Here is a 136,011-nt window from a genome sequence, read left to right on the forward strand (position 1 = left end):
GTATCAGAAGTGTCCACGAAAAGTAGAGAAAATAAAGTTTCATTACAGAGTGCGCTGCTACTGCTGCAATCCAGTTTTTGAATTTAGCGGTTAAGAGTATAAGTATAACGAGGAGTAAGCTATACTTAACCTACAACTCCAATGTTTACAGATTTTCCAATAAATAATTAAGAATTCGAAAATAATATTGAAATAACAAGTTAACGGCACATTTAATTTTTAACTAAATTGTTACTTTTATAATGACTTAATTATTTTAAAATTTTTGAGTAAATAATAAATTATTTCATATAAAAAACTGAACATATTAAGAGAAGGACCTGTTGAATAGATTTAAAATTATTAAATTTATTTTCTAAAAGAAGCCTTATAATTATAAAATACCAAAAATAGTATTAACGATGAATTCCTTGGTCTGTTTATAATTAGCAGGCATAGAAGTGAAGTATGAAAAAAATAATTTCTATAAAGATAAAAAATCAAATAATAAACGTAAACATCTATTAAAAAATATATATTGTTACTTAAATGTTTTTTTTTACATAAAAACTCTGCATAAAAATAATTAATAACTATAAAAGTTATCATTATAAAATTGTTAAGTTTGACGAACATTTGTAAAAATCTTTTAAAACTCCGATAAGCACAACTTATACTAATTTTGAAATTTTACGTAATTTTTATTTTTAATACTTTTTTGCTTATAATTCTTATTAATATGATTAGCTAAGAAATGACCTCTAATAGTTATAAAGTAATTTAATATTTTTTCATCAACGTGAATTGATGTTCTTGGCAACCAACGAAAGGTAGTGATTTTTCTTCTGCGACTTTATCTAAAATACAATTCATCGTATCAAACCTAACTGTCTTTGTCCCAACAACAGTCAATACAATATTTTCCAATTGCTGGATCAAAGAATATAGATTATTACTTGGACGTATACATTGTTCACTCATTAGATCAATGACTCGATCTCTATGAGAAGATTTATCAGACTCTAGACTCGCCAAGCAAAGATGACACCGAGAAAATCGCTGCATTTTTCTGGCAACGTAACCAGCAATATACGACACAACAAACTCGCTTGTACTAACAACATCGTAGTCATGATGTTCATGAGGATCATTAGCCTGTAATCCATCAGCAATAGCAGAATCCAAATTAACATTATTGTTTTCATCTTCACTAGAGTCAACTAAACTCTCAAAAGGTTTTTAGCTACACTCCTTTTTCAAGAAAATTCATAGTCCTTGACTTTGATGAATCATTGGTGGCAGACGTGACGTCAGTGTCATCTTCACTCGTATCAACTAAATTCTCAAAATGACTCACTGCGACGCTTTTTCTTCGGTAAATATCGTCTTCTTCAATAAATCCATTGTCAATTATAGAATCTAATTTCTGTAGCCACTTTGATTTTTTATCTTGAATTAGCATCAGTGATTCTTTTGTCTCCATCAATGATTGCAAAAGTTCAACGGCAGTTACATTTGATCCTTTTGGTGGCGTAACTAAAGAATAGGAGCAGAGTAATCTGAATACTTGTCCAAATATGATAGGATCTGGATGTTCATTACACCCACAAGCACTCCTTACGATCCCAAAAAATTGCTATAAAGTATGAACAAATGAGAAATTTAAAAAATTTATGAAAGCTATAGAGCCGTTTAAAAATATTGATTGAAAAGAATTAAAAATGATGAAATTCAAATTTTTTCAATAATTTTAATTCTTTTGATTGTATATATAGATATACAGTTTGCATGGAGTGATCACTTTTCAATTCTTTTCAATCAGTTTTTAAACCAGGAGACTCTATGAGAGTATGATATTTCGAGAAGTGACTGTATACAATTAAATCTTCATTGTACTTACTTCTAACTTGTCTTGATTAAGACGGGCAGTCATTAAATAGTCAAAATTACATTTTTCAGTCAAAAATCCAATAGTTCAAGTGTCCCTCCTAAAGTAATCTTCAATCCTGTTAGCGTGCTTTTGGTAATAGCGAGAAAAAAATGTTTTTCAATACTGTCATCACTTTCTACATTTTGATTTTTCTTCTTGCGACATTTGTTTTTGTTATCAACAGCTTCAGCTTCCCATTCTCTCAAATATTTGTCAAATTCTTTGATAATCTACAGCGTAAAAATAGAACTATATCAAGAAGTGTTGGTGAATTGGAAAATGTTCATGCAATGAAATAATTTGAAGTGAATGGTTATTACATATGTACATGTGATTAATAATTTTAAATTCATAACGAAAAATGAAATTCATAACAATACATAAGAAAACAGCGCGGCAAAGCATTACTAACTCAAATTATAAGAAATGTTTTGTCTTAGATTTAGTAAAAGATGTATGATGCATAAAATATTAATTATTTTTTTACTAAATATTGGGAATCAACATACTACAAAATTGTTTGTTATTATTTGTTATTGTTATTGCCGAATGAAGAACATGGAGTATCTGAACTGTGAATAGATGTGTGTAGAAGTGTGACTCTCCTCTCTCTTCAATTTTATATTGTTTACTTACTCCTTCTGATAAATATTGTGATGGAGAAAAAAACTTTCGAAGGTATTGATATTCGTTTTATGCGCCGTTAGCTGTGATATACCGATTTCATTTCCACTTGGTCTTTAACTGAAATAATCAATTATTTCTACTTTATTGAAAATAATACAATACCTGTCTCATTGGACATTCGTCATTAGAACGTAAAGCAGATTCAGGAGTGCGAGAACTCATCGTCTTTATCAAATTATCTACTCTTTCCATAAATTTGATAGTGGGTCCACAATCTTGCAGTTCGGTGCAATCGTTTTGCCAAGTCATCATAGCAACTCTTAATGGTTTAGAGAATAACTAAAAGAATAAAAAATTGCAATTTCTGTTGAAATTAAATTTTGATTTTTTCAGTGAGGTAGTCGTTCTTCGGAAATAGTAATGTCGGAAAATTCTAAACTTTTGTATACTTAATAAGGATATTGAAATGCACTAACCCTTTAAATTTGAAATTGATTAACTATCCCTAATGCGAGATTATTGCAATTTAAAGAATGACCAAACCGCATATTCTTGTTTTCACGCTGAATAGACGGTCTTATTGATTTAAAAAACAAATATTATACGAATTTATATATTCAAATCCGAAAAAAAAAAATAGGCATTTCCGGCCTCTTAGTTTTCTTCCGAAATTATTATTAAGTTAGTATAGTGAACGTAAATGGAATACCAAATTCGCGATAATTATGAAAAAGCTGAACTACCAATGAATGAATAAAGAGACCAATGGCGGAATCTGTATTTTACAAGGCAACTGTTTCAACTAATATTAATTTTTCATGAAAATAAAAGAATCAGATAAAAAGTTAAAGATTAAAGATTAAAGTTTACTTACTTCTTCCGCTAAACGAACATTCATTTTTGATATCCTTCGGGGTGTATATGTTCAGGTGTTAATTTGTACGAAACTTTCAAGTTAGGTCTATATTGAAGCTCGTGTTGCAATAAAACTTCCCAATGGATTTTTTTCACAATCCCATCAGGGGTCTAAAAATGTATTAAGCTATTTAATTACCGTAATGAGAACAATTTTTCATACCAAACATGATATTTTTTCTTACTAAATATTACGCATCGTCAATTTACATACTATTTACAAAATTATAAACATATATATTTGACTTCTTACCCAAAACGAAGGTCCCTCAAGAATTTTGGTTCGGAAACACTTCAGCAAATGAGGAAAGTCTGACATAAACCATAGTTGTCTAGATGTATCATAAGGATGCGTACAACTGAATTTTTGGTCTTCGATACCAAAAATTTTCCACGCTCCGCGGTTCCACTGAGCACCATCCGAGGTGACAACATCTACTTGCATTCCAGCTTTCTCTAACTGGATGATGCAGTCTATGATTAATTTATGCAGAACGTCTTTCGTCACTGCACTTTTGCTTAAAAATATCCCAACACTTGGACCCATGTACCACGGAAGGGTTGGTACATAAAAACTAGTGCATGATCAGCTCTCTCGTTTATTAAGTTTTGTGGCGTGTAACTGCCTAAATTGACGAAGCCATTAAACTCCATAATTTTAGTATTTAATTTTACAGCTTCGCTTAAAGCGATTTCGTCAATTAATAAGGTACCTGCGAAAACACGAAGATGAAAGTTAGTGTAATAAAATGCTTGGAGTACTTGTATTAAAAAATTGTAAGCAAAAGTAATTTATTTCTAATTAAGCTATGTTAATAATGCATTATCTACGTATTAATAAGCATATTAGCAAAAATGATATTAAGCCTATGTAAATTATTCGAAATTTAGTACTACGCAATTTCTTTGTAAATGTAAAAATGACACAATGTGTATCATTGTTGTGTATGTCATAATTGTATTACTGTAACAAATGCTTTTGAAAAATAATAGAAATAAAAAGTGGATAATTTATAACGCTAATAAAGCTCAACAGCTCATATTCACGTATAGTTTAACGTAATGTTTCGAAGAAGCAATTGTTATATTGTCTTTACATTGATTGTTAGTAACCAACTGTAGAAAAATTGTTAGTATCGCAAAGTTTACCACGTGTCACGTAAAATAAATTATACCCCTTTTGTCATAACTTTCCATTCGCGATGCCTTCAAACGGAGAGTGTCAAATATAGCTTTCGGAAAACCAAAAGCGCTATCTAATTTGTTTATGTATCTGTTTAGTGTGTCCTTACAAGGTAATGGTAATATTTGACGTTCACGCAATTTATCATAAACCGCAGGACCTTTAATTCTAATCATTAGACACTCATATACCCACTCAATAGTATAACGTCGTTGTTTCGAATTTTTGACTTTAGCAGCTTGAAAACAAGCACGAACTGCTTGTTTTTGGGCTTCTGGGAGATCCGCGATTTCTTCTTCAATAACACTATCTTTGATTACAGCACACTGGTGTTTTAATTGTTCCATCTTTTCCTTCAATTGATGATTCTGTAGAACAACAAATAGTATAACAGCAATTACATTATAAAACCAATATTACCTTTTTCTTCAGACGATGTAAATTTTTTTGTTTTACATGCAGTTTACGTTTAATCGTAATGTAACGTTTCGTTATATCGTTGTTTTTTCGTTTTGACGACATTAACAATCTTTTTCGTAAGGATCGACAACTGAAACATCGATTCATTTTCATAAATCTTTTATATTTTTCGGGTGATTGTAAAATACCATCACACCTGGTTGAACACCTACAAAAAAAGATAAAATTCGTAATTCATTTTATTCATTACTTCACAAGGAAATGAAGATAATAAAAACCTTCCGTTGTTCACTCCAGCACCACTGCAAAACTGCGATTTTTCAATTTCTTGGAGCATATTAAAAAAATGTATTACTGATGTTAATGAATAATTGTAATTAACAGTCACCCCTGTTTCCATAACAGTTATCTAAATAATAAATGATAAAAATTGAAAGATAAAATTTATATTTCCGGCCGATAATATACTAAAGTCTAAGTACCTGAATAATTAGATTATTACTAATTTTAACTTCTAATTTTAGTTTTTTCAAAAACTATCTATGTAATATAGAATTAAAAGTTTTTGTGGTTCTGATTGTTTTGACCAACACCAATTTTGTGGTAAACCTTGATCTTTCAGTGCTTGCAATATTGTAGTTAACGAAAACGTTCCAGGATTGTCATCAAAAGCTGCAGGACGATAATTTTCTTCGCATAATATTTGCCATTCCAACTCAAGATCTCCAGTATGACTTGTTGTATCTTCAATTATTTCATTTACGATACTTGAACTATACATTTGTTGGCGACAATCGGAAAAATTGTCACTTATGTTGCTGTTCTCTTCCATATGTTTTCCGGCAGAACAGCCAGTATCAAGTTCTTCGTTTATAACCACTTCCTCCGAAACTATTTGCATAGGTAAAGGATTTGTATTTGAAGAATCTAATACACGTGCATCATGGTGGTCTAAGATCATATTTGCATGTACAGGAATTGCACCTGCCTTTAAGTGGAATCTTTCTTTTGGTAAATCAAAACCTCACCATTTGGCAAGTTTATTCTGTCAAATGTTCTAATGATATCATCATCTTTAAAATGCAATTCACAGACAAAGTTTTTATGAAGAAGATGTTGTGACAATGCCAAGTTCCAATTTTTTAATGCATCAGGACACTAATTTAAGAAAAAAAAATTATATTTCCAACGATTATTCAGATATTAGTACGCATCTATTACGCTGAATCAAAAAAATGTGCAATTTCTCTTTTTTTTTTTTATACTTTAAAGTTTGAAGTGTTAGCAAAAACAGGGGAAAAATGCTAGCACGGGTAAATGCTAATAGCCACACTCATAGAAATTTGTTTGAAAAAAAAAAAAAATTTTAATAAATAAATAACTGTGATGTCTTTAATCAATTATAACTTTTAAAAATTTTATATCTTATTTATCCTCAACTTTCATTCTATTAATTATTGATTATAATTCCCGTAATTTTTGATTTTATAAACTAGTGATTACAAAATAAAACTCGACTCTTTATTGAAAAATCACAGAATATAAATTAATTAACTCTTATTATTACTTAATTTAAATTATATATTATTAACTTATAATAAAATGGATTGAACTTATTGGTTATATTACCTTGGGTACTTGAAATAAAGTCGTTTGACGACGGTTTAATTCAACGTTTCGTTTTCTTTCAGCAGTTGAGCCACTTAAGCAATTTTTAACTGAACACTTTTTGACCATTTTCTTAAATTATTTTATCAATTATTTTCACACTTTAACAGCACTGTCCAAGCAAACTTAATTTTACATTTGTTTATGTTTACATACTTCATAAAATCTTAACGGCTTTTTGTGACGTCACAGAGATTGTAGTGATCGTTGCGCTACTCTGGTGGTGAAAATAGGTACATGTTATTTGCTGCTGTTTTTGAGGACACATTTTATACCAAATGACCTATGCCGTTCGAGCTCCTTCTATCTAAGCTCCGTGGTGGAGACTATATACTCCATACTGTATAGTCTCCATACCGTTAACAAAAACATGGCTACAAGTTTCTGAGAAATACAACACCAATCTACTGTCGCAACGTGTAGCCAAATTTCTTGAAAAAATTGTCAATTTAACAGCAAAAAAATTTCAGAAAAAGTTTTTACTAACAAATTAGCGCAAACTAATGAGTTAATTTCCAAATAGTTTCTATCAACTTGGCTATTGGAGAACTTGCTCTAAATGGTAGTCAGTACCTACAGTCGGGTAAACTCCATTCTTTTTATACGATAATTGTTAACAAAATTGTTACAAATTCATACTCATTAATTTTTTTTACTCAATAAAATGTGAGTTACATTGGAAATATGGAGGGTAGAAGAAGACGGTTCTCCTTACTTCTATCCTCTATAATTGGAAATAAGTTATTCAATCAATGAAAAGAGTTGTAATCTTAAATGTATAATAAAATGCATAAAGTAATGAATTTTTAAATAATGAACCGGCAGAATAAAAATCTTGATCGATACACTGGTACAATGGCTGTCAATAGTGTTCAGAGATCTAACAATATATGAGTTTCAAAAAAAATTTTGCTTGAAATCAATTCTTTTCGTATGTAAAAAAAAGAAATGTTGCAAAAATGTACAAAATGATGAATTTTTTACTTTTGGGGTATCAAGAATCCAAAAAAGAACGCCCAACGTGGGGCTCGAACCCACGACCCTGAGATTAAGAGTCTCATGCTCTACCGACTGAGCTAGCCGGGCGACTGGGGTATCATGGCAATGTGGTTCAACAAAGATCAGAAAAAAAACAGAAATTACCGATTTCCGAAAAAAAATTTTTTTTAATTTTTCGAATAAAATTTTTTCTTATTGAAAATTCATCTGTTAGCAGAAAAAAGAACAAATAATTTTGAAGAATGAAAGAAAGCCAAAGTATTATTTCTTAAAATATTGAATTTTTAGAATATAGAAACGAATTTCAATGAATATGTACTCATGATATTTTATGTAGAGATAAAAGACGACTATATAGTCAAAACTGATAGACTATTTTTTTGAAACGCGAGTAACTTATATTTAAAGAAATGTCATTGAAATATAACACATATCGATCGATGAGTCAAAGTTTTATGTAACTCTATCCAAAATTGCTAATTTATAAAAAATTTTTGACAAGAAATATAAACAATAAAAGATTAAAAAACGGGGTTTTTTTGGTCTCAAAATAAGCATCAACTTTAGACTTCTGTAAAATCGTAAATTCAAATTTTTTGTTTACGCTGAATGTTTTGGTGATCAGTTGAACTTTAAACGCAATGATGAAAAAAAATTTTTGTCTTTTTCATAAATTATTGTCATAATTTATAAACAATGGTCACTCGCTATCTTTTGATCAAATAGAGGTAGAAATTTGTTTCGAATTGGCATTTATAAAGGGTAAAATATTGGAATTACGTGCGAATTATAAAATTTGCCACCATCAAATTTTCTGATTTATTTAATTTTTAAAATTTGAGACAAGTGTTTATGGCTCCTATCAACTTTCGACCCTTTTGTAATTGATCCTTTTACCAAAGGCGTAGTCACTCAAATATAACTGGAATATTATTTTTATGTACTTCTTTCTTACACAGTAGGTACAAAAATAAATAGAATTGATGGATTGTAGTGATTCAATAGATTCTGAAGTGGATACTGATGAGTTTGAATTTGAAAATGATAAATTACCTAACAATAATAGAAATAAATTCGGGCATTTTAGTGGAAAAGAAAAAATTTTGATTTTAAGAGCAGCAAAATTTTTTGCTCGCGCCAAAGAACAAAAGAATCCGATTAAATTTAGAAATATAATTAAAGGAACAGCGGATTGCTTAGAAATATCTTCGAGCACTGTTCAACGTATCTTAAGGAAGGTTAAAAAAAAAGAAAGCTTGCAAATTGCTTCAAAATCTGGTAGACCAGCGATACAGTTCGATATTTTTCTCCATGAAATGATTCGACAAACTATTCATGAATTTTACGCGGAAAAAATGTATCCTTTAGAAATGGTCCCTAAAAAAATACAAGAAGAGTATGAACACATACTCGATTTCAAGTTAACAACACTTAAAACTTGGTGTAAAAAGTTAAATTTTTCATATAAAAAATTTAATAAAAAACCCGATTGGATGGAAAGGATCACCTACATTATGGTCTGATTGCATTGAACATGGAAATAAAGAAGAGGCTAAAGTAAGAAGAACGTCCATCAATATGGATCGCGAAATCGAACCGATAATAATTAGAGTTGATGAAAGCGATGAAAGTGACTCCAATAGTGAGAATGATAGTTAATGTGATTAATTCAACGATAGTTGTCAGAACAAATACTTTTGTTATAATTATACGTACAAATTAAGAAAAGAAGAATTTTTTATCCAAGAGTGCCAATAACAAATTGTATAAAATTGCTGAGTGTATAAATTTTAATTTATTAAGTTAGACTCATGACTGCAAAAAATTTTTTGTATAAAAACAAAATTTGTATTAACATCTAAAATAAATTAAACAAAATTTTTATAAGAGTTGAGCTTGTTGAAAATAAATTTATCCGGAACAGAAACTTATCTAAAACTTATATACTCAGTGCAGAATTACAGATTATAATGAAAAATAAGTTTCAACAAGAAAGTAAACTTGTATTTTTGATTGTCTACATTTATGAAAATCAAACAAAAAATTGTGAGTTCTAACCCACTCAGGTAAAGCGCCCGAATTTTTATGATTCGTAAGCCTTTTCACAAAAGGAATGACAATAGAATATCATTGTAATCGCTTCGGTTTAGCAGAGGCCATAAACACGTCTCAAATTTTAAAAATGAAATAAATCAGAAAATTTGATGGTGGCAAATTTCATAATTCGCACGTAATTCCAATATTTTACCCTTTATAAATGCCAATTCGAAACAAATTTCTATCTCTATTTGATCAAAAGATAACGAGTGACCATTGTTTATAAATTATGACAATAATTTATGAAAAAAACAAAAATTTTTTTTCATCATCGCGTTTAAAAAGGTTCAACTAATCACCAAAAAATTCAGCGTGAACAAAAAATTTGAATTTACGATTTTACAGAAGTCTAAACTTAATGCTTATTTTGAGACCCAAAAAAAACCCCGTTTATTAATCTTTTATTGTTTATACTTCTTGTCAAAAATTTTTTATAAATTAGCACCAAAAAAAAAAAAAATTCCCCTTTGAATGAATTTGAAATTTTCGCCGGAGTAATAAGCAAAAACGATTGTTCTGCTTGCTTTCCTATTTAAGTGACTATATTGAAAAATTATCGAAATTTTGATCTAAAATTTTATACACATCTTTTTGAATGTATAAACATTGATTTTAAGTAAAGAAAAAAAATTTTTTTTTTTTGTCTCAGTGGCTTTCCCTCTTTTCAGTCTCCTACACTAAAATTTAATATAACGTGGAATATAAGAAAAGGCATTCGCAAAAATAACTATTGTCTGGAGAAAAAAATCTACAAGAATTTTCTTAAAGTAACGATGCTTTTCTGATGTCTGCTTCACACACGGTTAATGTAGAGCTGAGTTGATTTTTCAGGTAAATTTTGTAGAAATCTATATATTACAGTGGTTCTGGTATTGGAATTCACTTAGAATTCGATCATAGCATCACCTAAATAGTGGAGAAAGGCCCAAAAATGGAATTGGCTTAAAAGGTTATATATGTGTGTATATATATCGAACATTCCTTGCAAAATCAGACATCATTTGGCTTGTAGGTTTCCGATTGTTTTGATAATTTTTTGTATCATGTTATCGGTTGAGAGGCTTTCTTTTTTTTTTACAGTTGATGTTAATTTATGACTTCACTTTTTAATCAAGTCTAGGAATAATAGTTAACAATAAAAAAATCACTGATGGTAATCAAGACAAAGTAAAAGCAGAACATGATTTCGATTTGCAGTTTTAAATAACATGTAATATGTAACATGTCTACTGTTGGTGTGTTTATAATTATTTAAATTTCGTTAATTGTAATTCTATTGTTATGATGCGTATAAATTGTAGATGTTTCTTTAACGTATTGAAAACTGTGAATGCATATGATTGTGTTGCTGAGGAACCCCAATGAAGGGACGAAACGTTCAAGTAAATCAAAATGATGTTCTGATTTCACACATCGAACAAGCAAGACCGAGACCGATACCAAGACTGACTTGGTCTTGGTCTTGATCTTGCTTTGCACATCACTAATAAATATGAGAAAAAATCTATTAAACACGATTGTTAATGACTTAGGTGTATTTTCATGGATGGAATATAATCTTCGAATTGAAGAAAAGTGTGGAAAATCCAAAAGTGCACGCCTCACGCGTTCATTCTGTAGAAAAATACAGCAAAATATATTTTTTCTATTTTCTACAGTTATGTCGACCGTCAATTTCGAGTATATATGATTCTCTACGTAATTCCTATTGTGTGGCGCTGTTTTAAAAATTATCAAGATAGAAAAAAAAATAGTATAAAATTTGATGAACTTTTATTAATATCTTTTAAACGTATATTTTTCTAAAAAGTAACGACAAAAAACGCGAAGACTATCTGATAGCCGTACTAATAATTTTTCAACTACAGTATTTGTTAAAATCTTAAACAAAAATGAATAAAGAAATGAGGAAAACGGTTCACTCTAAAGGCCATCCCTGCAACTTCCCGCTAATTTCATACTCAAGCGCTCGAAATTGCACTTATTACGTTTTTTAGCTCTTCAAGTTTAAAAATAAAATTTTTGTGTAATTTTTAGCTCTCTGAGCTCAAAAGTCTGATAGGAGTTTAATAAAACATTATGTTTTGAATTTTCAAACTGCAATAATTTTTAAATAAATAAATCGATTTTCACCCGGTTAGTGGCAATCAACGCAGTTTTTTAAATTCTATGACATGCTTTGAACACAAATTAATCAGACCAGAAATTTCGGTGTAATTTGAAAAAAAACACTTTTTGACGTTTTTTTTCGTCAACGATAACTCACGAAAAAGTGAACTTATTTTGACTGGCTTGGTGGCGATCAATGTGGTTTTTTGATGTTAAGAGCTGATAAGTGTTAGATTCTGTGAACAAAAATAAATCCAGTTACAAAATTTTAGTTTTATATTTTAGATATTTTGTTCTTAGAAATATTTATTTTAAAAAAATAACGTATTTTCTTTTATTTGTTTTTAAATGTGAAAAACACATATAAAGCACATTTGTGCAGCTGGAATGAGAAAGCCTGTATAGGCTGGATTTTATGACTTTAGATACTTGAGTTGTACAAAGGACTCCTTATTTTACACTGTACAACCAAATATTACAGTCTTAGTTGAAAATAAAAACATGTGTTTTACTAAGGACAATACAGAGGGTTAGACCCTACAATAAAATAGTTTTAACATTATAGTCAGTCTGCGACTAAACTCTGTCAAGTAACGACACTTCTCTCGATACGATTCCTTTTTAAAATAAAGATTCTATTTGAATCACTCTTATCTATGTGGATAATAATCTTGTCTTTTGACTTTATTTTATTATTAATCCTATCCATAACTTCCAACAATTAGTTTTTGGAATTGATCAGTAAACCCGTTTAAAAGTTATTTCGAAAAACCACATTTGAAAAGAAAATTTTTCATAGTTTTTTTGAGATTGCTCAAAATCTACCGGTCCAAATCATATTAAAAATCCAAGTTCAGTCAAGCCCTTTCGAATGGCGTCAATCGCGATGAAATCGGTCAAGCCACTCAAAAGTTATAAGAGGTTTACATACATCCACACACAGACACCATCTCGGGAATAGTCAGGGAAGCTTCCGAGGACTTCGATTTCGAAAAACGGGGTAAAACCAATCATTTCCCGATTTTTGAAAATTTTCAATTTTCTTAGCGGGAAGTTAAAAATACGCTGAAGTTTTAATTGAATATTTCTAGTTTTCAAAACATACTTTTTTTTATTGATTTAGTGTCTGAATTGGGACATGTCAACGATTTTACATGGCAAGATCTTCTCATAGCGGCATGTTAAAATTAACGCAATCGAAAAAAACTAAACGATTTTATACGAGATTTAGGATTATCTAAAGATGGAGCTTAATATCTAGCGGCAATATTTCATTAACGAAGATGAGAAATCGTTGGTATATATATAGTTCGAATGTTGAAAAATTGGTTTCTTCAAAATTATTTGTTTCTTTTCTGCTAACAAATTTTAGAATTTTAGAATTCTCAACAAGAAAAAATTTTGTTCAAAAAATTGAAAAAATTTTCTTCCGAAATCTGTAATTTTCGTTTGTTTTCTGATCTTTGTTGAACCGCAGTGCCCCTATGCCTCAGTCGCCCGGCTAGCTCAGTCGGTAGAGCATGAGACTCGCCAGAGAATGATTAAGTCCTCAACTGACAACACTGAAACACCAGAAATTAGTGGACCTCTTGGTTATATTGCAGCTATTAAATTAATGGCTATAAATGCTAACTGCCTCCAGCATAACGTTAGACGTTTTGAACTACACAGTAGATTAGAACAATATAAGCCTGATATAGTCCTTATATCAGAAACGAAACTCACAAGTAAACATTACTTACTCTCACATGAGTATAACATCATCAGGACTGATCGCCCAAATTCCAAACAAGGTGGAGGCACAGCGATAATGGTTAAAAACAACATAAAATTTCAAATTATTAAACATCCTTCTTCGGTTAAAAACGAACTACTTGAATTCACCATAGTTCAATTACTCCTAAGCCAGCACTTAAATAAAAAAACATTCATCATCAGCGCATACGCCACAAACTCCAACAGGAAAGTATTTATCCAGGAGCTGAATGATCTATTTCAACGCCTAAACCTGCACGATCCAAATCACTTCTTTATCCTAGCGGGCGACTTAAATGCTCGCAGAAAAGAATGGGGTGACCCATCTGATAACCAGAGAGGTAAATATTTTAGAATCTGGGAAGCAGAATCTGCTGATAAATACAGGGCATCAATATTTACCACTGACGAGCCATCATTCATAGCTGGGACCTTCCTAGATGTATGTATTTCAAACATTACTCTCTCAAGTCTTACAAGAAACAACAAAATCAGAACAGCTGATTATGACAGTGATCATCGGGCATTACTGTTTACGGCCATACTACTGAGTGAAATTCAAGAAATAACAGAGACACTCTGCCCGAGAAAAAATTTACGAGCAATCAAATGGACAAAGTTTGAAAAGCGTTTGGATAGTGAATACAAATTTGATCTTCTTGACGATAGAAACCTCTCGATTCCAGAAATTGATGTCGGTATCCTAAACATAACATCAGCGATAGTCGCCACCATAAACAAAACGGCTCCTGAAGTTAAAAAAAATGAGGGAATCCTCAAGTATCTTAACTCGAGAATAAAAAAACTGCAAAAGAACAAGACTGAGTATATCAAAATCCTCCATGCGATATCTAAGTCATCAAACCCGCACAAAGAAAAAACCATATCTAGACTGAAAACCATTATAAACAATACCAAAGCTGAACTCAGGAAAGAATTTAATAAAGCAGCAGAGGACTACTGGAGCGGACAAATCAAGCAAATAAATCACAGGGACCCGACTGCTTTCTTCCCAAAAATAAACAAACTACTTCGAAAAAGAAATCTTATTTCAATAGATGATCAACGAATCAACATCACTGATCCAGCGTGCTTTGATGGATCAATTGACTTCACTAAAGTAGTGCCAATTGACAATGAGTTCCTGATCTCAGACCCAACAGACAAGCTGAATGTAATAGGTGAATTCTACCAAACAATAAATACGCCCAGGTACTTGAATACAGGCACTAGATTAAAAGAAATGGTCGACTCCAAAGCATCTTTGGCCAGAGATCTTCTCAAGTCGAGAAGAAAAGATGGTATCACTATAACTAAATTCACAAATAAAAACAGTGCAATAAATCCTACTAACTCTGGCTTCAAAATCCCAAATATCCTCAACAGCAACAGGAACGAAGATCATGATGAGACTAAGAATGAACAGCCATTCATAAATCCAGCTGAGCTATCTAAAATACTTAAAAAGCTCCCAAATAAGACCTCAAGCGGCCCCGATGAGATACCATCAATAGTCCTAAAGCATCTCCCACTAAGATTAATTACTGATCTCGTAATTATCTTTAACAATGCTACCAATCATAATTACTTTCCAAACGTTTGGAAAGCAGCTAAAGTTCTACAAATACTTAAAAAAGATAAAGATCCTGGTAAAGCCACCAGCTATAGACCAATTAGTCTCACTTCTAATGTTGGAAAAGTGTTTGAAATGACAATCAACAATCATCTGGTACGTGTATGCACTGAGGAAAAAATAATGCATGACCTCCAATTTGGTTTTCGAGCCAAACACAGCATCACGCATGCGATACACAAAATAATTGATACAATTATGTGTCACCTTCAAAAAAACTTACGCGTCGCAGTGGCATTAATCGACCTCGAGAAAGCCTTCGATTCAGTGTGGATTAACGGCTTAACATTTAAACTAATCAAACTTGGATTCCCAGACTGGCTCACACTACTCGTGGTTGACATGATCACTGATCGAACCTTCAGAACCTGGGATGGTTGTAACTTATCAAAAAAAAGCTACAAAATTTTGGAAGGATTGCAGCAAGGGACTGTTAACTCTCCTCTACTGTTTAATATCTACACAATGGCTTTACTACAGCTGTTTGGCCTAAATATGAAAGAAAATGTGTTCGCTGTAGCGTATGCTGATGACTTAATTGCTGGGATTGCTGGAAAAAACCCCGTAAAACTACAAACAGAACTTGAGGAGCTGGTAAACAAAATCAACAACTACTACAGGACATGGAATCTCAGAATGAACCCAGAAAAGTGCGAGACAGCTGTATTTAGAAGAGAAGCTAATCATCTGAGCAATAAAGCCCTAGCGCAAATCAAGGAATTCAAAATATCTACTCCTTCACCAAACTCTGGTGAATTAATTGAAATCCCGCATAAAAATATTGTCAAGTACCTCGGGGTCCATATTGATCATCTGCTTAGACTTAGGCATCATCCTGACATCCAGCTAAGCAAAGCGAAGGCAGCTTTCAAAGCAAACACCAGAATTTTTTATAATAAAAATTTAAGAAGACGTGCTAAAATAATCTGCTACGAGAAGATATTATCACAAGAAGATAAGTTTTACTGCTGATGATTTAAAATTAAAATGGTTCGACTTCACGTATTCCAGAGCTCTACCTACCAGAGATAAATTAGATGATCACCGTCTGAGCGACAAATATTGGTGGCTAACCAACGAGTCCATGCACCGTAAAGAGTTGAGAAAAAGACTGCAAATTAAGTAAGGCAGTGCAATAATTAGTATATGATCTGTAAATATTGTAAATACGTAGTTTTAGCTTTAGTTTTATTTATTTTTATTAGTTTGTTAGGTAAAAAAAATGAAACTAGTGAAGATAGTGGTTTTCAAAGATAACTTTTCCACTATTCTATTCTTTATAACAATGGAGACCTGAATATTTGAGGTAGTAATAAATAAAGCTATCCTAAAATTCTGTAAAGTAAATGAAATCTTACCCGACCATCAATTCAGCTTTCGCCATAAACACTCAACAATACACGCCATAAACAAATTCACTTCAGACATATGTAGAGAACTCAATGCTGGCCGATGTGTTGGGTCTTGTTTTGTTGATCTAGAAAAAGCTTTTGACACCGTATGGCTAGACGGTCTATTCTTCAAACTCCTCACTTACCACTTCCCACATCACTTCATAAAAATCATATGGAACATGGTACATGGCAGATCTTTTCGGGTCTCAGACGTTCCAGATCTCTCAACACTTTCCTTCAAAATATTAAACAGCCTCTAACAAGGTACGGTAAACTCTCCTCTTCTGTTCTGCCTTTATACCATTTCATTATTAAAATTATTCGGACTTAACATAGACGATGATAAATAAGCTATAGCTTTTGCTGATGACTTGCTAGTATACGTCACTGGTAACAAATCCTCAGAAATAAACATAAAATTATAAAAACTTTTCGAAGACATACAATACTACTTTCATACTTGGGAACTCAAAATGAATACTTCTAAATACGAATCAATTCTTTTCCGAGCCAAACTAAAAAACGGACATGCAGATGTAAAAATAAATTGGAAAAAATTTCAAATCAAAGAAAACGTAAATTCCAATATCATCGTCCCACACAAAAAAGTAGTAAGGTACTTAGGAGTATACCTGGACAATAATTTAAACTTCTACTTACCCATTAACACCCAAATTAATAAAGTCAAAAAGCAATTCAAAAGCCTGTCTAGACTAATCTATTTTAATTTTTTAAACAGAAAGGTCAAAATCTTATGTTACAAACTTCTAATCAGACCTATAATTACCTACGGCTGTCCTATTTGGTTTAATATTCCGCCTAAAGAAATGAAAAAATTAAGAAAATTTGAAAGATAGTGGTTGAGAGCCTGCTTCAACATGTACAAAACACCCAAATCAAATTATATAAAATATTATCACAACCTAACTATCCTAAATAGGCAAACATTGGATGTACTGATAACCACTTTATCCGTCTTTGCCGCAATCATTTTGCCAATGCTTCCTCTTCTACTGATAATAGTCTAATATCAGGTCCCTTTTACCCACAACCACAATACTTCAATTAATCAATGACATCAAGGTACACACCTCCCGAAATATTCACATACTTGGACAGCCCAGGTCTCATTCAAGACCCTCAGTTTATACCGTTAATATACCACATCAAAAGAGGCCCAAACGCCAAAACCATTAATTATGACCCAAAAATCATATCAAATACCGACATACAATACTGCACTTCAGTCCCACAAAAAGACAAATTAGTTAATCCCCACAATTGTAAGGATTACTAGTGGTTTACCTAATCCGCTCCTTTTTCTCCTTTTATTATTTATTATTTTCTTTTTCTCCCCCTTTGTTTATTTGTTACTGTATGTATATATTTATATTTTGTTGTATCACTTTTTCTTTTTAATACTATAAGCCTTTTTATCATACATCTTTTTTTAGGCTAATTCATTACTAACCACATGCTGTTATTCTTTAAAATATTAATATGTATAATAGACTAAGAATAAATTAAACAAAAAATAAAATATGCACTGCCCATTGAGGGATCTCAGGTACCAAACCATTATAAGTAAGCTTCTATGATAGCCATGCAGGCCAGGTAGAATGAGATAACTTTGTCAAATATTATAATAGGTCATGTACGTTTATACCTATACATCATTTACTTTGTAAATCTATGTATCATTAATTTCAAAAATAAACGTTTTTGAAAAAAAAAAGTCGCCCGGCTAGCTCAGTCGGTAGAGAATGAGACTAGTCTTAATCGAACCAATCGAACCTCCATGCTATGCGCATCGTGCCACAGCACTACTATAGTGAAAGAGGAAATCTATTATATAAAATAGATCATCATCAATAAAAATTCGGCTTGTTGGCTTGACAAGCCTGGTGCTCATATCTTTAACCGCAGTGAGTGTGTATAATCAACCAAATAACTTAAATAATAAAAAAATAAAAACAATAACAGCTAAAGCATTCAGGCGTTCTCGCCGACATCCAAGATGGCGGCTGGTGGAAATCAGAAGCGCAAGGCGATGCCGCTAAATAGTAACAATCAGAACTTCAAGGCCCCAAAAACGGAACCCGCCAGAAAACTGAATTCTATCGCCCTAGAAAAATAGTTCAAGGAATACGTAGAAGAAGGTAAAATTAACTCTCTAAAAATTAATGCCAAGCCTAACCTGTCATCAAAAAGGCGTATCAGCCTCACAAATTTGACAGACAAGGAAAGAGAAGAAGGATGGGAATTACCCAAAAAGTTTAGTAAAACAAGAACAAATAGTGACTCCCATACATGGATACGGAGACAGACAACCTATATGATCCGTTAACACCAACCGGTAAAGTAGAAAATACTCAATCGATCGAGCCATTACCAACGGAACCCACAGCTGGTCCGTCGAACCTGACACAAAATGAAAACTATAGAGGGCAGCAACCAGCCAGTGAAAAGGTCAACAAACAACTCAAACAACCACCTATTTTCTTGACAGGTGAAAATATCAAAAGCACGAGTGATAAACTAATCTCGGCTGGACTAAATAAAAGTACCTTCACTATTAGACAGAATAGAGGTAGTCTCACCATTAGAGCAGTGAATAGTGAATCTTACGAATTAATTAAAAATAAACTGATTGAATTAAAAGAGCAATTCTACTCATACACACCTCGCGAAGTTAAACCACATTCAATAGTCCTCAAAAACATTTTTGGAGACTATACGGCCGATGATATTAAAAATGATCTAAACAAATTAAAACTAAATATAAACATAACAAAAGTCATACCAATTGAATGCAAAAAAAGTAGATATAAAAAACAACATTTCATAATTCAACTAACACTCCAAATATAGTATTAAAAAAGAACTCACGCAGATAAAAAATGTAGTCAACCAAGATGCTAGATGGGAACATTTAATAAAAAAGAAAACCACACAATGCACCAACTGCCAGAGAATTGGCCACACTAGCTCCCAGTGCAATATGCAATATCGCTGCGTGAAATGTAGTGAATCTCACGAAAGAGGAAAGTGCACGATAACAAGTGACGAAGAGGACAATAGAGATAAGTTAACCTGTGCCAACTGTGGCCAAAAAGGCCACCCAGCCTCCTATGCTGGCTGTACTTTCAGAATTTTCGCCGACCTACAAAGAGAATTAGACATTTTACGGAATACCAACTAAGATAATTTCTCAAGAGTAAAGAATAAAAGCAAACATGTAAACGAACGAACAACAAATACATATTACTCTCAACAGCCCGATGATCACAAGATGTGGCCCAGCCTACCGGCTCCAAAAACTTCCAGGGCTCCCTGGAACTCAACTACAACTGAACAAGACAACGCAAACGCTGCAAATACCCATAGCCATCCAAACATTGACCACAACAGCTCACCTCCTCAATGGGCTGGTGAACTAATAAAAGGAATACACAACATATCAGAAAAGCTGAGCAAACAAGATAATAAAATAGACACAATAACTAATAGAGTAAACTACTTATATAAATTTCTGAACATTAATGGATCATAAAAACATTAATAACAATAATAATAATAATAATAACTTAAGCAACTCGCCAACACCTATCAAAAATGATATTCTCAAAAATATCTCAATAAATGTAAACTCAATCCAACATAATTACCGAAGACTGGAACTCATGAAGCTGTTGGAAAACAAAAACCCAGATATTACACTCATCAATGAAACTAAACTCAACTCACGTCACATAGTAACCTTCAAGGATTTCGAAGTCATCAGAACCGACAGACCCAAGTCAATATAAGGAGGTGGTATTGCAATTATTATTCGCAAAGGTATTAAATTTGAAATCATTACTCATCCATCATCATCAGGTAACGAAATTATAGAATTCACAATTATCAAAATAGCAAACAATAATAATGACAACACCAATATTTACATAATTAGTCTATACGCAACAAACTCAAACAAAATAATTTTCCTAAATGAGCTCAATAATACTTTCCATAAACTAAAGCTTAACCAAGACAACAACAGATTCCTAATAGCCGACGACTTCAATGCTCGAAGAATGGAATGGGGCGACCACGCTGATAATGAAAGAGGAAGATACCTGCGAAGATGGGAAAAATCAGAAGCAGACAAATATAATGCGAAAATTTATCCAACTCTGAATCCCTCCAGACCAGAAAGCCAAACATTTTTAGATATTTGCATCACTGACCTCCAAATCCTGAATCTAAGTAACGGAAAACTGGACACCTGCGTGTATGACAGTGACCATATGGCGCTTGTTCTTAACATCAAGCTCCCCAACAGTTTTGAATATTCAGATAATCTATCAATACAGCACCGATATAACTACAAGGCTACGACATGGAATCAGTGCAGCCAGATCGTGCGATTTTTTTACCCCCTCTTTAGCGTCGCGCGCGCCAGGCACACAAGTAAGTGATGCCTGTCTGTGAGTCGGAAAACCGAGCGGCGCCGAGGGAGTCCGAGAAAGGTGAACGAATCGAGGGGAATAAGCCTCCTGCCACACGAAACAGAGGAATAACTCACACAACAGTAGCTCCCTGTTCGTGTGAAATTCTCAGAATCCGATTTCAGCCGAACATACAGCGGGAAAAAGAATACTTTAATTTTTATTAAAATAAATAAATAATGCTTTTTTGTTAAAAATATGTAGGTTTAATTTTTTTTCTATATAAAAATAAATTTTTTTATCAATAAAAATTAAAATACAGAATTTTTTTCATAAAAAATCATTGTTACTTTTTTACGCTGTTATTAATAATAATTTATTATTAAGTAATAATAATAATAATAATAATAATAATAATAATAATAATAACTGTTATTATTTTTATAAATAATAATAACAATGGTTATTTATAATAATTATTACTAATAATTTTGGTTATTGGGAATTCCCAAACGCAGTTTTTATCTTAGTTTTCACATTTTACCGGCAAGACCTGCGGTGGCTGCGCGGCGTAAGTGTAAGCTTACGTCGGCAGAACTTTTGAGATCGAGTCCTCGCCCAAACAAATTTTTTTTTTTTAATATTTTTTTATGTTGCTACAAACAATAATAATAATAATAAGAATAACTGTTATTATTTTTATGAATAATAATAACAATGGTTATTTACAATAATTATTACTAATAATTTTGGTTACTGGGAATTCCCAAACGCAGTTTTTATTTTAGTTTTCACTTTTCATCGGCAAGACCTGCGATGGCTGCACGGCGTAAGTGTAAGCTTACGTCAACAGAACTTTTGAGATCGAGTCCTCGCCCAACCAAATTTTTTTTTTTTTAATATTTTTTTTTATGTTCGTAGAAACAATAATAATAATAATAATGATAATAATAATAATAATAATGATAATAACAATGGTTATTTATAATAATTATTGCTAATAATTTTGGTTACTGGGAATTCCCAAACGCAGTTTTTATCTTAGTTCTTACTTTTCATTGACAAGACGTGCGATGGCTGCGCGGCATAAGTGTTAGCTTACGTCGGCAGAACTTTTGAGATCGAGTCCTCGCCCAAACAAATTTTTTTTTTTTAATATTTTTTTTATGTTGCTACAAACCATTGTTATTATTATTCATAAAAATAATAACAGTTATTATTATTATTATTATTATTGTTTGTAGCAACATAAAAAAAAATATTAAAAAAAAAAAATTTGGTTGGGCGAGGACTCGATCTCAAAAGTTCTGTTGACGTAAGCTTACACTTACGCCGCGCAGCCATCGCAGGTCTTGCCGATGAAAAGTGAAAACTAAGATAAAAACTGCGTTTGGGAATTCCCAGTAACCAAAATTATTAGCAATAATTATTATAAATAACCATTGTTATTATCATTATTATTATTATTATTATTATTATTATTGTTTCTACGAACATAAAAAAAAATATTAAAAAAAAAAAAATTTGGTTGGGCGAGGACTCGATCTCAAAAGTTCTGTTGACGTAAGCTTACACTTACGCCGTGCAGCCATCGCAGGTCTTGCCGATGAAAAGTGAAAACTAAAATAAAAACTGCGTTTGGGAATTCCCAGTAACCAAAATTATTAGTAATAATTATTGTAAATAACCATTGTTATTATTATTCATAAAAATAATAACAGTTATTCTTATTATTATTATTATTGTTTGTAGCAACATAAAAAAAAATATTAAAAAAAAAAATTTGTTTGGGCGAGGACTCGATCTCAAAAGTTCTGCCGACGTAAGCTTACACTTACGCCGCGCAGCCACCGCAGGTCTTGCCGGTAAAATGTGAAAACTAAGATAAAAACTGCGTTTGGGAATTCCCAATAACCAAAATTATTAGTAATAATTATTATAAATAACCATTGTTATTATTATTTATAAAAATAATAACAGTTATTATTATTATTATTATTATTATTATTATTATTACTTAATAATAAATTATTATTAATAACAGCGTAAAAAAGTAACAATGATTTTTTTATGAAAAAAAATTCTGTATTTTAATTTTTATTGATAAAAAAAATTTATTTTTTATATAGAAAAAAAATTAAACCTACATATTTTTAACAAAAAAGCATTATTTATTTATTTTAATAAAAATTAAAGTATTCTTTTTCCCGCTGTATGTTCGGCTGAAATCGGATTCTGAGAATTTCACACGAACAGGGAGCTACTGTTGTGTGAGTTATTCCTCTGTTTCGTGTGGCAGGAGGCTTATTCCCCTCGATTCGTTCACCTTTCTCGGACTCCCTCGGCGCCGCTCGGTTTTCCGACTCACAGACAGGCATCACTTACTTGTGTGCCTGGCGCGCGCGACGCTAAAGAGGGGGTAAAAAAATCGCACGATCTGGCTGCACTGCATGGAATAAATTCCAAAAAACGGCGCATAATAATTATTCAATAGCCATCCCCGATGATCGAAACCTATCCATAAAAGAAATCGATGAACACATCGATCACCTCAACTCATCAATAACAAAAACCATTGAAGACATTGTTCCCAAATTCAAACCACAAAATAATTTACACAAGTTTATAAATACGAGAATCAAAAAACTTCACAAAAATAAATCCAACCTGATAACTCAACTTCATAAAATACAGAGAAAGGGTTCAGAAAAGCACAGAGAAGAAATAGTCAAACTAAAGGAACTCATAAAACTGATCAAAGCAGAACTAAGAGCAGAATTTGCAAAGTCATCCACTAGCTATTACGCCAATCAACTGAAACAAATTAACCACAAAGATGCCACTTCATTCTTCCCAAAAATAAATAAATTTCTACGAAAGAAAAGCTACATAACTATTGGAGATCAAATCCTGGACCATACTAATCCGGCATTGATTAACATTCCAGCACAAAAAATAAACCAAGTCCAGGATAACACAATATTAATATCTGACCCTGCCAGTAAACTTGATATAATCGGTACGTTCCTCCAATCAATTAACTCACCAAGATATCTCAATGAAGGATCCAGACTCAAAGAAATAGTTGACCATGAAGCAAATAAGATCAACGTAAAATCCGAAGAAAATCATCTTAATAACAAAACCTACACATCCTTCTCACCAACTAATAAAGCCTCACACCCAGTGCTAGAAAAAGACCAAGAATATTTTTTCTGCAACAACGTCACTTTATATAAAATCCTGAACCGGTTACCGAATAAGACCTCCTGTGGAGTGGACAACATTCCAACTATTTGCCCCAAACACCTGCTTGATAGCATAATTAACACGCTGGTAATCATCTTCAACAACGCACTGAATGCATTCTACTTCCCAAAATGCTGGAAACAAGCCAAAATACTACCGATTCTCAAAAAAAAACAAAGACCCAGCCAAAGCAACTAGCTACAGACCCATAAGTCTCATACCCACAATCAGTAAAGTCTACGAAATACTCATCAATAACCAAATAATAAAATTCTGCGAAGAAAATAACATCATACCAGACCAGCAGTTTGGCTTCAGACGCAATCATTCGACAGTCCATGCAATTAACAAGCTAACATCAGACATCCAAAAGAGCTTGCACTACAAGCAACTAGTTGGCGCAATCCTAATAGACCTAGAAAAAGCTTTTGACTCTGTCTGGCTCTTTGGGCTTATTTATAGATTGCTGAAAATGAAGTTTCCAGAATGGTTAATTCTGATAATATTTGACATGATTCATGGAAAAACTTTCATTCTATGGGATGGGATAAACTACTCCAGCCTAAATTTCAAAATCCTCGAGGGACTCCAACAAGGCACGGTAAACTCGCCGATTCTCTTCGTGCTATATACCTGCGCGCTACTGTCATTATTTCAACTGAACACAGAAAACCTCAAAGCCATTGCATTTGCAGACGACTTAGCAGTTTATTTGAGTGGAAGAGCCCCTAAGAAAATACAAACAGAGCTACAACAAACTCTAGATAAAATAGATAAATTTTTCCAGATATGGAATTTAAGAATCAACTTTACTAAATGCGAAAGCATACTATTCAGGCGCACAACTCACTTTTTATCACATGGAAGTAAGGATGGAATCAACACTTTTCAACTAACTGGCGTTAATCCAGGCACCAATACCATAGTAAATGTTCCTCATAATACCACTGTTAAATATCTCGGAGTTCACATCGACCACCTCCTAAGACTCAACAAACACATCAACATCCAGCTCAATAAAGCCACCGCCGCATTTAAAGCCAACAATAGACTATTTCACTGCAAACAGTTAAACAATAAAGCGAAAATAATATGCTACCAGTTACTAATTAGACCGATCATCACATACGCAGCACCCATATGGTGGAACATCAGTGCATCATATATGGAAAAAATATGAATCTTTGAAAGAAAATGCATCAGGACCTGTCTGAAGCTTTACAGATCTAGTGAAACAAATTATAAAAAACATATTAGTAATGAAGTACTATACAACCTGGCTGACATACCAAGAATTGATAATTATATCATTAAAATCACCAGAGGTTATTTTGAAAAAATGCCCAAGATAGACAACAACGAACTAAAAAAAATACACGAAACTTCAGACAAAAGCATAATCACGGCTAAAAATAATAGTTCATGCTTACCACCACAAGCATTCAAATACTTCGACAAGATCGGAGTAATCCAAGATAAAAATAATATTCCTACCCTATATCACTGGGGTAGGAATAATGCTAACAAAAAAATCAACATCAAACCAGAAGATTTTGAAAAGAAAAAAGTCAACCTGACCTATTCTACGGCCATACCGGACAGAGACAGGTTGGACTTCCACAGACTGGAACCTAGATACGAGTGGCTAAAGGAAGCCGCTCATCGTACTGAGCTTTTCAAAAGAAAAAGAAATAAAATTACACAATTATTATAAAATAATTACTAGTATTTATTGTCAAAAAATTATGTAATAAGTAACGAGCTCACCTCTAATAATTTATATTCTTAACTATATAAACAATGTAGTGTTTTTATTATATTTTTCACTACAAATCTGACTCATAATATATATCAAAATTACTGACAAGCTTACCAACTATAACAAACATTTATGCATACATCAAAACACATTATAAATGTGAGCAGCTCCGCGCGTGGAGACCAACATTTAAATAAAATTCGTATTTATTTTTTTTTTTATTTACTACACAGACTTCAGGCTAGTTTTTTAAGTGTTATTTAAGGCCACATTAATGTACAGATATGTAAATAAAATAAAACAAATAAACTTATTTAAAAAAAAAAAAAAAGTAGAGCATGAGACTCTTAATCTCAGGGTCGTGGGTTCGAGCCCCACGTTGGGCGTTCTTTTTTGAATCCAATAACCGAGACGAGATCTATCATTTTTGAGAGTTGCTACATACTCAGCGATCCAAAAGTCGTTAAATTTATTTTTATAACATTTTTACGAGAAACATAAAATCTTTAGTTCTCCAACAAACATTGAACTATTGTTCTTGAAAATAAAAAAAAAATTGTTTTTCATAAGAAACGATAAATTTTATAATAAATTGAATCCATTAATCCTCTGTAAAATATTAGGTTTTATCAAGGCCACATGGTCACATCAAATGGGAAACTGAATTCTTTTTAATTCTATTTAATTCTCTGCGGAGAATTAAAAAGTATTGAAAGTTTCCAAATATGAATTATTTCTAATACTATTCAATTCTTGACAAAGAATTCGAAAGTACAGAAAATTTCTGAATGTGAATTCTTTCTAATACTATTTTATTTCCCGCGTAGAATTCAAAAGTATTGAATTTCTCTTATATTTTAAATGCTATTTAATCCTATTTAATTCTCCAAGGAGAATTTAAAAGGATGCATTCAATTTTGAATTCTTTTTAATTCTCTTTTTTAACCAGGGTTTTTCTAAATGTCTCGTATTCATCTCTTTTTCTTTGGATGGCTTCACAATGGTGAGCTTCATCAGTGAGCCATCAATATTTTTCATTCAATTGATGGAAATCATTATCGTCACGATCTGGGATATAAAATTCTGACTGGAGTCATCACGGAGATCATCAAGCAGTGCCTACCAAACTGGGCCATCCCACCCGAACAACTTGCGAGAGCTGGCGTATGGGGCATGATGCATGGACTATTAGTAGACAAGGCATGCACCCAGAAGGCCAGAATGGACCGCGTGGGACACTACACTGCCTGGTTTGATTTTAGCAAGGCATACGATTCGGTTGACATCTTCCATGAGGAGTCCAGGAGGTTGGTAGAGATGTACGTGGGTACGGAAATGCCAACCAAAACCCAAAGAGTTCGACAAATTATTCATGAGTTCCCAGGAAGATCCGAAAAGGCAATTATGACGCATCTGCGAGAAATACCCTCAGATTTACTATTTAAGATCAAGATTACCCGCGAACTAGAACAACGAGGAAAATGAAATCAGCCAAAACGATGCAGATGAGAATAGTGACAAGGTTACAGATAATGAAAACCATGATGCCAATCTGGAAGGTTCTAGAATGAGACCACGTGGAGAAGCCAGGATAGTTTTGAATACCGATGCCAGAGAGCGCCAGGCACCGAACCAGACTATACCTCCTCATGAGCGGGAATATGCGCCAAACGCTGAGGGCGGAAGAACAGCTGAGATAAACAATGAGCAACATCTGGAAGCAGAAATACCTGAACTTGTTGGTAAGTAGGAAAGAACCATGAGATCTAGTGAAAAAGATCGAGGGCGAATAAGAAAACCAAAAGGCTGGATTAACCCGCAAATCATAAAAAAAATTGATGAGGCGTTGGGATTTGTGCTAGCCAAAATTAGCAACGAAGCCAAGCCAGGAGTGCGCAGAATTCCCTCACACATTTTCACCCAACGAAAGATAGACCAGTCCAGGAAAAAAGTGGGGAAAGTCGAGGAAATTTTGAGCTGGAGTGGGGCAAGGTTGCCGAGAATGAGGAGGAAAATGCCCCAGACCTGCAACAGACTGAAAGTTATTTTCGAGAACTATTTAGGCCAGCAGCGGGAAGGAGGAGAGAATCTCCTAGATTTAACGAATGGGTGAAGAGATTTAGGAACTTTAGAGGTGACAGAACGTTTGAAGAGCAGGTCAATGAGCAGGAGATTAAGAACCAAGTGGAAGAAGTACTAAAAGAGACCGCGCCTTGAAAAGCCGCGGGAGAAGATGGCATCCCGACTGCGGTTTACAAAACATTTCAAAATGCGAAGAGCTACTTGCTTAAATTCATCATTGACTCAATCAACGGAGCGAGTAGCCTTTCGGAACGTGATGTGAGGGCTAGAGTCGTACTTATCTATAAGAGCGGTGATAAAAAAGTCCAGCGCTCAAATCCTGCTGCAAAGGTTGAGGACAGAACACCAGGGATGATGGATCCAGGGAAACCCATCACCAGCGTGTATGCCGAGGATGCCAACCAGCCGAGCCATCGAGGAAAACACCCCCCCCCCTCCCCCAAAACCCCTTCATAGAATTTTGTTATAAATGTAAACGATAATGTAACTGCAGAAATTTAAATCCCCTTTATAATCCCAAAATATATATAATTACCATAAATAAGCTTTGAAAGATATAGAGGTCTCAAGTATGACTATGTACCCTTAAGATAATAAAGAGAATTTATATACTATCGAAGAATTAATTTTTCGTGACAGCTAAGTAACTAAATAACACAGATGCCCTGTCTACCTGGGTGTATATGACTTCGTCGCCTATACCAGCAGGTGGACTGGCTACTTGATAAGTGGAGATCACTGAACTATGAAAGACTCATCAGCAAAGAAGAAGAGTGTATCCTGTTCCCGGCATACAAGTCCTTCAAGATGGAAAACTGGATCGCAAGAAGGATCCTTGAAGCAGCTGAGGAACAAGTACATGGCCTGGGGTCACTAAGAGGAATACCTTGTAGACTGGAATGCCCAAACACTGAAACAGCGTATCATGTTGTCTCTGCATGTGGGAGACAAACTCATCCTGTAAGGCATAATACAGCTGTGAGCTGGGTGATAAGGAAGATCCTAGATGCAACTAGTGCACCAGAAAACATCAAAATTCAGGCTTTTAGAGCAAGAGCTTCCATAGTGACGGGCTATGATTGGGGAGAGAGGAAGGTCGAATTAAGTGCTGGCCCAAGAACATCTGTAGACATCAATCTCTTCCACAATAGACCGGACATTGTAATCAAGCTGACCAATCCACCAGAGATCTTCGTATTAGAAGTTGCAATATCCCACCTACAGAACATCAGACTTCAAGAGCGCATCAAAAGAGTGAGGTATGCGTTGAACCCCACTACCGAGGTCACAGAGTGGTTCCACGTGAACAATGTATTGTATCAAATGATAAATAAAGTGATTGTATATACTATCGAAGAATTCATTTTTCGTGACAGCTGAGTTACTAAATAACATAGATACCCTGTCTACCTAGGTATATAAATCTTCGGAGCATTAGGAGAAATCCTAAATACAACCTGAAGGAGGTCCTGCGAGGGGACAACCTTATTGATGCGCTCCAGAGGAAACACAAGTGCCCAGCAAAGTTGGGTATATCCTGGTGTTTGGATACTACCGTCTGCCTTCGTAGCAAACGGACGCGTCCAGAAATCGGGTACCGAAATTTAATACATTACCGAGGTATTTCGATATCAAAGACGAAAAAAAGTAGTGAAAACACTCGTGTAGTTTTATTCAGAGTTTTATTTATACTATCGAAAAATTTATTTTTCGTGACAGCTAAGTTACTAAATAACATAGATACCTTGTCTACCTGGGTGTATATATCTTCGGAGCATTAGGAGAAATCCTAAATACCGAAGCACATATTATAAGGCAGGCAATCCTGGGAAAATTGGGCCTCTCACGGAGAAATACTGACCTACTGACGAGGAGATGCTGCTTCGCTGTAACCAAGGAGTCAGCTAAGATTTTGATGCGGAGGCTGAACTATCGACCATAGCTATATCCATAGATGTCCATTGTTTCAATTAATTACTACTTACCTTTCTGTTTTACTTCTTTAAATACTATCCATAGATTTCCAATATTTTCAGATACTACCGTCTGCCTTCGTAACGAACGGACGCGTTTGGAAATCGGGTCCCGGAATTTAAAGCATTACCGAGTTATTTCGATATTATTAAAGATGGAAAAAAAAAAGTAGTAAGTAGTTTTCGAAATAGGATCATTTACATATAGAGATAGAGAAAGAGAGTGAAGTTGATATGAAATTATTTGCATCACTCGAGTAGTAGGGAAGATTTCATACTAACTTTGCCATCTCTCTATACCTCTGCGTGTAAATGGTATGATACCTAGGTATGAAATTAGTGGGAAGTTGCAGAGATCGCCTTTAGGATCAACTGTTTTCCTAATTTTTTTATCTGCCCATTTGATTTTAGTAACGCGATATATAGGCAATGTAGACATGCATGTTGTGAAAAATGAAACTTCAGTAAATTTTAGAATCGCTTTTTCTCAGAAATAATGTATTTTAGAAGAAAAAGTATAAGGACAATTTTTATAGACAATTTCATGATCTAGAATTTTTTTCTGAGCTATTTTTATCATAAAATAACATTTTCGCTAACAAATCCAAAAATCCATTTCCGCGAACTTTGAGCTTGTATAAAATTTTTTGAACACATGAGATTTGATGAAGATTTTTTACGATTTCATTGTAATGATATCCCCAACGTTCATGTAAATTTTCAGCTTGTTGGCAATTTATATACGGGTACCCCCATATCTTTTAAACTAACTTGACCGCACTATTAGTGCCCAGACATTTTTGTCTAAGTCGTTTTTGATGAGACTAATTGACATAGGCATCCTTTTGACGAGCTACAAAAGTATGGCCTGCTAAGTACACAACCCAGCCAGCAATATATCGTCTTACAAGGTCTTTAAGATTAGTTTAACAAAAAATTAAGTTAAAAATTGCTCTAAATGAAGAAAGATTATTATTTTCAACTAAATTTCAAAACAACTGCAATATAGATTAGCTATTTCAATTTTTGTTTTTATTAATTTAAACATGCATATTATACAACATTCTAGAATTATACAAATCTACTTATATTATAGATATATTTAAAAAAAAAAAAAAAGAGAACATACAGTATATTCTATAACAAGGAATGAAACACGATGATTTCGACTATCCAAAGTTGACTGAAAGCTTCCAGTTAAGTGTAGATAAAGTATCTCATTTGAACTTGGAAATCGTGTTTCGTTCCATATTACAAATCCATCTTTTTTCATGATATCTTCATTGAAACCAAATTTCGTTGTTAGAAACTAGTCATTGATAAACTAATTCAACGTGAATGACTAGAAACATTACTAACGGAAGGGTAATTTACAATTCAGAATTGAACGGGAAAAAAAGAATATACTGAAAACTTACTTTTAAATAAAGTTTTATCATAAGTATAAAATTACCATGAATGAAAATTTTTAATAAGTTTTCCCCTTAATTAAGAGCATCCGTGGTTTGCTAAGCAAACTTTAGCTTTGTCTAAAATCGGTGGTAAATTACCCTTTTCAATTCAATTGTATACATCGAAATATTATAAATGGAAATTCCAATCCAATATCGTAAAAAAATGTGTAATTATTCAATATATAATGTATAAAAATTTTATTTATCAATTAAAACTATGAATATTTCCACTAAAGCTATCGATTTTTAATAATCAGATAAAAAAAAAAAACAATTAGGCGACTTCGATACAAGCCTAATCGAGTGTGCATAGATTCGAAAAAATAATTGAGTTTAAATATGACTAGATTTATTTAAAAAGCACCCATTTTAAGTATTCAAGTATCATTAAGAAACACCTAGCATTCAATAAATTTTATGGAATCACTTTGATTCTCTTTCTACTTCATTCATCAACTATATCAAATCGTTCAAGTTCGTACATACTTAACACCTATAAGTTTGAAAAAGATGTTAGAAATATATTAATTTATTTTTTTCTCTTACAATTCTACGGCTACCCAATTTCAAAACATAGTAACTGGCAATTTGAAAATTTTTAAAAATTTTTCTTATTAAAAAAAAATTTGCGCGCCAAGTTGATAAAAAATTTGATTTATGAATATAAAATACTTGAATACAAATATTTTTAAGAAAAATTACTTGAAATTAAGATCTAAAAGTTATCAAAAATGCAGCAATACTGAAAAAATCAGATATAAAAATTTTGCAGTTACTGTGTTTTAAAATTAGGCAGCCGTCTAAGTTATGATAATAGATATCTGCTAACTTGAAATCGAATGAAAATAAAAATTTATTTTGCTCCTTAATTCGCTGCGAAATAAATAACCATCCTCTAAGATTTAAAAGCCTATCGTAACTTGATCGAGTACATGTCTTCTCGAGTAAATAATATTCAACAAAATAAAAAGAAACTATAAAAAGATCTCTAAAAAAAAGAAAAAAAAAACTATAAAAAGAATTTACGTATAATGTTAAAAATATATAAATGGTCGCACGTAAACTGTTTGCGATATTGTGACTAAAGTATGAACTTCATAAAAAACTTATACAGTGGCATTTCGACGCCACTCTTCATAAGGACCTCACGCGATGGGTCCTAATACAACGTCACGAAGTCATTGTCATTCATTGATTATGTTAGCCTTTATTAGCTGTCTCATTACGTAATCATTGTCGGTTTACTAATATTTGTAGTTGTATAAATAAATTTGAGTGGTATATAAAATAGATACATCGGTTCTTACTAAAAAAGATATCAAAAACCTGACCATGAGAAATCAAATAAAAGTGAAAATTTAGTTTTCTCTAATAGAACTGGAGCAATTAATATAATAATATATATTCAATAGTTGTTTTTTGAGCCAGTGTCTATGGAGGCTATTCTACACCAAATCGGACCGTGTTTCCAGAATATTTATTTTTTCTTCTCTTAATTTTTTGACATTTTTAGTACCCTTCGAAGACTCTTCCTGAAAAATTTTGAAACTTTTTTGATTACTCGCTAGTAGTAAGACGTATAAAAAATTTCGAAAAATTGAAAAAATCGAAAATTACAATTCTGGAAACTATCGAATTTGACGAGAAATGCCTCCTATATTTCGTGATTTAACGATGCCTCAGCTTCAGCTTCACATTGACGTAACATGTGCTTACTGTTATTTTGATCTATTGTTTGTAGTTGATGGCATTCAGCAAAACCACGTTTTAGCTGGCTCTTCGTGTAGTCAAAAATTCACACGTAAAATTCCACTGAAAAAGAAAATGTTTAAAATTAGTCCCTGTATAATTTACACAATTGTAAATATTTGTCATTATAATTCGAGATTAATTGTATTAGTTTTATCAAACAAACTCACATATTGTTAGGACCATTGTATGGAGGAGGATTCGGTCGAATGTAAGGATTACAGCGTTCTATGTTGATTCTAAGCATTAACATAGTAAATAATGTTAAGATAAAAAAAAAGTTAGTTTTTGATAAATACAAATATTTGTTTAGTTACCTTGAACTTTGTAACAATAAATCATCTGAATTAGCGGATAATCCTGTAAGAGAACGTAAAGTTCCCTTTTGAGTAGTAGCATAATGAACCATTTGTACTCCATTTTTTTCAACATTTTCAACGGGTGGTAGTTTCTTAGTTGGTCTGATAGAAAAGTATAGTATTATGAATATTTAGAATTGCTTTGTTCAACTAGTTATTTTTTTATTTTATTTTCGTTTATGCTAATTTAATAAATGAGAAAAAAAATAACGACTAAAAATGTTACTGTCATAAATATACTGTTTGAACAAAACTCCAATTAGTAATATAATTTTCTTTGATTTTTAATTTCTGGTAATTTATTACTCGCATAATCCAAATTATCCCAACAATAATTACAAAGATTTTATTCTTTGTTTGCAAAGTTTAATATTCTTAATACATTAAATTAATTCGCAAAAAAAGTCATTTTTTTCTGAAGAAATCATCAATTAATATATATATATATATATATATATATATATATGGGTCATTCCATGCCAAATCGACAAATTTATTACCTGACCTCTTTCGATTTCGCTAAAAATTTTCTATCTTTTTCTACCCCCCGAAAGACATTTTTCAGAATTTTAAAAAATTTTTTTTCCAAACTCAAAAAAAGTTACGAATTTTCGAAAAAAACCGCTCTTTTTTTTTTAAAATGCTAGAACTTTTTCAAAAATTGACCGTTTGGGAACTTTTTTTTTTCAAAATTTTTGTTTTTAAATGTAGTTTTTGAAAAAAAATATGAAAAAATTTTCAGAATCCCAGATATATGAAATATTTTAGTTTTTTTGAAAAAACCGTGATTTTCTCAAAGTTGGACCATTTTTTTTTTTTTTTTTTTTTCTAAAAAACTTCAACTAATTCCGCAGTGATCGCCGCATATTTCAGGATGTGATCGCTATTGCTTCTAATTTTTTTACTATTTAAAAAAAAAGTTTTTTTACAATTTAGTTTATTTTTTTTTAACTTTTCGGCCAAATGTTTTTAGCTTACTCGTGAAACTTCAGAAGTTAAAAAATAATGTACCTTTCGAAAATTTTAAGTCGTTATCTTCCAAAATTTTTTTTTTTTTTAAATTCATACTTCCAACCTCATATTTCTACATAAATAAAAATCACTTTTATTGTCCTGAAATCAACACGGAAAAAAAGTGATACAAATTTTACGTCAGGTGATGCTATATTCGGTTCACTACTATAGAAAATGCTGTATCATAGTATAGTAAAGTATAGGACATAATACATTAGATACAAAATTAGCGTCTACAGTGATACAAATTTTACATCACCTTTTTATCCGTGAATGTATTTCATATAAAACATTTTCTTCTGACCAGGTTCTAATATTTATTGATTTATTTATTCATTAATTAGTTTATTTATTTACAATAACATCTATTCTTTATGATAACATCTATTTCCTTATTTCTTTTTACTTAATGATTGTCTTCTTTTTTCACTGTGCTATGAGTTAAAGACTGATCCGAAAAAGAAAATGACTTAACTTCCACTATACCATCTTCCAACGGCGAAATTTTATGTATTTTCTGTGTTGCTGGGATGGTTTTGGCATTTTTAAAACGATCTTCTAGTTTGTCTTTCATCAGATTGTAGGCGGCAACTGTTGAGAATCGCACATTTATATTTGTCAAATTTTTGACACCCATTCAAAAAATTGTACAGGTGTTAATATTTGCTCATCAGGTGGTAATTGCAGACTTGCTCTCGAGGCCCTCATTTTAACCGTCCCACCGACTCCGTTACAAGGCCCTTTGCCGTGAGCCGTTGCAAAAAAATTCCATTCAACTGGTACACCAAAATCTTCACGATAATGGGGTAAATTACTAAAATGCTTATAATTTTTATACTGTTGCGGTGCACCATCCGAAAAAAATACTTTGGAGACTGTGGGCGAAAAAGATTTGATAAAGTCGAAAATAATTCCAGAATAAACATGGACAGCAATAGAATCATGGTTTAAGCAGTCTGAAATTATAACCATACTCTGATGAGTTAGTTGATTATTAACCTTATAATAAATAACGACTGTGTAAACTGTTGCTTGATCGTTATTCCAATGGAATCCCGGTGCAGCATTTTGAACAATAAACGCATAATTTTCAGCAAAATCAACAATTATTATGAATTCGTTATCGGTTATCGATTCTTTTAGCGCTCTTAGATATGCCGATTGTTCTTTTGCAATGAAATTATGTGGTAATAGACCAACAAGCTTATCACAAAAATCATCAACAAAATCCGAAGCATTTTTCAGCGTTGTTTCAAGAGTTACTTTTGGGGTAGACACCCATTGTTTGTAACGAATTTCATCGATTGCATGATTATCCATTTCTGTGAAAATTAATTGTTTTATGTTGTCAATGCCTGGACAATTTAGACATGTATTGAAATAGCACTCAGTCTTGGGATTGTCACAGATAATAGCATTCACACAGTCGCTGTAAGTTTTCAATGGCATATTTGAACCTTCTGTTAATCGACTTAATTTACCTCCTAAAATCATTAATTTGACATTCTGATGAATAGAACAAACGCAAACTGTATGAGTCCCCGAACCACCAGCTAAGATACAGTGTTTTGGACGTAAAGATGCAAATGACGAAAATCCGATCTTAATTCCGGGAAATCTTGATTGAAATATCTTATGTAACTCCTTCAAATTACAGAGTACTAAGCGTTTTTCAATTTGAATTTTCGTACCATCATCATTACGCAATGAAACAAAATCTTTTTTCCCTGGCATAGGACTGCTCATTTCATCGTCATTATAAAAATTTATAACAGCTGATGACACTTCAACAGATAATCCATGCCCTGAAAAATTGAGTGATGATTAAAATTATATATAAATACGTATAAATTGTTCAAACAAAAATTAGTTAGTAAGTCAATATCTCACCCATTTTCTTTTCAGGTATTGATAATATTCCTTTATCAGCTTCAAGATTTATTGCTAATCGCGCCATATACGTAGTTGTGCCCATTACTTCAACAATCTTCTCAATACTCCAACTTGACGGCATAAGAGTCAACATTTGTATACGTAAAGATTTGGTCGTATTGGTATCATGGAACTTTTCTCTTAATTTTTTAATTATTTCAGCAGCATCTGTGTTGCTGCATTGAAAATCTACAGGGGATTTGGAATTCCTAATGCCTTTTTCAAACTATCAGCAACGCGAGAAACTTTATTGTTTAAATACGTTTCATCATTTACTCTTCTAGCTAGCAATGGATATTGGTTTAATAATAATAAAGCTTCATTTACGATCGGACGAGTTATTTCCAAACTGAGTTCAGATAACGACGAACTACTTTGCTGAATTTGTGATTCTCCAACACTTGTTGTTGGATCTAAAAAAAAATAATCAATAGAAAATACAAAGAACAATGATAGTTGAACATCGAAACATAAAAGCTTCAAAAATACCTGTCAGGTTATTGCCTCCGGAATTATCAACTTCTATAGATCCGGTAAGAATATTTTCATCATTCTCAGAACGCTCATCGGGTTCATTGTCATCACTTTCATCAGAAAGACTTTCAGCGTAATGATGAAGTAATTTTTTATAGCATGAACTGCATATTCGATCAACAGTTGACAAATTGTATCGATTAGCTAAATTTTGTGATACATTACGCAAAGATGATGTTTTCCGATGGTTCTCCAAATTATGTGGATTACAACATCGATCGCGAAACTTTGGCATTGTAATCACTTGTAAACAAAAATTCGATAAAAAGAACTCTCCGTCAAACTGTGTAAATTTATTTAATAATGTTATATCTTTGTGACACTTTGAACACATCAACGATACGATTATTCTTTTAACATAACCTTCATTTTAACAGAATAAAGTAGAGATGAGCTCTTTTTTACCGATAGACGACAGTTTAAAAATTATCGGCTGGGGATATTTTTCTGCACACTTCAATAGTGCAGTTGTGATTTTTTAGTACAAAAAAATTGAACAGATATGAAACAAAAACATAATTATCACTTAATTTAAAAAAAAAAAAAAAAAAATTTTGGAAGATAACGACTTTAAAATTTTCGAAAGATACATTATTTTTCAACTTCTGAAGTTTCACGAGTAAGCTAAAAAAATTTGGCCGAAAAGTTAAAAAAAAATAAACTAAATTGTAAAAAAACTTTTTTTTTAAACAGTAAAAAAAATTAGAAGCAATAGCGATCACATCCTGAAATATGCGGCGATCACTGCGGAATTAATTGAAGTTTTTTTAGAAAAAAAAAAAAAAAAAAATGGTCCAACTTTGAGAAAATCACGGTTTTTTCAAAAAAACTAAAATATTTCATATATCTGGGATTCTGAAAATGTTTTCATATTTTTTTTCAAAAACTACATTTAAAAACAAAAATTTTGAAAAAAAAAAGTTCCCAAACGGTCAATTTTTAAAAAAGTTCTTGCATTTTCAAAAAAAAAGAGCGGTTTTTTTCGAAAATTCGTAACTTTTTTTGAGTTTGGAAAAAAAATTTTTAAAAATTCTGAAAAATGTCTTTCGGGGGGTAGAAAAAGATAGAAAATTTTTAGCGAAATCGAAAGAGGTCAGGTAATAAATTTGTCGATTTGGCATGGAATGACCCATATATATATATATATATATATATATATATATATATATATATATATATATATATATATATATATAAAAGTGTTATTTTGCTTATACTAGCAGCATAAACATTAGTTACACGCTTGTTTTTAAAAAAATCCGGAAGTTATGAAACTTCCATAGGTTTTTAGTTTATTTAAGAGTTGCTAAAAATATAAAAGCTTTACGAATATTTATTTAGAAAAGTTAATTTGAAGAAAGGCTGAAAGAGTGAGATTTTTATTTTATGTCCAAGCAATGAAAAATAGGTAAAATCACATTTTTTTTCTTGTTTAGTATGAAATAGTGTTATTTTTATCAGCTAAGAACTTGAGACAAAGTTACGGTAAAAGCATTTCATACTAAGTTAAAATCTAATTAGTTGTTAGATTTTATCTTATACAATTCAGGTAATTTTGTACCTGGGTAACATACTTTAAAAGACTTGAAAATATCTATCATGCAAATATTAAACTATTAAACGAGAAATTTATTAATAATGATGTTAATTGGTTAAAATTTATATTGTAAAATAAGAAAAAATTTATTTAGCAATATTTAAAGTGAATTTTACCTATTCCGTTGATTATGATCCAACTGATAAATATTAAATAATTCATAAAAATACTTTTTAGACACCGGATCTTTTCTACAAAATGAAGTTAAATATTTAATTATCGAATGTAGCGGCAATATATTATTTTCATAATCAGGAAGTTTAATATAAAATTTCAAAATCTCTGATAAAATATCCCGGTGGAAATATTTGTTAAAATTAAACGAGCAAATTATATTCTTAATTCTTACTGAATATTTCATTTATTTCAAGCCTAAATACTTGAAGTAATTGAAAGGGTGTGAGTCACCCTTCTAATTATTGTCATAGAAAAATAAATTCCATTGATATTGAAAGTAACAAAATTTAAAAAAAACTTACAATTTAATGTGATGAAAACAAAATGCTGTGCTTAACAGAGAAAATAGTACCAAGAGCAAACTTAACGAAGTAAATACGGTCAATAATATTTCTTTGAGATAACTTCTCGTAGGTATAAGTGATTTCTTCGGCCTTGCCCATAGCCATTCTACATGCTCTGGTATTTCTAATGATGATCTACCAATAACATTCATACTTGGCTCTCGTCTTGCACTTTCTTGAAGTAAGCTGTGATTTTCTGAAATCTGTAAATATCAAAATTATTTTCACCATTCTATTATTTAAAGTAATATTATCCAATTTAATTTAACTAATTTAAAAGAACACCAATCCAAAACAAATCCAGCATCTCGAAAAATTCTCTCTCTAGAGCTCCTTTTAAAATCTTTTGGGCAGGGAGATCTTATTTTCAATGGTCTTAATTCTTCTTCAAAAAGATTCAAGTCATGAGAAAATTGCACTGTACTACCAAGTTTTAAAACGACCCTGTAATTAAATCATATGATGAAACACAATGTGCTTAATTTTAATTTGTAATAAATTTAATTGGACAAATTCAATATTGTATTCATAGGTATACAATATTATATACGTGTTAGTTTTATTTTACTGATTACTTCAGTGATATTGTATTTTATAGGACTCTTTGAACGAAATTTAAAAGTGTAGATAACATTATTTCAATGATTAATGCTTGCTGACGTAAAATTGTACACTGATAGAAAATTTATGTTGACTTATGAGATATTTTCTTGATCTAAGAATTTATTTTGGAAGACAAATGATTATTTTGCTTTAAGAATTTCTTATCTTGATTTAGATTTTCTTGGCTTAAGAGCTGTATTATCTTCAATCGATACATTTAGTTTTTTAACCAAAATAACATTATCGTTTAAAAAACTTAAAATAATTCATCAAAGTATATTTCAAAAACTAAATAGTCTTTAATTGTTATACCATAAAAAAAAAATAATTTCTTGGAAATAAGTAAATTAATGACTCAAAAAAAAGCCATTCTTTTAACACAAGTCGGTAACATCTTGAATCAATGTTATCGCCTATCTTGAACCAAGAGACAAAAATTATTGAAAGAAATATATCTATATCTAGTTTCAAGAGTTCAAATTTTGAAGAAAAAAAGTTTCTTGAATCAAGATTGTTTTTCTATCAGTGTACCTTCTATATGTAATATTGGTTCATATTAAAATGATAAAAACACGATTGTTTGACGGTATATTTTCAAATTAAAAGCAGCTGATCTGATCAACATGATTGACAGACATCAATTATTTTTAGTGTAAATGAGCCATTTGTCTGAAAATTTGAAACTTATAAAAGACTAGGAAGCATTTATATGATTTTTTCATTTATAAGTGAAAGCGCTTAAATTTTATCAACTATGCAGTGTAATTAATTAGTCAAATAATGTTAAAATCTGCTATTACTTAATTGGATACATTTTCTTCTATGGAACAACTATAGCAGTGTCATTTGATTTTATCAATAACAATGAGAAAAAATCATTTAAACATAAAAGTGCATACCCTTCAGGTTCAATCGGATTTAGTGGGAGTCGTGCACCTTCTTCAACCGCTGATGCTAAATAAGTTATATGCAAATCTTTAGCTTTCGTCCATAGCTCAGTTCTACGAGAAGAAAAGGAATTCTCGTTTACTTCAATGTATTTATTTCTATGAAAACTTGATATTAAAAGCTAAAGAGGAACGAAAGTAATAAAAATGCTTTCAATAAGTATTTAATACATTTTGAAAATGTTAATGTCAGATTCTAATCAATATAATAAGCTTTTAACACTCTGTCCCACATATTTTCTTGGTAAATATATTTTTTTTTTATTGTACTTGTTTGATTTTTTATAAATATCACTTTTGCAGAAATTGAACAATTTTACTCTCCGATTTGACTTAAAATTTTGTGTTTTTAAGATTAATCGAATACACATTCATGACTTTCTTCAAATTTTTTTGACCACTCCCTTTTGAGCTATGAATTTTCACGAAATTTGAAAATTTGCGAGAAACGCACGATCAGAACTCTTTTTTTAAATATTAATAAATAAATAAATTAATAATAATCATACTTTAATTCATAAAAAATTTTGAAATTAATCCGATTATAGATAAAGAATTTACATTTCTTCCTAAAAATCTTTCAATACATGAAAAATTATATTGAATAATAAAAATAGAACGTGAAAAATACAAGAGAGAAAAAAATGAGTCAGAACACTACGAACATGTTGATCATAAAACAAAAGTTTTTTTTTTGTTTAATTTTAAGTCTAGATCTAAACTCTTTTTGATAGATTTTTTTTCCATAGTTTTGTCTACTATGTAGCGTAAAAATTTGCCTTGGAATTCCATACCCTATTGTCAAAATAAAACAATTTTTATCAAAGCCAGGTAGATAGATTTAACAAAAAGGCTTATTTTAAGCTGTATGAAGAAGATATTAAAATGTTAACTTTTACCACTGTTTAGGTCTGAAATAATTCGACTTGTGTTTTATGATGTGGTAGATAATACCCTAGAAATTTAATAATAAAAATGTAGGTTACTTTCAAAACAAGGGTAACGATCAGTATTCGTTTTATTAACTTGTCAGAGTTTTAATAAAATACTTGCCGACGGCACTTTTACTATTTTTGTCCTCTTGTAGCCTTTAAAATACTAATACTACTTGTATTTTACCGAAAAACGTTCAAAAGATTTTCCATCCGATAATTATCAAATGTCTGTTCAATGTTTAAATTGTCTATTTTTAAGTATACTTCATACGTCGTTAAATTTTTTTTTTCTTCAACGTTTATGTCAATAACTTTATAGCTGGTTTCGTATTTTTTTTTGTTCAATCCAACAATTTCCAACTATATATCAATGCAGTAAAGTCAATTATTTAAATAATTTAATAAGACAAATATTTAGTTATGTAAACCTTAAAATCTCCTTGATCTTTTGGTGCAACACCGTAGAGAAATCCCTTGTGGTGATGATTACTATATGTATAGTGAATCCATGGTGGTAAATCAGGAGCATTCATCAGCGATGCTTGATACAAAAATGTATTTTTATTACCTGTAAAGAATAAAACTCGAAATATCAGTAAAATAAAGAATGACATTAAAGTTAGCTGTTACGACAATTTCTTATTGTTTTTTTTTTTTTTAACAAATAAATTTCTTCCAAAAAATTATTTTTAAAAAATTGCATTGGTAGTTTTTTAAAATTTCTAAATGTCAATTTTTTTTATAAATTTTTTTTTTTGCCATAATTTATTTGTTACAAAAATTCTTAAAAATTATCAATTATCTGCTAAGTTAATTTTCATAAATAAAGATTAAAATTATAGATGACAAAAAATTGATGATGAAAATTAAAAATACCATCAGATGTCCAGTTAAATGTCTCAGGCCCAATAGGAATCACAAAAACTTTGGATGTAACTATTTTTTCAGCAGTACAGATGCCGATTAGTAAAAAAATCAACATTACAGTCATAATTAATTGAAATTTTTTGGATAGTCTGTATACAATATAACAATTAGGTATAAAACTGTTGAATTGTATCATATTTTTCAGGTTATATTTTTAAAATTTGACAATGCTAGTATTCTTATTGCAATCTCTGTCTTTACATTGTTAAAAAGAGTGAGAAGTGGTAACTTTTACGTCACTAACTATTGACGTACAAGAGAAGTAGGCGTGGTCTTCCTCTCTGTTTAGCAGATATTTCTGTAGTTTACCCACACATTTTTAAATTTCATATTTCCTACGAAAAGTTATATGTATTATGAACAGATACATTAGATTTTCTTAGCTCTTGCGCGTTACGTTTTTCGATGTACATTAATGTATACTATATACATATTTGATTCTCGTCGCGTAAGCAAGTGAATAACACTGTTTTCGTTCAATATTTTTTTCTAACCAATTAGTAATGCGCTTACTTATTACTAAACAAGTTTATGAAAGTGAGGAATTACGTCCTCAAGTGGCTGATTATTTTTAGTTCAATTTATATCGTAAATTTTAAAAATTCGTGATTTATTATAAGAAAAAAATTTTTTTGAAAAACCGTGACTTCAGCCAAACTTTCACTTGAATTTTCACGTTAAATAAATAAAAATTAATACATTATATTCTTACTTTTTTTTAAATTGCAATTCCTTATTTATTTTTTTATTGTGATAAAAGTATTTAAAAAAATTTATCAAAGCATTTAATTTTATCAATTTGTTAAAATAATAATCTCCGAATTGTGATCAATATTTATTACTACGTAATATATAGATATTTATTAAAATAAAATATTTATATTGATGTTTTATCAGTCATAAAAAAAAAAAAAAAAATAGATTCAATTATTCGGAACAAAATGTCAGGAATTCCCGTTCTTCTTGTCACTGCTAATGTTGGCAGTATTTTTGAGGAGGTAAATTTGTAATTATATCTAGTCAACTTATTCGATGATACTAAATTAGCAGACATTTGACAATTTTTGATTTTTTTAATCAATAAAAATTTTAAGTAAAAAAATATTTTCTAAAAATTGTACTTAAAATTTTTTGCATTTTCTACATGTCAAATTTTTTTCTTGTAATTTTTTTTTAATAAGAAAATTCTAAAATTTTTAGATGTCGGCTAATTTAATTTTCATACTAATTCGACATTTGAATAATTACTTGCAGTTTAACAATTTTAATATATTTTTAAATATCTACAATCATAACGATTATTTATTTAAATTTCAGCCTGGACTAATGTTAAAAACTTGGACCGAGGAGTTTTTATCAGTGAGAAAAATTAAAAATCATATTCAACCATATACATCAAGATCTTATATTTATAAAGTGAATTGGATTGTTTTCTTTTTTTTAGACAATATCTCGATTGGATCCGAAATTTATAGCATTACACTGCCAAGAAGTAGGTGGAAAAAATTATGAACAGAGTATGCGTCATGTAGAAAATTTTGTCAGGTAAATCTTTAATTAACTTAAAATTTTTATTTAATTTCTGGAATTTTTTATCAGATTAACTATGAAAATTTAATGACATTTTTTTTTTTTTTTTTAAATACTTTCCTAATTTAAGATAGAGCATTAAATACTTGATTTTGTTTTCTTCTTTAAGTAGAAAAGATGACTAAATATGACTATGATTCTTGTCGAAGTCTCATAAAACAAATTTGAAAAACGGTTGATCCTACAGACCCACTCTTATCGCCTCTTGCTACACTCGAAAAGATAAAAATTTATGATACTGAAGTTAACTGACAACTGTCAACTTTTTTCAATTTTTATGACAAATCGATTACAATAAAAAAAAAAATTCTTTTTAAAATTTTCTTTATTATTGTCACACGTAGAATTTTTTATTAAATTTTTTCATAATAATTTCATTGCTGTAAAATTATAAAAAAATTTCTAGTGTTTTTTAACTTCAACGTCATGAAAATTGTCGTTTTTGATATAATTTTAAACTCTAACTTGCAAGAAAACAAAATAAATTAGTATTGAGGATTTCGACGTAATTTTTTTTCATAATAAAACAAAACTCAGCTTCTATTTATGATGGATACGGTTATAATAGATAAAAAAATTAGCATTGACATCCTGGAAAAATTTTTTTAATTAATTATTTTCCTATAATTATTTTTAACAAAAGTCAAAGTGTCTTTTTTATCATATTAGTATACTTTATAACAAAAAAAAAAAAAAAAAAAAAAAAAAGGGATTTAACTAGAACGCGCTCCTTTTTTTTCTTTTTTGTGAAAATAAACCACAGTCTCCTGTAAAAGTGTACAATTATCGGACCTTTATTAAATTCCATAAAAATTTTATCATGAAGATGCGCAATATTTACAGTTTTATGAAATATACTCATTTTATAGGCAGAGTACATTTTTTTTTATGATCGCACAAAAATAAATGTTAATATATAATTAAAGTATAAGTATGTGTGTAGATGTATCGATTTAATATAAAAGTATTATAATGATTACAAAAATGGATATTGAAGTGTATATAGTTTACGGTTTATTAAGTACTTTCAAAGAAAATTACACATTGATAGCAAATGACCATGTGAGACTATTTTTAAAACGTAATATTCTTAATATGTCTCGTCAACTAAAAAAATCAATAATCTTATCTTGTCGTTATTGTTGTATTAGGTCATATTGAAATACCTTTTTATTCAATTAATAAATAGTACTGTTTGTAAAATTTTTTAGATTGCTGATGTCTTCTGAAGAATTAAGACTATTCGACCGAGTGACTGTATTCTTAGATGAAGACTTTTCTTCTGCTGAACACTTTACGGTAAATACAAATGACTTTTTTTTAATGATTTTGTAAATATTAATCTTAATTAATTTCACAGGCCCTCGGAAATTTTTATTTCGTTCATGAGTCACTCAAAGACGTGCTCATATGGGATTTTCAAGGTTTGAATGGCTAGATTTGTGTAAATCTGTTTAAAAGTTGAATTAACAATTGTGTTGCATTTTTAGCATACAAATTTGTGGTTGTTTCTGGCAAAGAAGTGCATTCTGGAAATATCGAATCAGTGCCAACCAAAGAAAAAGCTAAATTTCCTCAAAACTTCTTCCCCGAGTGCAAATGGTCCAGGAAAGGATTTTTACGTACCCGATGGAGTATAAGTGGAACAGTATTCGATCTTATAAACATTCATTTGTTTCATGATGCGAGTAATTTCATCGCTATGGAATCTGTATGTATTTAATCTTGAAAAAGTTATTGTGAAAACTATATACTTCACTGAGATAAAAAATAGCTTATGAAAAAAAATGGGGATTATTATTACAAGAAATTAATTTGTTGAAAATTTTAAATAATTTTATTTCTTAGTTAAACAAATCAAAATTTGTTTCACAGTAACTTTCTTCCAATTCTCATCCAAAATTTTTTTCACAAATTAAAAAAACTTTTTTTTTAACAAATAAGTTACTGTAAGAAAAATTTTGATTTCTTCAACTAAGAAATAAAATTTTCAACAAATTAATTTCTTATTACAACAATGCTCATTTTTTTCGAAAAAAATTTTCGTCTCAGTGAAACTTTAACCCCCATTAAAATAAAAAATTTTTGTTTTTATTTTAGTTTCCATCAGTGTATAGCAAAACACGACGAAAGGCATTGGAACATACATTAGATAAATTTCACAATGATCAGTATCCAAATGTTCCATATTTTTTATTCGGTGATTTTAATTTCCGTACTGACACAGCGGGTGTTATAAAAGTAAGCGATTTATCAATTATTCAAATTCCATACACAGAAAAAATAATTCTTGACTGGAATGTAAATTTTCTTGACTTAAAAAATATTAAGGAAGATTCAAAATTTCTTGAATTAAGTCAAAGTTTCTTGAGCAAAGAAAATTTCTTCTTGCTCCAAAATAATTTTTATCTTCTTTAAAATTTTTTTGGTGCAAGAAGTTTGTTTTTTCTATGTACTTATACTTCTATAAATTATTTATTTATCTGTATAATTTATCAGAAACTTACTGAAAATACCCATGAAAGTAAGTTATCATCCAAAGGAAGTATTTCAAAGTTGCAATTCCGAAATGAAGATGACAATTTGATATTAACATTAGGTAAAAAGAATTTTCTCATTGCGAGCATGGACATGTTTTTACCGAAAATAGTGGTCAATGGGTAAACATTTATTTATTTTTCATCAATAATCAATGCAATGAACATTAACTAATTATTTAATTATTGAATCTTCCAGTTACGTGAATACGACCGTGAACTTGAAGATTTTGAAGGTAGATTACTTGAATTTCCTATTCAATTTGTGCCAAGTTATCCTTTCGAAGAGGATATTAGTCAAGGAAGTAATTTTATGCAGACTAGAGTACCTGCTTGGTGTGATAGAATACTATTAAGTCCTCCAGCAAAGTCATTAATTGTAAGCAAATATTTTCTAGTATTTTTGGAAAAAAAAAAATTTTTTTTTCTAATTTTTACATTTTTTCAGAGTTCACTTGATATGGTTAAGTACGGAATCATTGGAGCAAATACATGCATGGGTGATCATAAGGTAAAACTTGAATATTATTTTAATATGATGATCACAATAACAATGAGAACGATAATAATAATAATTATTATTATTAACTATTCCTATACAATGAACATAAAATTAAATGATAAAAAAGAAAAACATTATTTTCATTTGTTATTCTTTATTTTATTTGTTACTTTGCTAAATTTTATGCAATTTTCTAAAACATTTTAACTGACAAATCTCTGATTTTATTCTGATTAAACATTTAATGATTATGATGCAGCCTGTTTTTCTGGACTTTCGAATGAATATCTAAATATTCAAAGGTACCTAATACAAACTTCTCTATCTAGTTTTATTCTATCCAGTTTTTGTTTGTTCTTTCATGTCTTTTATCATTTAAAATTTAAACCTCTAGTGCAATTGTTTTTTTTCTGTTTCACTTATTTCCCCTACGACCGTAACAAAAAACCAATTCCATAATTTAAAAAATTTTTCTTAACTTAAACATGATTTTTTCCCATTATGTATTATTCCATTAAATCTTCGATTTTATATATGATATGATTACAATCTATTTTAAAAATGAATAATTTATTTAAGTTTTTGAGGTTTGAAAAGTTAATTACATATGTACAAATAACTTTTTTGTGTAAGATTTTGAATCCGTTTTATGGTGATTATACCGCAAAAAAAAAAAAAAAAAAAAAAACTTTTTTAAATATCTATAGCCAAATATCAAGTTTCAGAATTTTCATAGCCAGATCAACCGAAATAAAATAATCATCGGTTAATATCGTGTCAACAATAGTGACAGTTCAAATTGTACATATTTTTCAGTTAGTGAATAGAAACGTACTTGTTTGATGTCTTAGTCAAATTGACTCTGTTTATTCCAACTTTGTTACTTTGTCTTTTGTTTGCTGGTTACTTTAGAATTTTGAGTTGTTGAAACTTATTATCATTCCATTCAACCAAGTTGTATATAATAATTATTAATTTTCTTTCGATAAAAAATAATCAAAGATCATAATAATTCTCTCGACATTCAGTAGTTTCGAAGACAAAACATCAACATCTGAAGAAAATTTGATTTTAAAAATAAGACAAGACAATTTTCTTCTTTAGATTGATTTTTAGTTTTTTTGAGAAAATCATAAATTTCAATTTTTGTTTATCATTTGTTCTATTAATCAACATACAATTTAGAGATTTATTTCAATACTACACTATACAAAATGATATTTTTATCATTAGTTTAAATAAAATTACCTAGTGACGATGATTTATAAATTTGATAAAAATTTGCTTAGCCCGTGAACCAATTTAATATCATATTATTTTATAAAAATATTTTTAATGGTTTGTCAAGTTAACTTTAAGTAAAAAAGAATAAACGACATTTTAAGGAGATCCACGCGAAGTAGTCAAATTTTTAAATCTTCCTGAAAATTTGTAAATTTGTAAATTCAATTTCCTTATCAAAGAAAAAAGAATTAAAAATCATCTCACATGTTAAATGCCCATAAAAGATAGTATTAAAAAGATTTAAAGGATTAGAAAGTATTAAAAATGATTAAAAATCAAATCATTTTGAATTCTTTCTAATTCTTTTTTTTTTAATGAGGGCTAATAATGAATAAAAAAAATGAAAAAACAGTAGGTTTCCTGGATATTGAATCAAATAATTAATTTTGAAGATTAATTTTTCCACGTAGGTAAATAGAGATTCCTCCAGCCGTGTATTTGGTTAAGAATTTAATGCAATTAATGATTTAAAAAAAATTTTATTTTCATTGAATTTGATTGAAAAAATAATAAGCTTTCGATTAAAACAATAAAAAAGTAGATTTTTGAACGTATCACGGAGATATTTTATATTTTTTATGAAAAATCACTAGGAACTTCCGTTTTTTAAAGTCTTGTATTTGACTTGGCAACACCGCTTGCGCAGTTACCCGGCGCAAAAGTAACTGCGGTTTTTTAAATGCTAGAAGATCTTAATCATTTTAGTCAGACAGTAAATATAAACAAATTTTAAGATTAGGGACTCTTGCGGCGTTATCAAGTGTGCACCGTTAATTCAAAGTGATATATCTTTTATTCGTCCAGGGTGGCGATTGACCTCGAAAACCAGGAAATGTCAGGGAATTTGAAATTTCTGGAATAATCAGTGAAAAGTCAGGAAGTTTTAACTTGGGTCAGAGAAATTTCTAGTTTATTTTTTATTATTTCTATAGCATTCTAAAAATCGTACTGTAGACAATGCTTTATATTATTTGATGTTATTTAATTTCTTAATTTATGTTTCTTCTTTTTTGTGATCAATAATATTAAAAAAACTAAATGTATGGATAATTAATAATAAAAAGAAGTATAACTTTTCAATGATTAATGATGATAATAATATCAATTATTGTATTTTCAAAAGTTATAAACATTTATCAAAAGAAACTGATCTTTTTTGAATAATTGGAAATCTGCAAAAAAGTATAACATAATTTATAGTTCCAAATTTTTACTCAATTCTGGGTATTAGATATGAATTCTGGAATACAAAAATTATTTTTAAAATTTTAACGAATATTTGAACAACAATTATTTTTTTGTAGATTCTGGAATTTTATTTTGAGTCAGGGAAAAGTCAGGGAATTTTGAAATTAGTGTTCATTCGTCATCCGTAGTCAATTAAATGTTAATAATTATTTAATGAGTAAATTTTTCGGAAATTTCCTTAAAAATGTTATTAAGTAATTTAAAAATTAATTTTAAGATCCATAACAAAAGTGTTTCTACGTATTATTTTTTATAGACATTCTTTACACTAGGAGGGTACTTGGATCTCCTTAAAACTGAAATTTTTTTGTTAAAAATCAAATTTTACTTTACAAGGAAAGTGTATTATATATTCATTTTCACTCTTACTCGTTTTTAGGCGAAAAAAAAAAAAAAGATTATATAAATATATATCCTTCATCAACAATAATTTCATTGAATATAATAAGGCTGTGCTATTAAATTTATTTTTCATTCCAATATCGTTATTTAATTAATTTCTTCATCATTACATGATTGAAATCGTTAAGTTCTTACAAAAAAGTAATTGCTGCTATTCCATAAGCCCTGCCAGGTATTGAAAACGCTTTAAAATCACAAACTTGTCGATTTTTATCTCAATTATTGTCTTTTATAGATCCTTATTGAATTGCTTGTAAAATAGTTCCATACATCTCAAATTATTAATGCCATATATTCGAAGTAAGTTCAATAACAACGCTTGTAATTCAACCCACGTAATTCCTTCATATCATATTATCAAAAAAATAAATTTCTTATGTTTTTTGTTTAAGTTACAAGCGATAATTCAATCTTTTTAAAATCCTTTGTAATTACAATTTGTTTCTAAATACGTGATATGTACTTATGACCTTGTAAGTCAAAAATAAATATTACAGATTTACCATTTAAAATATATTATTTTTCATAAAAAAAAAAAAAAATTTGTATTGATTCATACAGATTTTACTTGGAATTGCTGTTTTTAATTTGAAAATTATTCAAGAAAAATATAATTTTTAATGATATAATACAGTCAAACGTGGTGTAATTATCGATAGCCGATAATTACAATAAATTTAATATAAATAACTTTTATAAACTTATAAAGTCTTTTATATATGTTTTTCCCATAATTACAGCCTGTCTATCTGCGGATTTTGATAACTTCGAATGCAGGTATGATAAATTGTTGTTTGTCATGTCCACACTTGTGTTTTCAAGTGCCCAAGCATTATTTGGAGTTATTATCAATGTTGCCTGGCTATTGTAGTAATTATTCAAATTTAAAATACACTGATGACTATTCATCACCTAAGCTTTTGCACGCATTAATGATTGAGCATGATCCATATACTCCGGACAGCATGGATAGTCCAAGTCCTAGTGCATTTTTGACCTCAATGGAACCAGATACTCAAGACTATGAACAAAAAAATAATAATAGTAAAAAAAAATCATCCAATGAAAAAACATTCAAGATGGCAGTATCACCGACTCTTCTTAAAACTAAGTTAGAATTTATCCGCAATGAACAAAAAGCACAACGGAAAGAAAATTCGATAAATAATATCAAATTTAGATTTAATTCCTGGCCAAAAACTTACCAATATAAGCATCACTGCAAGATGAAAAATACCGAAGCAACAGCGATATTTCATGGCAAACATTAACGTGGCGAAGCGACGAAAAATCCGAACCTTGCAGAATATCTTCTTTTAAAAGACAATCCTTAAGTCATATTATTATACCGAAAATAGCTATTATTAATGCAAGTAACTTTCAATCAAATGAAAGCTCAGTGCATTTGCAAGAAGAAAGATTATATAATTTTATCAGAAATAAATCTACTAGTAAAGATGCAACGAGTAATGAAGGTTCTAGCTTGGAACTTGATGATGACAACGGTAAAGCTTACTCTCAAAACCAAAATAATAGAGTTGGTAACATGCTAGATGTTGAAGATAATTTTTCACACATCGAATCGCTGATAGTCTCTTCAAATGAAACAAGTTCAACCTATCCTTTGGATTTAAATGACTTTGGAAGTATAATTGACAAAAACAATAGGTTTGAAATAGATGATTTGGAAAAAATTTCTGGAATTATTTCAAATATTCCAAGTATAATTTCTTCTTCGGAACAAAATTTGACTTTAAATAAAGTTAAAAGTAATTCGGTAAATATACAAGAAAGTTATAACGAGAATCAAATGAAAAATAAATCAAAAACGAAGAAAATTACTCAAGAGCGCTTCATAAATGTACAAAAGTGTAAAAGTGTTGTTGTGTTGTAAGTTAAGTTTTAGATTTTATTTTATTAAATTTGTATTATCTATTTTATATTATAAAAAAGTTTCAAGTGTTTTTAATGCGTTGAAGAAATATTTATTAAATATAGATTTTGATAAATCTATAGTGATTAAATTAAGAAGGTATACTTTAAATGTCAGGAAATTAAAATTTACGTATATCTATTTGAAAGATTATTTTTTATACAAATTGTAGCCACGTACAGTAGCCTCGATCGATTCAAATGAAAGAAGATGTCGTAAATTTCAGAATACATCGATCGTTATCAGTTGAATTTAGTGTTTCAAAATCTTAGATACTTACTGCCAAAGAAAGTTGGATTTAAAAGAACAAACAATAGAAATTTTACAACTTAACATAAATTAAAAGTAAATTAAAACATAAATATCCGTTTTAAATTCATTTTTGATATTATACCTCTACCAGAAACCCTCGACAGTTACCAGATAATACACAATTTAAATACAGAATTTATATCAAGAAAAATAAATAAAAGGATATTACTGCCCTTAGTCGGTATCAAGATTCTTGATCCCCCGACAAAATATCTCCAAGATAAATATCCCCGGACAAAATATCACACAAAATTTATCATATAAGAGCACAACACGGTAACAAGCTTATTTGTTGGTCTACTGTCGAATAAACATACACAAAAACCATGACAAAAAGGCACATCACGATAACAAGTTTATGTCCTTCTTTCCAGATTAGTTTCTTGAGAAATGTTGCAAAAGTCATTTCTTTTAATAATTAAGATTAATTATTAATTAATTAACAATTAATATAATTATTTAATAATTAATATTATTTGATTAACTATTTACATTATATTATGTAATTGATTGAATCCAATTCTATTTGATATTTTTACAGTTGCAATATTTAAAAATATTATAATTTTTAGTATTATTGATAATTAATTTTTTGATAAAAATTAATTTTATGGTATTCGTTGTTATTTATCAATTGATTTCATTTTGTTTAATTATTTAAGATATTTTGTCTGGGAATCAAAAATCATGGAACCCCTTAGACTTATGAAAACAGTTGTAATATATGTAGTCAGAGATTGTTTGATTAAAATCTGTAAAACAAGCTTTAAAATTCAAATTTTCCAAACAGGTGATAAGAAAAAAATTTATTCAATTTTATCGTTAAATATTGAGTGTAATACATGCGGTATTATTGTAGAATATAACAGTTTCTTACCAAAGATTTCATTAAATATTCATTGTGATACTTTTAACGAAATAGACAACATTTAAACATGGATTGTGAACAATCTTTAATTATAATCTTACACTGAGAGAAAAAATATCTTTTGAAAAAATGAGCAATGTGTTAATAAGAAATTAATTTGATGAAAATATTAAACAATTTTATTTCTTAGCTGAAGAAATAAAAATTTTTTTCACAGTAACTTTCTTAATGAAAAATAGTTGGGAATGAAAATTCACATGTCTATCTAATTTTGTTTTTAATCCAAATCAAAAAACTATTTATCAATAAGAAAATTACTGTGAGAAAAATTTTTATTTCTTCAGCTATGACAGTACCTCCGATACCAAAAGTATCAAATATTTCATACACAGCCTTATTTAATTTATGTAGTTAATTTTCCTATACAAAGTGGCGTCGAAGAAAGACAAACAGATTATTTTTGAAAGTTGATTGCTAATTATAACTATCATATACTTTAAATCTGTACTTTTTATTACACAAAGTATCAACAATGTTATTTCCATATAACACTGAAGTTGATAGACATTAAAAATTTTTTAGAATTTTGTAGCAATTAAATTATTAAAAAAAAAAAATTTAATTAAAAAGTTTCACATGTGAAAATTAATAAAAATTACAAGTGAAAATTTTTAGAAGCATTTTTTTATTATAATTAATTTGCTAAAAAAATTTTTAAAATTGACAAATAATAATACTGACCGCTAACTTCAGTATTATTATTTCTTTTCATCATCTAAAGTATTAACAAGTTTATTTCCTTTTCTCATCTAAATTTTTATTGAAAATTAAAGTCACTTCTTGTAAAATAAAATAAAAACTGCCATTTTACACAAGACTTGATGTTTAACCTGAAAAATTTCGAAGCTCAATATTTTTACTGGTTTTCTTGAGCTTTTCAAAAATTTAGTGGGTTTATTATCTTACTATAATTTACTTATACATCAAATTTAATAAAATTCTGAATGGTAAATCTCTGACCGAGGGTACTACCTAAAAATAAAGTTATTGAAAATTTTCATTAATTTAATTTTCTCTTACAACAATGCCCATTTTTTTAAAAAAATTTTTTTCTCTTAATGTATAATTAAAGATAAATTTATTGAATAGTCATATAATGTCAATAATAGAGCACATTTTGCATTACGACTCGTGCATATATAAAAAAAATTAAGTAATGACTGTGATTTCTTCTTTTCACAATTAAAAATGAAAAAGATAAGAGGCTAATTTAAGACGCAAACATTCCGCGTTTTTTATAGTTTCTTTAAATTAATAAAAGAAATTATTTTTTTATTAAATTCTATAGAACCTTTCAAATTAAATGACTAAGTTCTAATAAAACTCTACTCCAACATTTCTAAATAATTCCAAGAATTTCTCAACATTGATTTATTTCGCCATGAAAAATCAAGTTTGGTCATATTTGGCTGTTCAGCGTACTTTATTTTTTATGCATAAATTTTGTATAATTATTTAAGTCGCACTAATTATTCTTATTTAATTTGACACTGTTGATGTCATTGGTTTTTTGCTCTAAGCTAGTTTCTGAAATCTCTTTTGGCTGAGGAAACGGAAATTGATGTATATACGAAACGAAAAAATTTTTTAACGTTTTATGCATGTTAAATTTTGCACCTATGAATTTATTTCGACGAGAATTCAGCTAATTTTACGTAATAAATTATGAATTTTACTCTTGAACAAAATTCAAACCAATTAAAAATACTTCTCAAGAACAATTAAAAGTATTAATAAATGTTATTAAATTTATAATTGTTTTATTGAATGTATTTGAGAGTGGTACATAGTGGTACATAGCTTCATGTAAAATAAACAATAAATTGTTATATATGTTATCTGGTAAACAAAAAAAAGGTAATTGTTTAGTTTTACATTCCATAAGATATTAAGAATTTTTTTCAACAATCACATTTTGTTTTTAAAAGTTAATTAAAAATATGATAATTCAGAATAAAAACATTTTTTGAAGTTATACTTCTTTTGATGACGTTGGACATCAAATATAATTAAAAATATAGATTTCTTTTACGAAATCGATTCTAAAAACTGGTCAATTAAATATTTTAGTTTTTATTTAACTTGGTAATAATTTTTTTAATTAATATTTTTAAAAAATAATAATTTCATGAATTAAAATATTTGAAAAGATTTGTTTATTGAATCTAGTAATTCTATCCATATTTTTTTAAGTTTATATTATAGACCATTTTAATCATTTTCTAGAATTTTATTGGAAACAAAATCTAGTTTTATACTACAATATTTTTAAGTATTTTAATTCATGTAATTAATACTATTTTTGAAAAAATATTAATTAAAAAGATCTTATCACTAAGTTAAATAATAAGTAATGAGCTATTTTATAAGAAACATATATTTTAAATAAATAATTAAAATATTTTATAATTATCAATTATAAACTATTTGATACTCGAAAATTAATTGATTCAGAAAAATCTTAAATAATATTGAATTAAATTCATATGACAATTAATGATTTTATATTTATACGATATAGCTAAATTTTTACCATACTCTGGTTAAAAATACTGATTAAAAAGAATTAAGAAACGGTCATTCCATGCAAACTGTATATCTGTATATACAAAAAAAAAAAAAAAAAAAAAGAATTGAAATTATTGAAAAGAATTCAAATTTCATCATTTTTAATTCTTTTCAATCAATATTTTTAAACAGCGTAATAAAAACTTTTTGATTGTTTTTAATGTTTTTCTTCTATCATTTTTGAATTTTTTTCTTCAAAATTTTTTTTCTTATGTCAAAAAAGTATAACTTTTGACGCATGTATATAAGTACACACACTTTTTTTTTTTTATCAAAAATCATAAATAATAAATTAACATTTTTGAAAAAAATTTGTTTGCAAATTTTTTGTTGTTAAAAATGTTTAGTGACATTAAAAGCTAATAAACTAATCAGAAACTTTATAAAATAAAATATCAACTTTTTTTTTTTATGAAAAGAATAAACAAATAACCGTGAAACTAAATAATTAAAAAAAAAAAAAAAAGCATTTATTGTTGAAATATCGCATGCGCATCCAATATAAATTGAGTATTGTAGCTTCAATTAGCCTTAGTACATATGGATTTTACTTTATTGAGCAATTATTTTATTATTTGATACTTATAAAAAAACTATAAAATCATTGAAGTACAATTGGACCTTACAAGAAGACTAGTGTTAGGAAATCTATTATTGATAATGAAAAAAATTATTTTGCGAGTAGAGGCCCAACTGTATAAACTTTTGTACGTCATTAGATATCGCTAAGATATAAGGAATTAATGTAAAAAAAATTGCTTGCAACAGATTCGACAGAAACTAATCAGTGCGACGATAATATCGATCTGTTAAAAAACGTGAAGAATTTAACTTGCTACAACAACGGAGCAACAATTACAAGATACATTCATATAAAACACGCTGATTCATCCGTCAAGATATTTCGAGAAACAACTATTTGATAAAAGAAATATTTCATGGATTTTTTAAATTTATTAAATATAATTATCAGAAATATTATGTTATAAATTAAATTTATCAGAGCTTTGAGTTTTCAAATTATCCAGTAAACTCAAGCTCTTATTTGAGTTAAAGTTTAATTTAAAAGTAAAATTCATAACTTACAAACGTATAGGTATGATGTATTTTTAATTTATAATGATTAAACTTCCTAAAGCGTCTTGAAAAAAGAATCTATCAGAAATTAGTACTTAATTTATAACAGTCATTATTATTATCAAAAAAATATAACAAAAATTATTAATGTTAATTATAGGAATATACACTGTTCAGAGTACGGAGGGACTTTGTAGTTAATGTAACTCTATCTAGAGTTTATTTGTATTGTTTTGAACTCCGAACTGCAGTTTTTAAGTGTCATTAAACAATTCTACGTACTGTGTCATAATAGATTTATAGAGGGTATGGTTAGTTTTATGTAATATGCACGTTCTCGATTTATTATTATTTTCTATGAAAAATACTTTTCAACTAGAATAAATTATATTACTCTGTTAATTTATTACATTTTGACTATAAAAAAATCGAGAATATATGTTAGAAAAACTTTAATATTTTATAGATAAGTACTATAGCCGAGCAAAAAAATAGGCAATTTTTTTTCTTCAGAAAAAATGTTAATTCATCATGTAAGGAAGAACTCTCTGATGAAAAGTTTTAAAGAAATCAATCAAAATTTTTTTAATTTCAAAATCGACAAAAATAAATTTTGTTCTTGCTTCAGGTCATAAATCTTCTTTATTTTTATTGTACTGGTTTTTACTTTAAGGGCAGGTTATAAAAATTTTATATTTCTAATTACTTATTGAAGAAATTATAAAATCGAGCAATACAAAGCTTCCGCAACAGTTAATCATGTTTTTTTTTTTTTTTTTTTTTTGAAAATTCATTTTTCTACACTGATAAAAAAATTACCTTGACTCAAGAGCCAAAATCTTGAACCAAGAATACCATTTTGAAGAAAATTATTTTCTTGAGTCAAGAGAATAAATTCTTGAAACAAAAAATTTTTCTTAGACCAAGAATAATTTCTTAACTATTTCTTCAGATTAGAAATAAAATTGTTTAAAATTTTCAACAAATTAATTTCTTCTCACAGCAATGTTCATTTTTTTCGAGAAATTTTTTCTCTCAGTGTATCTTAAATTCAGATTACTTGAAAATATGTAGAGTAAATTCTCTAAAAAAAAATAAATATTTTCAATCTATAAATGATAAAATGAAGAAAAATAAAAATGATAACGAGTGATTTTTCAATCATTCTAAAAATTTATTAAAATTTTGAGTGATTCTTAAAAATTGTTAATCAAGTTGATTATTGGAGAGATTTTCTCAAGTATGATAAATTAACATATTTTTATAAAAACAGAATAAATAATCGGTTAATTGCGCTGATTTATTGAACGTCACAAAATGTACTTTTTCGTCCTTGAAATAAAGAGCTTCTAAAAATTTTATTAAAATCAAACGAAGAATCAGACAAATAAACAATATCAATATTGTAATGCAGTGTAAAACACTGCTTAACATGTAATGTTATGATTTTTTATTAAATTATTACCATATCGAACGTACTTATATAATATTAAAATAACGCTGAATGTATACTTGAAAGTAGTTAATGTGATTGTTACTAAAGTTACTGTTCTTCCCATCATGTTGCTACATAAAATTCAATTAATCTATCAACTACTAAATGGTATCTTAATTAATAAACTAAAAATGACTTATACTACCAATATTTAAAAATAATAAATCATTCGATATTGAAGAATGAACTCCACAAATAATTATCAAAATGTTATTACTTTTTAAGAGATATCATTATTAAATAAAAAATACTCTTTATATTTATTTTAAAGTAACTATCATTACTTAAGACTAACTATTATTTTTTCTATCATATGTAATATGAGGAAGAGAGAAAAAGATATTGTTAATTATTACTTAATACTTACCAAAAAGTGAAAAATTACTTGTTTTTAAAGCTTAAAAAATTTATTTAAAATTATAAATAAAAGTCAATAAATTATAAAAATATTTTTACTTTTTGAGACGAAAGGTTATGCAAATGAGCATACTTTAATTTTATTATGTAATGATGTTTATATTATGTGAAATAAGAATTCATATTTACTCCATAAAAAGTACAACTATCAAAAGATATAATAAAGAAATGTTCAAAAATACATATGTTAATTATTTTAAAAAAACATTATTTATATAAAGTGTAATCGATAGTATCCTCTTTGGAGTATTCTAAAATCAAACTTTGCCCGTCCGATAAAATATTGTCATTCAACAAACTTGATACTAGAATATCCATTTTATTAATTATAATTTGACCATTCAAATGATTGAACAGCTTTAATTTTATTGGATTTGATGTATTATTAGTATTATTTATTCCGATAATATCAGCAATTGAATCAATGCTTTTTCCAATTGTCCAATCATCACTTATAAAGAGAGCACGAGGCTCTTTTTTAATAACTTTAAGCGGTGGATAAATGAGAAAATATTTACGATGTACCAAAGGAATATTATTTGAACCTATTGCGCGTCCTTTTAACTTCATTAACTGTACCTAAAATTTTATATTAAAATGCTTAACAATTATTATTGAAATAATAATAATAATAATAATAATAATAATAATAATAATACACTGAAAAACAGTTATTTGAGTCAAGAAAAATATATATTTTTTTTTCAATTGCAACCTTCTTTCAAAACATTATGTTTACTTAATTTAGAAAATCATTTACCTTAGATTAAAGGGTCATTCTGGTTAATTTAAAAATAAATTTCTTATTACATTTTTCGAAAGTATATAAATCTAAAAGTATTATGTTAAAATTTCTAAGTGATCGGATCATTGTAAAATAATATTATATTATGTTTTTGTGGATATTCGAGTGGAAGAAAACCAAATTTTGAAAAGGCTGAAGAAATTATGTTAAGTGCCGGTATCGCTGATTGACTTTAGGTAAGATTTTTTTTTTTTTTTTTTTTTTTAATTAAAAAACTTTAAACGCGTTTAATCTCAGAACTATGTTTTTCTGGTTGATGTACATGATATGTCTAAAACAAACCCAATCTTAATGAAATTTAAACCACATATTCTACAAAATATTAGCTATTGTGCATGAGCTACAACCAAATCTGAATTTTGAATTAAACTATTATTTTAGGGCTAAAAGTTGTGAAAAAAAAGCCTCATTTTTCAGTTTTTCTTTTTTTTATTTTCTTCATTTTGTTATTTATCAATAAATCATCAGTCTCCGTAATTCCTCCGATAATTACTTATATATTGAAGGTACATAGTTTTGGTTTTTGTATTTTAGATAAGCCGTTATCAAGTTATCATGTACGTCAGCGACATACCAATTTTGGAGCGGCTCCGTTCACCCATTATTTATTCATAAAAAATAAAAAATGAAATTTAGATATTTTTGTGTTATTCAAGAGTGTATATGTTGAGCGGAATGAATTTTATATTGATATCTATAATAGTTTCTGAGTCAAAAATCATGAATATTGGTTTTTTTCAAGCGCCAAAACTAGAATAACCCCTTAATTAATTATAACTCATGAATGAAGAATTAAAAAATTATGATGTTCTTAGTTGAAAAATTTGATTATATTGGTTGGAAATAATTCGCGTTACTAATGCCAAAGGGCGCATTCCAACATCTACGCCTTTTTGGCTCTGCAGAGCTAAAAAGGCTTATAAAAAAATTTTTTATTCTCTTTTCTTATAGATCTAAATGTTATAAACATTTTTAGGTAAGTTGGAGTGAAAAAATTGTTTTTGTACGCCTTTTGCTCTGCAGAGCCAAAAGAGGGTAGATGTTGAGATGCGCCTTTTGACATTAGTAACACGAATTAGGAATTATAAATTATTGAATGAAGACAATTAGTTTGCTTCAAGATAATTTAAAAAATTAAGCATTATTTTTCTTCGGTGGACAGTTTTTTTATCAGTGTACTTAAAAAAGAAGAATATTTAGTATAATTTACCTTTTGAGCTAATGCAGAATTTTTTTGATTTTTACTTTTTCGGCAATTTGAGTGTCTACAACATTTTTAGCAATTGAAAATTGATCTTTAGGTTCTTGCCATGCTTTTAACTCATTAGAGATTTCTTGATCTGTTTTTTCAAAACATCCATGGTGTCGATGGCTTAAGCAGAAGTGTTTTTTACATTCAGTACAAATCATTTCGATAATTGAACTACTGTTACAAGATTTATAAGTACAAATATATTTATCAGAAGTGGCACTGTCCAATTTTTCGACGACATTATCTTTGCACTTTGAGCAATTATGTGAAGAAACGTGAAAATGTAATTTACAAAATTCTAAGGAACAATGTGTACAAGTATGGATTAAAAAATCATTTTGTTTACAAGAGTCTACACTACATTGCTTCCCTAATTGTGGTAATTCCATTTTGTAAATTAATATTTTTAATTATGTGAAGGTGTAGGTGAATGGAAATGATTTTCACTGAATGTTCCAAGAGCTAAATTACTCCACTTCTGTTCTAATTCTTTCAAAGTCATATGAGAATCTCCGTTATCGCTTTCTGGATCCGGCAACTCTGATGATGGGACAACTATGTCGTCAATAGGTAATCGCTCTTTTCTCCAAGCCTCATCAATCAATTCTAAAAGTCGTCCGTCTCCAGTTATTTGACTATCCATTGTCACAAATCACAACACAAAATCTAAATTTATTCTTTTAATTATTCGTTTGTATACATGGGTTTTTAAAAATATGTAAGCATGGTGAATTGAGTCAAGATTAATTTTACCATATTTTAAAAATTCATAATAATTATTGTTAAATAGAAATTATGCATTTATAACGCAGTTTTCTTTCTAAATATTAGAGAATAAACTAAAAAAATAAAAACGGCTTATTCTTCAGACTTATATTTTTTATCTTTCACGATTCAGAATATTTCAAATAGACAAACTATTAAGGATTTTTTTCAAGCAATCACATTTTTTTCTAAAGATTAACAAAAATTGATGATAAATATAATTTAGAGTAAAAAATTTGTCAAAATTTCGATTTATCGAAAAAAAAAGTGATAATTATTTACAAGTGGGGTCCACCCTATTTTTGGTCATATCTAGATGAAAAATTAATATTTTTATTCTGCTTGTTTTTATGGCGCATTTATGATAAAAAATATCGTGAAAGAAAAAAATAAAGATTTCTATAGCTTTTTTGCCTTCAAAAGTTGAAAAAAATTTTGGCTTTCATGTTTTTGGATGAAATTTCTATTTTATCTTTTTTTTTGATTGTTTTTAATATCTTTTTTTTGAAAATTTAATTGATTATTTTTACCTATAAAATATGATAAACATATAAAACAGTTGGACTTATATGAAAAATTGTATTAACAAATTTAGATTGAAAATAAAATTTTTGTTAACATTAATTGAAAGCTTTAAAGCTTATTAAAAATTTATTATTACAAATTTTCATGATTATTATTGTTAATCCAATATTAAACAGAATAATTTATAGAAAAACATTTTTAAAATGTCAATATTTCAATTTCTTACGTCAAAAAAAAAATCAGATAACTGCAGAACTAAACTATTACATTTGGTTACTTAAGATTGGTCAAAATTTTTTTAACTAAAATAACAATATGAATTTATCAAGTGCGCGTATTCAAAATCATTTCTTTCAATACCGATGATTTCATGATCTTTTTACTCTTTTACTCTTTGATTAATTCGATATTTTTACAAGTTATTGCAATACCCTTATAAGATAAAATAACTTGATATGTTAAACGCCTATAAGAGATAGTATTTCAAATTATTTGAAAGATTAAAAGTATTCAAAATGATTAAAAACAAATCATTTTTATACTCTTTAATCATTTTGTTTTAAAAGAATAATTGATTTTTCAAAAATATTGTGAATCATTTTAAGAATTTTCTTCAAAATTTATTTTTAAGTATTTACTTTTTATCAGAATTCGTGTAAAAATAGTTATTCATTAAATATTTAATCATATAAAAGTTTAATAATTGATTTAATTTAAATTTAACTCTATTTAAATTCTAACGAAATTTTAATGATTGTTTTTATTTTCATTTTCTTTTTTCACCTATAACTAAATTTAATTGATGTAAACCTAATGTATAAAGCCGATTGGCGTTTGAAAAAAATAAATAAATTTAGATAGTTTTTTTAAAACAAAAATACAATGAATTTATATACATAAAATTCAAAAAGAAAAAAAGTTTCTCTTCATAAAATAACAAACTGTGAATAATTTCTTTTTATGTTTCTTATCGGATTTATCAAAAGTTGATCTTTTACAAAATGGATAAATTTTTCATCTACATCTCGGATAAATTTATTTTTCGAGTTAATAAATTAGGCTTCTCTATAATTTTTATTTATACCCCTATCCTCTATCCATTAATTCATAACCTGATTCTAAATTGAGTTTATAACTTGGCAAGTGTTAAAAATTTGATACTTAAATCAACAGACAGTTGAAAACCTTTGTAATTTTTGTAAATCACAAATTGACAAAAAAACCAAAATATTTTTTTCAAATAAATTTTTAGAACTAATTTCTTTATTAATTAAATAAAACTAAAAAATTGTTAGTTGTCTGATTTGGGCTGCATATAAAGTGTTCTTATTTCAACTTTTACCGAATAATTGTCATTGATATTTATTTATTTGTTTATTTATGAATTATAAAGTAAAAGACTCAGTTATTGACACTTGCAATTTTATTTTAATTAAAAAAAAAAAAAAAAAAAAAAAAAAATCAACTCTGATAAATTAATAACTATAATTTTTGAGTTATAAATTTTGAGATAATTGGATTTTTGAGAACATTTTATTTTTTTAATTAGAATAAAATTGCAAGTGTCAAACAACTAGACCAGCGTCAATAACTAGGTCTTTAACCTTAGATATTATATTTTCAGAATTTCAACCAAATATTCATCATGCTTATTTCTTACTTAAATCTAAAAATTTTGTTTCATTAAAATAAAATACAAGGAGCACTTGTTGAAAAAACTTACATAAATAAACAAAATTCTAATTTTATATGTAAAATTTATCAACTAATACTTACAGAAAGTTCAATTTTTTAACGGACTGACCATTCTAAATTCACCCAAAAATATACTTCTATTATTCAAATATTTTTCTTGGAAAAATCCTAAAAATTTTCATAATCATTAATTATTGATTATTGTATTATTTATCACAACAAACATTTACTAGTCATACCTTTTTTCCACTTTTCAACGTCATGCGTGAATTCAAAATGACTGTAATTATACTAGAAATTCTTAAAACTTATTACGGTTTAATGACTTGTAATTTATGAAACTATTTTTTTCCTTTTTCCTTAGTTTGTTATTGCTTTGATAGCGAATAGTTTACTTGTAACTTTGAAAAATTTTTTTTCCAAGTATGAAGTATCTCTTTGACGGAAATTTATCATTTTAAGGTTGTCCTAATGAAATAAATAGTGCGCTTCAAAATAATAGTGGGGATATGAAGATTCATGTAGGTGAAGTTTAAGTAATAATGGCGGGACTCACACTCTCCTGTTGCGACCACTGTTTACAATTTTCAAGTTCGAGTATAATTGTATAAATACTAACATTAATAACTTGTTGTTTGTGTCAATTGCTGTTGCGGCTGTATTTTTTATAATATACCAGGTTATGTGATTTATTGCACTATATATTTAGCTGGAGAAAAAATATATTTTTATAGTATTTTATGCTATTTAAATAAAATGACTTCCGAAAAAAGTGATTCAAAGGCATGGTATGATGATGTTAATGAAAAAGTAGAATCAAAAATTACAGTTGAAAGTTGCGATATAGATTCTATTGAAATAGAATCGAGTATTAAGAATGAAAGCTGCGATATAGATTCAGTCGAAACAGAAAACGATGATTTTTTATTAAACCCTGATTCTAATGTATCTGAAAATATGGATGTTACACGTAAAAGAATCCGGAATACGAGCCCAGATTCAAAAACAACACGACTCTTACGTGACCGAAAAAACAGCGAAAATAGTGAATCTAATTCTAGCACATCATCTGATCACAAAAAAAATAAAATAGAATATGAAACAGAACCCAGCATTCTAGCGCGTCGACAAAAAGAAATTGATTATGGAAAAAACACCATTGGCTATGATAGATATATACAAATGGTTCCAAAGTATGTTTATAGTTTGTTTATATCTTGAATATTGTATTGCTCAGCTGTAATTTTTTTTTTTTTATTTATTACAGAAATGAAAGAACAAAGGAGCATCCTAAAACTCCGCCAAAACATGCAAAGTACAGTAGAAGAGCTTGGGATGGTATGGTAAGACTTTGGCGAAAACAACTTCATCAATGGGATCCATCTGGCGAAACAAATGAGAATTCTGAAGATTCATCCTAATTTAAAGTTTATTTTTTACTTTAAACAATTGATTTAAGCCATATATGAAAAGTTGATCTTTCGATATTCATACTGTAAATTATTTCGTCTTCTGATTTAATTTACACAAATAAATCAAAATATTTTGGAGCTAAAAAAAGTTTTTTTTTACATATATTCATTTATTTATTGTTCTACAGTATAATTCTTTAGAAAATCTAGTGACTTTATAATTTTATCTAATTTTTCATTTGTTCTAGCTTCCAACAGATCTATTTTTCGCGAGAGTCGCTGTTCCATTTGTGAAATCTTCAAATCAAGCAAAGTTTCAAGAGCTTGATGATAATTTGTCGATTCAATATTCGCAGATTTTAATTGTTCATTTTTTTCATACTGTGCATTAGTTAAAAATTCCGCATTCGACTCTACATGGTCACTATCAGTTTGCAAAACATTGTTTGCGTTGTTATTTGTAGTGAGATCGTACTTATTACTAATATTGTCATGTTTTTTATCAACGACACAACTTAATCTTCCTTGTGCTTTGTTTGCTTTCTCCAATAATTTTAGTAAACATTCATTCATTACAGATGCATCAAAATTTTCTGTAACGTTTGAAACTTCTGATTGTTGAAGCAGAAGCCGGATTCCATAGAGAAACATTTTAGATTTGTTATTATTAATTCTTGTAAACTGAAAAACAAAAAAATACTTTGTGAAAGTCTGATATTAGATCAAATCAAGAAAATCATCTACACTCGAATATTCTTTACCTTTATACTGACTTCAGACGATGGACGTTCAAATACAACATCGGCATAAGTAACAACAGCATCTTCAAACTCATCAATCATTTCAGTAAAAACGGTTGTCGTATATTCTCCAAATTCCTGGAAAATCTCTAAGACAGAAGCTTCTGAAACTATTCCTACTCGCTTAATTTTTGTTCCCCTATTTTTCAATTTTATCTCCACTGTACAAGGCTCGCTGTCATTTACCTTTTGCTTTATTGTAATACATGTTTTTCGTCTGTAATATCTTCAAGAGACATTCTGGAAAAATTATAAGGAATATAATGTCAATACTGTACTATGTTGAGTAATATAATTAAAATTATACCCGTCTAAACAGTCAGCTGCCAAGCCAATTGAGATTGAATTGCTGAACTTTTTTGTATTTCCAACTACCTCCCAATTTGATGATACGTCAAATGAAGTAATAGATTCATTGCTGTTGATATGAGGTGTTGACATATTTTCTTTTCTACTTAAATTCTTTAAAAATAGCTAAATACTGAAGATATGCAATTAAATTGTTTTGTTCTGGTTGAACTTCAAATTAATAGTCACTTGAATTTTAAAATTTTGTTGTGTTCTAAAAATGTCAATCATAGAAGTTTACATCAAACATTGGGTACAAATATAATTGTTCACAAAACAATTTATTGCAATTTATGAAAATTCGTCTCTTAAAGCTAACATGCTCTCGGTGTTTTGAGTAGCTTGTTTACACTGAAAAAAAAAAAAAAAAAAAAAAAAATCAATGAATATTGCTTTCATTACTTTTCATATTCTTAAAAAATGAAAATAAATTCTAACATTTATCAAAGCGTTATTTTCTTAGTAATATTTTAATTAAATTACACAATTATAACTTTTTTATGCTTCCTTTGTAAGTGATATAAAAATTAATTAATATTTTCTTATTATATTGAAAAGTTAATGAACTAACCCTGAGATTTATACATTGTACATAGGAGCTTTTTCTGACTGATGGATCTGAAATTCTATAAATTATGATGACACTGAAGTTGGCAGACATTAAAAATTATTTTAAAATTTTATAATAATACAATTATTATAAAAAAAATTTCATATGTGAAAATTAATAAAAATTACAAGTGAAAAATTTTAGAAGTATTTTTCTATTGTAATTGATTTGTTATTAAAATTTTTAAAATTGACAGCTGATGGCTAACTTCAGCATTATAAATTATGACGTTTAGCGCTAGTTAAGAAAAAAATTTTAAATAGCTTGTTTCTGATTCTGTCAAGGCCAGTTTTTCAATTGAACAAATAAGTTTTTAAAAAAACATAGCTAGAAAATTGCATTTTTATTATAGTTTTCTAAAGTTACTATAAGTATAATTTTTTTCTATTTTCTTGGAAATAATTTATTATTTATTAAAAAAATTGTAAATGTCTAGTGATTTAAATTAATGAAAACTTCCGTCCCCTTAGCCTAAAGGTACACACTATACATGTTTATTTACGGACGTTCACACTGTAGATAGTACTTATTTACTTACTACAGATTGGCATCAATGTTAGTGTGTTCATAGTTCATACCTATAAAATTTGTATGCTAACGCTTTCATTCGTTTACACAAAAATCGTACAGTTGACTGAAATTGTTTAAATTTATTACTTGAAAAAATTTATTTAAATTTTATATTTTTTATCAAATTTGATAAACTTGTAATTTTTATTTATTAATTAGAAAAAATTCGATAAAAATGTCGATTGGAGTTCCAATAAAAGTGCTTCATGAAGCCGAGGGTCACATCATAACCTGTGAAACGAATACCGGCGAGGTTTACCGCGGAATATTGATTGAAGCTGAAGACAATATGAATTGTCAAATGCAAAATATTACTGTAACTTACAGAGATGGTAGAGTAGCTCAATTAGAAAATGTTTACATTCGTGGCTCCAAAATAAGATTTCTCATACTGCCGGACATGTTGAAAAATGCGCCAATGTTTAAGAGACCTGGTGGAAAAGGATCTGGTACAGCAGGTCGTGGAAAATCTGCGATTCTTCGAGCTCAAGGTTTGTTGAATTTACCATTTTTATTTTGAACTTTTGACAACTAAAATGTATTATTGTTAAATCAGTTTTTTCTTATTTTGATATTAGATTTTTTAAGCTGCAAGTATTTTCAAAATTTTGTATTTTTCAATCAATGTTTTAAAATTAATTAAAATAAATATCTATGAGAAAAAAAATCATAATGATAAATTAATTTTTTAGCTAGAGGAAGAGGCCGAGGACAAAATCAAAGAGGCCGAGGTACTGGTTCTGCACCGTGGCTCAATCAACAAACTCAACCAAGTGGTTCTCAAGCCGGTAGAGGAAGAGGATAATTTATTTAATTACTGTATTCTTATTCGATCACTTTCCGTATCATTAATTTTTGCAAAAACTGTTTTTCAATTCTTACCCAATTAGATTGTATTTCAAATTATGAATAATAATTGATAAATTTCATAATACTAGTCGAATTATTATTTGTTCATACTTAGCAAGCAGTGTAGATCTTCTTTGATTTATACGATATTTTTTAATTATCATTAACTAGAAAAAATAGTAAATTATTAGTAATAAAATTATGAACTGCAAAATGTTTTTACCAACAATCTTAACTCATCGAAAAGTTATAAAAAATTTTATTCTATTGAATATACATAATTTAATTAGGCTTTTTCGGTTGAGTCTCATAATTTTAATAAAAATTTAATTAATTTAATTAAAAAAAAAAATCAATCTTTCCATAAATTAAACGTGAAAATACTGACTATGTTTGAAAGTTTTTTAGGATTCACTCATTTATTGTTTATTTAATTCTATTGTTTTATTTATTCTAAAGACTTGGGTCCAATTTTTCAATTCAGGATAAAAGTATTATTATTATTGCAAGTATATTTATATATATCGCGTTACTAATGCCAAAAGGGCGTATAAAAAAAAAAAAGAGCGTGTGTACAAAGTACACATGTTAGAAGTGAAACTTCTTTGACAAACTCAATTTAAAATTTATTAATTAATAGTTAATAGATTTCAAAGACAGGAACATAAAGGATTTATGCATATATAGTATTGAAAGGATTAAATGAGAAAAATTTACACTAGTTATATCACATATTCTTTCAATTTATTTCTTCAATATGTACAACATTATCTGATGGTATTTGTAATGGTATGGTTGTTACTAAAGCCTTATGGTAACTAAAATATGAAACATAAGTTCTTGTTTCAATATTTTCTAAATAACGTGTAAAAATGGCATCTATTGTGGTTCCGTATTTAGTTGTCGACATGTTAGGATTATTATTTAATTGCAGACTAAATTTTTCATATAAAAAGTTAATTAATGGTGTCGAATCGTCAGATGCAAAGTTTACGTTAAAATCACCACCTAAAAGAAGAGGTATTTTATCATAATCTGTATTAGTAAGAGCAGCACCTCCATGGCTATATGCAAGTAATTGCTGATGAAGAAAAGAAATAATATTGTTAAGCTTTTGATTGACAGATATATACACTGCAGCGAAGATGATTTTTTTCCATCAAGTGATTGACATTCAGCAATACAAATATCACCAGTTACTGTTGCTCCCAATTGCTGTGATGATGATTGCATTGCTGTCATATGAATATTTGGCGTGACAAAATTACACGTATTATTATTTTCGTTAGAGTAAATTCCTACTCCTCCTGCTCGAACATTTGGTCGTTTAAATTTTACTATACAGTTGAAATTAGGTATACTTATATCTTCAGAGTCATTTAACCAAGTTTCAGATAGAAGTACGATGTTTGAAGCCTGTATAACAGAATTTGTTAGATCCTGAGAATGACTTCGAAGACTTTGACAGTTAAGAGTGTATACAGTTAATCCATTATTTTGGCGTATAAAATTGAGAATTTGCTTATCTATTGTTTCCAAACAGTTCATTGAAAGTCTTCGGAATTCATCTTGTAAATGAATCATTGTCGTTGATGGTCTTCTTCCATGATAAAAAGTCAAATCATTACCACTTGTAGTAATGAATAATCCTTCGATATTAGTAACTCGTGATAAAGCAACGTATACTAATGATTGAGAATGTTTCTTATCGTATTCGTAGACAATTTCAGAGTATGTGCTTCCTTGAGACTTGTGTATTGTCGTCGCACAAGCACAAACTAATGGCATATGTAACCTTTTAACATTAATCGTTTTGTTATTATTTAGTGGTATTGTCGACGATCTTCTTCTGATTGGTACAGCTGTTTTACTAATATTATTAGCCGCAACATGACCAGCAACTTTTTTTCTAATTTTTTCACCAGTTTTCGGCGAATCGGGAAACTCAAGCCATGCAAAAGTTATCTCTCCTGAATCATCTCGTTCAATGCATGCTAATTTTCCGACAGCGCCATTAGCTAAACCATCTGAGACATCAATATTTGTTGTTATCATATAAAAAATACCTTGTACAAATACTATTTCATATGGTAAACCTCCAGTGTCAATAATTGACATTTTGTGCAATTTCTGTCGTACAAAAGCTTGTTGTTCTGTTGATGTGCATCCAGTATAAATGTCTTGAGCTATAGAAATATGTTTTTCTGAAGATTCATCTAAAATTTTTTTATTGTAAGTTTCGACAGCGTGGTTTGTGTTGTATAAACGTATTCCACGGGGACATTGTGTGTTGGCTTCGTCGACAGCAAAGAATCGCGATTGTATTAGTTCCAATTCATGACTTTCTAGTTGTTCACCGTTACCAATTTTGGTTAAAATTGATGAGAATAGTTGATTAGCTTGCCTCATTACTTCCACTAAAGCGTAAAATTTAAGACTTCTCCACAGAATTGGACTAACAATTGTTTGTTTTTGCTGTTTATAAATCGGCGTAGCTCTGACTGGCGGTAATTGACGCAAATCTCCAATTAAAATCATGTCCAATCCTCCAAAATTAGTGTCGAAGTTTCCCGTAATTTGTTTTAAACATGAATCAATGTGTCGAAGTAATTCAGCACTAATCATGCTTATTTCATCAATAATTATAACTTTTACAAATTTAAAGAGTGCTCGATACTGATGAGCTACTTCAATGCTCAAGGGAAGTAACTTTGAAAGAGTAATCTTGAATGCTGTATGCACCGTGGTACCATCAATTGCTACAGCGGCTTTACCAGTCGAAGCACATGCAATGTATGCATTGCATAAATCATCAGTATTTGTAAAACGATTATAAATATCCATGATAAACCGGATAACAAATGTTTTGCCACAACCAGTTGGGCCAGTCAAGAAAATTTGAAGAGGACTTTTATTTGGAGATAATAGATGTGATATTACATGTTGTAACAGTTCAATTTGTTTGCTGTTTGACATTCTCATCAATTTACAAAAGTCTGCATTTGACATCAAATTTTCTTTTTTCTTGGCAATGGGTCCAAGTTTGTTCAGTACAGCCAAACGAATGTCAGCATTGATATCTGAATTCGCATTTTGAAACAAATGTTGATATGGATCAAGTTCAGCGCATCTGGTCGCTGCATCTTCAACATCATCATTTGCAAGATTAATATCATTACGTCACAAATTGCGACAAATTTGAATCGTCTTTTGAATGTCAAGATTTGATTCAAATTCTCGTCGACGATTTAAAATCAAATCCTCGTTTTCATCATATATTTGGATGAATTTCAATTCCGACAGAATTTCTGCATCTTCGTTGCGGAAAGGAAAGTGTAAAGACACCATTTCTCTTTTATATTCGTTTAAATCTTGTGCCATATCAAAGTTACGATAGCGAATAATACGTTGTTTATTTCTCTTTAAATAAGTTCCGTTGCTCTGAACAGTATATTTTGCAACAAACTGAGCGAGTGTGATATTTTCCAAGTCTTGATGTCGCTTTTCATATTTGTCGAACCAATCATCACGCCAAATATCAGTTGAATCATCTCCAACACCCATTGCGTCTAATTCTTTTTGAGTTTTTCGGATTCTCTCCCGATCAGTAGGCCACATTGTGGGAATAGTGGTTACAACAGTAGAACATTTGAACATTGGCTCTCGTAAAAGATACCAAGTAGCTTCTTGACTTGTCATCTCTACACTATTTAACATATTGACTCCGATTTTTCGAGTAACTTCAACAATATCAAACTCTGGATGTTCATTCATAATTTCGATAATGAGACGTTGAAGATGGCTCACTCCTCTGTTGGTTTTATTGACGTACTCGGCGACGTAAGCGGCACAAGAATACTCTTCCGTAATAAATTGAATATCCTTGTTAGACTTCACAATATTGAAAAGAAATGGATTAAATGGATTGTGCCATTTCTCATGTGGCTGGCGTTTTAAAAATACTCTGGGTCTATTGATTCCAGCTCGCAATATATTATGATAGTGGTCATCTGAATGTATATCGTTGTCTTCATAAAATGCATCCATATCGAGATAGTCTTTATTTTCAAGATTTAATCTTATACTCTTGTAATGATTAGAATAATGTTGAAAATCCGGTTTTTCTTTCTGCATAGGTGATAATATAATGGTTCTTTGACAAGGCATAAAAGGAGCCTCGAACCTGCACTTCTGTGGTCTATTGGCAACAATTTTTTTAAAACACGTAAATGTGTGCTTGTGGATCTGAAGTTTCATGTTACCTGATGCTTCTTCAGATGAGACTGAAATTAAGTAATCAATTAATGATATAGCATCAATTTTGTTATTATTTAGAGCATCCACTGGAGCGTTGTTCAACCATAGTAACATGTGAGCGTGTGGACTTCCGCGATGTTGGAATTCAATCCTCTTGAAGCAATCTACAACGTAATATTTCCCAAAAGGACTAAATTTTTTTGATTGCAAAATAGCAACCAAAACATTCACTAACTTGTTAAAGTGAATCGCGCAAGTTACAGCATCCTCATTAATTAAAGTCGTTTTCTCCAGATAATGCAAGTTTTCGGCAGCTTCTAGCGTAATGTCGACTCCACAATGTTTTAATTTGTACAATTTTTGAATTAAGTCCGTCCAGCCAATTTCATTAGCACTAATTATCAAAAAAATTGTTGGTTTACCAAGTTGCCTAATCATAGCAAAAAGGTCTTTTTTACGATTAGACCAATACCATGTCGAATTTGGAATTGATCGTAGAAAAGCAAGGTTGGTTTCGATACAGTTATTAATATATTGTTCGTCCTCAATTTGTTGTCGAGTGACTGCTGTATTTTTACCAACATGTTTAAACGCAATAGTAAGAGAATCACGAACTCTTAATCGCATAATTTTCATTGCAACATATAAAAGATGATACGGTGTTACAGCTCGACGATCAAATCTTCGTAATTCACTTGAAGCTATTGTGAATGGTGTTGCCTTAACTCCTTTTCTGAAGCTTCGAAATTGACCCAAGTAAATGGATGGGAATGAAAGCTCTTCCGCATGTTCATCGAACAACAAACTCCGTGGAGTATTTTGTTCTCCTGGTGCAACGTAAGTATTGATCCTCATTCCATAACAGTGTATGTTGTTGAGCAGTTAAACTCTCTTCAATGGGTATGTATTCACTTATATCTTCTAGAGGAACGTTAGTTAGGATTGAGTCGTTTTCGAAAAATGATTGATCCAATGTTATTTCATACATTGTATAAAGTGGAGATTTTAACAAAAATTGTAATCAAGCTTTTATAGTACGCTTGTTAATCATACCGTGTAAATAACTGGATCTATGAATTTTTTTTTCGTTTAATATGAACATTAATACAGTAATCATCATCAACGTTTCTTGGTAGACTTTTCATCATTGTATTAACGCATACTGGAACATTAATAACTTGTCCTAATATTCCGTACTGACCATTCACATGCCTTAAACGTCGAATCTGCATAAAAGAAAGACAAGGTGAAATGAGTCTTTCAGATAAAATATCCAATGGTGGTAAATGATCGGGAATTTTTGGATATTTAAACCCGTTATACACTGACATCATTGGAATGTTATCTTTATTCAATGATGTAAAGCACGTAGTGCATAAAGCAATCTTCTCTATAGATGTAAGAGGAACAATTGTATTTAAAATCTGTTGATGTTGATTAGATGCAGATTTGAGATCTCTTTTAAACCACAACCTATCACAGATTGAGCAAATATGTCCGAACGGGTTATTGATGAATTTAGTCTTAAACTCTTCATGAGCTTTTTTATGATGATAAAAAGTAGAATAAAGTACACGTAAATCATTAGTCTGGAAGCCTTTCGTAACGTTGTTGATACTTGGCGTCGTTGTAGTATTTGGAATGTCTCTAATAATAAAATCTGCTTCAGATAAAATTGCACCCTCTTGATCCCCAGTACACGGATTATCTGTTGAAAAGGTTTCAGTAGATGGAGCATTTAGTACTGAGTTTTTAAGGACCATCGTAGATTTTTTCCGAGCTCTATACTGACGACTACGTTCTGCTGGTGTTTTTGACTTTCTTGGTGGATCCGAAACAGAATGTTCTTGATGTACTTCAACTTGAACATCAATCGATGTAGAGCAGGTTGGCTCTGAAATTGCAGAATTTTCTAAGGCCTTCTTCCGGGCTCTATACTCACGACTACGTTCTGCTGGTGTTTTTGACTTTCTTGGTGGATCCGAAACAGAATTTTCCTGATGTACTTCAACTTGAACATCAATCGACGTAGGGCAAGATGGCTCTGGATTTGCAGGATTTTCTCGGGCCTTCTTCCGAGTTCTATATTCACGAGCACGTTCTGCTGGTGTTTTACGTTTTTTTCTAGGTGACATCAGAGTGCAGCTAATAAATTGTTGATCAAAGTATGTAGTTAAATTTTCTGAAAATAAAATAAAATTAGAAATTTTCGAATTTACTACATATGCGTTATGTTATATAGTAATTTTATTTAAACACTAAACTAAAATAAAAAGAATTTATAATTTTATTTTTTGAAATTTTTAATTACTAAAAAAAAATTTAATAACAATAAAAATAGATAATGAACTTAATTAATGACAGGCAACAGTGATAGTATAAATATTATATAGAATGCAATATAGAGAATGTAGGTTATACATGGTACTTTGCGCATATTCATGTGATCAAAATAAAAAGAAAAATGTAATTATTAAAATAATTAATTATTCAATTAAATGTAAAAAAAAAAAGAGCATGTGTACAGAGTACACATGTTAGAAGTGAAACTTCTTTGGCAAACTCAATTTATAATTAATTAATTAATAGTTAATAGATATCAAAGACAGGTACATAAAGGATTTATGCATATATAGTATGGAAAGAGTTTAACTGATATATAGTACTGAAAGGATTAAATGAGAAAAATTTACACTATTTATGTCACATATTCTTTCAATTTATTTCTTCAATATGTACAACATCATCTGATGATATTTGTAATGATATGGTTGTCACTAAAGCCTCATATGGTAACTAAAATATAAAACATAAGTTTTTGTTTCAATATTTTCTAAATATCGTGTAAAAATGGCATCTATTGTGGTTCCGTATTTAGTTGTCGACATGTTAGGATTATTATTTAATTGCAGACTAAATTTTTCATATAAAAAGTTAATTAATGGTGTCGAATATTAAAATATCTGAATAAAAACGTTAATAAAACAGTATAAACAAACACGAGGTTATAAAATACATAATAATAATAACATTTAAGTCGGCCGCGATAGCCGTGCGGACTAATGCGTTAGTCTATACGGATATCGTGCCGATAGGCGCGGGTTCGAGCCCCAGCGGTTGTTAGAAAATTGATTTCAATAACAACCGCTGAGGGTCGCTCTAGTAGCCGAACTGTACTGATCAGGTTTTCTGTGGTTTTCCTTGGTCACTGTGCTAAAGCTTAAATGGGCAGGCACAGGCAAATGCGTACAGTACCTGTAAGTCGGCCACAGCCGCTACCTCGAACGCATTAAGGTGGGGTAGAAATCTACCTCACCGAGAGGGTGAGGGAAAAGAAGGAAATAAATGTGGTAGTTACTGATGTATAAAAACATAGTAAGAATAGATGAGAGACAAAAGTGGAAGTAAAAATAATCCCCACCCTCTCCTTGTAAAAACACACTAAGGTTGTATACAAGTAAAAATCACATTTATTTAATAACATTTAAGAGCAGTGTACCTACAATCTAAAATACAACGCATGTGCACATGAAATTAACATTTCTATAGTGTAAAAGTATAGAATTCCTTTATATCTTTAATCTTTTTCTCTCCGACTACGTACATATATGCGTCTTTTAATGTGAAGCTCATATTATGATTATTGTGACGCTCATATTATTATTATTGTAATGCGACCTTGAAATTTTACCCTCAACGCGCGCAAAGAAGTTTCACAAAAATTTTTTTTCTTTGTATACGCCCTTTTGGCTCCAAGACAAAAAATTTTACTTTCAAAAGCAAAAGATAATGATAATGGAGACGGCATCGGAGTAGTACCTAGCTAAATTGATATTTTATTTTCTTCTTTAATCAAATACACATTCTCTTCAAATAAAATGAGTAAAAGATTCATTATTTTTTCCAGTTTTATAACTTTTCTTTTTTTTTTTTAAGGCTAATAATTAATTATGATTAAAAAAAAATTACATGCCCTTTTGGCTTTAGAATTTTTGTCTTAGAGCTAAAAAGGCGTATACAAAAAAATTTTTTTTATTCTCTTTTCTTACTGATCTAAATGTTATAAACATTTTTAGGTAAGTTGGAGTGAAAAAAAAATTTTTTTATACCCCTTTTTGGCTCTGCAGAGGATAAAATTTTCCCCTGGATTGAAAAACTGGCCCTTATACTTTAAGAAATATATTTAAAAAAAAAAAAGTTCATTAGTTAGTATATTTTTAATTAATAATTAGAAAATTTTCTTACAAAAATACAAACAGTCGATTGTTATCTGGTTGAATTCAATTCGACTTAAACTTGTATTAGAATGTATAATTGGAATTAATTATTTCTGAGTGTACGTCAGCTGTGATTGATGAACTTGAAATGTTTTGTGTAAAATTTTAGATAACAAATTTGCTTTTACTTATTTGCTATCACGTTTATAAATGGTATCATAAACGTCGGTACGCCGTTGATTAATTGTTGGGATTTGACTTCTCACTTCTTCTACTATAGATGAATCTACAAATTAAAGGAAAAAGTTAATCTAACTGATAAAGGTGATACTTTGGCTATTTTAAAATGCTGCTTTTACTTATTTCTGTAATTATCATGTTTTCATGAACATTCAAATCATGAACTACTTCTCCCCAAGGATTAGTCAGTTGGCTATGCCCCCAGGCGACATAACTTGCTGTAGTATCACGTGCTGGAGAAACGCATGCTACGTAGCATTGGTTATCGTTAGCTCTTGAGCGTTGAAGAAGTTGCCAGTGTAATGGGCCAGTGGTCATATTAAATGCTGCTGGATATACTAATAAGCTGCATCCTAAAGTCAAAAATAAATTTTAATAAATTATAATGAATTAGCAAACATCTAACAATTCTTGAAATTTTTATAACAAATCAATTAATGTAGAAAAAATATTTTTAAAAAATTTGCACTTTTAATCTTTCAAAATTTCTACATTTCTACTTTTTTTTTGCTACATTTTTTTACATTATAATTTAATCGTTATAAAAATCTAAAAAATTGTTAGATCTGCTTTAAAATCAGTATCATCATAACTGAATTCTAAGTAAAAGTTACAACATATATTTCAATGATAATAAATAAATAATTTACCTTTATTACGATACAGACGTGCCATTTCTTCAAATCTTATATCGTAACAAACACCAATTCCGATTTTGAAATTATTTATATCAATAATTGTTAATGAATTGCCGGCACTCAAAACTTCACTTTCGAAAAATCGTATCTTATCTTTTATATCAATATCAAACAAATGTACCTAAATTACATCAAAGATATTAATTAATAATTGCTATAACTATTTTGATGAATATATTACTTTTCTATGTTTTGCTACGAGATGACCTTCGGTGTTCCAAACAGTGCAAGTATTATACAGAGCATCATTATCTCTTTCAAGAATAGTACCAGCAATAATATTTATTTTTAAATATTTTGCTGCTTTCGATAATGCTAAGCTTGTTTCACCAGATGGAATACTTTCAGCATATTTATTAAAGTATTCTGCAATAATATTAATTGTACATTATGAAAAAATTGGATAAAAAGAATGATATTGAAATTAACAGATATTTAACGATTTTTGGAATTTTTATAATCAATCAATTATTATAAAAAAAAATTTACGAAATTCGCACTTTTAATTTTTTTTTATTTCTGTCCGCATATGGATTTTTTCGTAATTATTTACAAGTGGGGTCAAACCTATTTTGGGTCATAACTAGGTAAAAAATTAACATTTTCAAATTTTTTTTTATTCTGCTTGTTTTTACGGCGGATTTGTGATAAAAAATGTCGTGAAAGAAAAAAAAAAGATTTCTACAGCTTTTTGGCCTTCAAAAGTTGGAAAAAATTTTGGTTCATATTTTTGGATAAAATTTCTATTTTATCTATTTTTGATACGTATTTTTTTGAAAAGTACATAAAAAAACGAAAAATTAAAAAAAAAAGTTGAATATCACAATTTTCGAGAAAATTTATAAATTTTTTGAAAATAAATCAATAAAATCAAATAGAAATGAAAATTTAAATAGTTGACCCCACTTGTAAATATTTACCGATTTTTTTTTTGCTAAATATTTTTCATTATAATTTAATTATTATAAAAATCTAAAAAAATTTTTAGACGTCTGTTAAATTCAGTATAATTAAAAAAAAAATTTTTAAATCTTGAAATGAGCAGTCTCATCTAATTTCAAATTTTTTTTTAATACGAAATATTAGTCTAAGATCCAGCCCTGAATCGTCCTTCACCGGGGTGATTAATGAACGAAACATATTTTAAATGAAATTTAAAATATTAAAAAATAAATAAACAATGGGTTCGCTGAAAAAATCCTGGACAGGCGATATTAAATTATTAATTAAAAAATTATTTTTTATTAAAAATTGTACTGATGAGATTAATAAGAAAATCTTATACCAGCTGAAAGTATGAAACTTGCAGAATGTGCAATTGTTAGGTTCTTTATTTTTTTCCTTGACTGACTACAAGGTTCACAGGTATACACAGGTATATTGATAGTAGGTTTTTACACTTTTAATGATTAATCAATAAATTTTATATCAACGTAAGCGCTGTTTTATTGCAAACACGTTGATATAAGGTTCACTGTAAAAATGTTGGTCCTAAGTGCGGTTCGCGAATTTTTTAAATTGGAATTTTAGTCCGGCTGGGAACAGGCCGACAAAGAAGTCCGAGCTGAGTATCTCATGGGACAGAAAAAGATGTAACATAGCAGCTGCGCGTGACGCGGCCCTCGAACGAGAGAGAGTGCGCATGTCATTATTTCATGCGATAGAGAATGATAGATATACAGTAGTAAATACTGAGCATTATTTTGGTGTCGTAGTAACCTACAATATCGTAGCAAACACGTGTTATTCTGTATTATTGTGGTGAAAATGGCTAAAAAGTGTTTTTTATGTGACTCAGATGACCCTTTGATTGAATTTAACGATAAGACGTTTGAAAATTGTTCATCAAAATTAGCTTTTCGTAAAAAATCCAGGACATTGTGGAAATGACGGAAAATGAAGAAGAATCTGCTGAATCTAATGAATGCGAAAATCCAGATTTTACTTCCGATGAGTCAGATATTGAATAGAAAATATTAATTAAAACTTTTTTTATTCATTTATATATTTTTTGTATTTATATTATTTCCAATAAAATTTTTGTACTTAATGCAAGATCCTTTTTTTTAATTATTTATATTTTTGACTGTCCTCTTCGTTTAATTTTCCTTTTTTTATTGAAAGAGCAAATGAAATTTCAAGATAACTATACGGATTTTTATTTAGAATGATGTTATAAATATATATTCTATTCATTATATATTTGTTTACTTTAAGTAATATTATTTAATAATTAGATGTGATATATTATTATATATAAATTACATTACATTAGTATGTATTCATTTAATTATTTTTTCCATAACTCAACTGTCAGTTGCTCCAAAATAATGCTCAGTATTTACTACTGTATATCTATCATTCTCTATCGCATGAAATAATGACATGCGCACTCTCTCTCGTTCGAGGGCCGCGTCACGCGCAGCTGCTATGTTGCATCTTTTTCTGTCCCATGAGATACTCAGCTCGGACTTCTTTGTCGGCCTGTTCCCAGCCGGACTAAAATTCCAATTTTAAAAATTCGCGAACCGCACTTAGGACCAACATTTTTACAGTGAACCTTATATCAACGTGTTTGCAATAAAACAGCGCTCACGTTGATATAAAATTTATTGATTAATCATTAAAAGTGTAAAAACCTACTATCAATATACCTGTGTATACCTGTGAACCTTGTAGTCAGTCAAGGAAAAAAATAAAGAACCTAACAATTGCACATTCTGCAAGTTTCATACTTTCAGCTGGTATAAGATTTTCTTATTAATCTCATCAGTACAATTTTTAATAAAAAATAATTTTTTAATTAATAATTTAATATCGCCTGTCCAGGATTTTTTCAGCGAACCCATTGTTTATTTATTTTTTAATATTTTAAATTTCATTTAAAATATGTTTCGTTCATTAATCACCCCGGTGAAGGACGATTTAGGGCTGGATCTTCTACTATATATTCCTCTTATTTTTCATTTTGTTTTAAGAAAAAAAAAATAATACAAACGTGGGCCATAAGGAGAATTAAAACATTCTGGAAGAATGACAACATCAGCAAATTGTTTTTTCGCTAGTTCAATAAAAGAAACTGCTTTTTCTATATTGGTTTGTTTGTTGGAATTGATGAGCAACTGGGCTAAAGCTAGTCGTAGAGCTATATCCAATAAAAAAATTTAAATTAATTTATATTTACATAAAAAATATTTACTTTACTTACAAATGCTAAAAATGACTTACTTGACATTGTTTATATTCTTTCGTTAAAAACTTGTCTTCAATAATGCAAAACAATTGATAAAGGATATAAAAAATATCTAAAAATAATTTTATTTAAAAGTTTATAAAATTTCTCTTACAGGGTAACCTGAAACAAAAAATAATAAAAATTACTTGGATGTTGTTGTAAAGTATTTTAACAATTTTCATTGATTTGAAAGAAAAAAAATTTATAAAATTACGTGGATATATTTGCTATAATTATAATAACTTTATCTCAGCACAAGTATAACCTCCATTTATCTATCGACGAGATATAATAAACAAACACTTATCGCTTAATACATTATATCAGAAAATAAGTTGCTTGCGAATTTTACATACCATTTAACTAATGACTGCATAGATCTATTGAACAACAGTGAGAAAAAAAATCTATTGACTATATAAAGTAATTAAATATCTTAAAAAACGAACAACATGACATGAACCCGAATGAATTAAAAGATCAATTCTTCATCCAATTGGATGTGCAAAAAAATTTAATACTTATTAAATATGTAAATATATGAATATAAACATATCCATGTAAATATGTAAATATGAACGTGCTGTATCCATAATGATAAATCTTTAAACTTTAGACCTTGAGTTGATAACTTTAAAACTTTTTACAATTAAGCGATTTATTTCTTGAATCTATATATATATAAATCAATTGCTGTGCGTTAGTCTCGCTAAAACTCAAAAACGGCTGGACCGATTTTCAAAATTTTTTTTTTGTTTTGTTCGTTATAGTTCAGGGATGGTTTAGAAAAAAAAATTTTGGAATTTTGGAATTGAAAAAAATTTCAGCTTAAAAAATAAAAAATTGTTAATTTTGTATCGAAATCGCTATTGTTACGCTTGAGCCTCAAGGTCGCAAGAGTATGCAAAATTGTCCAATATGCAGGAAGATACGTACAAGTATACTTTGGGTATCTTTATATATATATAAAAGCCATATATAATAGCTAAATTTGTCATTAAAGACAAATTTTTGGGAACTGGGGGAAATAAAGGATAAAGGGGGAAGGGGAGGACCTTTACTCAGTAGGAATTTTCGGTAACTGAAAAAGTAATTCGGACAGCCCAGACCGGGAATCGAACCGGATCGTTTGGTTACGCGCCAAAGGCTCTATAATTTGTTATACATTTATTATATAAATAAAACACATAAAACATATTAAAATGACCAACAAGTTTCATTTAATAACTTAATACCAACTTAACCGTCTACAATACGACCAGTGTTAATTGTTGACAAAAATAAATTAGAGTTTACAGGTTAAAAATCACAAATCAAAATTTGTAAAAAAAAAAATTTTTGTAGGTGATACGAAGTTCACCGGGTCAGCTAGTAATTAAATAATAATTTTTTTTTCCCTATCGGCACTGAAAAATTAAAGAACTTGAACGTCTGTAAAGCTGGCATTGATCATCATTATCTCTGTCATTATTCAAGCTACAAAATTTATTAGTATGATGATAAATTTGTTGCGAATTAGTTGCTCTAATTAGAATTTTGTTACTTGATTAGATTCCGAGAAATCATTAATGATGTCGGTGAATGTTGGATTGTCTCAATGCTAACTTTACAGACGTAAAACTTGTTCTAAGGGAAAATGGAATCAGCTAATCCTTTGGGAAGATTTTTTTTTGTACCTAAAAGTAACATTTTAGATGAGAAGACAAATAAATTTTTTTTTGTCTGTATAATTTATTTTATATAATTTTCAAAAGTATCACATATAAGAATTAAATCATTTAATCCACTATTCTATAGTTTGTACAATTTAAAATAAAAAAAGATTATCGTTTTTCATCGAGGTTGATATTTTTGAAGTTTAACAATTGAGTGTACTAAAAAAAATAAATACTCATCAATGTTAGAATACAATTGAGGAGTTGAGTTTCAAAAGTTATCTATTCATTTTTGATTAATCGAGACAAAAAATTGGTTATCTTCAATTACAAATATTTATATTGAACTTTTTTAATTTAGCTACAAAGTGCTATCGGTTATGAAGCTACAATTCGATTTTTATTCCGAAATCTTTATAATTCTTGAAGTAATTAATATTAAAAAGTTCAAAAAACTGCTCTTTTAAAATATGAAAAGATACCTTTTTGAAAACCAACTCCTCAATTATTATAATTTTTTATCATACATTTAGACTTATAACATAGATAATTTCAATACCTTCTTTTTCGATTCATCTCGTTCATCCCACAATGTTTTTCCATCACAGCTACAGATTTTCTTTACATTTTCAAATATTCCACACGATCTCGCTATTATTCCACATGCTATCCTGTAATTACATAATTAATAAATAATTTTAAAGGTCAAAATTATATATAATAAAGTTTTAATCATATCTAAGTACTTAGATCCGCTGTTTCCGTCAATTTTTGAATTCAAATTTTGTCCTTTTCCTAAATCATCTTCATTTTCAGTAACAACAAGAGATCTTCCAATGATATCCGAAACCTTTATATCATTATTTTGAAATCTAAACAATGCTCGTCCAGCTTTGTCTGCAATTATATTTCCAAGATCTCCCATATGCTAAAAAACGAGTCGAAAAAATTATATTTATTTATTCTTAACATCAACAGCAATTTAAAATTGATAAGTAATTACTTTATTAGAAATATCGTCTTGAGGACCTCCATGACTGCAGTTGTAAGGATTTAAATGTGAACCTACTGATTCGCAGCCATTAGAGATATCACCGCATTCATGAATGTGTAATCCATGTGCTCCAGGACTTAATCCATCGATTGTACCATCAACCAAGCATCCTTTTTCGGTTTCAATAAATCTTATAACTCCTTGAGTGTTGAGATTTCTACTAAAACCAGAAGTTCCACCGATCATAGATACTGCGCTCGAGCCGTCTGTAATTAGTAATTAATAATTATAATACTTATTATTTTGACAAAGTTTATTTTGTTTTTGTCCATAAATAAGCCCACCTCCAAACCCTTTCAATACAGCTCGTTTACCCAAGCTTTCAATCTTTTCTTGTATTACTGTATAAGGAAGTTTTGTCTCTACCAAAACAGTTCCTCTATCAAGAGAAACATCTAATTTGATGATATCCTTGTCATTGCTAAGACAATTTTTTATTGCATTGACACATTTTTCGCAAGTCATGTTTACGGCGAATTCAATCTGAAATAATTAATAAATTGAAATTAATACTTTATTTTTAATTTAATTCAACTATTTAATATTGCGTCTTACCTTTGAAGTCATTTTATCAGACATGTTTTTTTTTGTTTTTTAATTAAAATTTGTTTTTACAGTTCGCCAATTTTTTTTTTTTTTTTTTTGATTGACATATGAATTGCAGTAGACTATTTTGAGGAAAACAAACACAAATGTTTTAATTTTTTTAAATTTAGAAATTATTTATGTCAAACTAAAACCAGGTGAAACAGTAATCTTTTAAAATGTTATAAAATAAATATTAATTCTCTTCAAGCAAACAATATTTTTTTCATGTGCTAATAAATGGTTTTTAATATTACGAGTTTAAATAAATAATTTCTAATAATGGTTGATTTTCAATTTTTAAGTAATTTTATAGTTGGTTACATTGCGGTTTGAAATGAGACGTAAAAGATTAAAAAATTTGATACTGAAGTCAGCTGACCTGTCAATTTTTTTTTTAATTTTTATAACAATCAATTAAATTTTTTTTTTTTAATTTCACATGTGGAATTTTTTTCATAATAATTTCTTTGCTACAAACTTTATTGCTATAAATTTTAAATGTTAGTTAACTTCAGTGTATAGGGGGTAAAAGTACCATGACATAAAAGTTAGCTGTCACCTGATTAGTTTTTAATTTTATTTAACAATTAAATTAAGTAAAAAAATTATTTCAAATAAATTGCATTTTTTTGTTTTTAAAATTTCTAAATGTCAATTTTTGTTTCTTATTTTTTTGCCACAATTTATTTGTTAACAAAAGTTCTAAGAATGATCAAATATCTGCTAAATTAATTTTCATAAAGGTATCCCTACTCTCCATATTTATAATACTGTAGTTAGTCGTCAGCTGTCAATTTAAAAATTTTTTTTTATAACAAATCATTTTTATAACAAATTTACAATAATAAAATGCCTCTAAAAATTTTCATTTGTAATTTTTATTAATTTTTACATGTGGAATTTTTTAATTAAATTTTTTTTTATAATAATTTCATTATTATAAAATTTTAAAATAATTTTTAACGTCTGCTAACTTCAGTGTCATATAAAAAATGGCGCTCAATACTACCGCTGCGATCTAGTGGAATAAACAAAAAATATGCAATTGCACTAGCATGAAAATACACTCCAAAAAGTGTAGGTTAATTCTCTATCCGTCAGTTTTTCAATGTTGTTTTTTTTTTTGAGAGTACAAACCAATACATATACATGAATAACTTTTCTAATTATAAATAAACTTTTTAATGTTTTCAATAACAAATAAATGTTGTAATAAGTTATTTGTTCTACGATTAATAAATTCAACATTAAAAATTTTTTAATTTTTATAAAAACAAGGTAACATGATTATAATTATTATTGCTAAGGATAAATTTATATTAAAATTTATCCCAATAATAACATAAGTGTAAATCAGACTGGCTGCAAAAATGGCTCACATCTTCATAAGAAGGTGGTTGTTTAAATTTTATGAAAAAAGACAATTTAGTTCAAAGGGCAGAAATCATTACGAAAGTTTAGAAATAAATTCAAAAGCTACTCAAGGTGAAATAAAAAAAGCATATTATAAATTATCAAAACAGTATCATCCAGATGTAAATAAATCTGAAGAAGCTCCAATAAAATTTCGTGATGTGGCAGAAGCCTATGAAATTTTAGGAAATTACGAAAACGTAAACAATATGATAGAACTATTCAAGTTCGATCACCTAGTTACCAGAAGCGTGAGAATATGAAGCCAGCAGATTTTACAAAGGAAGCTCATCGCGCTCATGTAGAAATATTGCGTCACAGAGTTCAACACGATGGTACTCCGATTTATAACTTTGATGCATGGACAAAAGCACATTACGGAGAAATTTTTGAAAAATCTCGTAAAAACAAAGAATATTGGCGAAGGTACAGACAATCAAAAGAAGAACGGATTGAAACTTCAATTTCACAGTACAGAAACTGCGTTTCTAATTTGTTTTTTCATAACAACATTTTCATTCCTAATTTTTGGTCTGTTATTACCATCTACTGATGACACAATACCTCAAGATTTTGTTAACAACAAGAATATAAGCAGTGATGATAGTTCAAAAAAACCTTCGGATTCAACGTGATGGAAATAAAGATCATTGGCTGGACCAATGATATAAGTCTACAACTTCATAGTAACTTATTGGTGTATTGAATTATTATTTATGTAGATAGTAAAGAAGATAAGATAAATGTAAATGGAAAGTATCATAGCTTAAATAAATATTATTGAATATAAAGTTTTAAATTAGTTGAATAAAAATTATACAAATAAAGTTTTTAATTTAATAGGGTCGAAAACATGATGTCACTGGCATTGGCATTGATACAGGACCTGTAGGATATGGAACACCTGTATCAGAAAAATTGCGACCTTGTGGGTAGTTTGACCCACTTTTAGGAAACTTTGATTTTTTTCTCAATTCTTTCATTTTATCAATTTTAACTTTGCGTAAATGCATCAGTTTACGTTTAACAAGGAACTGCTCTAAAAATTCATCAACATCCAAATTTCCAGCAAGAAAATTTTCAGCGTGTTTCTGCAAAAAATAATATTTATTGTTGGTCTTATTTTGTAATTATGACGTTTAGATATAACATATAATATATTACCTCAGATTCTTCTTCTATTTCTGTAGCTGAAGATTGCAAAAGTTCCATTGCCGTATCAATTGACAGACAATCCGACTTGCTCTCTGAAAAATTCGATTATTTTATTAAACAAGGATAAATTTATTTAATATAGTCTAAATAAATACATACTTATATCGTTCATAATTCTTTGTATGTTTAAGCATAAAGCATTGCCTTTCTCTCCAAGTTCTAAGAGTATTTTTTTACTCTCTTCCAATTCAGGTTGTTTTGCCAAATTAAATTCAGCAAGTGAACGATTACTGGCCATTAGCATTTCTTTTTCTGTTTCCAGGTCTTTAAACTGAAATACGTTTTTGAATTACGTTTTTAGATATTATTAACGCTCACGTATTTATCAATCAATGGCTTTATAAAATTACCTGTTTAATGTCTTTGACAACTTCTTCAAATTTTCCTTCATTGTTAAGTATTTCTTTGAGTTCATCATTGCTTAAATGATTAAGCAATGCCAGAGCTGCAGGAATGTCAGGCTCTTGAGTTGAATTAAACATGATTTTTTATTCGTTTAGTTAAATTAAATAAAATAATACAAGAAAAATGACAGTATTATAAATATACACTACACGATCAAGTAAATAAAGCTCTTCAATTGTCGATTGTTGTTATTATTATTATTACCATTATTCATCATGAGACTTATCAACTTTTAAGGGCGAGTTCGAAATTTAACACATAAAATAAAAGCGTTTAGTTGAAATGAATTTAAAATAGAAAAGCAACGATGCAAATACCAGTTGTTCTGTAGTAAAACAATAATTACAATAATTGATAATTACTTTGGTAAAAATTGATGTATATTTACAAAAATTACAGAAATTCTACTTGATTTTTATTATTGTGATTCTATTTGTCAATGTGTGAGAGTTACCCGTATTAGCGTAACATCTCGTAGTATAATTCACGCCACCTAATGGACACTGAGAAATTCAATGCTGAAGTTAGCTGTCAGCTGTCAATTTTAAAAATTTTAATAAGAAATCAATTATAATAAAAAAATGCTTCTAAAAATTTTCACTTGTAATTTTTATTGATTTTCACATGTGAAACTTTTTAATTAATTTTTTTAATAATTGCATTATTATAAAATTTTATAACAATTTTTAATGCCTGCCAACTTTAGTATCATAGAGATTCATTATCACGTGAGACCTATTTAAATGACTCTATTAATTGATTAAAAATGACATTAAAGTTAGCTGTCACTTGACAATTTTTTAATTTTTTTAACAAATAAATTTGCTCCAAAAAATTATTTTTAAAAAATTGCATTTTTAGTTTTTTTAAATTTTTAAATGTCAATTTTTTTGCTATAATTTATTTGTTACAAAAATTTTAAAATTATCAACTATCTGCTAAGTTAATTTTTATGATTAAAAATTCAAGTGGTTTTTAAAATTCTTCCCACAAATCCAAGTACAAACCATCAAAAATACAAAAACATCCCTACTAATATTATAAATGTGAACGTAAGTTTGTTTGTTAAGCTTTCACCCGAAAACTACTCAACTGATCATCATGTAACTTTGTACACATATTCTTAGAGGTATTAAAAGTAACATAGGATACTTAAAAATTATTTTTACAAAAGAAAAAAATTGTTTGTCAAAAAATGAGAATCACATTGATTCAGTTCTATTGAAATGTAATGGTCTTTGATATTTATCTAAGGACTTCAACGAGAGCAAAGCCGCGGGTAAAAGCTAGTATTTTAATAAAACAAACATTTGTTAGAATCTACGGAGAGAAACAAGTATTTTTAAGCTATTCTCATGTAACTTACGCATCATGTACTACAAATTCAATAAATAAAGACATTTTTAAATACAAGAAAAAAATAAAATTTATTATTTTATGATACTGAAATTGAGAGACTTTTAACAATTTTTAGATTTTTTTAGCAAACCTGACAAGGAAAAATTATTTTAAAATTCCATTTTTAGAAACTCTAAAAATTATAAATGCCATTTTTAAAAACAGTTTTCTGTATCCTATTTATTTTTCAAGAAAAATCAAAAAAATTCTCGTCTGCTAATTTCAGTATCATATTATTTTAATGAGTTGCAATGATTGAAGGATACATGAATATATTTCTTCCTGATTTTTAATCTTTGTGATTTGGTTTATACATTCCATTAATTGTATTTAAAATTGATGGTAGCAGTCTTACAATCAAACGTCGAATTGTAAAATAATGATATAAATAACAAATTTACATTTTGACATTTGTGATATATTTATTTTATAATAATTATTATTAATAAACTTCATTCGAAAATTCATAAAACAAAATTATTCTTCTCTAAAATAATTTATAATCTTTAGATGTTACACCGTGTTCATAAATAATTTTTTGTTACATTTATTTTTAAATAATTTTAAGCTTTCAGTGAAAAAAAAAAAAGTTACATTAATGAGAAAAAAATTTTTAATCGTTTTTCTCCATCATTTTGATTGAAATTTAATTAAAAAGAAAAATGACAGCTTTTGATTAGTCTTTTCGGAACATACGATTGTAATCAGTTCATTGTGTAATAATAAAAATACAAAAGTATAAAAATCACAATGTTAGTGAAAAATGGATATCTATAAATCTTAGCAAGCTAGAATATATTTTCAGTGCAGTTATAGTTATTAAACATAAAAATTTCTGGCGTTAAAAACTCAAATATTGCAATTTTATCGAGTTATTGTACAAAAATTTTAATACCAAACATTTTCTAAGACTAAGTGCTTTAATTATTGAAAAAATATATATTTCTAATTATAATTAGCCGAAATTTGGAAATATGAATAATATAAAAATTTGGAAAAACAAAAAGTTACTAAATTTCAAATGAACATTTTAGATTCAAATTTCATCAGCATCACTATCATCGGAGTCATATTTACTTCGGATGGTTTTGGGTTTTTTCAAGTGTGTTATTTTTTTCTTCACTCCTTTTCTGGAGGATGTAATAAATCTCCATTGTAGGAAATTGCGGCGGAATGAGCGATGCGCCACTCTAGCATTTCTGTTGAAAAATCATCGCAGTTTCCTAAATCAGTAAAACCGATTATAAAATCTACAGTTTTACTATCTTTAACAATAGCGATTGTTGGAATAACCCTGATTTTCAATCGTTCTGAAATAAAAAATTAAATTGTATCAAACTAAAAGCATTTTGTTTATAGAAATATAATTTTTGATTAATAGTTCATTTTTAAGTACAAAATATTGTTCAATGATACGCTACGTAAAAATTGTTATTAAATTATTTATTGTTGTCAATATTAGGTTGAAAAATTTTTAAGGGTACACCTAGTGTGAAATTTTGAAAATTTAATTTTTATACCTTAAAAATAACATACTAAAATTTTTAATCGATATCTTAAATAGTTTTTAAGTTACAGCCATTTAAAGAGTAGCTGTTCGGCAGTTAGAATAGGATCATTTGATCTTTAAACGCGTTTTTCTCGAAACAGCATTTTTGAATTTGCTACTGTGATTACTCGGAGACAAATGATCCGAATACTATCAAATTTTTTTCTGTATATTTTGTATATAGTTCTCCTTATACAATGACCCACCAGTTTTTTAATTTGACCAAAAATCGAATTTTGACAGGCCAAAAACGACCAAAATTTTCGGTAAAATTCAACTTTTTTTTTTTTAAACGCCGCCATTTTGTCAATTTTTATGAGGTTGAAGTTAGTAGACACTTGACAATTTTTTGATTTTTCTTGAAAAATAAACAAGGCATAGAAAATTATTTATAAAAATCTCATTTATAATTTTTCAGAGCTTCTAAAGATGAAATTTTTAAATAAAATTTTCTTGCCATAATTTGTTTGTTAAAAAAATTCTAGAAATGATCAGATGTCTCTCAATTTCAATATCATCAATTTTTGATATTTTTTTCGGCAGTAGGTACAAGGTCATTGTACGGACAATATCTTCTAGCTTAACGACAATTTTTTTGTTTCATCTACGGAAAAGGCTAAAATCACAGCAGCAGTGGATCTTTCTTTTTTAGCGCCGTGGGAAATCGCGTGTAACTCGAAAAATATTTAATTTTTTCTTAAAAATTTTACTGTGTATTCTTAAAATATAAATAAGTATACCCTTAAAATTTTAAAACAATTGATACTGTAGTTTTTTTAATTTCCAAAATCGCCTTTTTTAGGCTGTCACACTAGGTGTGCCCCTTAATAAAAGAGAAAAGCTGTAAATAATTTTAAACTTTAACAGAGAAGTAATGAAAAATGAATAATGCTAAATTACCTGTCAAGAATGGAGCCCGTTCAACATTTAGTTTACAAAAGCGTGCTTCTACATGTTTTTTAGCCAATCCTTTAAAGTGTTCATCCACTATTTTACATCTAGGTGAATCATCTTTGTAAAATAAACATACAATATTCTGTGATTTTGGATACTTCAAAAATTCCTTTTCGTTGTAGATTTCATTATATTCTCCATGACCCTAAAAAATTATTGATATGAAACAATTTAAGCTAAGAATAAAGTGTCGATCTAAAAACCTAGATCTTTATCGGATAAAGAATTAAAACTTACTGCCGCAATCCACGTTTGTTTTTGATGATGAATTTGCTTTAGCTCTTTTAACCTTTTTTCTCTCAATTTTTCCAGATCATCACTATCAAGTCTTTCTAGCTGTTCTAATTCAGCATCTAATTGCTTTTCCACCTGATTTGCTACCTCCAATACTTTTTGTTGGATTAAAGCATCCATTTTTTATGTCAAAAAACAAAAACTGTATAATGAATTTAGACTGATGTGGAATTTTATTAACTAATACCTTATATGGATTTATCAAGATCTCTGACAGAGGCAGAATCGCAGAACATGAGATTTCAACACATTGACTTCTACTATACATACATACATAGATACACTTACTGTATATTGGCTTAATAATTTAACCGACAGACTGCAGGTCATTAAAATTTTCAAATCTTCTTACTTTTTCTTACAAGATTAAGGTAGAAGACCCAGTTGTTGACACTTGTAATTTTGTTTTAATTTAAAAAAATAAATCAGCTCTAATAAATTAATAAATGTAATTTTTGAATTATAAATTTTAAGATAATTGATTTTTTGAGAACATTTAATTTTTTTAATTAGAATAAAATCATGTCATTAAATTTAGCTGTCACTTGACAATTGTTTTAATTTTTTTGACAAATAAATTATTAAAAAAATAGACTTGTAGAAATTTTAATAAATTAAAAATGCAATTTCTTAAAAGAATTTTTAGAACAAATTTTTTGTTAAAGAAAATTAAAAAATTGTCAAGTGACAGCTAACTTTAATGTCATCTAAAATTGCAAGTGTCAAACAACTAGGCCAGTGTCAATAACTGGAACTTTTACCTTAGTTATAAATCAAGTAATAAAAAAATTATGACATTAAAGTTAGCAATCACTAGATAATTTTTTTATTTTTTTTTTTAAATTCTATATGTAAATTTTTTTTGCCATAATTATTTGTTAAAAAAACTCTTAAAATTATTAAGTATCTACTAACTTAATTTTTATAAAAATTATGATTTAAATTAGTAAAAAACCCGAAGTTACATCAGTATTTAAAAGTCAAAAAATAATTTGAATAATATTTCATATATTTTGTGAGAGAAACGTTATAATTTAAAACGTATCGATTTTTTTATTACGTCCTTTAACTTTTTTTTTTTTTTTTTTATATATAGTGATTTACAAAATTTTTCGATAAGAAATTAAAAACTTGATACTTCAATATACTTTTTTAATCTCTAAATGACCATCTCTTAATTCCTTCCAATGGACTAATATGCATTAAATTGTCAGCAGCATCTCTGTAATTTTCTTATAATAAAAGTACTAAATAAAATTGAACAATCATTTATTTTACATCATATCCTTTATTTTCTAAAAACATTTTCACTTTATTTTAAAAAATAATTTTCATTTTTTTTTTTTTACGAAATACATATCTCACATTGAAGTTAAGGATTAAAAAAAATTATACTTAATTATTTTCATAATATTTCTCCTTATTTGATAGATTACTCACGTTATTTCTTTATCCTCAAGCTTGGTTTGAAAAGGCTCCACAGTTTGTTGAAATAATTTATAAAATTGCGCATCAGTTTTTATTTGATGAAGGTATCGCCGCATAACTTGAATGCTTGGTAAATTCATGTATTGATTTTCTAAAAGAAATCTATACATTCGAGGTGATTCAATGTAAATAACAAGTGCAAGAAATACCCAAGTTTGGGTAAAATTGACATTATCATTATTTGAAGCTGCGTTTAAAGATTCTTTTATCATTAACTTTTGAACTTCTGAAATATTCAATGTCTCAATCATCTTAATGAATGTTTGAGGATCATCTTTCATAGCCTCGTATTTTTCATTGCGTTTAGTCATTTTGGAAAGAAGTTTGTGCAATTCATAAATTGTCTGATCTTTTTCACAAGCTCTGCACTTTTTCTATATCATCACTACTAAGCTGGAATGGCTTTTTTAGTTTACGACGAACAGAGGGTAAGCTCAACGAAGTACACTTTGAACAACGAGTACCATTACCTTTTATGAGAATAGAGCAGTCATTGTGACGCCATTTAACATCTTGACGATACATTAATACATTATCGACGTCAAGAGATGACATTTTCTCTAAACCATCACATATTACACGTTGATCAAACTCTTCTATAAATTCTTCAACGTCGCGCAATCCACGAACTACAAAACTTCTACCATCTGAAAATAAATTATGATCCAAAGGATTAAGTTGTTTTCCAGCAGCTGAGCACTGGAAATTCATGTCACTCTTCAAAAACTTGTTTCTGAACATAAGGTACACCTGTTTGAGTCATATTCATACGAGCATAAATAACAGTTGTTGCTCTACCCGCAGAAATTACCATTGTCGACCAGCCTCTTGGTAAACGAACTTCATTGTAAACATCAAGAAGGTCTTCAAATAACATTGGCTCTTCATCTAAAGGATCTAAAACATCCATTGCCATGTCGTCATAATTTCTATGTGTTCTCTCTTCACTGGCATCATTTGATCCTTTTTCAGTGTCAATAGAATTCCAATCAACTGATTCTTTTAATGATTCTTCATCTTGAGATTCATAATCTTTAACTTCATTACTAGCAGACTCATTGGTTTTATCTTTTTCATTTTTTTCTCCATTTTCTTCAGGATAATTAACTTCTTCAATGTAAACTATCTGAGAGTTATCATTAGCTTTCAAGTAAATAGTATTATCAGAATCACGTACCGTATATGATTCATCAACTTCAAGCGTTCTTAAATCTTGCATTTGATCATCGGCGACTACAATCATATCACCGTGCTCTTCAAGAGTTGAATTAGCTTCATCAATTGTTTGTGTAATGTAAACTAACTCATTATCATCTTCTTTTGTTTTTTCAGATGAGTTATTTTGAATTTCAGAATTGGAATACGTTATAAGATCAGCCTGAGGAATAAGAAATACTTGATCTTTTCCATCCATAAAAGTTACTCTCTCATCATTTCCCCAGGTACGATTTACCTGAAATACTTCATAGTCATCGTCTGTTTCAAGTTGCATGTTGTCAATGTCACAATTGACACTCGGTACTGCACCAGGACGTAGTCGGCATTTTTTATATTTGATCTATAAATTAAGTTTGTATTAATTATCTGATAATCATTGAATTTATGTATACTAGTAATAAATAAAGATATACTAATAATTACGATAAATATAAAAATTAATTTTTTCAGTGGATACTTACTGTTACTACATGAGGTGGTACACCGCTAACCCAGTGAGTGATTATATCTCCTGGAGTAAAATGTCTACTGCATACAAATGTTTCATCATTTACAACGTAATCTTTAACCCCAATAGCTTCTTGCCATTTTTTCCGAGTTTCTGCATCTTTAGGAGCGGAAAAAAAGCTGTAGGAATTTTGTAATTTGTTTCTTTGCATAAAACGCACTTGCGAGTCATTTTGTTTTACTTATACTTATTTGTTTCATAAGTTGTTTAATATGTTCAGTAAGAAACTAAATTATTTTAATTTTAAACAATTTAATCTTTCATAATTATTCAACGGAAATTATTTCGTGATTTTTTGGTTATTTTTAATTTAACATCACAATAAATAGATTTACAAATTTTGACGCATATATTTACGTACGTTTGTTTTAACTATGGAGGGTAGAGGTAAGGAGAATCATCTCATATGGGAGAAAAGTTGAAAAAGTGTCCAGCTGTATGCTATAAATAACAGTTCAAAATTCTTCCACAATCGCGCTGGTTTACATAAAGGGTATGGTATGAATGTAGCAATTTTAGATGAATTGAAGTATGCCGAGTTGAAAAATGTAAAATCATTGTCGACTAGAGTAGTCAATTATTTAAAATTTCAACAACTTACGTAGTACAGAATATTATAGTAAATATAACCTTAAAAAATATTATAAGGGAACGTAAACCTAAAGTGATTTTATTTCGTAAACTGTGAATAGTACGCTTATTGGTTTATTAACATTTAATTTTATAAAAAGTACGTGAATACCAAAACAGTTATGGGTAAAATTTGTGTTGTGAAAAGTTGTCCAAGTGGGCGTAACTCCAAAATAAAAAAATGGTTCGCCTCAGTCTATTTCGTATTTCCAACCAACAGTATGTAAATCAATTTATTATGAAAAATTTACTTTATAAACCATTGCTCATTTCTATAATTTTTTTAGTCAACGAAGGCATATTAAGTTTTTATTTATCTAATTTCACAGACACCGGCGAGATTGCAAAATTGGAAAATTTCGTTGGGTATTGAATTAAAGGCTACTGATTACATCTGTCATCTCCATTTTAAAGAGGAACAAATAAAAATGTACGAGAAACTGTACATAAAAGGAGAGCTCAAGATTATGCCTTTAGGAAAAAAAATACTTAAAGAAGAAGCTTTACCAACGATCCAGCATCAGTTTATTGCGATACTTGAACATGAGCTTCTAACAAGTACTGTAGATGAACTGGAAAAGCCAAGCTTACATTTAAATAACTCTGGAGACGAAGAGCTGTTTCAAGTGCACAAAAATAACATCTAGCCACGGAAATATTAGAAGATGAAGATTTTCCTAATAATCCAATAGGTGCTGTTGTTCAAAGTGAACAAGACTTAATAGAACCACCTCTCAGTCAAGACGCATCTAAGGATTCCTATAATCTGCAAGTAATCGAAGCTCCAAAATTACCGCCGTTTTGGCTGTATATACCCAAGCCCAATGGATTGGTATTAATGCGAATGGACCCAACAACTCAGCAGATCAAAATTCGGTTACGCTTAAACAAGGATACATCTATTACTGTATGTATTAATTAATGTTCGAGTAGATACATCTATTTTTTAAAACAATCATTGATTATTATTTTATTTCAGGTTATTTTTCTTAACAATGAAGAACTACCTCTAAACGAAAAATTGCATTCATTAAGTTGTGTCTATAACTACTTAAAATCAGTGGAAAGGTGGCCTATATGCGTTGGTACTCAGATTGACAGTACTAAGTAAAGATTGCTTGTTTTTTGATAAGTGAATGTATGAACTACTGAGGACAGAATTTATACGAATTGAATTAATATATTTACATTAATTTTCAGGTATTCAAAACTTTGTAAAAATGTGATAGTTGGTGATGACATTTATAAAAGAAACCAAGCTAATCCGAGATGTAAATCTTGTCGAATCTTACGGAATCGATTACAGAGTCAAAAGTCGACTTCAATGAATTTGGAAACAACGACTGCTAAAAAAAAGCCGTGCTTCAAATCTGGTTAAACAGTGCAAACGTTTAAAACAAATGGTAAGTTTTGTAAAATACAATTGTTTGAGGCTAGAAGCAGCATTTCATTCTTACTATTGTTCAAGATTTGTTAGGTTAACATTTATTAATTTAACAATTGGAATCGTTTCTAATTTTACGTTTATCACTTCTACTATAAATTCTATGTTTAAGCAGTTATAATGCTCACATAATTTAACGAAGGACGACAACAAAGGGTTTATAAATGTTAGATGGAGGTGTATATAATAAAATAATAAATTTTCACATTCCAGTAATAAGTTTTGATACTATATACGTATTGAATTTATCTGACATATAAAGTAGATCTTTACTAATTTTTATCATTTACAAGTACCTTATTGTACACTCTGGCCTTTAATTCAATATTATTTAACAAAATTGGTTATGGGAAAAGTTGATTTAATGCTCGACTGGTTTTTCATTTTCAAAAATATCAACATACAAATACTCTATGACGGTAAAATGGAGTGAGGTCTAGAAATCACAAAATTTATATGACTTTCAATTCATTGGATGTAATTAAACAACTTTTTTATCTATTTATTTAACAGGCAAACTTCTCAATTTATACAACTGCAATGGCTACATAGTGCATCAAAAATTGATTGTCACTGTAAAAATTTCCTGCTGGATAATATTAATATATGTGTACTTGCGAAGAGTATGCAAACATAATATTACTGATAATCTGTTGAGAAGTATCGTTATATCAACATATATATATATATATATATATATATATATATATATATATATATATATATATATATATATATATATATATATATATATATCATACTAGAGTATGATCATGTTAATCGTTAAATATTCCATTTTTACATGGCAATTTGAAAGTTTTTGGACAGTATCCAATAAGACTAAAGATAAAATAATTTTATATACTTCCTAATGTTTTTAGTTCCATCTAGGGTGATTTATACATACAAATTGTACATATATTTTTGCAATGAAATAGTTTTTATACCTAATGCGCACAAAATTTGTACATAATATTTGCAAGTAATCAATTATTTGATTTGACGAAGCAATTGGAAAGGTGTGTGTTAAGAGCTGTCAGTAAAATCTTGTCTAATATTGAAACAATTAGCGAAATAACTATGGAACTAAAAAAGAAATCGTTTTAAAAATTGGGTGCTTTCAACATGAAAATAGTTTAACGGCAAAGGTTATAGATATTTAAATTGTTATGCGCGCCCATTTTTGGCTAAGTCAGAGAATAAGCGTTACGAAGCAGCAAAAATTAAAACTAAAATGAATAGAAAAATGCCAAATTATTGTCATAAACTCAATACTAGTGATTTTTTTATAATTTTTAACATTTAATTTATTATAGACAACTATATATATACATCATTATGCCTTTTATATTATATTATGTATTTTTAAATAAATTATTTTTTTTAGCGAATAACAATGTTTTGATACGTGAATTGATTGAAGGTTTCTATGTTTTATTCTAAAAAATTTTTAAATGCAGAAATTGAATGTTTATAGAGGAAAATTTTTTTATTTTCGTTTTGCTCTTGATTAATATTTATTTATTTCATTATATTTCTTTACTTATTTACTTTGTATAACATAATTCTTTCTTCTTATTAAAATGTTTATTTATTTTTTAATATTCACAAGTAATAGTTAAATGATACGCAAAAAAATCATATGTTGTTTCCTACTTTATGCGGATTTTGAAAGGCGCGCGGTAACTTAGCGGAAGTTTTTCTTTCCTTGTTCATTTCTCAAACCTACTCTAATAATATTTGGCGCTCCCTTTAAAATTTACCCTGATGCTAATGTGGCGCCACCCTAATTTAATACAGTTCGACGGAAGCTTTTTCATATACTCAGATGATTCTTACCTCTACCCTCCATAGTTTTAACTTACCAACCACACTATAGGTGTATGAACTAGGAATTTGTTATGTCCTGCGAGGTTACTAGATTTGCTGATGATGACACCTCGTGGACAAATGGGTTGTTTATTGTCACGCGGGATTTTATTTTATAATTTAAATTGAAATATACTTAAAATTGACTGATTGAGATTGAGTGGCAAGGTATGAGTTTAAATGATAAGGGTTCAATTGAACTTAATGTTGATGTTTATTTAGAAATTGGAGAGATGGAGTGAATAGTTACAGCTCTTGGGAAGAAGTTAAGTCACAAAGTCTCAACTCTGACTGCTCAGCTTCACGTTTCCCCATTATGGTTACACGTATACACTTATACTATTGCTAGAACTACCCTTATACATAGTGCGTAATATACTATCTTACATGTATTTATATAAACTTATTTCTATTTAACATTTATTATTTGCGGCTGCGGCCGGCTTACATATTCATGTACCTGTATTTACCTGGCTTTTAATTCAGCACAACGACCTAGGGAAACCGCAGAAAACCTGGTCGAGGTACAGACAGTAATAATAACATAATATCAGATCGTTGTTAACAATGATTATCCTCATCTATTATTTATTATTTAAATTAACATATATTCATTAGAATCAATTAACGTGTTATAATTTTAAAAGGCTTTTAAAGTATTATCTGCTCAATAAATTATATCAGATGCGGATTTTACTTAAATATTTGCTAATCATTTCTAAATTCAATTTAATACCATTTGCTATTTAATTATTCTAATATGTAATTAAATTTGTCTAAAACCATTGTGACATTAAATCCATACATATGTACATATATACACATGTTGTAGCATCTAAATACTCGTTCATCTATGTTATTTAGTTATTTAAAATAAAGTAGATAAATAAGTTATTATTTATTTATTTGTTGTTAAATTCAGTTGAAGTGCCTTGTTTTTAGAGAACAAGAGACCGTTGACTTTCCACGTGTCTTTTATGGCTTTTCTTTTAAGGACTTGACGTTGTCAATGTGGCAAGGACATGTTCTGTGTTTACTCAAAGATTTTATGGTTTTTCAGTTTTTCAGAATCTAATACAATATTCCTTTGTATTATTTTCTTGACATTAAAGTTTCTCTTTCGAAGACACGTGTGCACTCGACGACCAAACTCAACAATTAAATCAAATATTAAATCCACTAGAAATTGTAAATCTATTTAAAATATTAATATAAATTTAAATTATAAATGTAACTAATTAACATATTCAAATTCTGTTTTATCTGACAAGTAGTGTCACCTGCCAGATGCAACCCAAAGCATTATAGTTATTGCGACATAACAAATTTGTTATATCCTAAAATATCATAGGTGTCGTTGTCGATGCATTACGCGGTAATTAATTTAAATTCAAATTACTTAACTCTATTTAAATATAAATATAAAATAAGTCTTTTATCTTGAAATCTCGAAAAACCGTTGCAACTCATAAATTTAGTTTAAACGCTCTCTCAAAACATACAATAAACAAAACCATTTACTAAAACTTCTCAGAAACATAAAAAGTACTTGAATAAAATGCACACGTGTTACTTAACAACTAGACCTTTGTGAAAAACTCATAAAAAGGAAAACACGTGTTGAACATTTCTCAAGGGTTTTCCTAGTTAAAATTATTTTAGCTAAATATTCTCAAGAGGTCATAAATTATAAGATATAATAAATACGAAATAGAAAGCATAAAGCCTTAAAACATCCAACACTGGGACCATTTGTTAGATAAATAAACAATACTTTTAGAATATCTTATAATTATTAAATAATATTAATGTTTTAGTTTAACTAAAGAATAGTTTTCATATGGATTAATAAACAAATAATGATAGATTCATATTAATATTAATATGATGTATATAAATATATATATATATATATATATATATATATATATATATATATATATATATATATATATATATATTTGTATCGACATGGGTTTTTCCTGTGGTTTCCCCATGTCACTGTTCTTAGAGCCTAAAGAAAGGTGAGGAACAGGGCAAATGCGATACAAAAGGCACAAGTCGGACCACAGCCGCAACACTAAAAATATATAAAGAAATATTATAATCTAACTTTGTTAATATTTAATAAGCAATAATACATGCAATTATAATACTATAATAATAATAGTAAAATACTGACTAAGAATAATATTATAATAAATAATAAGGGTAGAAATAATTAGTTAAACACCAAAAGTAATAACTATTGTAACTAACAAATATAAGAATCTAAAGTATAAGAATAATATAAGATAGCATGACAGCCCTCACGTATGTCTGTGTGTGGGTACCTAGCTAATATATAGTAAACCTACATATAAAAGTTATAAGTATTAGTGTGTATTCGAATATATGTTATTGTATGCGTACTGTAAACGTTAGATGAAGACATGTATATGTTAAGTGTATTGGTATGAACCGGTGAGGGAGGAAGTGAAACTGGAAAACTCGGACTTAAAACCGAGACTCCTTGTAATGACACTTCTCCCTGAGAGCTGTAACCGAGCACTTGCTGTAGCTGAAACCACTGAATAAAATCAAGCTCTCTGATAGTTATTATTTATCACTTAAAACAGTCCCCCTAACTAAAGTTTTCCCCTTTTCTTAATTTAATCTAACAAATCCCATTATCAAAAAACTGAATTAATAAACAACAATAAATTTAAATTGATCCCGCGTAACTACAACTCGCACTTCAGTCCAGAAGAGGCGTTACGAGCAATCTAGTGACCTCGCTGGACATAACAAATTTTTTTCTAGGTACTTTTATTTTCACATGACACTCAAAATAACTACAGTCCCATCTTGCGGAAATGGTGATTTCTGGTTTATTTTTCAATGTAAATTGGACCAAAATATTATTGACACAAAGTGACATCTAAGGTGAATTTCACTGTCGTCAAAACACGTGATTCAATTGGAGCAACATCAATAACAATAAATAAATACATGTATGTAAGGTTAATTAAAATTTTTCTATAGATCATAAAAATTAACATAAGTTTTAAAAGGAATTTATAATTATAATTGTTTGTTATTATTGAGAAAACAATTATTTATATGATTAATTGAATATATATTTTTTTAATGAAAATTAACTTAGTAGATAGTTGATAATTTTAAAAATTTTGTAACAAGTAAATTGTTGCAAAAAAAAAAAAATTTTTGGAGCAAATTTATTTGTTAAAAAAATAAAAAAATTGTCAAGTGACAGCTAAATTTCATGTCATATTTTTTTTTTCAGAGTATATATATTTCAAAAATATCCATAATTTAAAATAAAAATGAAAATTAAAAAACAACAAATCTTTACTAAAAATCCGAAAGGATCGCCAAGTAAAAAAAAATTCAAACGTAAATTTAAATAAAGATGTGAAACAAAAAGGTATCAGTAAAAAAAAAAATAAAATTCGTAAACATTTTAAAAATAAGAAAACTACGAACAATGAAGTTACGTCTCATCACCCAGAAAAAACTAAAAATAAAATTAATGAAAGCCAAGTTCACAATAATATAAGTAAAAATAAAATACGAGAATTACTGAAGCTAAAAAAAAAAGAAACTTCTAATCTTACAAATAATTCTAAAACGCTACGAGAAAGAATAATATCTCAATTAAGAGCATCTAGGTTTAGATTTTTAAATGATACTCTGTATAATAATGACAGTTCAGAATCACGTAAGATGTTCAAAGAAGATCCAAGTGCTTTCAAAGCTTATCATGAAGGCTATCAGTATCAAGTAGAGCAATGGTCATTAAATCCACTTGACGTTATAATAAACGCTGTTAAAAAATGTAAGTAAAATTAATAATTTATTGTTTATGAAAATAGTTAACACATATAATTATAAATACTTATATAATTGTTGTTTTTTTATTCGTAGGCCGAAAGAGTATGTTATTGCAGACTTTGGATGTGGAGAAGGAAGATTAGCTGATTCTGTCAAACAAAAAGTACATTCTTTAGATTTAGTTGCTGTGAATGATAAAATAATAGCGTGCGACATGGCTCACACACCTCTCCTTACAAATGGCATCAATGCTGTAGTTTTTTGTCTATCACTCATGGGTACTAATCTTGTTGATTATATTCTAGAAGCCAACCGGGTGTTAAAAATGGAGTATGTAATTTTTAGTAAATTTTGAAAGAATAATTTTAAAAAATGATCGAGTTATAAAAAATAATCTATTATTTCAGTGGAATTCTCAAAATAGCGGAAATTTCAAGTCGATTTGATGATGTTAATGAATTTATCAATTTATTAATGTCTTATGGATTCAAAAACACATGGACAGATATTGATCATAAGTATTTCTATTTTATGGATTTTAAGAAAGTTAAGAATGTTGATGCGAAAAGTAAAAAGTTGCCACCAATATCCCTGAAACCCTGTATGTATAAAAGAGATAATTACAAAATTTTAAATGTCAATAAACAAATTAAAGAACTAAACGAACTTATAGAGTAAAAATATAATTTTATACCACAAATATTGACATAATTTAAACTTTGAATTAAGTCAATCTATCAATATGTGATTAATTACTTTTCGTGCTGGCTTAAACGAGGCATGTTATACTTCAAACATATCGGTCTGGTGAGCACAACATATAGTATTTATTGTTAAAAATTAACTAACGAAAAATAATGTTATATTAGAAGAGATATCCAGGTAATAAGTAATAAATAATAATAATTTAAAGTAATTACTTGTGTACTCAACAATACAGGAGATTCATAAATATATCCATTGAATTAATCATGGAAGAAAGTTTCGGAATTTAAACCATCTAAAATTTCATCGACTTCTTCTTTAAGATTTTCCATTTTTGATATTATCAAAAGCTAAAATTTATATTTTATTGAATAAAAGATCTTTAATGATAAAATAAATTAACTCACCTTCGCTGCAACTATTATTTGCTCAACAGTTTTACGTGACAAATGACTTATTTTACTTTTTAATTCTTTCGGATCTGCTGATGCAACCAATTGTAATGTTTTGTACCCAGCTTTATACATCTGTTTCTGCTCAGCCTATTTTTTCAAATAAAAAGACAATCTTAATTAGGTGAAACCAAATTTTTTTTATCTAGAAATGTTTTCCTAAAAACAAGTTTTTGTAATTGAAAAAAAAATTTTTGAATATACAGGGCAATCTTAAAACTTTTTCACTGTTTTGGAATTAAAAGAAAGTATCAAAAATGATGAAATATTTTATAAACGACTCTCATAATTTTTCAACTTTTCCTCTTAGTTGAAATTTCACGTGCCTAATGCCAAAAGGGCGTATTACAGCAATTAAATAGGATTCCATGCCAAAAGGGCGTACACAGAAAGAAAAAAGTCTTGAGTCAAGCGTAAATTTTCTTAAATTAAAAAATCTTAAGGAAGACTGAAAATTTCTTGGATGAAATTAAAATTTTTCGAACGAAGTTAAATTTTTTTAAGCCAAGAAAATTTCTTCTTGCTTCAAAATAACTTCAGTCTTCCTTATAATTTTCTTGGTTCAAGAAATTTTTTTTTCTGTGAATAAAAAATTATTTTTGCCATTCTTTTTAGAATTACTCGAGATGTAAAGATCTGCAGAAAAAAATTTTTAACGCACTTTTGGCTCTAGGAAATTTTCGGTCCAAAGCCAAAAGGGCGTATAAAAATATCAGGATTTTTCAAAATTTCGAAAAACAGTTTTCAAAATTGTCCGAAGGTTTGTATAAAAAAATTTTGAAAAAGTCAACATTTTAGATGGTAGTAACTTTCAATTTTCATCATCTTAGACAGTACAATGATTAAAAAAGCGTATGAATTAAAAATTTTTTCCCGTACTAAGATGTTCACGTTTCTTTTTTTTTTTTTTTTTTTTTTTTTTGACGAAAATGTAGAAGATGCAGATAAAGAAAGTGCAGAAATTGTACACCAATAATCTTTCCGTACTTTGATATTAGTTTTTTTCTTGTATTTTTAACTTCGAATAATTAAAATAATTTCTTGCCCGCTATAGCTTCAATGAAAGATAGATTTTTGTTTAATCGTATACCTGAAACGCGAGTGTAGGTATGCTCTATTCTCACCTAAAAATTCAAGCCATCGATTCCGTTGTGTAAAATTGTAGTTAAAATCCATAATATGTATATATAGAATGAAAAACACCTTATTATAAGAAATTATTAACCAATCGTTAAAAAATTTTTTAGCAGAATATAGATCTGATGAAAACTCTATTTCCGAAAAAACGAGGTAAAACCAATAACTTCCCGATTTTAGAAAATTTTTTATTTTCTGAGCGGGAAGTTAAAAATTATACGCTCTTTTGGTTTTAAATCACTAAATTTTCAGTTTTCTAAAGCCAAAAGGGCGTATAACTTGAGATATACGCCTTTTTGGCTTTGGAAATTTTTTTTTACATTTTTAGGCTTAGAACATGTTTACAAAACGATTGGCATAAAAAAAAACTATACGCCCTTAGGCACACGATTTATATAAATTAAAAACAACTTTAAACGCCCTTAAACTAAAAATATATAAGAAAGACGAGATTAATCGTTAATTAATAAATTTAAACATACGATTTTCACGGCAGGTAATTCCATCAATGGCTCCAGTTCAGCTGAACAATTATAAATGAGTTTTTATGAAATGATGTGAATAAATCTGTAAACGCCCAAAATTCAGGAAGTTCCTATAAAAAAAATTTTTTTAATTCAAAAGCTTAAAATAAATATAATATTACTAAAAATACCTGACAAAATTTAATCATTGAATGAGCAAATGATGTTGTAGTAGATAATAAATTTTGGATTCTGCCACGATTTACTTGATATTTATCAGCGACTTCATGTAATGGACGATTTTCTTGTAATTCATTTAAAATTAGTGTTAAATAAAATTTTCGGAAAATCCGTTCAGGAACATTCTATTAGATCAGTCAAAAAAAAAAAAAATTAAAAATATATTCTTACTATACACTAACATGATAGTTACTAAATAAAATTGTTTACCTTTGGTGTTACTCCTTCTCGCAACTTCATAACAGCAACTTCATTGATTCCTAATAATCTCGCAACATCCATCGATCGTAGCGGCAAATTCATAATCTTAAATAATAGTAAAGTTTAAAATATTTTGACAATCACGATAACAATAAAAATAAAGACAAGGATTACCGCTTCGTAGTATATTAGGCCAACAGGCGTCAACTGATCTGCCAAATGATAGGGTGTAACTAAGAATAAAATATGGAGATCATTGCAGAGTATCAAGTGTTTTTGAGCAGCTGTTAAATCCTCGTAAATAATATACGCCGTTTTTAAATCAATAGATCCTAAAATAAAAAAATATCAATAAATTCACCTCATAAATTCAAAATTAAAAAGCATTCTGAAATATAATTATTGTATACCTTTCATAGCAGCTTTGCTTAAGTTCGATAATTCTAGACAACTTGATTTTGTAAGCACAATGGACCGTCGGCTGTTATTTGAATTTGAATTACTGCTACCTACATCGGTTGATTCTGTAGATAATTGAGATTGAATCCCTATAGTCATATTTGCTTTCATAAGTTTGTTATCAACTTGCAAAGCTTGTATTTTTATTAAATTTTTATTGCATCATCAGTAGTTTTTTTTATATCTATGTTGAGTTGCGAAGCTTGTATCTTAAGTAAAGATGAATTGACAAGATCATGTATTTGAGCTCGAGTTTTTACAAGAGACAACATAACGGAACTTAATATTAAATTGTTTATTCCACGATTTTCTTCTGTGTTCAAAGAACTTACACAATCTTCAATTTTAGATTTTAAAAGTTCTCGAACCTATTAAAGGAAAATAAAAATCAATTCAAAAGTTTTCATTAAATTTAAACAATACACTTAAATAATGAAGTAAGATAAAGTACCCAGTAGTTGAACAGGTTTCAAAGTAAAATGTATTTGACCCAACTTTTAATATAAAAAGGTGCAATTATTAGTTAGAATTAGTGATTTTCATGAAAATATAAACAATTTTGAACTGATTAAAGCGCAAAATAACGCAGATAAATGAATATTTATATTTTGACAAAGTTTTTAAGATAGACTATCAAAGGAGTAGTATGTAGTTGAACAATCAATTCTGACAAGCCGCAATAGTTGAGCACTCCGAGAGCAGTAGTTGAACTAATAAAATATATGGCAATAGGCACAGCAAAAAAATTTCAACGTTTTATTGAAATATCAAAAGAAATAACATATTTTTGAATAATATTAAAAATAATGCTATGAATATTTATTATATGTTCATTTAAAAATGAAAAATATTTGAATTTAATTTTTATAATTAGATTTTTTACAAATGACAAAGCAAATTTTCAATTATAAATAAAAAAAACTCAATTCAAAACGTTCAATAATTTTTGACTACACTAATTCTTAGCTATGACATTTATTTACTTTGCAGTAATTAATTCAAATCCCAATGCTAATCGCTAGTCTATAAACCTATTATAGGTAAGAGTGCTGTTAAAATTATACAGCTTCAGCTTGTTCAAGTTCTGGATACCGCTTTCAACATTTGGAGGTATAGTTAAACGCTAAAATTTAATATAAAAATTATAATTTATGTCTTTGCAAAAATATGTATCATTTAGAAAAGATTATGTCATTGAGTGGTACAATTTTTTTTTACTTAAAATGATGATATAACGTTTTTTTACTGATTGTTCGGTTCACGGTTTAGTATCTTTTTCATGAAAAAAATAGCATCATCGACTATTCTCGACATGTTAACTTTTAATTTAACAAAAATATAATTGTTTTGATTTATAATTGGAAAAACTTACAGAAACCAATTACTGTATCATTGAATAATTATAGTATGCACATATTACTCATAATAAATATACGGATTTTGTATTACAACAATAAGTAAAGTCTGTTTAAGTACTGTTCCCAATTTATAAGTGTTCAAGTACTGGGTACTTTACCTTAGTTAGAGCTAAAGAATAGTTATGATTTACCTTTGGAATATCTGATTGTTTACAGATCAAAATACTTTCTCTTTTTCCGCCATTCCAGCTCTCCTGCTCGACCGATCATTTGTTTGTATCTACTAAGATTTATAAATTCATTTCCTACATATGGGCTTCGTAAAATAACCTGAGAATTAATAAATATTATTTGTTAGTTAGAATTATAATAAATTCTCTAAAGTAATTTATTATACAAGTGTAATAAATATGAACATTACCCTTCTAGCTGGCAAATTTACTCCTGCAGCCAATGTCGAAGTGCAACATATTACAGAAATAACATTATCTTTAAATGCTTCCTCCAGTAATCGTCTTTCATCATTAGTTAAACCAGAATGATGATAAGCAACTCCATATTTGATGGTTTGCAATAAAATTGGACATATGTGTTGATTGTCGTCTTTTAAATTACTTAAGAGTTTCATCTTTTCAGCCTTATTATATTCCATCAAAGATCTGACACAATTAAAGTCATTGTAACAAAAAATTTTATCAATCAGTTAAAAGGAATCATACCTACAAAGAACTTTGGTCATCAGCAGTGAAACGTTTTCACAATTCTTTCGACTAGCGCAAAATATTAAACAATTTTGCTTCGGAACAACCTCCATAACTAAACCACCTATTTTGTCTGGATCTAATTTAGATGCAGTTTCTGAATACTAGAACATAAAATACCATACATTATCAAAATATACATTTTGATTAATATTTAATAGATAGAATTTGGAAATTCTGTTGTTAAAAATATTTAAAATACTTACAGATTGAGCAACTTTTTTTAATCTCAGTACATCATCATTTTTAAGATCGACTTGCCATAATTGATCATTGCACATAACATATTCTTCCAGTTCTACTGGTCGGAAGTTTTTCGTATAGAGATCAGCTTTTAAAAATTCAGCAATCTCATTTAGATTACCGATTGTTGCACTCTATCCCAATAATTTGAATACTTTCTAATGGAAATAAAAATAATTGCATTATCAAAATTGAAATAATATATATTATTGAGAGAATAATAAAAGTTTTGTGTCCAGGATAGTCATATGATAAAATCAGTTTTTAAAATCAAATTTAGTGTCATTGCAAAAGTCTTGATTTGAATTTGTGCCTTTTTGAGCTTTCATATCATTCTCATCGATAGTCAATTTATTATGATAAGCATTTAGGCTGCATTCGAAAATGCTCTATCTCTAGTCATATAATTAAGAAATGACCTTGTATCTTGTGAACTATTGAGATTTTTTAAAGATATAAGTTCTCCCCGACATTCCACTCATCGAGACCTTTCATTTAAGTACCACATCAATTTTTCATATATTTATATGTTTAGATGAAAATATATGAAAATGCATGTGGGTACTCAAATGAAAGCTCTTGATAAGTGTAACATTGGGATGAGCTTATATCTTTAAAAACGTCAATAGTTAAGAAAGTACAGTGCAATTTAACAAAAGTCACTATTTAATAAAGCTAAATTTTATTTATTTATAGTTCACAAGTCAAAGGCAGTCACATAGCGACTACAAGGTTGCTAGTTTTAAGATTAATGTATATTTGGGGAAAAAAAAAAAAAAAAAAAAGTATACTCACTATCTATAAAAATTAGTTTAGTTAAAAATCCTTCCAAAGTTGCTCCTCTGCCACTATTTTCACCCAGTGAATGTAATTCATCAACAACAACAAGTCCAATTTCATCCAATCTATTAGTTTCAATTAAACTATTTAACAATCCTGTTGCCTTTTCAATGGTACATATGAAAATCGTATTTTTCGTCTTCTCTTGATCGGTGGATATTGACCTTTACTACCAGCATACTCTTCTAATAGAAATCCCAATTGTATGGCAAATGGTGATAGTGTTTGAATCTTAAAAATATATTTTTAAATTAAATCAGTGAAAAATTAATCATGTAATAAAACAAATTGTTTTACATACCTTCTCTTGTACGATTGAAACATATGGAAGAACAAATATAACATTTTTTCTTATGACATAAAATTTCTTTCAACATCAGAATTTCAGCAACTAGAGTTTTTCCTCCACTTGTTGGAAGCGCGTAAATTAAATTTTTACGATTGTCGACAGCTTTCAAGCATTCATCTTGCCAATCTTTAAATTAAATACTAGTTAAAGTCATCATCTTCAATTAATAGAAATTTAGTAAAAGCAAGTAAAAGCAAGAAAGTAAAAATAGAAAAAAATAAAATAAAAATAATGGTGATCATTTTTATCATTTTAGTTTGAGTGGTATTGATTTTATTAACGGTATATAAATTATTCTATGATGAATATATATTTCACTATTTGCTGAAGCAATTATGCAATAAAAAAACTTCCAATTAAAAATAGCTAGCAGACCTTAAAGATAATACTGTTAAAATTGAGAAATAATATCTTCGATTGTTGTACAGGAAATTGTGAATTAGCATGCAGTTATCGGGCTCGAAAGAGAAAATTTCCTTAAATAGTTGTAGAGTTTAAAATCGTAGATCATAGCTTAAACATGTACCTATTGAATGAAAAAAATAAATAATGAAACTAGTCAAGTAAGCTGGAAGGAGGAAGAAAATAAAAATTTTGAGAGATTTTAATTCAATAGAGCGACATTGAATTGTGGATACCAAGTTTCTTATTTCTGACTGAAATTTTAAGAAACATGTAGAGTAAATATCTGAATTTTGTTTTGAAGAAATAAGGAATGAAAGATTTTATTATTTACAGCTTAAAATAATGATTACGTTTCAATTTTTTAACTTTAATTACTGTAATTGAGGTGAAGATAAAGTTAGTACAATTCACAGAATTATTATGCTAAGTTATCATCTGAATTAATCATATTAAAATTCTATATTTTAAATTCTTATTTTCTATATTAATTTTCAAATTTATCTGATTTTACTTTGTTTATATAAAAACTATTTAAATTAATTTTATACAATATTATATTATGTACTCACAGAAATTGTTTTTTTGTAAAAATCGTATATACTACGTAATAAAAATTGCTATTTGGCCTGTGTCTTGGCATCAATAAACAAATCTAAATCTAATTTATTTATAATAGACTTACCATATAACTCAGTTATATTTTTAGTTTGTTTGATTAATAATTCAACATTTTTTGAGAGTCCGTAAAAGATGTATTTTCATTTATATCATTTTGGCTAGATTTTGCTTCCACAAGTTCTTGGCTTTGGTAATCAAATAATGAAAATTCTAAATTTTGTACCAGCAACTCGTCATTCTCGATTATTTCTATTTGATTAAGCTTATTTTGATCAAAGGCTGTCACTTCATCGTTATCACATTTCATTTTATTTATTGATACTGACTGAGTGAAATTTCCAATACTGTTATTAAATTTAGAATCCAAAGATTTTGATTGAGAAATAATCGTATTATCAATCCAAGATGTTTCGTTCCATTGTAAATCTTCAAGCATAATATCATCAGTTATGCATGGTTCGTTTAAATCATTGACCAAATTTAAATTATTCATAATTATCTGCAAGTATAAAAAAATATAAATAAAAGATAAATTACAAATTATAATATTGATATCATCTGTTCTCAAATAATGACAACAAAAATCCTTACCAAAAAGCTGATTGAAAAGTAATAATTTTACATGAATTATACTTACTGACACACTTTAATAGTAGCATAAGATTAAAAACATAGATTGGACGCTTTTTATTGTGTAAATTTTATGATTCTCAATTTATGAAATAAATTGCAATCCAATTTTGAAAAGATTATGAGCCAATGATTATAACCACCTGAAACAAATTCTTATTTGTATCCGCCATGTGTTTACTTTTGGAGGAAAATAATTGATGTAAAACGCTAAATTTGATACTTTACAAGTTTGATCGTCATTATTGTCAGCAGTGTTTAAATAAACCTAGTAATTTACCAACAAAAAAGTGAAATAAGTAAACGCTCATATCCATGACATTGAAGTTGGCAGGCATTAAAAATCATTTTAAAATTTTTTAATAATGCAATTATTAAAAAAAAGAAAGAGTGTGTGTACTCATGTACACGCGTTAGAAGTTATACTTCTTTGGCGTATATTATATTTTATTATATTATATTATATTATATTATATTATACTTTTTCTATTGCTAGTCATATTGGAAATGCTATCAGAAATCGATTAAGTGCTGACCATTTACAGCAAATATTATTCCTTAAATCCCTACCAACAGCGGAATGGTATTTCTAATAAGAAAAACTTAATTTTACTTTCTTTTAATAATTTTATTATTCTTTTTGAAACTAGAAAAAAATATTTATTTTTTATTAAAATATACATTTAACTAATAATACTTTTTATTTGATTAATATTTAATAGCAGTATTAATATTTAATTAAATCAATTTAATTAATAATTAATTAACTCATTTAAATTTTAGAAAGCATTTAGTAAAAAATTATAATTCGCTGTTATTAAGTGCAATAAAATATTATTTTCAATCTAGAAGAAATGTCTATTTTAATAATTGAAAATGCATTAGTATAAGCCATATTAATTTTTAAATTAGTTCATTATAATGATATGGAATTCTTTAAACTTGAAAATTACGCCTTCATTCAAACGATCGATTATCAGTGGATCGATTCTTTCACACTCGATTTTATCAAGGATCAATTCTTTCGATAAAATTTATCGCGATTCTCGAGATCGATTTTTCTTTTGGAATCGTGCATCCCTATTCTAACTTAAAACTTCTAAGTACAAAAATACTAGAATATACAACTTGAACATTAGCTATCGACTTTCATGCCACCTAGAACTAATTTCATACTGTTAAATTTGGGAGTCGGTGTGCGCGCGCATCGTAAAAATTCACCCTCATCAATTTTCTCCAACGCGCCAAAAGAAGTATAACTTCAAAAAAAATTAATAAAAAGTTTCACATGTGAAAATCAATAAAAATTACAAGTGAAAATTTTTAGAAGCATTTTTTTATTGTAATTGATTTGTTATTAAAATTTTTAAAATTGACAGCTGACGGCTAACTTCAGCATTATTCATATCCATACTTGTAATCTTTTAAGATAGAGGTCTCTACTTTCACAGTTGGCAACTGCAAATATTATCATTATTACTACTTATAATAATCATAATGAAATAAAATTCGTTAAATTCAAAATTATTGTCAAGACAGCGGTGAGCTGCAGCGGTGTAATCATAAATATCATATTTCTGAAAGACCAAGTTAAAAAACATTTTTAAGAGTAACTTATAATCGTTAAAGTTTATTAATATTGCTTGATATTGCAAAACACACACGATTAGTAATTTGACAGCAATTAACAGTTGCAGTTTATTTACTTTTGGCATTGAGGTATATAATCTGTGATTTGTAATAATTTAATATTTTTTTTTACTTCAACTCAGAGCATGTTTAATATTGAAGATAAAATGCATTCATTCTGTTTTACTAAAAACCTGTTATTATTTTTATTAAGTTTCAAATAAATTTTTAATGATGTGCAATTTATTTGTAGAAAAAAATTTTCTCATGTCTGCTGTTTTATGATACTGAAATTGAGACATCTGATAATTTTTAGAGTTTCTTTAACTAACAAATTATAGCAAGAAAAATTTGTTTTAAAAAAATTAATCTTTAGAAGCTCTAAATTATTACAAATGGAATTTTTTTAATAATTTTCTCTATACTTAGTTTATATTTCAAGAAAAATCAAAAATTATCAAGTATCTGTTAACATCAATGTCATGCTGTTTTCAGTATTAGCACGAAATTTTGCAGCAATTGTTTTATAATACGAATTCTTAATTGTATTTTTTTATTTACAGAAATGGATACTAATTTAAATCACAATAATTTAATCCAAGATTCAACTAGTAAGCAATTCAAATCCAATCAAAAAAAAAAGAAAATGTATATAGAAATGAGGAAAAGTCGGAAAACAATTTTAGGTATAAAAATTCTAAAATTAGAGATGGAACATTTAATTTCGAAGCATTAGACAAAAAGAACGATGATGCTCAAAATTCAGTCCCTCGGGAACCAAATCCTGAATCTAAATCTCTTAAAGAAATTGATAATACAAATCATAATGATAAATTACGTCCATTAAATAAACAATCCAATCAAACAAAAAAATGGACATTAACTGACTTTGAAATTGGTAAACCATTGGGTAAAGGTAAATTTGGAAACGTATATTTAGCTAGAGAAAAAGAACAAAATTTATAATTGCCATGAAGGTGCTCTTTATAAATCAAATAGAAGAAGGAAAATAGAACATCAAGTACGTAGAGAAATTGAAATCCAAACTCATTTACGGTAAATAATTATTACATTAAATTTATTATTGCAATTAGTAGCAGCTAGTAAAAACAAAATTAAATAAAAATTTTTATTTTACAGACATCCTAACATATTACGTATGTACGGTTACTTTTATGATGATAGAAGAGTATATTTTATTTTGGAGTTTGCACCAAATGGTGAATTGTATAAAGCTTTAAAAGCAGCATCCAATGGACGATTCGATGATAAAAGGTAATTTATGACGACAAAAAGTATTGTCTAAGCTTATATGTATTTTACGTAATAATTTTTTTAGAACCGCGCCTTACATACGTCAATTAGCAGACGCTATGAAATATTGTCACAGTAAAAAAGTAATTCATCGTGACATCAAACCTGAAAATTTACTATTAGGAAGAGACGGTGAACTGAAAATAGCTGATTTTGGATGGTCTGTACACGCACCTTCTTCTCGAAGAGAAACTCTATGTGGTACACTTGATTACTTACCACCAGAAATGGTTCTTGGTAAATCACATGACCATACTGTTGATTTGTGGGGAGCTGGAGTATTATGCTATGAGCTATTGACTGGCAATCCACCTTTTATGGCTGAAACTTATGAAGGAACTCGTTCTAAAATAGTAAATGCACAATGCACATTCCCAAATTACGTCAGTGAAGGTGCTCGTGATTTGATTTCAAAGGTAATTTTATAATAAAATTTAATTTAAGAAATTTTTATTAAATTTATATATTTTTTTCTTCAGTTAATTGTTGTCAAACCTGAACAGCGATTACCCTGGGACGGTGTGCTTGCTCATCCTTGGATTTTACAACATTAATTTTTAGTGTTGGTCTTTATAATTCTTAGCAAATAATTTTTCATAAGTTAAATAAAATCATGAATTGTTTTTTGGATATTCAGATAGTGGAAATCACACAATATAATCATTTTAGTTCATGTTTTATAAATTTATAATTCTTAAATAAAACTTTCTTAATTTTTTGATTAATTGTGTGACTTTGTTAATTTCATGAAACTACAATACATTTATAAAGATAGATTTCCACTAATAAGGTAAAGTATCCAGTAGTTGAACAGGTTTCAAAGTAAAATGTATTTGACCCAACTTTTAATATAAAAGGTGCAATTATTAGTTCAAATTAGTGATTTTCATAAAAATATAAACAATTTTGAATTGATTAAAGCACAAAACAACGCCGATAATTGAATATTTATATTTAGACAACGTTTTTAAGATCAATTCTGACAAGCCGCAATAGTTGAACACTCCGGGAACAGTAGTTGAACTAATAAAATATACGGCAATAAGCACAGCAAAATTTTCAATGTTTTATTGAAATATCAAAAGAATTATAACATATTGTTGAATAATATTAAAAATAATGCTATGAATATTTATTATATGTTCATTTAAAAATGAGAAATATTTAAATTTAATTTTTTATAATTAGATTTTTTACAAATGACAAAGCAAATTTTCAATTATAAATAAAAAACTCAATTCAAAACGTTCAATAATTTTTAACTACATTAATTTTTAGCTATGACATTCATTTACTTTGCAGAAATTAATTCAAATCCCAATGCTAATCGCTAGTCTATAAACCCATTATAAGTAATAGTGCTGTTAAAATTATACGGCTTCAGCTTGTTCAAGTTCTGGATACCGCTTTCAACATTTGGAGGTATAGTTAAACGCTAAAATTTAATATAAAAATTATAATTTATGTCTTTGCCAAAAAATATGTATTATTTAGAAAAAATATTTCATTCAGTGGTACAATTTTTTTATTTAAAATGATGATATACCGTTTTTTTTTTTTTTTTTTTTTTTTTTTACTGATTGTTCGGTTCACGATTTAGTAACTTTTTCATGAAAAAAATAGCATTTATCGGCTATTCTCGACATGTCAACTTTTAAGTAATCAAAAATATTGTATTGATTTATAATTGAAAAAATTTACAGAAATCAATTACTTTATCATTTAATAATTATAGTATGCGCATATTAATCATAATAAATATACGGATCTTGTATTACAACAATTCGAAAAGCCTGTTTGTTTAAGTACTGGGTACTTTAGCTTCTCTCATCGATTGGAGCAAATAATTTATATTTTATGATATATCGCAACTATCTAGCATTACTTGGTCAGTTATATATTTTTGGAATGGAAATAACAATTATTATTTAAGTTTCTTGTCTCGGTTTTATTTGATCAAATACAATCAAAACAAATAATAAACAATGATATATCACAGTATCTTACATAAAGGTTTAATGCGGTCTACAAATCTATAATAACGTAAAATTTAATCACTTTTTTCTAATAACTTTTGAAAATGATTTATTTATCGCTGTAATCGTTATTTTTATTTTCATAGAAGATGCATTATTATATTTTTTTGTCAATCAATATTTGTTTATAAATACGTTCTATTTACAGAGTTCAGATGACAGTTTTTCAAATTAAAATTTGGTTTATTAAAATAAAACAAATCTTATATTTATTGATAAATATTAATAACAAAGCAACATAAATATATATACGTTTGCTATTTAAAATTATTAACTAAAATTCCTATAATAATTCAATTTTGCTGTTTGTTAATATAGAAAATTTTTGTAAAAATATTTTTATTTAAGCCAGAATAATAATATTTTTACGTGATAATAATTAAATATAATTCTATTTCTAATATCTGAAATTTAATAATACTCTAAAACTAAAAGTTATAATAATTTAATGATTTTCATTAACTCTTCGATTAAATTAAAAAATCTTAAAAATACATTTTGGATAATAAATGACACAAAATATGGAAAAAAAAAAACCACACAATTTTTTTCTGTAAATTATATTTTCATACAGTACAACTTGTATGGATAATTTGACAATTACAGACAAATGTAAATTACCGAACAAAACTTATCAGATTTTTATCTCGAGTAGAAACTAAATTATAACTCAATGTTAACAATTTTTTGTTGCAAATAACTTGGAATATTGAATTTAGAAGCGGTTAAACTGACATTTGTCTGAAATTAATTTCATTCATCCTTTCGCACACAATACTTGATCGATCAATCTCGATGATGAAACAATTAATATAATTTTAAGATTTCAAGTGAATGCAAAAACATTTTTAAAATAAGTAAAATTTAAAAATTTTGATCTGTTTTAAATGTCACTTATGTTTGAATATTATTAGTCAACATATAGAAGTTATTATTTTATCATTTTTTAATCATGTTATCATATTTATGCATTATGGCAAAATGATTAATTCAATTACTATAGCAGTTACATCGATTGTTTATATTTTATTATACCCACAGTTATTTTTATTTTATAGATGTTTTATATGGTTTTGCTACATATTATTTATTTATTTTTTATATACAATACAAAGTGTTTTATTTTACAACAAAAAATAAATATTTTTTTTTAATATAAGCTAATTATTATTTTTAGCAGGCTTTCAAATAAAGAAATTTTATATTTTTCAATATAAAAATGTTCTTGATACTGAATTTCATATTGCGTTTCAAACACCAAGTTATTTTTATTAATTTTAAGGAGCATACTCAAGTTTTTAAAATAACAATATTGAACACAAAAAAATAACTTCTTCTTTTTTTTTTTTTTTTTTTTTTTTAAATGAATATGAAAAGAATAAATAAAAATAATTAACTGAACAAACGAAATTTACTTTATATTTCTCAGATATTTGAAATAAAAATAATAAATAGTTTCAATATAATTAGTTTAGTTATAAAATTATTTAAATATTAACATTAATTATTTAATATTATTTTAGGCTCAAGCATACAGTAATTATAGTTTCTAAATATTTAAGAACTCGAAAAAAGAAATACATTTTTTTCTTAAATATGATTAGCTTTCATTCTGTTGAATAAACTATCGTAAAATTTTTTTAATTTGGCATTTTTTTTTATCACCCAAATAAACTTTTTTACTTTATATAATACAGTTTTAATCGCATTCTTTTAATAGAGAAAAAATGAAAAAAAAAAAAAAAAAAAAAAAAAAAAAAAGATAACATAAGTAAACGAAAAAATAAAAATTTTTTTATCTTTCATAAAATTAAATTAGTAATGATTATTTATTATTAATACTAAATACACGAATATCACATTCATCCCTCGCATATTTCGTTTTCATTTAGCAATAAACAAAACATCTCTTTCTTAAACTTTCGCATACAATAATTAATTTTTTTGTATTTTTTTTTATTTGTTTATTTCAAAAAGATAAATTATTTCACTGTGTAAAATATTTTTATTTATATTATTCGTATTTTTAAATTGCTGCTTGAATAAGGGTATAGTTCTTTTATGTTGATTTTTATAGATTAATTAAGTATCAAGAAATTATATAAATATCGAAATTAATTTCAATAGTGGGGCACTGATAAACCAATTCCATTATTATCTTAATTTCCATTTAAAGCTTGATATTACATGAAATGAGTATAATTGGATTATTCCATAGATTTGTTAGTTATAATTAAAATAACTCAATTATGATTTGAAACACATTATTAATAATTTTTGAAAATTAAATTGTTGAATAACATAATGATTTATATTATAATTTTTACAGTAATTACATTATCTAATGTACCCATGTAAATTTAGATTATATATGTTCAAGCAACAATTTTTTCAATTAAAAAAGCTAGTTTATAACTTTTAGATAGATAAACATTAAGCTGTTTTTATAATTCACTTTAATAACTAGATTCAAAGAGGTTTTCAAATTGATTTTAAAAAAATCTTTTTGTTTTTTCTTCAATGTTCAAATTGCTAATCATTTATTAGTGAACAAGTCTGTGCGATAAAAATGGGAAATCATTTATTTTACATTGATATATATTTTTGTGTGTATACATACATAAATATGTATTAGGCGACACATTGTACATAGATCGATATTTTTTCCCAAGTTTAAACTTGTAATTTTGTGGTATACGTTAAAAATTTATGCAGCCAAAAAAGTATACAGCTGAATTGAAAATCGCCTGCGTTATCCATTCCGTTGCTGCTATTTGACTGCTAGTTTCAGTCTCAAATAATGTCAAAATTTAATAGGTCAAGTTTTAAATAATTTTTAGCAACCTAAAATTCACGTAAATGTCTCAAGTTTGATCAAAATTTTTTTAACGTATTTTACAAGATATAAAGTTAAAACTTTATTAAAAATATATCGATCTAAAATGCATAAATCTAATGTATATTTATTTATTTATACATTAATTTTTTAGATTAAACTACAGCCGGATAAGTATGACGAAAATATCATCAAAGGATATTTTATTCAAAGTGAAAAAAAAATGAGGTTTTGTTAAAATATGATGATTCTAATAATTTCAAATCTGAATAACAATATATTTTCAAACTAAAAAAATCAAAAAAAAAAAAAAAAAAAAAAAAATAGTGAAAAATAAAAAAGAAAACATCGCCCCATTTGAGGCATGCAATTAATACATTATATATTACTATTTATGATTAGAGTGATATTTGAATGTAAATTTAACATACGGAGGTCGTAAGTAAATGGGTACTAGCCAATACAAAAGTTTTTCATTATTTACTTTGTGGTTTGAAAACCAATTGCATTAGAATGAAATATTAGTAATCATAGGAACTGAATATCACTTACTCAATAAGATGCTATAAATAAAATATCCTTGTGAAGCTTTTTTCTATAATTATTTAGCTACAGCTTTTTTATTTAACATATATTAGTTTTTATCAATGAAATCTTTACTTGATGCCGCAGCTGGAAGCTTTTTTGCAAAATATACAGTCAAATATAATATTTTGACTATGCTATATGCCGTATAGTCTGCATTTTATTACAGGTTCGCATGCGTGCGTGTGAGTGTATTGTGTTCTATTGAATGTTCGATTATCTATGTTCACCTATGTTTACTATATCTTTAGTTTTATATACACATATATACACGCATGTCTATCGTAGTTTTATATGGCCTCTTATTTGAGAAAACGAAAAATTCTCAAATGACTAAATATTATTTATCTACACAATAGATTAATCCGTTCACAAATTCACAATGCGAAAATTTTTAATCTTTTGTTATATTTGTTTATATTTACGCACATATATATATTAACAATTGATATCATCTCAATTAAAATTAGTATATAATAAGTGATTAATATTTTTCCAAGTATCACTTTTAATGCACTAAATATTTCACTCTGTTTTTAAATTATTTACATTCTTCCGCTTTAATGAAGTTCATTGTTAAACTTAAATTATACTGCCCAACTTTAAAACTCTTCGCTTAACACTTATTTATATTATTATTAATTGTTCACTCCATAATTGTAGGTTTATGTACATTCGAAATACTTTTTTCCATTTTTAATGTTTATGGAACCATATGTTAAATAGAGTTATAACTTAAACAAAAATAAAATAAAGTATTAAACACATTTTTTCACATTTTCACTTTTTACACTGCACCCTATAAGATGTAATCATAGTTTTAGATTTAATCATAAGTTTTTTTATGATTTTAAAAATTTTTAATGTTCATTACTCCAATGTTTATTTTGCACATTGTTTTCATTGACCGCTGTAATATTGTACTCGACCTGTTGCTTCAGTTACTGGAATTTCACGCATCACCGCATCCCACGCTGTAACCAAAGATATGATAATTTAAAATAGTGTATTAAATGTTATTAAATTAAAATTTTATAATAGTTTATATAAAAAAATTTAGTAATTATTTACAAGTGGGGTCTACCCTATTTGTAGCCATATCTAGGTGAAAAATTAACATTTTTAATTTTTCTAATTCTGTTAGTTTTTACGGCACATTTGTAATAATAAAGATCGTAAAAAGAAAAAAATGAAGATTTCGATAGTTTTTTTGCCTTTAAAAATTGGAAAAAATTTTGGCTCTCATGTTTTTGGATAAAATTTCTATTTTATCTTTTTTTATGTTTTTGATATTTTTTTAAAGTACATAAAAAAACGAACAATTAAAAAAAAAAAAAATATATTGAATATCACAATTTTCTAAAAATTTATAATTTTTTGAAAATTTGTTAAAATTAAAGTAATCAACTTTTTTTTTTTAATTATTCTTTTTTTTTTATGTATTTTAAAGAAAAGAAAGAAAAAAACAAATATATTAAAATTTTCAAAAAAATTTCGTTCGAAAAATTGAAAATTAAAATGTTGGACCCCACTTGTAAATAATTACCAAAAATTTTCAATTTTAATCTTAATAATCTTTTCATAATCATATTTATAACGCATTTAAAAAATATGACATTTAAAATTATTCAACTGAGTCTCTTGCTAACATAGTAACCAAATTGTTTTTTTATATATATATATCTATTAATATATGACTTTAAAAACTTGTAGATTTACAATAATAATAATAAAAAATATAATAATTACTTACCTAACCCAACAAACGAAACAATTTTGTCGTGGTTATAATTTTTGACATCAACTGTTTCTTCAGGTGCAATAAAACGGGCTGAAAAATCTTCTTTAGAAAGATTATATTTTGTTATTGCATTTGAAGGTGCAATTAATGATTGTGAGACATAATTATTTGGTGGTTGAAATCTTGGTGAGTACCCAAAATATGTGATTGGTATCATCTGTGTATGAGGAATTTGATGCGGTTGTGGTGGATATAAATGCGGTGGCGGATGTACGTGGAAATCGTATCTTGTGTTTTTATCAACAAACGAAGGCGGTGTCTTTTCAAAATGTATTGGTACTTTATTAGAAGACTGAGATGGTTTAGAGGCTAAAATTGGTTGATCTTTTTTTTAGTCTTATCTTCGGACTGAAGCAGTTGTTCATTTATTTCAAAACCAAAAGTAAGTTCACTTGGAACATCATCTTTGTTTTTTGTTGAATCTGATAATGATTCATCCATTAATATAACTGCAGGTCTTGAATGTTTTTTAACAGAATTATGAGAGTTACATTTTGGTAAGTCTTTATCTTTGGTAATTACGTGATGTTTGTTTGACTCTTTTGTTTCTACGTCTTCTTTTTCATGCTGCAATGATGATGTCGTAGATGAAGATCTTATACTATTGGAAGTTGTTATTGTTGTTGTTACCTTAGGATTTCGTGAATAATCTTTATTAACTAATTTCGATATTTTTTCAGATTTAATTACTGGCTTAGAATTATCGTATTCACTCGAATTTGGCTGAGGTATAGATTTTAAATCCATTTGATCATTTGATAATGTAAAGGAACATTCACTAGCATTCAAGTTTATCAATTTTTTTTACTATATTCTGGATTATGCTGTATATTTAATGATTTTAGTTCTTCTTGAACATTACTCGATTTTTTTAAATCGCGGGATTCTAATTGATTTGAACAGCTTGTGTTTAATAGAGTTTGTTGACTGTTCTTACGAATTGAAGGTTTAAAATTATATGAAATGTTAGCATTGGTAGTATTAGTAACATCTTTTCACACAAGACACAATCATTTTAGATTGTTCTGTTGAGTTATTGTTATAATTTTTCAATTTTTTTGTAGTATGGACATCATTCTGATCAGCATTATAATTAGTATTAACAGGGATATTATTTTGTTCTTGTACATATTTAATAACTTGAATTTTTTTATTGATAGCTTCTTCGTGAGCTTCAGCCTTTTTAGATTCAGTTGTCTTTTTTTAATTTTAGATCATCTGTTAATGAGTGTTTATCAAAATGTATACTAAAACCATGATTTAAATAAGAATTTGAAAAGTTATGTTGTTTAATTTTTCGGTCAGATTGTTGAAGTTCATCAAGACTTGGATAATAATCTTGAGGAAATTTATCTGGCTCTGATGGAGATTTAGCAGGAACATCTGTCCACTTTTCAGCAGAAAGTATAGTTGGCACAATAGGTGAAGTGTGAAGAACAGAATTTTGAGGCAAGTTAATAGTTACCATACGGGCGATGTCTGCGTAACTTGCTTGAGGTACTCCAACAGATGACAGAGAAACATTGATAAGATTGTGTTTAATGTTCGAAGTAACAGGAAGTGAATGAACAGAATCTAAATCGCTACTATCTGATTTATCGCTGGTGGTACACTGCAAGCGGACTTTCTTCTGAATTCTGGTGAATGAGAAGCTCTATATTCATGAACGAAATCTCTTCTCCTTGATAAATAAGATGAAGAGTTTACTAAATTTTGAGTCCGGCTACCACTAGAACTTCTTCGTTGTCTCTTACTTTTTTTCTTCTTTGTTACGACCAAAAACTCTGGTTCAGGTTCTACATCAATATTTAGCTTTTTCGAATTTTTTCTTGTGCTACTATTATTACTATTGAATTCATTTTTAACATCATCACAATATAATGATTGACTTTCTGACCCCCAAGAATGTCGATCGCCACGACTATCAACTACTGAATCACCAGTGCTACGTTGTTTGGTTCTTTTCAATAACCCACCATTGATAGTACCTACAAAAACGGACATTTATAATTGTTTGGACTAATCTAAATATAATTATAAGCTTCATAATTTAATTTAGGACACAATGCCTTAAAATTATTAAATCCCGATACTTTATTTTATATCCCGGAATTTTCAAACTTTTTCAAACTCTAAACATTTAACCATCTACCTTTCGAAACGATATTTAACTCAAAAATATAAAATTTTATAAGTCTTCGAGCTCAATTTCATCCTTATTTATTTTCTAGATTCTTAAAAAAATAGAACAAATTCTTAAATTTTTTTTTTTTTTTTTTTTTTGGTCAATGATATTTTTAAAACTAATTAATAATAAAACGTTAGGTACTTAAATTTAATAATAGCTAGAAGCAATGATTAAATTTTTTTTTACTTTTTCAATTTAACAACTGAGCACATTCAAGTGTGTGACTTCTTGTTATTATTAAGATCGTTCTGTACTGATGTTCATAGAAATTGACTTTCTTAGAATTGACCTAAATTTTTTACCTGATTTATGGTAATACATATACTTATGTGTTAAATTTACCTATTAAACGAGTTTGGATCTACGACAATGCTGGAATTGAGTTATTACATATTTTTGTATGTATTCGAAATTATTTAATAGTTTTTCTAACTTTGCTTAAAAAAATTGATCATTTTTTCTTTCAATCGCTTATACTTTTGAAAAATTGATTAATTTAAGATTCTTTTTCTGAGCTCAATATTATTTTAATATCGTTTTTAAATATAGTTTTAACTCTGACATCATGGTTTTCAACTAATTCATTTTTACTAAAATGTCTCATACAAAAATGTATCTTTTTATATTAACTAAATAAAAAATGAAATAATATTACCGTGTTGACTGGAAAAACTGCTAGCCTCACTTGAACTCAAACTTTTTTCAGTTGTAAGATCCTCTAATTTAGTTTTAGATATTTCTTCAAGAGAGTTGCATTTTTGTAACTTTGACGGCAATTGATCTTTTTAGAATCTTTATCTTTACTTCTTGATTTTGGGCCTGTGTTAGATTTAATTTTTATAGTATTTCCATTGGGAGTTTTTCCTTTTTTGTTTTTGGAATCTTTGCTTTCAATAAAATTAAGAAGACTATCAATGTCGTCATTACGATGTCCAGCAACGTTTTCAGCATTGTAGACGATAACATTTGGTTCTTGAGCATGCTTTCTTCTGGTCTTTTACGTTCAGAATTATAACTCTGCGCAGCATTATAACTATCGTCTACTGATTTTTTATCGATTGAAACAGAAAAATCCTTAGCTGTATTATTTTGCGAAGTTAGTCTTGAAACTGCTATTAGAGAAATACATATATTTTCATATAATTTTCTAATATTATTATTAATGAATTGTAAAAATAAAAGTTTTAATTATTAATAACTTTAAAACTAAAAGAATCGCAGAATTAAAAAATTTTGTCTTTTGAAATTATTTTGTTTCTAAAAATGTCATGAAAATTTTATCCAATTAATCGTCATTCTCAAGTTTATAATATCCAATAAGCAAAATCAACACGGATTAATTTTATTTTCTCGGTGATTTGCTAGAAAATCTTTCAAATATTTTCATCAAGTAGTTCAAAAAATTTTATCCAAGATTCAAAATAATATCAAATAAATAAAAAATAATAATAATGAATAACAGTGAAAATACGTACCCATAGCTATATTTGGTTGCGTTCCAGTAACGTGCATTATAGGAAGTAAATTAGAAGTAGTAACCTTATTTTGTTGAACACCGGATATAGTGCCACTAGTGACATTACATTTGGCATTGTTATAAGTAGTTAGCTGGATCGTACCGTTTATGGTAAACTTGGGTTTATCTTGCTTACAATTATATTCGTGTAAAGGAAATTCGATAGAAGAATCGACGGATGTTTCTTCAGTATCAAAAGTAGGGCACGATATTACTTGAACTGGTCGTCGAGGTTCAATTATTTTCATCTCAATACCCTCCGTGTCTTCCCCATTTACACTGGACTGAATAATGCGAGGTGAATTGATTAAATTATTACTGATTACTGCATCTTTATTATTTAATCCATTAACCTGAAATTGGTTAATGATCGTTAAATTAGGATGTATGATTTACAATTAATCTTTCACCTGCATACTCATTCATTGTCTTAAATAAAAATAAAATGGGACATACTAAGTATTTTTATATGATTATTGAAAACAGTAAATATCAAACAATTTGTTTTGTTTGAACTTTCAATTCCTAATTATTAGACAATCTTATTTAGAAAAATGTATCAACAGATTTTGAAATATTATTTGCAAATATTTTTCAACTTTGATAACGAAAAATTGATAGCTAAAAATTTACTAAAAATAAACGTTAAGTTTCTGTTATTTTTAATATCATAAATGATTAAGATAACCTTAACAGAGATTAAATAGTTTAAAATTTGACTTGTTACTATTAAATTATAACTAAGTTACCATGGAATCGTCTTTATAACTTGAAGATAGATCATCTGATTCGATCATTTCATTTGTAACATATTTTCCTTTTGGACACTTTTTATCATTTACATCACTAGCATCGACAGTTGTAAATACGCAATCATCTTTTTTAGTTACACAGCCATAAGATGGTTTGTCCAATGATCGTGATTTTTCTTTGTTAGTCCAATAATAAACAGTACGTTCGTCACAAAAATCTCTCTAAAAAAATTTATTTTTGTTTATTTAAATAATTAATAAATATTGCAATATTGTTTACCTTTTTATCAAAAATGAGGTCCAAGTTAACAAGAGAGGCGAGACTATGAGAAGCATTTACGTTGGACGGTAAAGAACCACCTTCTCTTTGACGAGCAGATACATTAGATCCTGAATGTTTTTTACTTTTTCTTCTACCACCACTATAAGTATGACTAGAACCAGATGTAAGGTAAGTAAAACTACTGTCAAATTCACAATTAAGTGGTTGGGCTAAATTTTGTAAAGATCCACCGTGAGTTAATCGTTCACAAGTAGAGTCTCTTTTATGTCTACGACGATTTGATCCTGGTAAACCTCGAGAACTTGTTACCGCTCGACGACCTTCTTCAGTTTCATCAACTTCTGCTTCTTGTAAAAGTTCCTTAATAATAAATTTTGTTTAATCAGTGATTATTGATAAAAAAATCAAAATTCAATTCATAATTTGGAGATTAATCATCATAATATGAACAATAAATATATATTTACCTTAAAAAGATTCGACTTTCCTTCACGATCTTTCGTTGAGCCTGTATAGGTTATAGCTTCATCTAACAACGCTCGTAATTCTCTTTCATTCAGTGTAGACAGTGTCGCTGGTTCTTCCTATAATAGGAATTCAACAATTTACAAAAAAATTATAAATTAATAAAGAAAATTTTTTAAAAATTAATGTTAGTACTGCACTATATAATTGCTTATAGTGTTTTGCAATAAGTATATATTTAACTTAAAAATGTTCGCGATTACGAAGCAAAAAAAAGATATTACGTAATAATGGCTTATGTATAAAATCTACAATAGTTCGAGATCTTAGTAGTAAATTGTTTTTTTTTTTTTTTTTTTTCTTAAAGAATATAAACAATTAATATTCACAAAATTTACAAACCTTTTCTTTTAATTCAATAAATTCAATTAACAATCCTTAAAAATTGTTTACAAAAATAAATAATCTCAATTATCATTGGCAAAATAAATTTAACGATTAAAATAAACTCAATCGATTTGGTTACTTATAAAATAAAACAACAACAACAAAAAATCATGTTCAAGTAATTAAGTAATACCAATTAAGGTAATTATGTTACACTCATATTTTAAAGTTTGTTCATAAATAAAATTCCCTTATCAATTTACACTCTATCGGGAAATTTAGTAATTTATACATTATTTAAGGATATATTTACGTGTATAAATAGTTTTTTTTTTTTTTTTTCAATTTTATCAAATTGTCGTTCGAATAAAATATAAAATCTAACCTGAGATTAACCAAATTAATTACTGGTATCACATTAATTACTTCAAGTGTTAATTAATAATAAGAATGGTATTAATGACTCTATTTAAGTATTTATTTATTGTAAAAATAAAGTAACCACAGGACATGGGCTGAGTATTACGGTTATGAAACGACATAAGTATAGAGTCAGTCCATTATGTGATGAAACACCCGAACTGATGAATTATACACATATAATGACCATAGAACCACAATTATTTATTTACACCTGTAAAACGCAATCATCAAGTTTCGTACGCTAGATGTCACAAATTCTAATTCGATAGATTCTTATTCTTGAAATTTTTCTCCATCACTATTTATCTATTTTTTTTTTTTTTTTTTTTTTTAGCTTCATCGAATAAAGTTATTGACTGATAGTAAAACAGATATTGCCAATGAATTCCAGAAATGATCAGTGTCTTGTAAATTTTCTTGACTTTTCAAATTAATGTATAGTGTATTGAACCGATAAGCATTAATAAAAAAATATCTTTACAAAAGACAAAGCAATGTCGGAAAAAAAATTTATATTTTTAGAGGGCAGCTAGATCGAATGATACCAAAGCTTTATTATTTGTATACTTACTGCCCAAGTTTAGTTTTTTATTTCTAGTCTTAAAATAAAATGTAGAGCTGGAAGTTGGATCAATATTTACTGTGAATGAATTTATTGATATATCGCTGATAATTTGAGGATATTATTTTAAAATAAAATTCAGTGGTTTTAAATATGAAAATAGTATTGTAAAAATATTACTGGAAGCGGGTGCGGCGCGGGGGCACTATTCTCAGTGATCAGCATGGCTGTCACTATACACTGCTAAGATACAAGTTTAACAGTAACGTAGATGACAATAATATATCCCCGATTAATGATTCAATATCATTATTTTGTTACAATTTCAATACTTCAATAGACACCTACAGTATACAAGAAACAAGATACTTTGAACTATATTTCTCCCTCCGAATATTTATCTGAGATAAATTTAAAATAAATATTTTATGGCCCGGTCCAGACATTAATGGTCCCATTGTACCGAAAAAATGTTTGTCAATTATAAATTTAATTCAATGACTCAATAACAAAATAATATTTATATTATACACACGATATGATAGTTTGATAAAAACAAAACTGATGATAGCTGACTTCAAAACATTTTTTGCCTTGATAAAAAAGCAGCTTCCAGAAAAAATCACTTAAATTTTGTTTTGGAACTATGATGCTGAAATTGAGACATCTGATAATTTTTAGAAATTTTTCAACAAATAAATTGTAACAAAAAAATTTTTTTTTTTTAATTCCACATTTAGAAGCTTTTAAAAATTATAAATTAAATTTTTTAGACCTGGTTTATTTTTCAAGAAAAATTAAAAAATTGTCTGCTATTTTCAGTGTCATTTAAAACCTTAAAAATTTCTATTAGAATTGCTCATTTCTTTGATTTAATTCATTTGTTTGGAAATCTAAAATCTTAAAAGTCAGCTAGTTTACAATCATAGTTATTTGTTTCTGTAGGAAATTAGAGTCAACTCAAAACTTTCTTTATAGTTATTAAGTACATGCATAAAAATAAAGCTATCTAATCAATTAATTCATATAATTTTTATAATAAAACCTCAAATGTATATATAGCCGATTGGCATGTATTCGTTCTTGAAATAAATAAATAAAAACTAAACTGGAACTTTTATGCTCGTATAATGATACCGAAAATAAGTGACATCTAATGATGTTTGTAAATTTTTTAATTTGAAAAATTATACCTATAGAAATAAAAAAAAATACTATGAGTACAATTTTTAAGAACTTTCTCCTTTGTTTGTTGATTTCAATATCATGTTCGTAAGTAGTTTTTTTTGCATTAGACTAAAATGTTAAATTTTGCTGTTAATTAACTACTTTATTTTTACTTAGTCTTTTTTGATAAATTATAAAAAACAAATTTACCCTTCAATTTATTATAAATATAAGGGAATTATTTTTTTTTAACATTCAAGAAGTATACATTATGTGATAGTAAATATCTGTATAGATTTGGAATTTTTATAATAGTTTATAATAATTGTTTTTAGATCCTAATTAACAATTACATCATTATCTATGATGATTATGGTTATGTATAATTCTATATAATGTTTTATGTAGACCATAAAATGACACTTCAACGTATAAATAATAATAAACAATAAAGCAATAATTTTATGAACGTTACAGGTTTACTGTGAAATGAATGCTGGTAAAATACATGACTATTTGCTTTAAAAAATTAACTAAATAAATTGGAAGTTTCATTGTATTTCATCAACTTTTGATTTTTTTTCTATAAATAAAATATCAAGTCGATATAATCCACTAGATTTATAGATTGAGGTCCAGTTTTTCAATCCACGATAAAAGTATTATTATTATTGCTAGTATCTTTATATATATGAAATTTATAGATATATTTCATCATTGGATAAAATTTTATCCTGGATTGAAAAATTGGCCCTAAAAGATTTTAATTTATATTGACATTTAATCATAAAACTTTTAGTATATTACATTTAAAAAAAAATGTTTAATTTTCTTAGCAGGAAGTTAAAAAAAAGACTGAAAAAATTAAAAAGAATGTTTTGTTTATAACCGACTTTTAGTAATTAAAACAAAAAAAAAATAAGAAAACTGATTCTTATGATTACTCCTACTATGTTCTGATTTACTAAAATAAAAATATGTCTAAAAATCAGATCTAAGATGATATATGTAACAGGAACGTTTTTTTAAAATCGACATTTGTTTTAGGTCAGAAAATTTTGATCTTAGAAAAAACATAGTTAAAATAAACTTTTTTTTTTTTTTGTTATTTTTACCCTTAAAATTCCTAACCCCTTCATGTATAACAATTAACATGCATATGACCAGTTATTAATTAAATATTTTAACCAATATTCTATAATATGTCGGCTGAGAGTATGAATTATAACTAAATAAGCTTAATACAGTTCATATAATCACTACAGTGCTCCCTAATGAAGATATAACAGGTTATCTTTTTTTCTATTATTAGTAACTGATGGAAAAATTAAGATACAGCTAAAATGTCTTAAACAGGGAACACTGTACTGTATAAACAATAAAGATTTATTTAAGCATAATAAAACGATATTGTTAACATTGTTAAAATTAATAATGATGATACTAAAACCGGCAGAATCAGACAGTTTTAAGGTTTTTTTTTTTTTTTTTTTTTAACAAACAAGGGCTAGTTTATTAATCTGAAATAAAATAATTATTAGTAGTATAACTATTTACATCAAATATCTAGATATATTTTAGAGTTGAGTAAAATTGTATCTCAGATTGAAAAACTAGCTCTACATCGGAACCAAAAAGATATTAAAAAAAATTTGCATTTATTTTTTATTAATTTTTGAGCGTAGTATTTTGTAAAAAAATTTTCTTACAATTATTTGTGTGGAAAATTCTAAAAATTGTCAGTTTGTTAATTTTAGTATCATAAAATAGAATAATTTTTTTGATTTGCATTATGTATGTTTAAAATTATAGTAGAATCAGCAGATATTCCATTATTTTTTAGTTTCATTTAACAAATAAATTAGTACTCAAAAATAGTTTTAAAACCATTGTTTTCATAATTTTTTACAAATTCTATAAGTTGATTTTTTTTAAAAATTTTTTTTTTGCGGTTTATTTGTTAAAAATAATTCAAAAAATGAATAAAATTATCTGTTAATTTAAGTATTAATATAAAAAAATGGTCTATCTTACCAGTTTTCCAACAGAAGCAATCATTGAATGATATGACTTGATGACACTAGACACATCTTTTGGACTAATCTCAGCTGCAACGTCAGTAGTATCATTTATCACAATACGATCATTGGATTCTTGTTGATTTTGATCAAGTGACGTAAGGTCCTGTCGATTATCCGGCCCTGGAGCCATTTTCACTGAAATTGACAGCGCCATATAACACATTGTATTTGTTACTTTATTTTTTTCCTAACCCATTAAAATAAAATTACATACATATTTACACATAAACCCAGATGAGATAAAAGTATAGAAAAAAGCATTATAATACTGGAATATGAATGTAATTTTATTTCTTGTGGCTAAATACTAGTTGTTATTAGTGTTTATAATTTTAATTATCATCCTAATAAAAAATAAAATCATTCTCATAATGTATTTAATACTTGCGTACATGATAGGTTATATTACATTTGTCCGGAGTGTTACTATATTATTAAATGATGTGCGAATTCTTACACACTGTCAATCAAAAATTTCTTATTCGATATGTCATTGTCTTAACGTGAATTTCCATAATTTTCTCTAACTAATCTGTAAGTTATAATGATAACAAAGGACCAGAACAATGTCAAATTGTCGTGACAAGTTATCGATCTTTAAGAATTACTTGTCGCTCTAGTTTTTTCCGTTTAGGCCGATGACTGCACTAACTCGCCGCTCAGTACATCCCTAACGCACACATGTACACACGCGCTTATATTTCTCTTTTTCTCCCTCTTCGAAGGCTACACAATGCATACATCTATATTCTATGTATATATATTTAGTAATCTATAGATATAGAAGAGAGAAAGAGAAAGTCAAACTTCACCATAAAAACAATACTGAAAGAATAAGCCCGCGCTTTCAACAAAAGCTACATTAGTAATTAATAAACTTTATTCACAAAGCATAATTCATTTTACCATTTTTATTACACAACTCCAACACAAGGTTTATTCCTCTTTAATATCTCACAACATATGTACCATTTTTTAGTGGACACATTTATATGGAATTTTCACTTCGCGACAAATTGACCGCTACACACAATAACTATACAAGTGGGTGGGACATCCACTTAATAAAATCGCTATTTTAGATATTTTACTATAATTATTTTTTAAGTCACTGAAAATGTTTACAGGACATTTATATTTCGAGTTGGTAAGAGACATAAATCATTTTTTCACCTTGGCGCAGATCGAAATCAATGTATTACGAATAGAAGCACCAATCTACAGAGTAAGGAGACTACACACATACATACACACATACGCACCTTTCAATACATCCATTATATACAATATATACACGGATACATATATATCATCATATATCTTAGATGAAAATTGACTTCTACCTCCAGGAAAAATGGGAAATTCATCGAAGAAAGATATTCTTGCAAATGATTAGTGATCTAGAAAAATTTAGCTGAAAAAGGGTATTATGTCAATTTCCAACTAGTTTATGCAATTTGACATTAAAATAAAATGACATAGTTACTGATAAATAAAAACTTCTGGTTTAGTTAATTTTTTGTTATTTCCATACGAATTAATAATTCCTTTGTTATTTTACTTATCAATGTAATAAATTATAAAAAGTAAATTTAAATGTTGGGATTGACGCTCGAAAAGCTTGTATCTACATCTCAAGTGGCGCACTCTTTCAAAGGAAGTAGATAAATTCAACACAAAAACATGCAGAATTCAAATTCAAAATTAAACAGAGAATAAAATACATTTTGAAAAAGATCTATTATGACCTAATTTTTTTAAATAAAAAATCTGAAATTCAAGTTTAATTTTACATCTGTCTAAGGACCAACATCAGAGAATGCATTATTTTCGGCAGATGTAATTATACTGAGTATAACTTTGTCTAATAAATAATTGATTCATTATAACGCAATACATTCTTTCAGGATTATTCATTTTTCATCATCCAATAGAAAATTGATCTTAATAAAGTTAGTTTCATAGAGTCATTAATTTGTCATGTAAATTGAGTTAGCCGACATATAAAAATTTTTAGAATTTCTTTTTACTGAAAAAATGATTACAAAAAAATGAAAAAAAATTTAATTGCGTGAAATTTTTTAAAAATATTTTTTAGTTCTAATTTAATAATTAAAAGAAAATCAAAAATTAAAAAAATGTCGGCTAACTTTAGTATATTATTAATTTGTCTATAATTATGAAACACCTTTGATAATCAATATTCATTTTTTTTGTTATTATGAAGAATAGTAGGCAAAGTTACAATAAATTTCTTTAAATTAAACAATTATTTCATCTTTTCACAAATGATTAATAATTAAGCCTGTTGATAAAATTAATGTTGTTATTTTATTGAATGAAAAACTTAAAAATTTTTTTCAGGTTTTTTGAAAAAAATTGCTTGACAAATCAAGTGTTTTGAATTATGATTTATGACATTGTTAGCTGTCACTTGACAATTTTTTAATTTTCTGTAACAAAAATTTGTTCTAAAAATTATTTTTTAAAAAATTTTATTTTTAATTTATTAAAATTTCTACAAGTCCATTTTTTTAATAATTTTTTTTTGCTATAATTTATTTGTTAAAGAAAATTAAAACAATTGTAAAGTGATAGCTAAATTTAATGTCATCTATGATTTTAAATATTCGTAATTTAATGCCAATATTTGTATGATTATTTTTACTTTAATCTTGAAAGCTTTTCCATTCAAAAAGGTTGTCATTAAATATCATCTTAAACTGGACTCGTTCCGACATGAACGTTTCCAATACAGGTAGTGTTATGCCTCCATCTAGAGTTGAAGATTTTATTTTATGAAGACTTACCTACAGCAATTATTTCCTTTAGGAATATTGAAATCATTACTTAAATAAAGTAAATTGGTTTATTTAGAGAAGGCAAAAAAATTTGGACTTAAAATTCATTGACAGTGGGAGTAATTACGGAATTCATGGAGTATTTTGTGTAATTAAGAGCACAACTGCGTTAATCTGAATGGTTGTAGTTCCATTCCAACTTTTGGTGAGACAATAGTGACCTCTTAACAATAGTGGAACCAGGAGTATATATGTTGTTATGCCTCCATCTAGTTGCAAAATATTTTATTGATACTAGCGTTACCTACCGTTGTTTTTTTCGCCCGGGAGTATTAAAATACTCAGTTCCAGTGCGGGAAAGGAAATTTGAATTGAAATTAATTATATTGAACGACTCGTTATTTGATTATTGAACCGTGTAAAATATACTTATTTCATTTATTGACTAAACATTTAAATATAAGCTTATGAAGAGAATTACAGAGAGTAGATTATACAGTTCTGAGCTCTCAAGGAGAAGTGAGTTACAAAAAATGTCGGCTCGAAACCTCCGACCTCACGTCTCCGCTCCATACCTCACACATATATACTCGACTATTACAATTCGTACTTCGCTTGACGCTTACACTAATACATACAACTAAACTTATCTCGAAATACACTTATATTTATTGCTTTTTACATGTATATCCACAATATAAGAAACTGAAAATATATATATACATACATATACATACATACGTATACACACACATATATATATATATATATATATATATATATATATATATATATATATATATATATATATATATATATATATATATATATATATATACATATACATACAAATACATATATACACACATACATATATTAGGGTAGGGGTTGTCTTATTACACCAAGTTTCTTATACTTTAGGTTTCCAATTTATTAATGAACTAAGATTACTATCATCATATCTACTTTAAATATCGTTAATATCAACACTAATTATTATTATTGTTACTACAATTATTCGTATAATTGTATTTTGTATTTACTATTATTGTTAACATTATAATACTATTATACTAACTTATTATTATTTCTTATATTATTATTATTATTATTATTATTATCATTATTGTAATTATTACCATTATTATTATTTGTTATTAATTGCTCAGGGGGGTTTTCCCCGGAGTCCGACTCTCCGAGGGCCCAGCCTGAGCGCCATCCATTACTGCTGCACCACTCCAAACAACAAGGCGGTTAGTGAGTGCAGCAGGCCAAATTCATTTGCCTAAGTAGACGCAGGGATCCCAAAATGACAGCCTTTTGCATCCGCACTGCTAGAGACACGGCTGCTGAACTGCAAGCCGGTATCTTCGCAAGTGAAGACACAAAAGACTGTTTCATCCTCCAAGGACGCCGACAACCAAAACGACGAGCTTGACACGGTAACCTGGGTACATTA

At 28.0% G+C, this 136,011-nt stretch overlaps 20 protein-coding genes, 1 long non-coding RNA gene, 1 other non-coding gene and 1 pseudogene across 29 annotated transcripts; 8 read left to right on the forward strand and 15 right to left on the reverse strand.

Moving 5' to 3' along the window:
• Window positions 1-1,237: 1,237 nt before the first annotated feature.
• Window positions 1,238-5,584, reverse strand: LOC141537747 (uncharacterized). The gene is made up of 9 exons (XM_074258906.1): window positions 5,537-5,584; window positions 5,333-5,463; window positions 5,055-5,262; window positions 4,627-5,002; window positions 3,705-4,164; window positions 3,411-3,562; window positions 2,546-2,875; window positions 1,880-2,139; window positions 1,238-1,615 (listed from the first exon to the last, which is right to left on the reverse strand). The coding sequence occupies exons 2-5, from the start codon at window positions 5,452-5,454 to the stop codon at window positions 3,971-3,973; spliced, it is 900 nt and encodes a 299-aa protein (XP_074115007.1). The 5' UTR covers window positions 5,455-5,463; window positions 5,537-5,584; the 3' UTR covers window positions 1,238-1,615; window positions 1,880-2,139; window positions 2,546-2,875; window positions 3,411-3,562; window positions 3,705-3,970.
• A 2,151-nt stretch (window positions 5,585-7,735) lies between these two features.
• On the reverse strand, window positions 7,736-7,808 carry Trnak-cuu (transfer RNA lysine (anticodon CUU)). Its single transcript has one exon. It is a non-coding gene; the product is annotated as a tRNA-Lys (tRNA).
• Window positions 7,809-20,001: 12,193 nt separating this feature from the next.
• LOC141537767 (uncharacterized) lies at window positions 20,002-24,589 on the forward strand. Its single transcript, XM_074258951.1, has 3 exons — window positions 20,002-20,220; window positions 20,735-21,115; window positions 23,837-24,589. The coding sequence occupies exons 1-3, from the start codon at window positions 20,002-20,004 to the stop codon at window positions 24,587-24,589; spliced, it is 1,353 nt and encodes a 450-aa protein (XP_074115052.1).
• A 6,622-nt stretch (window positions 24,590-31,211) lies between these two features.
• Window positions 31,212-42,991, reverse strand: Scgalpha (sarcoglycan alpha). 5 transcript variants are annotated; one of them, XR_012480972.1, is made up of 11 exons: window positions 42,727-42,990; window positions 42,279-42,418; window positions 42,035-42,210; window positions 40,868-40,969; window positions 39,635-39,809; window positions 39,324-39,568; window positions 38,961-39,035; window positions 33,726-33,869; window positions 33,579-33,647; window positions 33,277-33,471; window positions 31,212-33,191 (listed from the first exon to the last, which is right to left on the reverse strand). XR_012480972.1 is itself a non-coding variant. In XM_074258975.1 (10 exons), the coding sequence occupies exons 1-10, from the start codon at window positions 42,911-42,913 to the stop codon at window positions 33,447-33,449; spliced, it is 1,338 nt and encodes a 445-aa protein (XP_074115076.1). In that variant the 5' UTR covers window positions 42,914-42,990; the 3' UTR covers window positions 31,212-33,446. The 5 variants fall into 5 exon arrangements, 3 of the variants coding, with proteins under 3 accessions (XP_074115076.1, XP_074115077.1, XP_074115078.1); XM_074258975.1 differs by having other exon boundaries at window positions 31,212-33,471; XM_074258976.1 differs by lacking the exon at window positions 33,579-33,647 and having other exon boundaries at window positions 31,212-33,471; window positions 42,727-42,991.
• Window positions 35,188-36,814, reverse strand: LOC141537802 (uncharacterized). Its single transcript, XM_074258980.1, has 3 exons — window positions 36,672-36,814; window positions 35,471-36,586; window positions 35,188-35,372 (listed from the first exon to the last, which is right to left on the reverse strand). The coding sequence occupies exons 1-3, from the start codon at window positions 36,805-36,807 to the stop codon at window positions 35,188-35,190; spliced, it is 1,437 nt and encodes a 478-aa protein (XP_074115081.1). The 5' UTR covers window positions 36,808-36,814.
• A 175-nt stretch (window positions 42,992-43,166) lies between the features above and the next one.
• On the forward strand, window positions 43,167-58,968 carry 5ptasei (inositol polyphosphate-5-phosphatase A). The gene is given in 13 exon segments (XM_074258981.1): window positions 43,167-43,775; window positions 44,095-44,136; window positions 44,222-44,322; window positions 45,579-45,666; window positions 45,728-45,791; window positions 45,858-46,078; window positions 46,468-46,608; window positions 46,867-46,966; window positions 46,969-47,027; window positions 47,104-47,283; window positions 47,353-47,415; window positions 51,081-51,117; window positions 56,850-58,968. Coding segments are annotated over 13 exon segments (1,308 nt in total). The 5' UTR covers window positions 43,167-43,718; the 3' UTR covers window positions 57,005-58,968.
• A 134-nt stretch (window positions 58,969-59,102) lies between these two features.
• LOC141537805 (AN1-type zinc finger protein 1) lies at window positions 59,103-64,335 on the reverse strand. The gene is given in 4 exon segments (XM_074258984.1): window positions 59,103-59,649; window positions 61,086-61,114; window positions 61,117-61,762; window positions 64,194-64,335. Coding segments are annotated over 3 exon segments (801 nt in total). The 5' UTR covers window positions 61,517-61,762; window positions 64,194-64,335; the 3' UTR covers window positions 59,103-59,277.
• Window positions 64,336-64,535: 200 nt separating this feature from the next.
• On the forward strand, window positions 64,536-65,672 carry Slbp (Stem-loop binding protein). The gene is made up of 2 exons (XM_074258985.1): window positions 64,536-65,305; window positions 65,380-65,672. The coding sequence occupies exons 1-2, from the start codon at window positions 64,869-64,871 to the stop codon at window positions 65,531-65,533; spliced, it is 591 nt and encodes a 196-aa protein (XP_074115086.1). The 5' UTR covers window positions 64,536-64,868; the 3' UTR covers window positions 65,534-65,672.
• LOC141537804 (uncharacterized) lies at window positions 65,666-67,265 on the reverse strand. The gene is given in 5 exon segments (XM_074258982.1): window positions 65,666-66,205; window positions 66,286-66,539; window positions 66,542-66,564; window positions 66,632-67,023; window positions 67,111-67,265. Coding segments are annotated over 4 exon segments (918 nt in total). The 5' UTR covers window positions 66,766-67,023; window positions 67,111-67,265; the 3' UTR covers window positions 65,666-65,698.
• Window positions 67,266-67,842: 577 nt separating this feature from the next.
• On the forward strand, window positions 67,843-68,786 carry Smd3 (small ribonucleoprotein particle protein SmD3). The gene is made up of 2 exons (XM_074258986.1): window positions 67,843-68,343; window positions 68,545-68,786. Exons 1-2 carry the CDS (start codon window positions 68,028-68,030, stop codon window positions 68,655-68,657), a joined length of 429 nt encoding a protein of 142 aa, XP_074115087.1. The 5' UTR covers window positions 67,843-68,027; the 3' UTR covers window positions 68,658-68,786.
• A 2,934-nt stretch (window positions 68,787-71,720) lies between these two features.
• Window positions 71,721-77,025, reverse strand: LOC141537808 (uncharacterized; annotated as a pseudogene).
• A 131-nt stretch (window positions 77,026-77,156) lies between these two features.
• LOC141537809 (omega-amidase NIT2-like) lies at window positions 77,157-81,983 on the reverse strand. Of its 2 annotated transcripts, none has more exons than XM_074258988.1 (7): window positions 81,705-81,983; window positions 81,342-81,468; window positions 81,112-81,258; window positions 78,295-78,479; window positions 78,066-78,234; window positions 77,535-77,768; window positions 77,157-77,461 (listed from the first exon to the last, which is right to left on the reverse strand). In XM_074258988.1, the coding sequence occupies exons 2-7, from the start codon at window positions 81,346-81,348 to the stop codon at window positions 77,364-77,366; spliced, it is 840 nt and encodes a 279-aa protein (XP_074115089.1). In that variant the 5' UTR covers window positions 81,349-81,468; window positions 81,705-81,983; the 3' UTR covers window positions 77,157-77,363. The 2 variants fall into 2 exon arrangements, with proteins under 2 accessions (XP_074115089.1, XP_074115088.1); XM_074258987.1 differs by lacking the exon at window positions 81,705-81,983 and adding an exon at window positions 81,563-81,700.
• Window positions 81,984-83,059: 1,076 nt separating this feature from the next.
• On the reverse strand, window positions 83,060-84,899 carry Ccs (copper chaperone for superoxide dismutase). Its single transcript, XM_074258989.1, has 6 exons — window positions 84,613-84,899; window positions 84,342-84,540; window positions 84,007-84,263; window positions 83,750-83,931; window positions 83,563-83,674; window positions 83,060-83,222 (listed from the first exon to the last, which is right to left on the reverse strand). Exons 1-6 carry the CDS (start codon window positions 84,634-84,636, stop codon window positions 83,172-83,174), a joined length of 825 nt encoding a protein of 274 aa, XP_074115090.1. The 5' UTR covers window positions 84,637-84,899; the 3' UTR covers window positions 83,060-83,171.
• A 611-nt stretch (window positions 84,900-85,510) lies between these two features.
• Window positions 85,511-86,857, forward strand: LOC141537814 (uncharacterized). The gene is given in 2 exon segments (XM_074258992.1): window positions 85,511-86,253; window positions 86,256-86,857. Coding segments are annotated over 2 exon segments (594 nt in total). The 5' UTR covers window positions 85,511-86,015; the 3' UTR covers window positions 86,612-86,857.
• Vps37b (vacuolar protein sorting 37B) lies at window positions 86,805-88,028 on the reverse strand. Its single transcript, XM_074258991.1, has 4 exons — window positions 87,624-88,028; window positions 87,373-87,544; window positions 87,223-87,305; window positions 86,805-87,149 (listed from the first exon to the last, which is right to left on the reverse strand). The coding sequence occupies exons 1-4, from the start codon at window positions 87,753-87,755 to the stop codon at window positions 86,895-86,897; spliced, it is 642 nt and encodes a 213-aa protein (XP_074115092.1). The 5' UTR covers window positions 87,756-88,028; the 3' UTR covers window positions 86,805-86,894.
• A 1,658-nt stretch (window positions 88,029-89,686) lies between these two features.
• LOC141537812 (thioredoxin domain-containing protein 9) lies at window positions 89,687-92,137 on the reverse strand. Its single transcript, XM_074258990.1, is given in 4 exon segments — window positions 89,687-90,199; window positions 90,202-90,386; window positions 91,526-91,724; window positions 91,817-92,137. Coding segments are annotated over 4 exon segments (648 nt in total). The 5' UTR covers window positions 91,994-92,137; the 3' UTR covers window positions 89,687-90,112.
• Window positions 92,138-93,582: 1,445 nt separating this feature from the next.
• Window positions 93,583-95,479, reverse strand: LOC141537724 (uncharacterized). The gene is given in 4 exon segments (XM_074258870.1): window positions 93,583-94,082; window positions 94,084-94,919; window positions 95,041-95,219; window positions 95,222-95,479. Coding segments are annotated over 4 exon segments (1,419 nt in total). The 5' UTR covers window positions 95,259-95,479; the 3' UTR covers window positions 93,583-93,715.
• Window positions 95,480-95,745: 266 nt separating this feature from the next.
• Window positions 95,746-97,772, forward strand: LOC141537799 (uncharacterized). 3 transcript variants are annotated; one of them, XR_012480974.1, is made up of 5 exons: window positions 95,746-95,936; window positions 96,047-96,624; window positions 96,697-96,855; window positions 96,918-97,120; window positions 97,675-97,772. XR_012480974.1 is itself a non-coding variant. In XM_074258979.1 (5 exons), the coding sequence occupies exons 2-4, from the start codon at window positions 96,556-96,558 to the stop codon at window positions 97,093-97,095; spliced, it is 375 nt and encodes a 124-aa protein (XP_074115080.1). In that variant the 5' UTR covers window positions 95,746-95,936; window positions 96,047-96,555; the 3' UTR covers window positions 97,096-97,120; window positions 97,675-97,771. The 3 variants fall into 3 exon arrangements, 2 of the variants coding, with proteins under 2 accessions (XP_074115080.1, XP_074115079.1); XM_074258979.1 differs by having other exon boundaries at window positions 96,697-96,824; window positions 97,675-97,771; XM_074258978.1 differs by lacking the exon at window positions 97,675-97,772 and having other exon boundaries at window positions 96,697-96,824; window positions 96,918-97,660.
• Window positions 97,773-102,363: 4,591 nt separating this feature from the next.
• LOC141537783 (ribosomal RNA-processing protein 8) lies at window positions 102,364-103,697 on the forward strand (the record flags this gene model as incomplete). The annotated part of the gene is made up of 3 exons (XM_074258973.1): window positions 102,364-102,872; window positions 102,958-103,194; window positions 103,272-103,697. Coding segments are annotated over 3 exons (1,017 nt in total), but the record flags the coding sequence as incomplete, so codon positions are not given.
• Mus301 (mutagen-sensitive 301) lies at window positions 103,322-110,203 on the reverse strand (the record flags this gene model as incomplete). The annotated part of the gene is given in 20 exon segments (XM_074258974.1): window positions 103,322-103,463; window positions 103,785-103,919; window positions 103,977-104,111; window positions 105,641-105,702; window positions 105,705-105,753; window positions 105,814-105,987; window positions 106,073-106,168; window positions 106,238-106,395; window positions 106,474-106,677; window positions 106,680-106,890; window positions 108,072-108,132; window positions 108,134-108,210; window positions 108,302-108,539; window positions 108,600-108,745; window positions 108,848-109,018; window positions 109,020-109,038; window positions 109,676-109,862; window positions 109,865-109,955; window positions 110,026-110,073; window positions 110,075-110,203. Coding segments are annotated over 19 exon segments (2,346 nt in total), but the record flags the coding sequence as incomplete, so codon positions are not given.
• Window positions 110,204-110,260: 57 nt separating this feature from the next.
• LOC141537801 (uncharacterized) lies at window positions 110,261-112,121 on the reverse strand. Its single transcript, XR_012480975.1, has 4 exons — window positions 111,955-112,121; window positions 111,734-111,869; window positions 111,161-111,595; window positions 110,261-110,599 (listed from the first exon to the last, which is right to left on the reverse strand). It is a non-coding gene; the product is annotated as an uncharacterized LOC141537801 (long non-coding RNA).
• Window positions 112,122-113,971: 1,850 nt separating this feature from the next.
• Window positions 113,972-115,394, forward strand: LOC141537731 (aurora kinase A-A-like). The gene is given in 5 exon segments (XM_074258882.1): window positions 113,972-114,362; window positions 114,365-114,411; window positions 114,496-114,630; window positions 114,695-115,085; window positions 115,149-115,394. Coding segments are annotated over 5 exon segments (684 nt in total). The 5' UTR covers window positions 113,972-114,326; the 3' UTR covers window positions 115,224-115,394.
• Window positions 115,395-118,515: 3,121 nt separating this feature from the next.
• On the reverse strand, window positions 118,516-133,264 carry Tyf (twenty-four). Its single transcript, XM_074258894.1, is given in 16 exon segments — window positions 118,516-121,100; window positions 121,880-122,254; window positions 122,257-122,730; window positions 122,733-122,914; window positions 122,946-123,130; window positions 123,132-123,529; window positions 123,532-123,915; window positions 124,771-124,899; window positions 124,902-125,114; window positions 125,117-125,227; window positions 125,591-125,984; window positions 126,381-126,605; window positions 126,664-127,026; window positions 127,134-127,250; window positions 131,705-131,886; window positions 132,144-133,264. Coding segments are annotated over 15 exon segments (3,801 nt in total). The 5' UTR covers window positions 131,882-131,886; window positions 132,144-133,264; the 3' UTR covers window positions 118,516-121,026.
• Window positions 133,265-136,011: the final 2,747 nt, after the last annotated feature.

This window comes from Cotesia typhae, unplaced genomic scaffold, assembly GCF_013202065.1.
Source record: "Cotesia typhae breed Kobodo isofemale line unplaced genomic scaffold, CoteBio_Ctyphae contig_142, whole genome shotgun sequence".
Lineage (NCBI taxonomy): Eukaryota > Metazoa > Arthropoda > Insecta > Hymenoptera > Braconidae > Cotesia > Cotesia typhae.

Coding starts and splice junctions, on each gene's coding strand:
- LOC141537747 (XM_074258906.1), bottom strand. CDS start 5,454: ATGGAAACAGGGGTGACTGTTAATTACAATTATTCATTAACATCAGTA. Junction 5,003..5,054: donor TACATCGTCTGAAGAAAAAG/GTAATATTGGTT, acceptor GTTGTTCTACAG/AATCATCAATTGAAGGAAAA. Junction 4,165..4,626: donor GGAAAGTTATGACAAAAGGG/GTATAATTTATT, acceptor GTGTTTTCGCAG/GTACCTTATTAATTGACGAA.
- LOC141537767 (XM_074258951.1), top strand. CDS start 20,002: ATGTGGCCCAGCCTACCGGCTCCAAAAACTTCCAGGGCTCCCTGGAAC. Junction 20,221..20,734: donor TAGACACAATAACTAATAGA/GTAAACTACTTA, acceptor CATAAACTAAAG/CTTAACCAAGACAACAACAG. Junction 21,116..23,836: donor GGAATCAGTGCAGCCAGATC/GTGCGATTTTTT, acceptor CATAAAATACAG/AGAAAGGGTTCAGAAAAGCA.
- LOC141537802 (XM_074258980.1), bottom strand. CDS start 36,807: ATGTTGACTCTTATGCCGTCAAGTTGGAGTATTGAGAAGATTGTTGAA. Junction 36,587..36,671: donor AATACCTGAAAAGAAAATGG/GTGAGATATTGA, acceptor TCAATTTTTCAG/GGCATGGATTATCTGTTGAA. Junction 35,373..35,470: donor AATGAGGGCCTCGAGAGCAA/GTCTGCAATTAC, acceptor GATTCTCAACAG/TTGCCGCCTACAATCTGATG.
- Scgalpha (XM_074258975.1), bottom strand. CDS start 42,913: ATGATACAATTCAACAGTTTTATACCTAATTGTTATATTGTATACAGA. Junction 39,810..40,867: donor AATCCGATTGAACCTGAAGG/GTATGCACTTTT, acceptor ATTTAATTACAG/GGTCGTTTTAAAACTTGGTA. Junction 33,472..33,578: donor TACAATGGTCCTAACAATAT/GTGAGTTTGTTT, acceptor TTTCTTTTTCAG/TGGAATTTTACGTGTGAATT.
- Slbp (XM_074258985.1), top strand. CDS start 64,869: ATGACTTCCGAAAAAAGTGATTCAAAGGCATGGTATGATGATGTTAAT. Junction 65,306..65,379: donor TATATACAAATGGTTCCAAA/GTATGTTTATAG, acceptor TATTTATTACAG/AAATGAAAGAACAAAGGAGC.
- Smd3 (XM_074258986.1), top strand. CDS start 68,028: ATGTCGATTGGAGTTCCAATAAAAGTGCTTCATGAAGCCGAGGGTCAC. Junction 68,344..68,544: donor TGCGATTCTTCGAGCTCAAG/GTTTGTTGAATT, acceptor TTAATTTTTTAG/CTAGAGGAAGAGGCCGAGGA.
- LOC141537809 (XM_074258988.1), bottom strand. Junction 77,769..78,065: donor ACGTCTGTATCGTAATAAAG/GTAAATTATTTA, acceptor TTTTGACTTTAG/GATGCAGCTTATTAGTATAT. Junction 77,462..77,534: donor CATGATAATTACAGAAATAA/GTAAAAGCAGCA, acceptor TTTAATTTGTAG/ATTCATCTATAGTAGAAGAA.
- Ccs (XM_074258989.1), bottom strand. CDS start 84,636: ATGTCTGATAAAATGACTTCAAAG. Junction 83,932..84,006: donor AAGACGATATTTCTAATAAA/GTAATTACTTAT, acceptor CTCGTTTTTTAG/CATATGGGAGATCTTGGAAA. Junction 83,675..83,749: donor GACGGAAACAGCGGATCTAA/GTACTTAGATAT, acceptor ATGTAATTACAG/GATAGCATGTGGAATAATAG.
- Vps37b (XM_074258991.1), bottom strand. CDS start 87,755: ATGTTTAATTCAACTCAAGAGCCTGACATTCCTGCAGCTCTGGCATTG. Junction 87,545..87,623: donor TTGTCAAAGACATTAAACAG/GTAATTTTATAA, acceptor AACGTATTTCAG/TTTAAAGACCTGGAAACAGA. Junction 87,150..87,222: donor AAATAGAAGAAGAATCTGAG/GTAATATATTAT, acceptor TATTTTTTGCAG/AAACACGCTGAAAATTTTCT.
- LOC141537799 (XM_074258979.1), top strand. CDS start 96,556: ATGCGAATGGACCCAACAACTCAGCAGATCAAAATTCGGTTACGCTTA. Junction 96,625..96,696: donor ACAAGGATACATCTATTACT/GTATGTATTAAT, acceptor ATTTTATTTCAG/GTTATTTTTCTTAACAATGA. Junction 96,825..96,917: donor ACTCAGATTGACAGTACTAA/GTAAAGATTGCT, acceptor ATTAATTTTCAG/GTATTCAAAACTTTGTAAAA.